The following is a 144179-nucleotide window of genomic DNA, read 5'->3' as shown; positions in this document are numbered from 1 at the left end:
GCAGCTGTCGGTAGCCAGGACTGGGAGATCTAGTACATCTGTGTTTACACTTTCTTTGTTTATACCTGTCTCTCTTTTCACATTCCATAAAAAAACCTTTCAAAATCCCCTAAGTAACAAAATGCTTGGTTTCATAATGCACCTTTCAATAAATAGGTTTTTTTGCAGCAGGTATTACCTGATTCCCATTCCTGGGGGAATTCTGGGTTTAAGGAGCAAGCCAGATGTTGCAAATTGCATGGCTGACGTGTAACTGCACGGCTCCACATAGCTTCTGTAGCATCCCCGTTGCACACATTCGTGGATGAACCGCACTGGTGACAGGTCTGATTTTGTTTCTGCGGGAGTCAGCTATACTGTCCTGCCTCAGGCCTGAACCTGCTGCAGCTGAATCGAGTATTTGCTGAGCTTGAGGCTGCAACCTGCTGCTGCTGCCTTCATCTTTTATTTGATAACTGCCTGATGCCACCTGTCTACCTCACATGATACAGCAATTGGGACCAGATCATCTTCACCACACAGAAAGCTGGAAATAAATGTCCCTCCCGGTGTGTTTATAACTCCACTGATACAATAAGAACATACTTTCTCAGGGACCTGAAGGAGCACAAAAACGTTCCCATCACAGCTCAAATGGAACACCTTTTAATTCAAATATGTCTGGAAAGGTAGAGAGATCGGGTTTGCAGCATATTAAGAGAGAGTCAAACAGCTAAGTTACACGCGCCTCACAGACAATCGAGCCATGGGATTTCTTTCCTGACAAAACTGTGTGACAATTTCATAATTCCTCATTATAACCTTATTTATCAAATGTTTTACTTATTGCATGGCAACAATGCAAAGAGGGATCTTCAGAAGAAACTAGGATCAAGACTAAAGACTTGCTGAACCCCAGCAAACCATCTGTACTGACCTCATCTCCATAAAACTGTGATGCACCAAAGGAAGGTTGCAACCCTGTTAAACTGGCCCGCTCAAAGAGTCTGAAGGAACAAGAGTGCAATTCATTTTTCTACTTGGTTCCTATAATCTGCATTCTACTATTTTCCACAAATACCACTTATTATAATCTAAATTATTGCAAAAACATGATTTTTTTTTGTTTTTACAAGAATAAGTCAGGATTCTTTTATATTAACAATGTCAAATGATGTTTTATTTAAACTTCTACATTATATTAAAATATTATCACAACTTACACACAAATACTGCATTGCTGTCTATATTCATATATGGTATTAAAAAGTAAAAATAGAAATAATAATGGAAATTAAAAAGATAAAATGAAAATTTCAGTGACTTGTATCAACTATAGATTCTATATAAATTTGGAATCTGGGATGGGGTTTAAATAAATAAGCGGAATAAAAGCAGTTTATAATTCAGGGAAACGGTTACTTCAGTCTTTTATCTTTGTTTGGCCAGTGAACAACAATATATATATTTATTGCCTATTAACATCTGCCAACAAAAAAACAAGATGATATCAAGAATTTTTATAAGGTATATAAAGATATTTATTGAAGTGTGTCATTTTGTATCTTTTGGAAGTTCATTTTCAGTTCCTGTCAGTTTATGAAAATTCAAACTATACATCACTGCTTAGTGATAATCTTGAATATTGGGAAACAAATATTACAAACCAGCACTAAAGGAAAAGATAAGTCTAATAGCAAACAATTCTAAAATTTGCTTTTAACTGATTTTTTTGTATAATTGCTATGTACTTTCCAATAGAATAAAAGGCAATATACAATATATAACCTTTTTAATATAGAAAGACAATCGTCTTACAAGATTTTCTAAGAGGTAACAGAGTGGTAACTAGCACATATATAGATACAAAGTAGATGCTTACAAGATAACATTCAAACTGAATGCAGGGAAACAAGCAGCACTTGAACGGTTAATCTCATGTATTTTTAAAGAAAAAATATTTACTGGTTTCGTCTTCTCCAGTTCTATCATCAATAATGCAACTCTGCTTTGTTTACATATTCCTTACAGGTCACCTGGGCTTTATTCTCCTTCCCATCTCCTCTCCACTCTACATTTCTAAGCTCATTTGTTTTGAAAAAAAACCCATAATATTAGGATCTTTTACAGCTGAGAACTATTAGGATGAAATGTAACAGATATTAAACATAGGGAAGTTGTTAAAAATGTGCTAACACAAGTGAAATCCAAAAAAACTAAGGTGTGTGAGAAGCATATAAAATTTCTTTACGCATGTCCTTCAAAAAAGTTTAATACATAGTCAGGTCACATTATTGCACATCAAATTCTCTAGGTCTCTAGCTGCCAGTAGCAATTATCTGTAAGAGAACATATTTTCCCTTATGACTAGCTATCGGGAATTTTTGACTATACCTAAGCATAGCCTTGAGCAAAACTCCTACGGGGCATATTTGGAATAGAGTATTTCATTTGGATGAAATATTAAGGTTTCCGTGCAATATGTCTATCTATATATTTATACATCTGTTTCAACATATTGATCTATTTATCTGTTTACTTTAATTACATGAAATAGTTGTGTTAAAATGTAAATAGTTCTGAATCTATATATTGCTGTGCAGAGTTTTAAGAAGTACAGGTTCCTGGTTCCCGAGGCTGCTGCCTATAACAATGCATCTCGTACCGATGGCTCCCGCCAGGGCTGCTGCGGGTGGACCCCAGGGCTTGGCTCTGGGCCTGCATCGCTGCACCCCTCACCCGGTACAAACACCCCTCGCTCGGTATCAGCTAATGGTAATGGGACATCCTAGTGCTTGTTACAGCATGACTGATGACCATACATGCAACCAGGGGGAAAAGAAACCCCAAAACACCAAAAAGGGTGGAGTCTTTAAGGAAAAGGAGCAAATTCCATCACTGCGGAGGGAATATAAAGTCCTGTAATTGATCATCTTTAAAACTGTATGAGGCGATCCAGCTTGCTAGAGGACTTTAAACAGTGCCTGCTGTGGTGGTTTACAAACCTCTGCATGCCACAGAGTCAAGTTTGCTACCACAGGTTTTCAAACAAGTTTCTAGTTTCACAGTGCTCTAGATGGAAGGGTATTTTTAAGTTTTCTGGAAACACGGTGCCTATAAAAAGGACAGGAAAAGAAAATTGTGTAGTTGGATGATAATGGTCCCAGAGCGTACAAGAACCACTGGACTCTGCTAATAAGAAACACAATGCAAATTTGTAGTAAACCTACTAATGAATGAGATGAATTTAATTTCTATCTTGTGAACACAGGTGCAACCACCTGCTTTCAAATGAGATTATGTTGGTTTCATTTTGATATGGACTAGGTCTCAACTGTACATTAACTGTAAGAACGATTACTTGGTCTCATACTACACCCTCTGAAGTCTACAATAATCTTTCCATTGATTTTAGAGGCAGTCAAATCAAATCCTTTACATTTATGCATTATGCATGTGTATTTATTGTATAACCACATTTAAATATATGACAATATAGCTGTAAAAATTAAGAGTTGATTATTCAAACAGAGAGAGAGTAAACTTTATCAGGAGGCTAGTGATTTTTTTTAAAACTTTCTAACAGCAATAGACAATCACTAATTTTCACCAACACAGTAGTTTGAATAAATGCAAGAGCAAGCATAGCAAAGACTTTGATAGCTTTTATATGCACTTCTATTACTGCAAAAGAAAACAGCATTACAGCTTTGACAAATGAAATATTCTGTGAGTCTTTATAGCCCTAGTAGAACAAGAATTGATACTTTCTAGCTTTCAAATGACCATGAAATGTATGAAAAAGCAAAAAAGCATAAATTCTCATCTCTCCTCTTAATAATACATTCACAGTCTTAAATGGTGCTTCTGCTTCCTGGATTTTTCCAAATCTATCCTATTTATCTGATTGGATTTCTGTCCCATCTTTCCACATATTACAGCTAATTAGTACCCCCTGATGAGAAACAGTCCACCGATGGAAAAGCAGTTGGATAAGATCTACATTAACAAATGTAGTTCATTTAATATCATTTGTACTGCTGCATTATTAATAATACATAATTACCCTGTGCAGGCTGCAAGGGGGAAGAATAAAATCATTCATTAATTTCTTGGCCTTTACAAAAGGAGTAGTATATTTGCCAGGGGAAAAAAAAAAAGTATTGGACTTACAGACTGCCATTCATCAGTTTTGCATGTCACACTAGAACATTAACTTTTTTGCGTGGAAAGTACTGCTATATTTAAATGAGATCCTTACACTAGCCCAAGATATGGTGTGCCATACCGCCGCTGGAACCCGAAGCTGTTATTCTGAAAGCACTGAACAAAGAAGCATGACAGCCGACTATCTGAAAGTTGAGATTTCCAGGCAGGTACTGAGGGATGTTTTCAATGTATACAAATTCCAGGCCAAAAAAACATACAGAATTTACCATGATCTACACTGGGCTATATCTGTTGTACAATTTATTACTTATCTAATAATCTATTTACTATTTTTTCATTTACATGTATAAGTTACTCGAGACTTAGCATACTGCAGGAAGCAAATACAGACGTGCCTTATTTTTGTCTTCCCTTTTTAGTCCAAATCAGCACAATAACATTTTATACCAGTTACAGAATGGTGTAAGAGCCTGTTAAATTGCAGGCTAAAAGTTCCTTTTAGGATTGTCGTGGTTGGACAGCACCTCTTTAAAAAAAAAGAGAGAGAGAGAGCACGCATGCTAAAACCCAGAACTATATTTCTATATTTTTTCTGGAAGCAAGAGTCTGGTTGTCTACTAATACTGAGTAACACACATGCCTGCATTTATTAGAGGAGGAAGGTTCACGTTTCTAAAGCACTTTCCCTCTGGCCAAGAGTGGGAGACATGAGGCAGGAACACACGAAGCATCTGACTCTTTTTTTCAAGAAGATTTTGGATCACAATCTGACTTGCTCTCAGAAATGCTTAGCTCAGCTGAGACAGTACCTCAGAAATTTTTTAGAGTATTCCTAGTACTTTCTACATACTTCCTACAATAGACTGGTTTAAAGACACAATTCAGCTATGTCAAAGTAATCTTCTGTATGATACCGTGTTCATATTTAGAAAAGGCTACAAGACTGAATGCACTGCCGGAGTTGCTAGATGGGAAGGGCAGTCTCCAGGTTTGGGCACAACCGGGACCCACCAGCTCACCTATGTTCACCTCAGGAACATAAATGAAAATACAAAAAATTATGAATGGATCAAAACACAGTGGTACGCTAGCACTGAAACAAAGCAAGTAAGAAGAAGAAAATATTACAAGGAAAAAGCGAATTAAAGTTTTCTCATATAAAGGTAACAGGTAAGAGGACCTTGAAATGAAGACGGAGGTATAAAAATGTGAGAAGAGAAAAAGGTTTTAAAAAAAAATCAAATAGAAGTTGTGTATGTGAAGGGCAAGAATATTAGCTATAAAACAAAACCACATAAAAAAATCAAGAAAGAGAACAGTAAAATGAATGCACGAGACAGAAAGTAGAGTATGACAGGTATCACTAAAATCAGAGATTTTCCAGGTACAAGACAGGCTGAATAACGGGTTGAGTTCAGAAGACAGAGCTGAGCTCCTCTTGAGGAGAGGGGGAAAAAGCTCATTCTGTATGAATTGAATTAACTTTACCTGCATGATGGAGTAAGTGGGAGAAGGGCCCAGCTCAATTAAAGATGATCAGCGGGAAAAAAACAGAGTGCAGTGAATAGCTGCTTGTCCCACTCAGTTAACCACAGAAAAGAACAGGAGTCATTGGGTCTGCACTACCGTAACGGAGGGGATAATTTGGATTCAAGTTGTTAAATGTTACAGATTATTTAGCGGAATGCTTAGAAACACGCTGCCAAGCAAAACGTTACAGTGAAGCTGCTTTTTAAAGGGATGACCTAACAGTGGACACAAGGTCACCTGAAACTGTTTCTATCATTTAGTACAAGCCTGAGGGAAAAAAACCACCTCTAATATTTTATTATAGCAGAAGGAAGTATGGGGGTCACGCTTTACACTGAGAAGTCAGGACACGGCTCTCCTCAGGTCCCCACTTGGAAATGAGACATGCAGAAGAGAAGACCGCATAGCAACAACACGGAGTCGGATCCATCTGGACCCAGCAAAAGTTACACAGCCAAAATTATGTTTAGAGACAAACTTAAAGTCAACAGCCTTCTGTCTGACAGTGCTGAGGAGGGAAAATTAACCCACCTTCTGGAGGTACTGCAGACCCGTGAGACACATGTGCCCTTTTCAAGTCTCCTCCATCACTCTCCTGGAAAAAACAAAACCAAAAAGCCCCCAAAGCCTCTCATTTACCTAACAGAGAGATATCCAACAACAAAACTGTGCCAGAAACTAGAAAATCCTTTTAAAGGACATAAAGATATATTTCCAAAAGATTAAATGCAGTGAAGCAGAGTAATAGAGACTAACTCAAAGTTTGGAGTATAAAATGCATTCCAGAAAGATCTGAAGTGTTTGAAATCAAATATTTTTTCGGTTGACTTCTCAAGCTACTTATTTTAATTCTACAAAGTGTGAGCGATCCTAAAGGTTCCAAGTGACTATTAAGTGGTTTAGAGAAAATAATCTTAACTAACATAGGACAGGCAGGACTTCTAGGATTGCTCAGATTACTGTGTGTTTTGTAATGGTCATTTATTTTTTTCCTAAGAATTAAAATATTAAGACGTGTTCCTCATCTGTTTTTCACACAAAGCTACACAGTGATGTGTGTGTCTTTAGCTCCACTTTAAATTAATGAAACCATATGGTCTTAAATCTCCAAATTAAGAATACTCTACATGCAAAGCCTATGAATTCTGAATTATTTGAATGCCATTATCTGACCAATATAACAAATGAAAAAGTTATATTTTATTAAATAATGTAGGAAACAGCTGTGCGTGTTTCAGCCTTAATTTTGAGAAGTCACAAAATGTCGTTATTTCCCAAGTATTTTCTTAAAACTTATTAAATTGAATATACACTATATATGTTCAATATAAATAATACATACTTAAATATATAAAACCAATATACTTCTATATAAATAATGCAATTCTAAAGGACCAGAACAGACTTCTAATCCATTTTAAGTCATACAGTACAACTGAATTCAAGGTTAACAGCAACTTTATCCTAAGTAGTGTTCGCTGCGAACAAGTCCTAGTTTCACTGTATTTACTACAGGATGCCACAGTGAAGACATATCACAATATAAAATAGATGGTAACAAACAGAAAAAGCTAGAAAACAAGACAACTAACATAAAATGAAGGAAAACCAACACACAACAATAGACATTAACTTGACAATCAGTTCGAATCCCCTCAACATAAATGTCCCATAACTAATCCATCAGGATTCACTGATTTAAGTAAAAGCTGTGAGAAGAGGGGCCAGACAGTACCATCACCAACGTAAGCTGCTCGCTCACAACAAGCAGAGCTTCCAGGCAGCAGAGGCTCTTTTCCTCACTGGGAGAAAAAAAAAAGGTCTCTAACATAGCCGGGTATTCCTCCCCACTTTCTTCCATGGGCTGGAGACCTTCATTCTGCTCAACCCAGTTGCTGTAAACGATGAACAGGAATTCTGGGACAGAGGAAACTCACAGGATCAGTTTAGAGAAGCTGAATGTATCTTATTTTTATCTACTTGATTAAATATTCCAGAAGAATATTCAAAGGATAAAACTTTGCAATTATTATCTATTTGCTAATGATCAGAGATGCTTTGGAATCAATTCAGAGCAAGAAAAAAAAAAGAGGTTACACCAATCCAGGAGTTTTCTCCACCTCTCTTAATCACGAAAAGATTGAAAGACAAAGCCAGAAGTCATTCAGCAGTTTGTCATTCTCTCACTGTTCTCCTCATCATAGTCTGTGCTGAATGGCTTGTGATTTTTTGGTGGTTTTTTTAAAGATTTCTACAATGTTTAGGTTCAGACAGGTTGTGTGAAACTGAGGAACACAGACCACATTGTAGCTTATGATTCAGAAGCTCCTGAAAAATTGGGTATGTCTATTTCTACAAACGATATACTAGCATCCAGAGCTTGACACAGGCAACTTTAATAAATAAATATTAAACATAAGCTCCATTACGTAAGTAACATCTCTTTTCCATACTACTTCTTCAGGTAAGGCTAAGCATTGTACTACATCCCACCTCACGGCTCAGCCTTTGCTTCTACGTCAAAAGACACACAGAGACCACAGTCATTGCTAGCACATCTATATTGATCAGATTTTTGGCAACCTATGCTGACCTCTCTGACTACAGCCCTGTGTGCCAATGAACTACTCTCTCCACTAAGTCAGAAGTATAATTTGTTCCCTTCACTGCAACTGTTGTTAGCAATATGCACCAGCAGTAACACCCTGGTGAAGACACTGCAGAGAGTAATGTAGCAATATGTCCTACATGGATGTGTATAGTATGGATTTGCTGACCCCACAGACCCGGTCTGTGAGCTATCATCTATAAGCCTCGGTAGCAAGTTTCTTCATTCTCCCTTCATTGAGATACTAATTCCTGGATTTGTTGACTGAAAATGCTTTACACCTGAGTTTTTGTTTTTCTAAAACCAGAAGGAAGAAAAGGAATGCAAGACCTAAAATTGCATTAATGAATTAAGTCCCCTAACACATACTCCAAAGCATTCACACCACGAAGTCGAAGCTTTTGTACATTTGGTCATGTTTTTTAATTTGTGCATTAGCCAACTGGCATAACAGTATTTTAATGCCCTTGAAGTGAAAACATATTTTTTACTCAAGATTTTTAAAGCTGTCACATATCTGAAACATAAATGAGACCTGGTCGATCCATTTTCCCTTCCTCCCCACCAAACGCAGGCGCAGTGCTTTGCGCTCCATCTGCCTCTAGCAGCTCTGTGCTCCTCCTCTCCTGGCTCATCAACACCTGTGAACAGCGAGCTTCCTACTAGCTACAGCTTCAGACCAGGGGCTTATAATTCTATCCTATTAAAATACAACATCATTTCAACAGGCAAACTATTACATGGAAATATTTAAAATGTAGGAAATTTTCTTTTATAGAAAAGGAGGCCAAAAATTCACTAAAGTTTGCATATAATGAAAATATTTCAACAAGTGAAGCATAACAATGCAATATTAAGTCTAATAGTTGTGACATTTCACAGATCTTGTTAGAAACTAGGGAGCAGGCTTTATTTGAACTTTGTTGCCCTTATATTAGATTTCTTTTTTAGAATTAATTTATTTCCTTGTAGTTCTCATTATGTTTTTATTGCATTCATGGAATAGTGGAGCATTTCTCTAACTAATTTAACACCTGTAAATTCCCATGGCTGCTAATGAAAAACTGTGTAGACTACTAGATAAATTTCTAATTCATATTTCAAAGGTTGTGAGTTCAAATCCTATTAAGGTTGTACTTATTAATGTTTCTATTAACTCTTTTCCATCTCTGAAGTTAGAGATTGAATTAATACTTTCAGTTTTTCTAAAGAAAGAAAACACATCTGCTCCAAAATGTCACACAAAGAGGGGACAAGGAAGGAGAAGGAAACAAACTTAGTAATAGGACAGTTCAGATGCAATGTCTGTGTTTTTCAAAGGGATAATGCCATTCTTGCAATTAAAGGCAAAAACCAATGAACTACACGTCTTGAATCCTTCAAGCAGAAATAAATTCTGGTGTATATGAAACAGTGAAAATCCATAGTTTTTTCCATATAGCGCAAGTGCATTGACTGAAGCTTTGGCTTCCATTCCTGTCTTTCCAATGCACTTTTCTTTATAACATTTATCATTTAACCTCCCACTGCCTCAGTTTATTCATCTGTTGTATTGGATTTGCATGGCAAGGTTTTGGTAGTGGGGGGGGCTACAGGGGTGGCTTCTGTGAGAAGCTGCTAGAAGCTTCCCCTGTGTCCGATAGAGCCAATGCCAGCCGGCTCCAAGACAGACTTGCCGCTGGCCAAGGCCGAGCCCATCAGCAACAGTGGTAGCGCCTCTGGGATAACAGATTTAAGAAAGGGAAAAGAAGTTACAGGGGAGTAGCAGTTGCAGCCAGAGAGAGAGGAGTGAGAAGATGTGAGAGGAACAACTCTGCAGACACCAGGGTCAGTGAAGAAGGAGGGGGAGGAGGTGCTCCAGGCGCCGGAGCAGAGATTCCCCTGCAGCCTGCGGTGAAGACCATGGTGAGGCAGGCTGTCCCCCTGCAGCCCATGGAGGTCCACGGTGGAGCAGATATCCACCTACAGCCCATAGAGGACCCCACGCTGGAGCAGGTGGATGCCCAAAGGAGGCTGTGGCCCCATGGGAAGCCCATGCTGGAGCAGGCTCCTGGCAGGACCTGTGGACCCATGGGAGAGAGGAGCCCACGCTGGAGCAGGTTTGCTGGCAGGGCTTGTGACCCCGCGGGGGACCCACGCTGGAGCAGTCTGTTCCTGAAGGACTGCATCCCACAGAAGGGACCCATGCTGGAGCAGTTCGTGAAGAACTGCAGCCCATGGGAAGGACTCACGTTGGAGAAGTTCGTGGAGGACTGTCTCCCGTGGGAGGGACCCCACGCTGGAGCAGGGGAAGAGCCTGAGGAGTCCTCCCCCTGAGGACGAAGGAGCGGCAGAGACAACGTGTGATGAACTGACCGCAACCCCCATTCCCCATCCCCCTGCACCGCTCGGGGGGGGAGGAGGTAGAGAATTCGGGAGTGAAGTCTTCTTTGGGGGGAAGGTGTTTTAAGATTTGGTTTTATTCTCATTACCTTACTCTGATTTGATTGGTAATAAATTGAACTAATTTCCCCAAGTTGAGTCTGTTTTGCCCGTGACAGTAATTGCTGAGTGCTCTCCCTGTCCTTATCTCGACCCACGAGCCTTTTGTTATATTTTCTCTCCCCTGTCCAGCTGAGGAGGGGGAGTGATAGAGCAGCTTTGGTGGGCACCTGGCATCCAGCCAGGGTCAACCCACCACATCTGTAAAATGGATGCAATACTTATTGACCTCCTAGTTTAATAATCCTTAATCCTTTGCACATCTATAGCTATTTCCATTAGAATTTTAAAGCTAATAAATTAAATGCAACTCCAATGGGATTTTGTCAGATTTAATTCATTAGTTATGAGATTCTTAATGGAACAGCTATAGATGTTCAAAGGATTAATTATAGCTAAAAAACAAGCACTTAGAAAACTATTTAGCTATATCAAAAAGAATATATCTTTGGAAATAACCCTGCCCAATGAGACCAGGAGCTAAGCAACCTCTAATATTGCCCTTGACTGACATAACTTTAAATGCAGCAGCATTCTGGAACAATGCTCTAATTTATGCTGATACAGTATCTACGTCTGCTATCAGAAATAATTATGCAAAAAGTTTGAGGATTTTTTTCTATATTGTTTTGCATATTAGATAACATCTGAGAAGCTGTATTTCGCGCAGTCATTAAAAAAAATAATTTCAGTGGTGTACAAATATGTAATACTTGATTAGCAAGCAGTACACTAGATTCCCTTCTCATTTCTTGAATGGTGATTACATTTTTCAAAAACATATAATTTTCTCAGAGTAACATCATGTTTTCCCCCTGTATTTGGAATTTACAAGTATTCACTGTACTCTTACATTGACCTCCAAGTCATAAGGCTAAAAAAGTGGGTTATCTTCATTCCTTTAGTTTATTTTGCTTCTCAATCACTTCTTAATGAGCTTATAGCATATATTTCCAATTAATGCACAAAAACACTATTGAAATTTAAAAGAATCCATTTAGACCCACAAATCTATACCTATAATTTACGCGAGTTCAAAAATCCCACCAAAACAATCCACAAACAACACTTACAGGAATTTTTGAGCCAATCTGAATAATAATTTTAATCTGTTTGAGAAAAAGTGAACATATAAGTGTCAGAAAAAACCTTTATTTATCTGGTAATTTAAAATGCAGCTTGTTCTCTCATTTGGCTGTCTCCAAATCAGTGTAAAACTGTTCAGACACATTAGGCTCCAATTCAGAGACAAAAATACCTATTTTCCCCACATATACTACGATAGCACGAGTCACCAAAAATCCCAAGGCATACAGTCTCTGGTGGAAAGGCTTGTGAGCAGTACACCATAACTGGCAGTACGCATACGTCCTGATTCACAGGAGCCACCATACAAGGTCAGAAACTTTTTGACCAACTTCTTGCATTAATTTGAGCCCTGCTTTACACTGTGCCTCACATTTGGGCCACATTTATACCCTTAGCCCAATGACAGCTGCAGACTGTGGCTTCCCTGCCAGAAGTTGCTTTCAAAAAGACTGACTGACAAGTTCCTCTTTGTTCGTTTTCTGGGAAAAAAAATAATATATATATATATCTGAGGGTCATGCTCTTGGTATTTTCAGAGCTCTAAAAACTCTAGAGACATAAGGGAGACAGAGCTGACTTCTTGCCGTTGATCACAAACTCCATCGCAAGGAGAAAGAAGATTGAGGCCTTGATGTAGACTGTCAGGATTTATACCAAGGGGGGCTGTCTTCAAAAGAAGGCTGTGGATAAATAAAAAGCCAGATACCAGGCTCTTCAGACAGAGCGTTAGAATCAAGGTGCATGGACTGAGGAGCCCCATCAATAGTATTTCTGCAACAACAACCTGCCAAGAAAACTGGGGAGGCTCTGAAAAATGAGTGAACAGGGAATGGGAGAAAGAGTTTGTTTATCCATATGGTAACAACATTCACACGGCTCCTAGTAACACGCAAGATGTAGTAATGTACTTGAGAGGAAATCATTTTAAAATATATTGTCTCCAAATTCTTATGATTCATACTAGCTTATAAAATCCTTAGGGCCAAATACCGCAGTCCCTCCACAGCCCTCATTCAAGGAAAATCTGCTCAAAATCAATAGGAGTTTGCTTATATAAGGAAAAAGTGAAAGCTAAGGATAAAATAGGGCTATGATTCACAGTACACATGAAAATTATTTCGGTTGTTCATACATGCAGACTATACATCATAATAAAAAGATGCTGTCCCACTGATGACCTAGTTTTCAAAATCTGTACGCATTTATTAATGGAACTGAACACAAACTTCAGAACACATGCAAAACCGAAGTGTATCACCTGGCTGACAGTTTACACATCTGAATGTCCTGGTCCATTCCGGTAAGTGTTCAGAAACAGTCAGCCGCCTACATTGCACGAGCTTTCTTGTTCACACAATTATGTACAAGTATTTTGAGAAAAGACTGTATGTGATTAGGATGGGAAACGTTCAAAAATAACAGTCCTATCCATTTTTTTATTTTACCTTCTAATAACGCAGTCTGGGATTTATTTTGGAAGATTTGAGTGCTTCAGAATAATTCATCCCTCACAAAAAAACATTACCATGACAAATATTTAGCTATTATGCAGGTCATGTTTAATTCATTTTACTAAGTAAGAATGTTATTAGTACAGACGCTTATGAAAATAAGTAGGATTGGTTTATTATTTGTAAATAATTTGTAGTGAAATTTTCCAAACAAACACGAAAAGGACAAAGACATTTCACAAAAGATGTAAATCAAACAACAAATTATTATTCATACTCTTTTCTTACTTTTTCTTTTTAAAAAAAGGAGACAGAAAACTCTGCTCAGCATCAAAGACATTGATGCAGCTTTTAGGGTTTCCTGCATTTAATCATCTTTGTGGAGAAAAGCGAGCCAGTGGTCCCCTGGATTTCAGCCAGTTCTACAACACTTCTCTCATTAAATTTTCCACTTCCTTAATTCATCTTAACTTATTCTTACTGTTACCAGGTTCTTGTTTTAGACTACAAAATGCAGATAATATAATACAATAAACCAAAACTGCACAAATTTTAGTAGAATCTGTACTACTGCTTTTCCTCTTCAGTTATTCCCTTTTATTTTGTATTCATTCTCTACTCCACCCCTTCATCACCATTTTCTGCTCGGACACACCATTGCAAACCTCTCCCTGCCCAACCACTTTCATACTTTTAATTCCCTCATGCTCTCAGTTTCTCCTACCAGCAGGTCTTTTTTCCAAACTGTTTCATGATACTTAAGGCTCTCCTTCCTCCTCTCTTCTACTATCTTGTCTCTTTTCCGCTTTCTGTTCCTAATAGTCTTTATGTCTCCATCACTCGCTTTCAACACTGCACGTTTAGGAATTTACCATCTTTTCCCTCCTTATCTTCCTTTCACAATACCTGTTCTCCCTCCTGCACCCTGATCCCTCCCCCGCTGCAAAATTTCCCTATGAAGTGAATTTTTCTCACCCTCTCTCTCCAAGATGTTTTCTGAAGACAAAGCAAGATTTCTCATCAGCTTCTTTACTGACACATTAGTGCATCTCTCCCTCTTACTATGCAACAGAACAGTCTGTGTGTGCATAATGGGGTGTATATTCTAGCAGATTGCAAGGATGGTGGGTGTTAAAATGCATAAATGTGTGTGTATGTGCATTCTGGTATGTGTGGGTGCGCATATAGATGCTAATTGCCAGCACACTCCTGGACTCTATGAATGACTGCAACATTCACCAGAACTTCATCATTATTAAATTCTACTTCCAAGTCATACTATAAAAATATTTTGCCTTAAGCAAATTAAAGCAGATACAGAAGCTTAGTATGAAACAGGAAATGCCTCCAGCTGATATCTTTGAATCTGTTAGAGAGCCTGAACCCAAACTAGAACATGAGGACAGTAGAAGTGACAGGATGATTATATTTTCAAATGTACAAAAAAAAAAATTTCAAAACTGCTGAGTCTCACAATATGATATTCAAAGGAACAAGGGAGCCTGTTACCGGACTGCAGAGGTTAGAGAAGTTGCTGTCTGTTGACACGGAGCACCTATGGGCGCAGGGGACAGGAATCCACGGGAATGATGCAGACTCTGGGTAAGAACAGAGGAGAAAGGAACAAGAATATCCAGCCAAAGCAAGGACAAGCATGCAAATGTTGAAATCTTCTCCTGAACCTGAGTGAATCTCTAAACTGAGGAGCCCCCATGGGTCTGATAATGGCACGCGTTGTCTTTAGATGAACAAAATGTTTTTTAAATATTTAACTCTTTCCTGGAACCAGAAACTGAGATATGAGCATGCACGTACAACTTAATTTGACAGTTCCTAATGCACACCCATGAAAAAAAGTTTGTTCCATGAAGCAAACTGTAATGAGACAGGAATCTCGCATGTCATTTTCTAGATTCCTGAAGCTCATATAGAAATTTCAAACAACACTCAAACCATCTCATTTTTACAAATGAAATATAAACTACTGATACATCTGTTTTTCAGAAGGCTATTTTTTTTCCATGTAATTTCTTCACAGTGAAGCACCATGACCAGACTATGCCTGCTGCTAACCTCTCGCCTCCACATTTTGCTGTTGCCTCTTTCTTATTCTTTTACCCCTGCTGTTTTTCAGTACAGACTGATAACTCAGAGGTCACGCTAATCTTCATGTATCAAGCCAACTGCATTTCATCTAAGTTACTAATAAGAGAGGCAACCTGAGTGCTACTGCACCTCTTGAAGTACCTGGATGGTTCTCTGCATATATGAGGTTGCGTTTCCCATTTATTAAAAAGCAAGAGCACACAGAAAATTTCTTTTTTCAAATATAATATAAGATGGGCTACTATATCACATATTAGCCCAGTAATACGTTGTTGACCACTAGCCATGACTGATGCTGAATTGTCATCCCTTTGCTCCCCAAGACCTTGGTAAAGTTAGTTCACTTCTCCAGGTATCTTGATTTGAAAAACAGTAAAACATTCACCTTTTGAGTACTCTGAGATTTAGAGGCCAAACGTCTATATTAGGCAAACAGATTAAAACAGCAAGAACAGTTTTACAGTTCAGATGATACACTCAAGTAAGCTGATTATAATCTGCACCCAAAATACAGGAAAAATCATTTCATCTCTCGTGCCTCATGTAGAAATATTTTTCTCTCTTTTCTGTTTCTCCGTCTCCCCTCTTCCTAGAGCAAAAAGAAGCAATGACGCTTACTGCTGACACTCTTCAAGAAAGGTAAGTGTGATAACCAGAATTAAATGTAAACACAGGACATTGGCAGAATAATACCACAGACAGGAATAATTTCACGAATCATCTCACATTCACCTACTCATCAGTTCTACAAACTGGAACTTCATGCTAAGATTTCTATATTGAAATAACAAGTCTTTGTTTCAAAAAGAAAAAAAAATACATATAAAGGTAAATGCAAACCTCTCTTTCACAAGATCTATATATATAACAGTGCTAATGTTTGGTGGCACTTTTTTTTCATTACTGCAGCTATGTGCTGACTACATTCAATTTAGTCCTGTCACCCTACTTCAGTTCCACAGACATATAATTGTTATTACATTTTCATCAATACCTAATTTACTTTGAAAATGTAACAGTCTCTGTCCACCTCTAGATAGGAAATTATTTTTGTTTCTTATCCACCATTGCTGCAATAATGAAATATCTCCAGAATTATTGTCAGATGTGTTTCTTTTTTGAAATGACATCATTACACAGTACCCCATGACAACCAGATGTGAAGAAAGAATAACTTTTCAGAAGTCACATTTCTCAATCAACACGACCTTACAATTTTAATAGTGCCATCAGTCAGATGGACGTAGAAGTGATTGTGTATTTCATAAGGTTCCAGAACTACTGTCAGCCAGAAGTTGTGTCTCACATGCATACAGGAAAAATACTGGAAATATAAATTATCCTTCCGTCTTCTGTAACGTATTTATACACTGACTCTATTGAGCAGCATATAATGAAGAGACTTGTGACTAACAGAACACTACCATGCTCAGTATGTGGAAAATCCACATAAATGAAGAGAGGCTGAGAGAGTTGGGGTTGTTCAGCCTGGAGAAGAGGAGGCTCCGGGGAGACCTTATAGCAGCCTTCCAGTACCTAAAGGGGGCCTACAAGAAAGCCGGAGAGGGACTTTTTACAAGGGCACGTAGTGATAGGACAAGGGCTAATGGCTTTAAACTGAAAGAGGGTAGATTTAGATTAGATATAAGGAACAAGTTCTTTACTGTGAGGGTGGTGAGGCACTGGAACAGCTTGCCCAGAGAGGTTGTGGATGTCCCGTCCCTGGAAGTGGTCAAGGCCAGGTTGGATGGGGCTTTGAGCAACCTGGTCTAGTGGAAGGTGTCCCTGCCCATGACAGGGGGGTTGGAACTAGATGATCTTTAAGGTCCCTTCCAACCCAAACCATCCTATGATTCTATGAAAATCAGGCAGAAAAGTGTATTTTTGTCATTTTCAGCAGTAAGGAGATATCTAACTTTTCACCTGCCAGTTTTGCCAATTTTGTCAGAGCTGAACAGTAGTTCAGGCCACTCAACTGTGCTTTCTTGTTTCTTCAAGCCATCAGCAATGCGCCACAGTTCAAGCAGATGCAAAGGGTGGACATAGTGCAATGAGTGCACACAGCAGGAACTGGAATTACTTGGTAACGTCACCGCCATGGCCACTAGAAGTTATGGTGGCTCAAGGCCAGCCAGCTGCTACATGTAAAAGATGGAAACATCACATCCACTACCCCCATGTATTGGGTGAAATGAATCTTGTCAATTTGATGTACTTATCCACTACGTGCATTTTGTAAGTTACTGCTACCAAGAGATGAGTGGTTATGAACACTCTACAAAATGCAAGACTTCATATAAACGGTGGTTAATGACTAGCTCAAGATGAGAGATATTATTTTGATGGAGGTCTTGGCCCTTTCCAGAAGCTTCTCTTGTATACTCCGTACCTTTGAAAGGGACTGCTAGCCTATGCACTGTAAACGGTAGGCAGAAAGTGTCGAGTTTTCTGGAGACAGCAATCCAAACCCTGCATTACATGACCAAATTTCTGTCCAGGACTCTGATCATACTGCATTACTCCATGACTGGTCTCTAGGATGACCAGCGTCTCTCCTCTTTGCACGCATTACTTATTTAGACCACACAGAACAAGTTGACAGGACTATATACTCTAACATACAATCATTTCAAAATGAGCATTAAAAAAACATTTTCTGGAATGGAACTAGTACAGCAGAAGAGCTTTGCCTATAAAATGCCACAAGTGGTGAAGATCCCTTGTAACTTCTGTGTTTGGCTCATCAGAGGTGTGATAGCTGAATAGTGAATATTCCTTTATTTCATACTTAGAAAGTATTGAAAAAAATTTATTTTCCCTTGAAATCCACGATTGGATTGTCTGCAGGAAAAAAGTGTGTCTAATGCAGTTCTTTGCAGTTGCCTGCAGAAAACTAAATGTTGACTTTTTTTTTTAATGGAAGCGAAGGAAGTTTTTTTCCTTCATTTTCCTTCACTTCCTTCATATTGCCATTAACCTTGCAGCTAATAAGTCTTCCATCTTCTTCTCTAATGACAGAAATGAAGTAAACACATCCCACTTCAGCACTGCCTTGAAACTCTCCCTTCTGATGTGACAATGTAGTCGTGAACAGGCTTTAAATGAACTGCAATTCTGCCACGCTTCCTCCTCCCACCTGTTGAATCCCATGACCTAGAAGTGAAAAAGCCACCTGCATCTGTACCTGCCAGCTCAAACTGCTCCACATGATTACTGCAGCTGTATTCAGGATGCAACAGTGGGACACAAAATGATAGAAAATAATACTGGGACAATAGCAATACTAAGTGAAACTCAAAAAAAGAGAACAATATAATTGGGGGCAAGCTAACTGCTACCTGGACAGCCAGAACTACCTTCCTCAATACACTCCACTGTAACTGACACACAACAGTTACAGTCCTGACCTGGTAGCATTTCATTTTATTAGAATATCACTGTTCTTAAATTAAGCCAGAAGGACCCCAGATCTATAATTTTTCTTCCACTCAAAAGCATACTGCTGTTTTGGAAAACATCCTGATCTCCAAGGAAGATTATGAGAAATCCCAATCCATTAATACTCTTCCTTAGGAGTTAATTTCATCTCTACGTAAGTCTATAAAAGGGTTCTTACACGGAGGGCAATAGAGTTGAACTAAAGCTGTGCAAAATGTTCAAAGAGCCACATGAAACTATATAAAACTCACCAGGTCTAAGACGTGCACTAATAATTTGAACCAGCAGGGCTTTGCTCTAAATTTTATTGAGCCAGAGTACCTTTCATTAAAATCAGAAATGTAATTTTGAGCAGTATCTGGAATTGTATGCATTTCTGGAGGCTAATTATTTCACTTCCCCACCCCACCCCCCCCGCCCCGCTCTCTCCCCCTTCCAGGTTGAATGCTGTGGCTGTTGCACAAAGCCACCAGTATAAGTTTCATGGTTAGACTTCTGGAAGCCTAATTGGCTCTGTGTGACCAGCATGACACCGGCTGCAGCTAAGCAGAGATCCTCTCTGTAGGTGACTTACATAATTCCTATTTCCAAAAAGTAAAAATTCTAAGAGAAACTCTTTTAAACACTAACATATTGTGTTCCTGTCTCCCGCTGTGACTGACCCAAAGAGAACAGCTGCCCATCACTGCTCGCAGCGAGCAGATCAGTCCTTCAGCTCAGCAGCAGAGGTCTCCGCTTCGGAGGGAGAGGTCTCAGGTTCACTCCCTCCGACAAAGCAACTACATTGTTACAAACCTCTACTAGTTTCCACACAAAGTTTCACTACCTATTTGTGTAACCAGGGAGAAGGAAGTGAATCAGTGTTAACTCTTTACCTGGCTCTCCTGAAAAACCTAGAATCGGGATTCAAGTTTGAAATGTAAAATATTCCTTAGATGACTGTGCCACTCTCATTCAGATTTCAAGCCTACAACAAATCCAATGGTGGAGAGCTAAGAAACGTTTGTTTCCGGCGACTCTTTTGTTAATAACTCCACCTAAAAGTGGTTAAGTATAACATATGCACTCCACTCTCCTGATTACACGTGCAGTAGGAGCAATTTAACAGCCAAAAACTGTTTACAAGTATGTGAGTTCCAGATTCACACATATTGATGAAAAAAAAATTGGATACACCGTTTATTTGGGGGAACTGGAGCTTCATCAATCTTCAACTGATATAAGTCTAGTTTTCATAGCACTTGCATGAATAGACATATAAAACAACAGCAGTAGCAGAAGCAACTCCTTATATATAAAAAATACAATAAAAATGGGAAGAGCTCCTTGGGAAGGAAAGAACTTTCACAGAAACACTAACCAGACCAGATAAGGTGTGAATGTCAGGGGGTGAGCTTGGCATCATTCTCATCACTGTAATTTTTATTTAAATAGTTTTAACTCAAATTGCGAGAGACTTGTTCTATTTAAGTGTAAGTTAAACTAAAAGTTTTGATAATAATTGAGCCTGTTAAACAAAATAGGATCAAGGACCTGGAAATGCTAGTATTGATTTTAGCAATTACAAAATAAGATATCATTGAATTTGATGAGGGCAATCAGAGCAAAAAGATGCAAGACATGAAGAAATGAGAGATTAAAATTTAGTAAGAACTGGATGACCTGAAGAACTCAAATAGCGAGAGAGATGAAAATGAATAATAAGATGTTATTAAGCTAAAAGCTTGAAAAATAATAATTAAAAATTACTAAAACCAACAGATGACCCATGGTAAAGTTAAGCAAGCATGCTGTGCTACAAAGCTGTGATGTCATGTATTTCCAGTATTCATGTATCAGTGTAAGGCTTGCTTTAAAAAAAAAAAAAAAAAAAATCTAAAAACATTAAGGAAATTTGTTGGCAGAATGCAAATAATGACCTTTATTGACCATGGCCTAGCAGTAGATATATAGCATTCTGTCTTGCCTCCTGAATATTTGGAAGTAGCTGACATCAGAATTTACTGTATTCATCTTAAGGGTAGAATATTCAGCATCTGTTTAAAAGCACAAAACTATACAAGTAAACTGTTCGTGATCAAAAAAACCCCACCCATACCACACTGTGAAAATGACCCTGAGATCCACCAATGAGGAATATATAATTACGGACAGTAATTAAATTCCCATCTTTGTTAGCATTTGGAAACTACTTTTTCCCCCCACAGACATCCAAAACACTGAACTATCTTAATTTTTGGTCCTTGTCAGGGTCTTTTTTTTTTTTTTTAATGAAGTCTCCCTTTAACCTGAGCAACTGCTCACAGCCTTCTTCTGAAACTGGGAATTTTGTTCCTTTGCATACCCTACATCCTCCTGAGACATCATAAAAAGTAATGTTGAGAACTGGGCACAAGCAGCATATGTGCTAATCATCATGTTTTCCTTTCCCTTCACCATTCCACAAGCAGATTTTCACTGTAAACCACAGAAAACCAGACTCCACTGTGTCTTCTTTCCTTCCACTCATATTTTCATTTCAAGCCTCAGCTCACAGAAACATTTTGCAGGGAAAAAAAAAAAAAAAAAAGAAAATCAACTTTTCCCAGTGCTTTTTTTTCCAGTTGATTGCTACTCCTTGGCACCAATTATAAGTAACTGCTTCACAGCTGAACCAAAGCAGCACAGTCAGCAAAATCACAGCCTCTCCATCCTCAAGCAATCAGAGAGACTCGATGCAAAGGAGCAAAGGTGAGACAGACACCAGCCTAATAGGCCAAGGAGGAATATGCCTCTCTCTCTCCCCAGTCCAGGCAGCCTGGTTGGTCAGAATGTAAATTTCTGGTAAACAATTTCACCACCCGTCTGATCAAGAACTGCAAACTCAGTATACAGTACAAAACCGCTGGGACAAGGGGGACTGCAGATCCTGCCACACCAAAGCCAATATCAAAAACAAAAGCATGTAATGAACACTCTGCCCAGCTGGAGTGAGGCTCCTCTGGTCACTGGTCAATAGTGACAGAGGTAACAGAAAACAAAGACCATATTCAATACATCTGCTTAATGACAGGAGACATCAAACAGCTGTCTGTACAAGCAACCTTCTGGGAATTTGCAGCCTGCCTCAGTATCACGCTTCACACCTTGATTCCTGGTTCTGGTCCTTGATCCTGCTTCCTACCTGCTCAGCCCTGACTCCTCTCACATTTTCTTAATCCTGTCCTCTGTCCTCTCTGCGTTACAGCTTGTCCCTGGCTGGCCTGCTTGACCAGCTCCAGCACTGCCTGCTGACCTCTGCCTCGCTGCTTGCAGTCCTTGGCAGCCTCTCTCAGACCTAAACAATTCCCTCAACCCTGAATCGATGTATATTTTAATTACTGTGGGTTCTTAATTATGACCCCAGAGCTGACTTGCTACTCTGTCATCAGCCTGGTCTACCTCACAAGCACAATCATCCTATCCAGGTGATGCAGGATTTGGTTCCTCAGGTCAGATTTTCTTTGAACTCCACTAGAAGTCAGCACCACAGCATAGGGGGTCTCTTCACATCCCTACTGCTTACAAGCTTTAGCAGAGAAGACAGCTTTATTAGGTTTGACTCAGTCTCCCGTATAGTGCTCAGTCCTGCATGGTCAGGTTTAACTAGCAAGTACTACAGAAGGTGAACAAAGAAACATGATAAAGATAGATATGCATAACACAGAAAGCAGCTCAGATCACTCTGATACCATACCCTGCTAACTGTTGGCAAGTACTATGGCTTTAGCAGTAATTTTGGATACGGTTAGGTAACTTTTTGCACAGATCACCACAGAAGTGCCTGTCCTTACCATGAAGTAATCTCCCTGGCTCATCTAGCAATAGTATTAGTGGATGCTGAAGTGGATTACATTAACCTATTTCTCTGTATTCATAATGAAGTGCTATACGGTCTCTCTTAAAGGAGAGTGAAAAATAATAACCAGCACACAAAGACAGTTACAGCACAAGCATGAAAGCTGCCTAGGGCAGTAGGCTGGTGCACGCAGCAAAGCCACAACCTCACGTGAGAAACCCTCTCCTGCTCCCACAGGAGCACAGGTCTTCAAAGCTGCCTCTGTGACAGCAGCAGGGTACAGGCTTGTCAGAAACATGTTACACCTCTCCGTGGAAGGGACAGTTATCAGCTAGCACCCCTCAGCCATCAGTCCTAATGCTGCCCCACAGAGCTGCTAGGCTAAAGGGGAGACGGAACTGACAGAGCAGGATAAAAAGATCATTGACAGATGTGGGGCGAATATCCACTAGTAGGGAAGGATACAGCACACCATACAACATCAAGAAAATTTGAAACTATTTGTGAAAAAGTGATAGTCAAGGCAGAGAATGTATTTTATGAACAAGAATGTGATCTGGGAAATCAATTCACTGTTGGCCAACTCAAACTACAGTACCGTCAGCTGGATGAGTTGCCTGTCCTTGAGTGACCAAGGATTGCAAGATCCTCTCTGGCATTAGGGCCAAGCTGCTCTGCAATCCTTCATCACTTAATTAATAATACCTGTTACTTTGTTGGTGCATACACAGGTCAGAAGTCCAATAGCTGGTACAAGCCCTCGTCTCATTCACTTTCTACTTATATATCGACCTTGCTGACTTTCCTTGTTCATCCTGCCAAATATAGTACTAGCTATGAACTAATACAAACTGTAGCACTCCCCCTCCCCCCCCCAAAAGAAACCCCTTCCTCATTTCCCTGTGTCGTGGTTTAGGCCTAGCCGCAACTAAGCACCACACAGCCACCCGCTCCCCCCCGGTGGGATGGGGAGGAGAATCAGAAGAAAAAAATAAGGTAAAAACTCATGGGTTGAGATAAGGACAGTTTAATAGGACAACACAAGGAGAGAAGAAATAATAACAACAATAATACTAATAAAAGAATATACAAAGTGAGTGATGCACAATGCAATTGCTCACCACTCGGAACCCAATGCCCAGCCCGTTCCCAAGCCACAATCCCTCCTCCCCCGGCCAGCTCCCCCAGTTACATAATGAGCATGACATCATATGGTATCAAATATCCCCTTGGCTAGTTCGGGTCAACTATTCTGGCTGTGCCCCCTTCCAGCTTCTTGTGAAAGTTAACTTTATCCCAGCCAAACCCAGGACACTGTTTTACACTCTAGCAGACATGAACACCACCTGCACTACTCCCCCAATTTGCATGTCCATAATTTTCTTACAATCCTCCCCCAAAGTTAAGAGAGAAACTTACATAAAGCCTATCAAAGACTTATGTCCACTGACTAGCTCCATGAAAAGCAGTCGAGGGATGATAATCCAGAAAGCCTGTTGCAAACATGTCATCATTCACCTTGGAACAGTGGGCAAAAGTGAGGTTGAAGCACTTGTCCTATGTCACGCAGGAAATCATGGTAGAGACTGACAGTACTCTGGGAATCAGCACTTCCTTGGGAGGGTAGTCATTTGTAGAGGACAATCCTGCATCCTCTCTAAAGTAGCTGTATCAAATTATTATCATGCTTTCTTGTTCTACAATTCACCATAAGAATTGCATTTAGAATTATTTTTAAACATTCATATCATTTGACAATGAAAATTCCCATTAATACAGAAGTCATAAGCAGTACTTAAAGTGATGCTCTCTTCCAGGGGGTCCCTCATTTCTCACAAACATGCAAAACTACACAACCACCAAACTAACAAACAGTATTTCATCATTTTTCTTTCACTTTCAATAATTCATAGGCCTAATATTTACTCTGTTACCTGTGTAGCATAAATATTAATGACATGCCACTACAAACTTTAGAGTACTTTCTGACTAGATCAACAACAAGGAACTCTTGCCCTTGGCCTAAACACAAAAGATTGTCACTGTGATTAATAGCGAAAGTGACAAAACCTTGCAACTCCAATCAAGAAACATATTATTCTAGAGAAATATTTCACTAGTTTCACAAAGGCTTGAGATGGGTTTTAAAAAATATGTCGGAAAACCCACCCTGAAATTATTGTATTGCATGGAAGTATTTGCAATCTTTTTATTGCATTGCAATGTTCCAAAAGATCTATGCCTCACATTTAACAGGTTTTCCACTTCACCTGTTTAACGTTACGATGCATTAGTAAAAATGAAGGTTACTTCCCACTTTCCCTGACTGATTAATTTCACCTTAGTTTTAGAGGAAAGAAAATGTAAATCTTATTTAAGGGGAGAGAATGGAAGGCACTGTGCTACCGAACTATCCACCTATACACAAATAAATTAACAGGGCTCTTTCCTCCAGTTCTCCCTGAAGTAAAAACAACACTCATCTATTATTTCATTGAGTTAGTCTACTCAAAACCTAGAAACTTCTGATGACACAAATCTGCTAACACATTCAAAAGGTTCTTGCATTTCCCTAATGCTACTAATAATAATGCTTTCTCCTAACTTTCTTTAATGCACAAAACTCTATTCAGTGCAGTTCAGCCACTTGATGAGCCAAGGTTGGCATTTGCACAGTGGTGACACAAAAACAGTTAATGAAATTAGGAATCTGCAACTCTGTCGTTCTTGAAAACATCCTAAGTATCTGGTGAGAGATTGTCACCATATACAGTCAAGGACAACCTGGACTCCTGGACTCTGAACTAACATTTATTCTAGTTAATACAGACAGCTTCCCCCCCCACAATATTCTCAATTTACTAAAGGAACAAAATGGGCAGTTATCTTTTTTTTTCCTCCCTCCGTGAAGCTGTAAATCTTTAAATGCATTTCTGACATTTTGACAATTATTGACAGTCCTCTATTAGCTGGGAGCTGCCTGAGATGAGCAGAATCCTATCAGCGCTCTCTTCCACAACCATCAGGAAGAACTCAAAAACCAAGTCAGATATTTAGTAGCAGATGAATGTAGTGTTTCGGCAACCTTTACCAGTCTTTGTTCTTCAATTTTGTTCAGCTCTTGTCTCCTGTGTTTGGCCTGCTGATCAAAGCCCAAAATGTGAGGGCTACAGTATGCCTAGTTTAGCATGCAAATCAGCCCAGATCAAAAGCAGCCCTCCTTTTTATGAGCACACACACACTCTCTCTTAGTCAACAACCATATAGAGCCCACTTCTGGTTTTGCCACTGGAAATATGAGATCTAAATTAGATTCAGAGGACAGGAGAGTGAAAATCAGTGGCGTGTCATTTCCACCCGTTCCAGCAGTTAGCCATGAGTTGCGGCATAAGCAATAATTTATATACTATGAAATGTCAAAGAACCACAGTCAATCAACGCGAGATTCCAGTGTTTGTTTGGTTTTTTTACTTTGGCTTTTATGCAAATACTACTCTGGGTATAAAACAATTTTCATGGATTGCTCAAGCATATGGAGGCAGGCATATCTAGACCCATCAGTCAGGTAGAGAAAGACTTGCGCTCCAAGCATGTACAGGGGAGCTCACTTTGAGTAGAGAGAAAGAGATAACCAGTGTCATCCTCTAATGTCATTTAGCACACAGATTTAAAACCTAGCAATTCAGACTCAAACATAAGGAACTACTCTACCATGAGGACAAGACCTCTCTCTTTACTTTCCTGTAATTTACAAACCTTCCCTACTAATGGTCCCTTCTGGTTCAGGGAACCCATTTGTAGCTGTCCCTTGATATGTCCCTCAGAGTCTGTACAGAGTTGTTTTCAAGATCAGTGTTTGATAGCTTTTCTAATAATGTCAGTTCATCTCTGATCCTTTTTTCCACAAGGACTTCTTTTTTTCTTTATGCAAACATTGCCTTTCTATTGCCAGAGTGACTGCTTTTCCTCTCTTTAAAAAAGATACTAGAATAGAATAGAATATTTCAGTTGGAAGGGACCTACAATGATCATCTAGTCCAACTGCCTGACCAATTCAGGGCTGACCAAAAGTCAAAGCATGTTATTAAGGGCGTTGTCCAAATGCCTCAAACACTGACAGGCTTGGGGCATCAACCACCTCTCTAGGAAGCCTGTTCCAGTGTTTGACCACCCTCTCAGTAATGAAATGCTGCCTAATGTCCAGTCTAAACCTACCCTGGCTCAGCTTTGAACCATTCCCATGCGTCCTATCACTGGATACCAGGAAGAAGAGATCAGCTGCCAGGGAGGAGAGATCAGCTTGGAACAAATGAGGAAAAGCCATGGAACAAATGAAGAAAAGTATTAGAAAGAGCAAGATGTACAGTAATCAACCATGGAGGAATTACATGACATTTAAGTGTTCGGGTCCCATTCCTGCCATCCCTCCCCGCCCAATGAAATGGAGGGAATAGAGCAGAACACTCCCCCAGTTCAACGTTTTCACAGGTCCTGAGTTAGAGTCAATACTTTTAGAGAACGATGCATGAAATAATTTCTACAGAAAAGCTGGAGACTCAGTGTTACCTTAATCTTGTCATAAAGCAGGAAAGATTGTTCAATATCTCCTACGAAAGACCCCCCCCAAAAAAGAGGCCTTAACCTAGTTTACCATTCAGTGAATTCCTGAATGGGTAAATAAAAGGATCAGATCATTAGGGGAGGAATGTGGACAGTTTCTATTGATCCTCCCAAGGCCATTTAATTATTTATAACTTCCTTGATTACATGTGAGAGGGGTCAAATCACTTTTGTAACACATAAGGGTTTTATGTCATTTTTCAGCTGGCAAGGTAAATGATTATGGCTTTTTCCCTCTAGCTCCAAACGGGCTATTGTTGTTAATGTCTGTTATGTTAATAGAGTATGCAATATTAAGGAATATAAGATATTTATAACAAGTTTAACAGAGCTATGACCCAAACAAATCAGATATAAAATTTTAATGAATTGGTCCCTGAGTCTATTAATTTAGTTATAGGGTAGAAAGCTAGCAAATATATTTTCTCTCTCAGGCACTACAACAGGAGAAAAACATTAGCCAGGGTCAAACGCTGTTGTACACTACTAAAAGAAAAGAGTATGTTAGAAGGTGACATACAGTTTATTTTCAGGAAGATTTCCTAGTAACATCACTAATTATAAACAAAAAGTTGAACTACTTTTTCCACAAGATGTTCCTGTATATCATACAATGTTGAAAATACACATATATAAAAACCAAGATTGTAAAAACCTAGCAAAGCTCTCTGTTGAATTGACCATCATTTGTAGTGGAGTAATGTTATATCCACAGTCACAATGTTTTCAGTTCCTTCTGGGAAACAAAGAATGCCTTTTTGCATATGTGCATACATATGCATATAAACACTCATTGGATTAGTGACCCCAAGGAATATTTCCTTGGGATACATTCTTCACAAATTCCTACAGGCTAGCTTTAAAAACCACTCAGAAAGCACACCATCTTTTTTCTAGAAAAATGCATTCAAATTGTGTAGAATTCTACAGCATTTTTATAAAGGTCTTCTGGAAAAAGCCTAAGGAAATTAATAGTGATTAAAAAAATACATTCTACAGATCATACTGTAAACTCTAATCTATTTTCTGTAGCCTTATTAGACTACCGATAGCATTCAGTACTGAGCATAAGATTTTTTCCAATAAACCAATGAATCAATCAATGAAGGGGGTTTTGTTTGGTTTTTTAAGAGTTCGCTTGCTAACTGATAACCAGGAACATGTAATAGTTGCACACAAATTCATTTGCCTAATGAATATCAATCCAACTACGTGACTTGCTGTTACACAAGTCTTCAATCCAGATGCTTCATTTTGTTCCTTTCTCTCCCTCCCCTTCACTTTTATACTCAAATTTCTCATTTCATCTTTACCTGACTCAATTACCCTTCAGGATAATCTGTCCATACTTTGCTATATATCCACTTAATTAATAGCACTGCCATTGCATTATGACTGTCAGAAATGTTACATTTCAAAGTGTTGGATGTTATTTAATTACACTGTATTAACCATTCATTCCCATCAAAATTATATTCCCATACGCCCCCATGCCTACAGAAATAAACATAGGAGATTTAATTCTCTCTTTTCCCTGGCTCTTGATCACAAACGTCAGTGCTGCATAACTGAAATTATACCTCCTTGAACCAAACTGATCCTGATCTCTCCCAGAAATACCAGCTCAGCTACTGCAAGTGATGCCACCACCACGTTACACACAGGTCTAAGTGACTCATCTGCAACAAACTAGCACCTCTGACACAGCAATGACTTCAAGAACAGCTCTAGGTGGCTGCCAGAGGACTGTGTGTCTGGCATCCACCGCTAAGGCCTCCTGCAGGCTCTACGCCAGTAAAAGCTTACACAGATAGAGCTGCGGCTCAGTCTGCCTCGCCCGGTTTTTTTTCCCCAGAAACTATGTGCATCACACAGGCGACACCAGCAGAGTGTCACATCCATACCAATATGGTTTTTGCCTGTTCTTCGGGATATTCTAGAAATACACTGCATTATATTTTATACCCTAACATATTTGTTGTCCTTTGTGATTCTTGGCAGTCTCCAGGATTTTTTGTTTGTTTGTTTCAATTGCCATATAAACCATTAAAAGCTCCCATAAACACAAATATTAATGTACTAATAATGCATACTCCTCTACGCTGCAGAATAACTGACTTTTACTACAGTTCTGCTTTGTACAGGGTGCAATAAAAACAGCATCTTGGCATTTTACATTCATATTCTCTCAATTACTTTAATACCATTAATTAAGTTCTAAGTTTACAAGTTAAATGTTGTTTACTTTTCTGCTTGCCAACATGCAAATACGATATCAAAACTGAGAGTTAAGCTAGGTCATCTTCTACTTCATGAACGAGTCAGCAGAAGTTGAATCTATCACTTAACTCTTTGCGTAGTGTTATCTGTCAAAATTCACAGAGCACTTCCCAGTTGGGGCATACTGTGCTAGAGATTTTCCTTTTTGGAGAAAACTAGAAAGGCAAGGAAAAATTCCTAACAGCTGCTTTTTTTACTTGGTCAAAAAGGTATTAAATATATACCACACTTCACAAGATTCAACACTCAGAAGCCTTGACTTGTGACTGCTTTCTGTGAAATAATTGCTTATTGATATCTCCGTGCTCTGTTTCCCATTTCTCTTCGAGTACTTCCCCAAGCACACGAAAAATCGATCCCCAGTGGAATCAAACCAGTTGAAATCTTCTCCTGAGAAGCGCTCAGAAACAATCTCTCACAGTCATACAACATGGAGAACCTTATGCATTGCAGGCAGGGAGGAGAATCTATTCTCATTTGTACCTTATAATGACATTTATGAAATTTTTTCCATCATAATATTTGGAAAAATATGAGAACAAGGTGGATTTCCAGGAGAACCATGAGTCAAGCTTGTTGTCTGGATCCACTGCTTCTAACCAATACCTTGGGGAAAGTTTAATTTGGGATGCCAGGATCCAGCCAGCTATGAAGAGATGAAAAGGGAAGACCAGAAACTAAGCAACACGGAAGGGCTCTGGTTGATATTTTAACAGCTGCTACATGACAAATAAGACCTCTTTGCAGAAGCTTATGGCAGCAGCAACAACAGGGAAGCATAACATGATCTAGTGAGAAGAATATCACCTTCTACCTAGCACACTCCCTTTTCTGTAGCATACAGGACTAGGGTTAGCCACTGCACTTACCATAGTTGGTCCCACACAAAGAGCGAGCGGGAAGTCAAAAGGCACCTTTAAAAGACTCATGAGGAATGAGGAGAATATGTTCCTTGTGACAAAGCCAGAGCACTTTGGCTCACATTGGGGCTAAATTGATAACATTCCACATCCCATGCTATGCGGAGGGAATTTTAAAGCATCTTCTAAGTTAATTTCTCACTAACAAGTACCTTGGAATTCAAAACACTGCCTATATTTCACAAACAGTTTACTGAAAACTCAAATATTTAATTGTTATCAGATTACACAGCTTACATTCTTCACCACTCTGAGGCAAGATATTTAGCAAGGAAACCAAAAAATTTTGTGAATGTCAAAACAACAAAAACAACAACTAGTTGCATTAAATATCTCATTAAAAAATTTTATAGCATGATAAAGTAGCAGAAAGGGAAAACATCTGGGTGACAATTTAATTTATCAACTGCCTTCTATCCATTAATCTCAGGGCCTTTGAAATCTACTATATAGTTCATCCCTGGACAGTAAGCATTATAACAGTCATTTCGCTGAGAGGTAAACCAGGATACAGAGATCTTTTTTATGTCTCAAGTATCAAAAAAAAAAATCATGCCAAGAAAAAAAAGCAGAACGAAAGCAGCAGTTTCTGTTCTCTTAGCTATCACACCGCTCCTTCTCTCAGCTTTATCTGAACAAAACAAAAGGTTATTTGAAATTGTCCTCAAGTTACAAAATGATACATGCACAGCTACTACCACCGTCCCCCTCTCTCTCTTCCCAGTCATACAAGTACTGGACCTGCCACCAATAAATAAATAAAGGCTGTATGATCTGTGCTGGTTTCAATGACCAGAAACTCTTCCCACTAGGAAGATGCTTCCAAATTACAATAATCAAATGCAACTTTTTTGGTTTGTTTTTTTTTTTTCTTTTTTTACAAGTGCTAGGAAGGAAAGCTAGTATACCTTCAGATCTGCAATCACCTGTGCATAATGGCACACACTAATACTTCTGTTATGTAAAAGAAACTACCCATGTGCATGAAGCTAAGTAACAGTATAAGCTCTACATAAATAAATAAATTTTCTTACTTTGTCATTATGGTAGTAAAGCACTGAAGAACTTTGGGACTGTTCCTAATATCTGAAGATTTAGTTCTCAGGGAACACAAATAACAATGGGCAAGGAGTTCCATTTATTTAAATAGATGCACACTAAGATTTCCAACTTCTGCTTGGTAAAATGCATCACATAGCTAATAATTAAATGAAATAGGTCTAATAAAATGTTTTCATATTAGGCATGAAAACTTAGAAAAGCACATATGTACTGTTACAACCATTTAGTAGACCAAATACTACTCACTGCTTCAGCAACTTGAAAGAAGAAAAAAATGCATATGTACTAATCAGAAGCTGGCAGCCACGGTGGCTGCCCAGGAATGCCATATCCTACAGCCGACGCTGCCTTTCCTCCACTATCCCTGCCACTCTGGAGGACTGGTTCCTCCAGCTTGGGAAGGAGGAGGAGAAGGCAAAAGAGGTCAATAGTGGCCACTGTGACACTAAGTTAATTTTCAGTGTAAACTATTCATTACTAAAGTACAGCTTTTCTCCACTTCTCTCCAGCGGAGCCCAGCTGCAGCAGTCAGGAACACTGTAGGGGTCTGAAGTGGTGCAGAAGTGCAGCGTATATTTTAAATTTCAGATTTTAGAAAATAACTTCCCTTTTTGTTCTCAGGCCTCAGACTGACAGGAGAATGAGGAGAACTCTGCAGACACAGTGTTGCAAATATCCCCCACACCATCCCAACCCAGGGATAGCCCTGAGCACTTGAGCTGCAAACTTTCCCTCTCCATGACTGCTGGGGTATGGAATACAGAGATAAAAATAAAATACTCTCCTCTCTTTATCTCCACTCAGTACTGCCATTCACATAATCACTACCCGCTACATTTACGTTTAATCCTAATTATGAGCAAACAAGCAATCATAATCTCAAAAAGCAACTTGAACATATTAATGCCTATTAGCTTAACAAAGTCTATTCTCTTTCCTCCAAAAAAATCAATTAGCAATAAACAAGCCCACAGACTATGAGTTTTATTAACAGCTATTTTTTCAGGCATTAACAGGACAAGAGTATAATACTACAGAATTTTTACTATAAGAGTAAAAAAAGTTATTTTGTGGAAAAATGGTAAAGAAATTCTATATTAAAGCAGCAGGGGAAAGGATTTGGAAGCTGTATGGCAGCTGTTTCAAATAACCATCATTTGCAACTATACTACAGATTTTTGATTTTACCTTGATAAAGTAACACCAATCTTTATGAACTGTATACTGTTGAATTTTGGATTAAAGCATTACAGTTAGGGCTGTTTCTATCAGATATACAGAAGACAGTAAAGCTCATTTTCAAATAAAATTATCCATGTATCAGAAAGCTACGTAGAGATTAAATAGTACTGGATAGAAATTCAAGCTAGAAGCAAGTCACAGAAACATTGCCTTGCTTGTGTACAGTCTAGTACAGTGCATGTATACAGTGTGGCTTTTTGTATTTAGAGATCATCGTTAAGTGTTTTATGAGCATCACAGCTCTGTTAAAAAGCAGATTTTTTTCTTGAAGAAAAGCAGACACGCATTTTCCTTCTGAGCCTGTTGCTTTGTTCATTTTTTAAACAGCCTTGCAGCCCATCATGAGGGTACTGTATAACTAAATACAAAGTGATAGTTCTCATTTCTCTTGTTTACAGTGATGATGCCATTTCTTAAAAAACAGTTGACTTGCATTTTATATCGCCCTTTCATTAGCTCATCTTGCTCCTCTATGTTATCCTAGCCATTCATCACCCCGAATTACACGCAAAAATGGGTCTGAAAGTCATCTGATTTGCCATCTTCTCATACTTGCACAGCTTCCACCACAAAGCATGGGAGGGCACTCTTTTAACCATTAAGGGGGTGTAAGGAGGGAAGATATAGGCTCAGTTCTGGTTCTATTCAAATCTTTCACTCTCCTTAGCCTGTAAGGGAAACATCAAATATTTTAAGGCATTTGCTTGTTTGCAAGTGGCTTGTGTATGTGTGAGAGAAAATTAACAAGAAGGAGCTGATCAAAAGTGATAGATGTTGTACTTCCATCTGAAACATATTTCTGTGGCTTGTCTTATCCATTAAAAGGGTGAGCTCCACACTCTGACCCTTGCCGGTCACTGGAGCCCTCCAAGCCTCTGACCAGGCTGGAGAGCCCAGCCTCAACTCTCAGGCAGCCGCAGCACAGTCGCAGCCACACTGTCATCTTCCTGTCAGAAATTCCCAAATCAAACAAGACAAACCCTTTTGAAGCCCCTATCCATCTTAATAAACATTACTGAATGAAAAGCTGCCTCGGACAATGCAGGGCTCAGCTCAAACCTTGTCTGATCGCAGCTCTCTGAAAGCAGGTCATAAAACGATCCAACTGCTCACGGACGCCTCACTCCTCCCTTGCAGATGAGGTATTTGACACCTGCTCTACTAACCCGCGTGACTTCACATTTCTCCAAAGCTGGTTTTGGTTTTGAGATGCCCAGCCTTTTCCTCCTGAAGTCTATCTTTACTACAGAAAATGGCTTTTTAATGTCCTTTGTGCCAGAGTTTATCTGTTATAAAGGTAAAATATTTCTGGCAGCACTGTGACTGACATTAAGAAAATACTCAGGATACCACACCACAGATTCCAGTCAGGCTAGCTTGCAAGAGACAGTAGTACGTGTTTGCAAAAACAGCAATGTCTAACAAAAATTAAAAATATCTTTTCCACCAGTGTTAATAAATGATGCGTATTTCTTTTGTCAGCAAGCTGTATTTTTTGCTTTTAAACTTTTATAGCATTCAAAAAGATATCTTAAAACATAACTCAAGTTAGAATAAATGATGGGCCAAGGAAAATAGTGACTATAGGCAATATGGCGACTTGAAGTTCACCACGGATGACGACTGCCTGAATACAATATTTTAAAATTCAAGTGTTCTGTAACTGTTGCAGATTTTTCACACTTCCAACAGCATACATTTTTAATGCTTGATTTAAAAATGTTTATAACCACTGAAAGCATTTAGCGGTTATGGAGGAATCAGAAAAATGTAATTGAAGGTTATGGGATAAATTAATTTGCATCAAAGTGACTACAGATTTCCATAGATTTTGCATTGTTGGTTTTTTTCCTCCAACAAAGCTATTCACTAATGTTATCACAAATTTGGAAAACAAAAACACACAAGTAGGAGAGAATAAAGGAAGGACCAGGGTATCTCTTATTGAGCTTGTACAGCCTCAACAGATGCACTTACCAGCCATACAGTGTTCTCAATGGTGCCTACATTTGCTGAATTAATATTTCTCTTCCAAGGACATACACTTTGAAATAAAAATGGATTAAATGTGTTGCTTGTGTTTCCAGAGAGAGATAACAGTTACATTAATCGTGACCATATTCAGGGAAAAACACCAAAAAAGTTATTTTTATTTGTTGCTCTTAAGGAAACTTGGAGTTAAGATCAAAGGGCACTTTGATTTGTTTGAAAGTTGTAAATGATCCATTTCCAGATTTTATAAAGTTAGTGTGCAATCTGTGAGTACTTGTGCCATAATCGAGAAGGAAGGCTCTTCAGCTTCACATGTCAATGCTGTAAACATGTAAATCTGGAAAATATTTTCCAAGCAGGCAGCCATGTGTAAAATTTACAGAACCTGTCATGAAAGAACTGCAGCTGCAGAAGTGCAAACTTCTCACTGCATCTTGAAGAATCCAGATGGGGGGATGTGAGAGAGATTTTTTTTTTTCCATCATGGAGGGTTCCAGCTGGATTGAGTTGTTGGTGCCATCAACTTTTAAAGCAACACTTCACCCAGTAATGAAACACTGATTATCCAATCACAAACAACAGAACAGAGGAATCTCTTTAAAAATAAAATAGAAAAAAGTCTTAAGTTAATTACACCAGTATGTGAAAGACTGTGGGCTAATTTATGACCATTTTGCAACATGTCCAGATGTCACTGTGCTCAGACCACCGAAGTTATATTACATGAAACCAAAAAAAAGGTAAGAAAAAATATCAATTCAGAATTAAACAGCAATCCAGACATGCTCTTGAAAAGCAAAGGTACAAAACTGAGATTTGAAATATATATATTTATATTGTGTATATGTGCATATATATATATACACAAACGCACTCAGTCTCAAAATCAGCCCCACCTTACAGTCCTCCTGTGGAATCTTAGGTGCAATAAAGCTTTGACCACCTCTTCACCCGAGTCCTTTCATCACTGCGGAGAAATGGGAGAGCAGAGTCATGTTCCTCTCTTACCAACCCTGCGGTCTCAGCCGTGTGGCACTGGATCTCTATTCACCTTCTGCCACCCCCAGCATGTTTGAAAGGACCAACACAGATCAGTCACTGTAAGCATACACAAAGGAGAATAATTCTGGGAAGGCTGAAGAGGAGTGATTAGCACACTGCACCCGTTTTCCCGCATACTACCTGGTCATCTATTCTTTTCTAGCTCATCTTTGAAGATGCCAGGAAATACAGACACTGATATGCAGCAAAAGTCTTTGTCAATGTTTATAGCATCATTATGCAATACTATCCACCACAGCTCAGTGCAGTAGGAAGAGTTAAACAGAGAACCCAGTGATCAGTTTTCAAAAAGAAAAAAGAAAAAAAAAAAAGTCCCAATTTGCAGTTGAGGTAAGCTATCACAGTCACACAGCTGTTTTACATAAGTGAGAATGTAGTTGAAAAAACACTGAGCAGTCTTAAATAAAAATCACTATTAAATCACATACCTAAAAAGATACAATTGTCAAATTTAAATCCATGACCTCCCTATAATGGTTCAGAAAAGTCTAGTCTTCTGGTTTAAAGTCGTCCCTTGACATGGAAGCCAATTCTGGGAGATCATCTATGCCAACCATCTTTTAAAATCTTCACACAACTATGCAGTATTTGCTTTCTATTTATAGTTATATTAAAAACCTCTTAGGATATATTTAAAAATGACATGTATAAACTACCAGATGGCACAGAAAACAATGACAATTTGATGAATATAGAAATCAGTTCAACTATTTCTAACACCACTAATATGTAATATTTGTGATATGTAATATTCTGGTATAATATACACTATTTCAAAATGAAATCTGCACTTAAATGCCAATATCCTCTCCTTCTGGCTTCTCACTTTATGACACTAACATAGGATCTCATTCACCAAGCCAATTGAAATTTTAATAAAAGAAAGCTGGAGTTTCTAATAAACTCCCGCAGCGAGCGGATAATACTAAACATCTTTAGCAGCATGGTGGTTTTTATTATTATTTTAGCTGTATATTAATATGCTAGTATTTGTAAACTCTCTAGTGTCACCAGATTTATTTCAAAAGGCTTCTCTGCATTCTTCTTTTGTGAAAAGTGTATGTGACAATGAAATAATAATTTCAGTAGGTTTTCACTATATAGATGTCTAAACCGAAAAAGAAGATACATCTTACCTTAAAGAGGAAACTTTCGATATTACTTATTTGCCATTTGGGAAGACAGTATATTGAATTTTCTTGTTAAGGGTAAAATTATAGCAGCAAGACTGGCAGCGTTCACCACGTGAAGATTTATTACAGATTTTGATACAGATAAACACACATGCATTTTCCTGCCTCAGTTCTGCATGCACAGCCAGGTGAAATGTGCATAGAATATGCTGCCCAAACACTGGCCAAAACCTACAACTGCTCACAGCCAGCAGCGTGCCGGGTAGTTAGAGAACGATTGCTTTAAGTATTTTTCAGACCTCATCAGCATCACTCGCAGCACTGCAAAGCACCGTCCACCCACAGAGCGCACTGGAAGGCATCAGAGCCCAGACCCGAGCTTTTGCTTTCCACCCTGGCAACAAAGAGCTTTTCCCTATGGGACCTAGGCTACTGGTCTGCTCAGTCTCCTCTCCTGTCCCCTAGTCTTCTAGGATTTTAATGCCGCTGGCACTAGTGGTTGCAAGAGACCTAATGAAGCCTTTGAAATGAATCCCAAAATGGCCCTTTGTCTTCAGCGGACATAGGATAAGACATCTAGGAATCAAGTTCTCCTCTTTTGAGCACAAAAATCTATCTACAGTGTTTAATTCAAGCAGGTTGCCTCCAGTATTTGTGTGGCAAATCAATTAGCAGCATGTTTAACAACATATACATAAAACCTTGTACTAATTTTCATAGACATTAAATTTAGCTTTCAGTTGCTGAAAACACACACAACTTTCTTATCTCGTTTCAGGATAATAGCTGTGCTTGTCAATGACAAAAAAAATTACTTATTTGATTCCTAAGCTGCCTGTACACTACCATTAATTCATTATCTCTTTCATCTTATTAGTTATGTTCTCAAACTGTACAGTGCACAAACATTAATTTGAACAGTCACCTGCCCTTAAAATGCCAAAGTTTGTATTAGGTTTTGGCAACTTTAAAAAAAAACTGCATTCATTGGCTTGCAAATGAAATGTATTCACAGAAAAAAATTCCTCCCATAAGCTGAAGCAGCTCATCATTAACATTCAAGGAATGTGAACACAGGCTTCATAGAAAACCATTAAAATATAAGGCAGCTTTCAGCCTATTTTAAGAATTTCAGAGAAATTTTGCATTCTCTTTCCCATGATGCCACGGTGATGTCAGGCTGCATTTCAAACAAAATGACAATGAAATCATTTCAATTCCATGCAATGTGCAAAAAAAAGTCAATTTTTCTCTTGGCAAACCGAAGTCTAAAGTAATTAAGCACTGCTGTGTGGGTGGCAGCTTCTTCCTCTGAAGTCAGCCTGAGATAATTACCACATTAAAGTCAAAACATCATGTGCTGCACTGATAGATAGATGGATGGAGAGATTGGGCATCTATTAAATGATCCATTTTGTTATGCTCCCTGGGAAATGTGCCATTGATGCCAATTAAAAATATATATTCCAAGTGAGTATTTCTAAGTGACAAAACTTCTATTCAGTAAATTGAATTTATTATTTACTGATCATGAAGTACTTAAAGACATAAAAAATCTGGATAGATAGGAACCTAGGAGGAGAATTATACACTCTACGAAGTTTACAAACCCCTCATTACCCAATTGCCACATACACATAATGTGCTCTACAACACCATTTTTAGCTAAGATACCGAGCTATTTCCCTCCCGTCATAAAATTCTTAACTAAGGTGGAAATATGATACAGCAGATAAAACAAACATCATCTAAGATTTCCGAATTCACAAATGTTCTATTGTAAAAAAAGGACTTTTTCAATTTTAATAATAAAACATCCCTCAGTACATATTCATAATTAAATGTCTTCAAGTCTACATTTTTGGTGTCAGAAAAGTAAATGGACCAAAACTAAGGCATACCAGCGATGATTAATCGGTGCTATTTGTTGAAATGTATCACAGCGAGGCTTAGCATGATAAAAATGCCCCAAAAATTCCGTATGTAACTATTATTAACATGTATTACCAACACTGTGTTTAGTGCGTACTACTGTCACTCCAACAGTAAAATGTTTCCGCTATTAGGATGTGAAGAAAATGCTTCCACTAAAATTTAAAGGGAGCACTCATTTTTATGCATCAGATTTGGATTTCATTTGCAGTGATCTCAGAGCGTGGCCACTTGCGTTAATACCAGTTTAGCCTGGCATCGGAATACGTTTATGTCGTGCTTTAACAACAAAGGGCTAAAGGCAAGGTTTTGCTATCAGAAGCATTACAAAAAAGAGCCGAATCTCCATTCTACCTACTCTGCAGGTTATGTTTGATCTCATTTAAATGCTTTGAATGAGATTTACTCTTCACTGTTGCTATGATAAAGGTCACAGAAGTAAAACTATGTCTCTTTGAAATTAAGGATAGGAATTTCTGAGGCTCAGAAGAAGGGCTTTTTCATACTGACCAAACATAAATTAAAAGAATGTCATATGAAAATACACATGTGCTGATATTAAAATGCTAATGAGTTTTCTTAGCAAGAAATCAAAACAATCAATATTTTATCTTTAATATTAGATTCAGAGCTTGCTCTGAAGCACCTTGCTCAAGGTACTCAGATTCCAGAGAGGCCAGCATTTGAGTAAGCCCAGTATTTATGTTACTGTCTACAGAAAACTCTGACAGACAGTCTTAAGACCTTTCTGTTTAACAGATTTAAGCTAAAATCCTAGGCTGAGTGAAGCTTTAAAATTATCCTGAGGAAAGTTTAAGAATCTGTAAGGGCTCAGTCTCACAGCAACTGCAATCCAAATACATGATTTGTAACAGCAGAATTTATTCAGAGTTTGCATTATATTTTCAATAGACAATTTTCAATACCAGCATAATCCAATTTTTAATGTATGGTATAAATTATATAACTTCCAGTATACTAACATGCATATACCTTTGCTACCTCTTATGAGGTATTTAGCACAATGGCACAGAGCTATGAGAGTGAAAAAATCTACATGTTCAAAAAAAAAAAAAAAAAAGGAAAAAATGGTCCTGTAAAAGAGTATAAGTGGGAAACAGGCAGAGTAAACAGAATGAGTGGGAGTCTACTTGCCATCCCCTTATTCAAGGTTGATGGAGTTATTGCAGATTTACTTTAGTCTAATGAAAATAAATTCTAACAAATTTTGACAACAAATTCAAATCCTTCCAAAATTAATATGTTAAATACTAGCACTAGTAAACAAAAGATTTATAAATAAAAAAAAAAAATGAAAAATTAACGATGAACTGACTTTAAAGATTCATACTTAAAAATAACCTATGTAAAAAGCTTGTTTCAAATGTCTCCCCATTTTTAACTTTTTTCAAGGTTCACTTTTCACTTTTGAGCATTTTTTCAAGCTTTCCTTTGTAACCCAGGAATTTTCCTTACAATTAATGAAATTTGAAATTCTCTAACACTAATATGAACTCAAGGGGTGACATTTTGAAAAAAAAAAAAAAAGATTGCATGAGGCAAGCAATCAGGCAACAGAAGTGCATTTTCTGTTGAAAAATCAGCTTTTAATCTAAAAGGTGATTATTGCCGATAGCTTCCCACACACACTTTCCCCCCACCCCAGTCATCTTTGACAGCCAATTTGCTTTTTGGTTCCCCAGTGTTGCTGCTCAGCTGCTGTTTAAGAAAACGTAGAATGTTTAAATTCTTTACACGTTATACGTTTTCTTCTTATTTAAATTGGATTTTTTGATGGTAGTTTATGATACTTTCATTAGTTTATGGTTACTTTATGGATTTTGTTTTAGGAATATCCAAATGTATAAATGTAAATAATCTTTGGTAATTAAAATCTAGAATTTGTGCAAAAATGCAAGTTTAATTAATCTCCATTCCTCTCACCTTCCTCTCAAATTTTATCCACAATCATAATGCTCAATTAAAAAAAAATAATAAATAAATTTAAAAAATCAAGAAGCAGTTCTCAAATAACCCCCAAGAACATTCCTTCTCCCACCGAATGTAACAAATAGCACTTAATTATAAATTTTAAGGTGAAATTAACATAAGGTGACATCTTGGCATAGCTATTCTTCAATCCAACATGAAGTCACCTTCCACAGGAAGCAACCATTTACACACGTGTAGGTGCCCTTCCAATTCCTAATAAATCTTTCTTCAATTTGTGTCATTGCACCTGCCTTACTTATCAACCCCTCCTGTAGACAGGTTTTCTGATTGAACACAGACAGATAAGGAACTTGTTAGGGGCCAGTCCACTGCCGGAATTTTTTCAAGGATTTTGAAAACGGAAGTTCACAGGTCTGACTTTCCCCTCACCAAAATTTGGCACAAGCAAAGCCATTTTTGATTTGTGCCATCATCAGGCACACTCTTACTCTTCCTTTTATTAGACCATCACACCCAGCCTCAGACTTATCAAAATTTCACTCTTATTCTCTGTAGACACAATGGTCTTGACCTCAGAGCTCTGGAAAACAATCCTGTAATGTACTATAAATGTAAGTGTGGACATTGTCCAGTTTTTTTCAAAAGAATACTACCTCATCTCTAAGAAAGCTTGAACCGGGATTTCACACCCCCTCTACCTGTCTCTCAACTGATCATGAAGCAACTGAGGCTACCGCAGCGACTGAGACGGTGGGAGACCTGCCTGTGAGTGCACAGAACACTCTGCATCTCAGGTGTGGAGAACGGACCAGACAAAAGCCAGGTTTGCAAAACCTTCCCGGTGCAGCATACAGTGAAGACAGAGAACTGCAGAGTTCCAAATCAGAGAACTGCTCGCTCTCTTAAGCAGGTTCCCTTTCTTTATTTCCTCAATAAAGACAGCTATCCATCAATTACTTGATGTGCTATATTCCTATACTGTTTTATAACAGATGTAATATATATTCACTATATGTCATCATCATAACTAATCTGAGGAACTTTACAGTGTCTGCAAAACTTTGTGCTCCTACAGCATTATGCCAGTGAAATTTCTTTTTTAAAATGCAGAAACATTTTCAATTTATAGAGAAGGACACCAAGGCTCAAAGAAATAGGATAATTTGTCAACTGTCACAAAAGAAAAGTCAGTACATGAAGTAGGTAGACAGCAGTGGTGTCCTAAATACCAACCTCCATCACCTCTTGCAAAGTTAGGTCATGATTCCTTCCCTCATTTATCCACCTGAAGCCCCTCAACAGTCACACCAGCAAAGTGGACATCACAGCAGATCCAAGGATCTCTGTTTTTTTCCAGTGTGTCGCAGAGCATATAGATGTGCAACTTCCTCAGCTGGCAGAGGCACAATTCTATTTTATTCTGCTTTACGAAGTCCACCGCCTTTCTGCAGAGGACAACTTTACAAAGCAAAGCGTTCTCCAAAAACCCAGGGATTAATTTAAATCATGAGAGCGGAAATTCAGGACAAGTAACAGGTTGCCAGGTACTCACTTGCCTCTAGCACATCGTATTAACCATTTCAGTGTTGAACAACAGATGAGAAAAGTGAGGCAACAGATGTTGCCCATCTGGGCTGAAGACTGAAGGAATTCTCCTGCAAACTGAAGCAGAAGACCAAGACAGTAACCCGCACAGCAAGAAAAACTGAGAACTTCAGAATGTACTGTTACAATAATCAACACTGTACGTTAGTAGTCCTATTTATAATAGCAACACTACAGGTGCTCATGAGAGTGTTACTTTGTTATGTTACTTGCAATTATGTTTCGCTGTAACCCATAAATCTGTCAAAACGAAGAACGCAATTAGGAATTTCCACATGAACAGGCAAGGTTTCTCCTTCCCACACAAATGGCGCAAGTAACACCTTAACCCATGCGCCTGGTGGGGATTAAGCACCGAAACCTCCTCCTGCCTAGTGCTGCCAAGTTTTGTGCCGCTCCATGTGTAACATTTTTATGCCAATTATTAAATGAACTGATTTGCAGTTACAAATAATCTGCATATTAACTAGGAACTTCAGTTTACAGACTAAGTAAAAAGAGACGTACAAAAAAAAAACAGAAGGAAGGAGCATATGCATGTTACAGAAAGTCTAAGGACAGGAGGTAGCTGGAAGGAAAATGTCTTGGGGGAAGCTGAGGTACAGCCAAAGGTCTCTCGCCATCATTGTTCCTCTCTTGAACGAAGTCCCTGTTTGTCCTTGGTGTCAGCAGCTGGTCCTTCTCCACTTGCAGCTTTCAGGGGAGCAGCAAAAGGAAGAGCAGAGAGAGGAGGCCATATGGCTTCCAGCACATCAAGCATCAGTGAGCTCCCGATGGCAAGCTGCAGTGATGGCAAAATGGCCAGCTCATGGTTTCTCTGCCATGCAGACAAAAATGCAATTTTCTGGCAGCCCAGTTGCAGGGAACAGAAAAGCGATTATTCTGCTATTAATAAAAAAAATACATATGAAAATGTGTGTAAACTCTTAAAACCTGGGAGCCTGGAAGGGTGAAAGGCAAGGTGCTTCAAAGCAGTAAGAGGCCAGGTACAGAGGAATAAACAGCAAAATGTTGTGCTGCATCCATTTTCCAGATATTTTTGAAAATTGCAGTTATCAAATAGAAATACACAGACAGGTAGAATGGATAGTTTCATCCAGCTTTAGAAAGCTCCAGATTACTTCAGACAGTCTAATTTTCCATTAAAAAATTGTTTTAATAGTTAAAAAGAACTGGACTTCATACATCTCTTTATTACAATTAGCAGTGTTCAAAATTCTCAATTAATAAAGCATTTTACTTTGATGACTATAATTTAGTTTGTCCCCTGTCATAAATAGGGTAAGAGCTCAGAAATGTTTAGAAGTACTGTATCTTTTATATAGTACAAGGCACAATGTTTGTATTCTTGAAGACAGAGTGACATCTAAAGGGATTTTGAAATACTCAAATCTTGCACACTGAATCCAAACTGACAAAGTCAAGGGCATGTCATATTTTTGAAAACTGATGAGTTTTCAGGTTTGCTGTGGTTGATTGTCCCAAGTAACCATGAAAAGAGGATCAAATTCCAATTTTAATGACATGCCTCAGGGTGCCCTGAGGACAACTGCCATTTTTATCTTAGATTCTGCAGGTCCTCAGTGAACAAAAGGGGGAAATCAGCTTTGAATGGATTCCTTGCACTGTTGTCAAAAGTAATCCAACTGCTCTAAATATCTATATCCTAAAATATTTTCTTACAGCAATTTTTATTAACCTGAAGCATTAACAGAACAGAATATCTAAATGACATTTTTAGCTACCAATTCTTCAAGCAGATTTCATGTTCCCTAACCAATAGGTATTATAACTGGAGTCTTTCATAACTGGAATCTCTCTCTCCGATACATGCACACACACACACAAAGAAAAATCAAAATACGGTATCTAATGGCTAGATTTGGGATCCAGCATGGTGTTTGCGTGCTTACAAATACTTCTACCATATGTTAGAAATATTCTTTAAATTATATCTTTCCAGATATACTCCTGAATATGAAAGCCAATTTAGGAAAAAAAAAAAAGTCAAAATCAAGTTTTTAATATCAAAGACAACAGTACAGCAGAAATGTACAGCATGCATGTGGTAATGATGAGTTAGGTACCTTTACAATGGACCTTTATTTCAGTCTCCTGTTAAGTATCTTCCTGAGCTCACTGACAGGGAAAAAAAATTCTACATTAAAAACATATTTTCCCCTCTTGGGCTGAAATCATAGTAAACTCTTGTGAATTTGTTTCTATGGACTTGGGGGGAGGGGGGCGCTATCTTTAACTGTCTATTCCTTAGAAGTAGAACGTCTTCCGATGCAGTTTTATTTATTTATGAAAAAAACTCATGAACAGTTGTCAGGATGCTATATCTCACTTACAGTCACAATGCCCCAATGAACTACTTAAATGTGGCTCAGCCACAAAGCGCTGGCAAGCCGAGTTAACTCTTTCCAGCTAAAGAGACAACGTATCTCAGTTTTGAAGACATGTATTTACTAGAGGAGAGAAAAACAGGCATTTCATCAGCAAAGTAATACTCATAGCAAACCTGTGGTAAGAAAAGAACATGGAAAACAGCTCTGAAAAGCTGTTCAAAAGAGTATTTACTGTGTATCAGTTGTAGGAAAGTGGTGTCTTTTGCCTTAAGATAATATTTACTCGTGCAATTGATTTTGGGTTTTGGTTTTTTGTTGGTTTTGGTTTTGTTTTGTTGGGTTTTTTTAAAAGAGACTCAGTCCTACTAAACCTTACTAAAACTACAGTATTTCCTTTTCAAGTCAGAGGTAGCTGGCACAGCTAATGTAAAACAAAAAGTGGGACCTGAGGCACTCAGACAATAAATGACATACCCTTTCAGCAAGTCTTAATCAAGGAGATTAAAGCAACATGTAACTCTAGATGCATGTTAATAAAACAAGTGGTGAAAAATAATAAATGAAACATACAGAAAGATATCTATCTCTGTGCTTCAATTAGTCTTTGTGAACATTATCTTTTTTCTTCCTCCTCCAGCACTTTCAAACATATTGTAACCGTCTTAATTTTTTGATGATTTTCAGAAGAAGAGTTCACATAAAGAGGAACGTTTGAGTTCTTATTTAAAATATTATTCTTTAATGCAGTACCTTTTTTTGGTAGGCTATTTGAAATGGCCTGTGATTAGCGCTGGTTTTGGGCCCCGTTCAGATCCTGACCAACTTCCCAGGGCGATCCGGGTTCTTACCCCATCTGCTACGATTCTGATAAGAATTCCCAGACAGACAGACAGGGCTGTAAAGTCTTGAAGAAAGGACAGAATTAGAATGGTCTTTATTAGACCACGGATGAGTGTCTATGGCTGCAAAGAAATTCATTTGCACTATATCTCCAATGCAGTTTGAACTTTTCCTTCGTTTGGCAAAGCACATCAAGTCTGATTTAACAATTCTCTTTGTGGCTTTGCTTTTCTCTCTACAGCTTCATATATTTACAAAAGGATAGATGCATGAAGACTTCTGATAAAGTATCAAAAAAAATAGCCATTACTATACATCCTTGTATACAATTGAGAACCATCACCTTATGAGGAAAACAGTATTAATAGAAAGTATGAGTTATAAAAACCTCTCTGCATATCAAAGTCATGCCAATGTCAGCTGCTAGCATTTTATAAGTCATGGTCATTTACTGCACCAAGGAAAAACACAAACCTCATTTTGCATTAAGAAAGCAAGCATTTAGCTCTCCAACTAACAATGTGAAAGTAAAAGCTGGTATCCACAAAGCTGAACGAGTCTCTGGCGTGAACTGCTTTCAAGTAGCACCTACTACACAATTCACATGCTGTCAATACTGACATTACGTTTTATTCCTGAAGCATTCCTAGTTAATAATATTCACAAACAAAACAAAAAAGTTACAGTTTGTTCAGCAGCAGCACCCTGGAGTTTTGATAGAGAACAGGACTGCACTGGGAGAGGACCTCTCCAGACCAAGGGTAAGGGATGGTCCCTGTTTTGAACACCTCGACGTGGAGTTAGCAGGAGAGACCAAGGAATGGAAAGCAGAGCAACATGGATTTGCCCAAGCTCAGTGACATGGAAGGGGGTTCCTGACTCCCCAGTAGGTCACGCAGCCTATTCTTGAGTTCACAAAAGGCAACACAGGACTTATTTGATGGAGAAAAAGAAATGTAGCCCTGCAGGCAATGCAAAATACAAACCTATACAGATTAAGAATACTCTTTCAAAACCAAAACTTAAATTTGGCAGATTTATTTTATATCTATACTGTTTTTTCTTTTGTTGTTCTTTCTCTTTTGAAATGTAAAGGAATTAAGTTGCTGTGGAGTACATCAAGCGAGGTTCTGAATTTGATTTTTAGGAGGATGTATGCAGAAAAATATCTACCACTAATTCACTGAAATTACCAAATTTTGAAATATAAAAAATAAGCCACAGGATTTTTTTTCCCCCAAAACATTCTTTAACCAGAGGCAGGGTTTGTTCATTTAAGGGAAAATGTATCTCTCTCTCTCTCTCAATGCTTTTCCAAAGGGTAAAGAGGCTAAGAAAATAATATATTCAGTTCACAGTAGAATGAGTCACACATGCAAAATCTCCAATATTCAGCTATCTTTGCTACAGCTTATGCACATATCAGTTTCAGCAGAAGAAAAAGAGCAAGCTCAAATAACAAGAAGATTGATTAGGCAACAAAGGAACTCAGAAAATGAGACAATAGCAAAAATTAATTAAGTAAATATATCTGAGTACATCTCTTGTGTGCATGGAAGCAGAAACAGACAAACTTCATTAGTTCATGAATGTCCAGTTGTCTCCTCTGAGCAGTCATCCTGCTGCCACGATGCCCCCCCTTCCCCAATTTTCTATATAAATATTCACATTATAAATTACCTAGAGCCAGGAGGAGCTTTGCAGTTTCTCTCAACTACACATCCCTGAGTCAGGATGTGCAGACATAGCAGGCAGCAAGGACTGGCATGCAAAACCATTGCACTTCAGAAATATTTGGAGAAATGGGACAGAAACAGACACTCTCTGCTCAATTTCCTTTCATTTTTGCCGTACCCCTGTTGTGTTCCTGGAGAATAAAGAGAGAAGCAGCAGCGACAGAGGGTACTCACACATTCAATCCATGTTCCAAGTATCTGCCATCATTAGTTCACTCAGCACGCTCCAACCCTGTCCCTCATGAGGGGCACCCCTTCATTCAGAGCCAGGAGCGGGACACAGAGAAGGCCAATGCTTGGCTCTTGTCAGAGCCACAGACCTTCTTCCTAAATATCCAAACCTTTCTCGTCTCTCTTGTCTTGGTGCATAATCAAATAAAACAGATCTATCAGGAAGGACTGTGAAAAACCCATAACAGAACACCCTACCACAAATGATAAATGAAGGTCATCTTAGAAAGTCTCCAAACCAGAGACATCCCAGTTAGACAAAGAAGAATGTCTCTAACACACGCAAAAAAGGTGCCAAGTTTCCCCCAACTTCTGTATGGAGCTCAGTTCAGTGAAGTATACACATCCCACATCAAACACAAACACCAATGAAAATTAAAATCAAGCTACAGCCCTCCAGTGACACTCCAACAAATCATTTAAAATTAATGGGTTCAATGGATATATTAGAAAAATCAAAATTTGCCAGTGCCCCTTCTTGGAATTATCTTAAATCTGAAGTACAAGACAGATGCTTCTAACTTCTCAATTAAATAAAAGAAGCAGTAAAACATGACCGGTAATTTACATAAGACATTTTTTCCAGTATTTCATGCTGCTCTCTTTATAGTAGGCTCAGTAACTCTGGTGTTTACAGATCAAGAGAAAAGTTAACCAAAACAAGCTCTTCAAAGATTCCTAATCCTAAAGCTTGTTTTAAGTTACATATGTATTTCAATTCACATGCTCAGTCTTTGAAAACTGAGATCGCAAAACATTATTCTGACATTTTATCCCAATCCAAGAAAATTACATGAACACAGCTATTTAGGAACACATCAGTATAGGAAACATACTGGAAAGGACCTCCTAGATTATTCAGAGATGGTTATACCACCATATGTTTTATACCGCCATATGGATATGTGCATATATGAACGATGGTACATGATGGTAAGAAACCTTTCATTTCCAATTTAATTGCAGGCCATTCATATCTATTTGTTGGTATTTGAACATTGCCCTTCAGCTTCCATAACTTTTTCCTTAGTGTTGTTTGTCATAAAATAGGCTCTCCACTGCCCTAAGCACTCCAGAAGACTTCTCTTGCCCACCCTACACTGAATTTATCATTCTTGAATAGGGCTGATCAGGAATGTACAACGGTTTTAATACTTAGCTGTCCTTACTGGAAATGCAACACCTGATTAATACTATGACCACATTTATTGTTTTCAGTGTTGGTATCCCACAGCCATCCCTGCAACTGATTCACATATCTATCTTTTTCTCTTTTTTTTTTTTTCCCCCTTTTTCTGTTATCTCTTATTTTGAAGCCTTTCAATATTAAAGCAAACAATCTGATTTCAACTGAAGAGCATTTTACATTAGAACACCAAACTCTAGGCCAGGGCTCCCTTTAGTCCGTGTAAGGAAAGCCAGGAGTGGAGGGGGAAGGAAGGGAATCAATGACCAAATGAAGGTGGCTTTTAACTGAAAAAAAAAAAAAAAAAAAAAAAAACCAAAAAAAAACCCCAACCATTGTATAAGAAACCTTGGTACTACCTTAAAGAGGTCAGTGAAGAAATCATTCTGAATATCAGAGGCTTTCCAATGCACAGGTTTCACTACATATAGTGAAGTGCCAGACTAGCTGGGTTGCTTTGTCAATGCTTTGCTTTCAGAAGCCAACTCAGATCTTTAGAATCACAGTATCCTTTAGCCCAAATTCATCATATTAACTACCTGGTAGTAAGTAGAGCCTTTCTATGTTAATAAAGGTTATTTCTGTTCACTGCCCACATCTACTTGTGTGCATTATGGCACTTTTTTTTGTCCCTTCTGAAAAACGTATCAATAGGAAAACTCCAAAGCTCTCCCCCCACCCTCCAATCTCTTTCACAGTACTAAGAATTGAGAAAATCGCTTTATGTAAAAAGTCTGGAGTATTCAGTCTTGTAGAGAAAAGCAGAACATAGATAAAAGTTCATCTGACATAAAAAAGAAGGATGGTCAAGACAAAGTGTGCTTTGTGAACAGCAAGCCTCAGTAGCCTTCTGAATGGAGAATGGTCCTTCCCGAGGTTAGGAGGCATCTTTTTTCACTGTGGGTGATCCAGGATTAATCTCAAGCAAAGTAGTAATGATTACAAATTACGGACCAATTTCTATCTTGCCTGCTGTGACAAAGATTACTGAAAAATTGGTTCACTCACCAATGATGAGCTCTCCAACATGGTACACACTAAAATTATACAGAACTATCATCCAGATTTTTGGCCCCTGATGGAATTCAAATGGCCCTGGAAACATGACCAGTAGTTTCTTCTGCACACAGATCAACAGTCACATTTCTGGGCCTGTGGTCATGAATTCACAAGCCTTGGGGAATTTTTTTGTAGTTTTACTTTTTCCTGAATTTGTGCCAGTATACTGTAGCAATGAAACTGGCTAGTGAATACACTCAAATTGTGGGGCTAGTCCTCAATGGATGCCTCCATTCGCTTTTTCACAATGTTCAGATGGGTCTGGGTGAAACAAAACAAAGAACGTTTCATTTCATGTTTAAATTCCCTTCGGCGTGTAACTTGTAACAATCAGGTCTACTCCTAGAACCCCAAAATGGAACCGTATTTATTTCTGCAGGAAGTATCACTGCACCAGAAGAGATGAATAGTATTGTGATACCCAAGGAGAGGACAGGCAACGAACAGTGGAGAGGATGCTCTTACAGGATATACGATAACTTTAACAAGACCACCACAAAACACACACCTCCTGGGGAACAGGTCTTACTAGGCTGAAATAAGGTGCTGTCTCCTCCAATGCTCAGATCACTATTCTAATTGGTTTATAAATCGTTATCCTTGGATGCTCTAAATGTGTTTTACAAGAACAGAAAATGCAGAAGGGCAATATTCTTCCACAGTGGCATTTCATTCAATACAGTACAGGAAACGTATGCTCTAGAATTGTTCTTTTCCAGCTCAGGGGCTTTTTGAGTCACAGAAAAATAAGAGCAAAATTCTCCCACAGAAAAGAATGAGAGGGGCCTCCCAGGCTAGCTGGAGAGGAGGAAAGGCAGATTGTACAAACCAGAACAACGATCGTAACAAGACTGATAACCCCAGAACCAGTTGAATTTGGAAACAAGACAAATGATAAAAAGCAGATCATGACACAAATATTCAGGTAGGAGGTTATTGTGTACTGAAATGGTGAGCTAGGGTTGGGCTGGGGGGAGAGGGCTGGGGGTTAACACATCTTTGCCAAAGAGCATCTTCCAATTGAGAATATTAAAGCATTTTAAGAAGGGTGGGATAAACTTTTATTCTCTCCAGTTTACGGATAAGGAAACTGAAGAATGGAAAGGCAGATTACTCACCGTCACACAATAACATGTAAAGAGAGAAGAAACAGACCCCAGGTCTCTTGATCACAAAATCTCCCCTTTTCATTTAATGAACTTGCCTCCCAGATGCAGAGAGATATTATAGTGTCTTAGGGCAAATCCAGATTTTCATAACTAAGCAGAATGTGAATCAAAATGGATAAGGAATTTCATCCTAAGTAAAACTCTTGCTTAAGATACAAAAATGCAAAGACGTGTTTTAAAACGTCAAACAGTTTTTAAAGAGACTTTTGTTCAACAAAGCAGGAGAAGAGTTTCCCTTCCTGCCTCACCCTCTAGAGACTCATAGAATATACATTCAAAATTTCCCCAGATGAGCTACTAAGTTGGGTGCTTGAAATTTTGTAAGTTTTACAATACGCAGGAAACTAGGAGCATTGGGAGGCTGGGGGGTGAGGAACAAAAAATGGGCACTTTGAACATTTCTGCAACTAGAAAGATCTTCAAGAATGGCACAACGTGCTGGGCAGGCGTGCCCCACCCTGGGAATCCACAGGAGAAATTTGGAAAGGTTGCGGGACAACAATTCCCAACCCATGTTTCATGGGTAATCCAGTACTTGCAAAAGCCTTCAGTACTGTTAATAGTCATGAGACATTAAGGCAATAGTGAGCACAAGGCAAAGCATGATGCTGTCCACAGTGCAGCACTTGTTCAGTACTGTCACCAGTGGACCTGCTAAGATTGGAAAAATGCTGCTCTAACTTCATTTAGCCCACTTAAAGACTTGAAAGAAACAGAAATACAGCTTTATTTAATGTTCTAAACCGCTCTCAGTGTATGAGGCAATTGGACAGCCATGCCAGTTTGTGTTCAATCTGCACGTTATGTTTATGTGAGCTTATATCTTTTTAATGCAGCACGGTTACACTTACAGCAGTTTGCAGCTTCCCCAGGAAACCATTGTAAATGGGACCTGTGCCCAATTGTTTTTATCCCAGTTAAGTAAATAAATGAAATATGCTAATTAGCACCCTATTAGCTCACAGCAGGGAGTAATCCAGGGCACTTTGACTGGAAATTATTCTGTCATCCAGGAAGCTGCTCTGTAACAGAGTGTAAACTGGCCCAATTTTCTCTTTTCACCAACTGTGGATGTCATCCAAATAACGGAGACACCACTGAGCACAATCTATAGGATACGGTGATGTTGCAATGAAACCTCCTTTCAGTCTCCCACGAGTCTGGCCTAGAGATATGCTGGCAAATCCCAGGACTACAGACGCTGTCTGCATTTAAATTTGGGGGTCATTTTGTCAAAATCACTTTCAAGCACATAGTTTATTTTCCTCCCTACAACTGGCATTTCAAATATTGCTCCAGAATACTTTCTGAACTTATCACAAATCCATATTAATGTTAACTCTTCTTTTTTTTTTTTTAATGCCAGAAATATTGAGGCTGGGACACACCAGAGGTACATCTGTACAGAACAGGAAAATGTGGGATAAAATAGCCATAAATTCCCAACTTCAATATTTTCAAACTGTGAACAAAACCAATTGTATTTTACATAAATTATGTAAAAATGTATAGTTTAAATATACATAATTATATATATTTTTCCTCTTTGCTAACAAAGCAGAGTTGCCAGCCTAGTTAGCGCATATCTGTACAGTCAGCCTGGCAACAAGATGCTGCTGGAAGTAATACAGGCACTGAGAGAAAAAGCTTAATAAAAAAGCAGCATGTTTTCCAATCCGGTCTTTCAGAAACACCCATTTTCAAAGAGCTTTGGGGCTTTTGGGGATTAGACGCTATGACACATCTGTCAGGTTGCCACTGAGCATGTCAAAATCTCCATCATGGTTTGAGTTATGCAATGAAGCTTAGTTATGTTATAGAGATACTGGTAGCACACTTTCTTTTGTTATCAAATTTATATGAAAAGTTACAGGGATTACCTGTGGATTTTCTGACTGCCATTTAAACCAGAGAAGGACCTCCATTTTTAATCTGCTGAATAGAAAGGCAGTTTGGAGTGAGTTCTCCATAAAACTTCTAGGTCTTCCTTCTGAAAAGGCCCACACTGAAACATTACTATATTGCATAGATTTAAGGCCTCAAAATACAAAATACAGATAATTTTTATATTAAAAGTGTAGCTATTGATGACAAGAAATTTTGTTTTTATTTAAGCAGTAGAATCTTTCAATTGACATAAGATCTAGGGGTTTTTTGTATGAAATTACAGTCTTAATTCATTAATAAAATTGTGCTGCTCATGTTCACTATAGATTCTGCCACAGTTATTTAATCTTGCTACCCATTTACGCCTTAATTGCAGTATTTACACTCATGAGTGCTAGCCATCAGAACCAGTATTTTAAATTTCAAAGGTTCCATTTTAAAGTTGGGAAATACAAATTAAGAAAAGGAAAACACCAAGACCTTGAGTAGCACACCACAATCCTCTAGTATTTCAAATCTACGCTAATTACTCTTTCAAAAGGGAATTTTTTAAACATAAAGGAAGAGAAGACCATACTATCAAGTGGCTAACATAACATGGATCTGCTGCCTCCAGCTTAGCAATGCCAGTTAGGTCACCCAAGGATCAGGTCTTGCTTGTGCTCTCAGGAAGGATAGTTTTATTCTGTATGCTTACAATCCCTGACACAATGCGACTCTGATTCTTGGGGATCCTCTCCTTTAATAACTAAGAATATTGTGTGTTGTGTATCCAGGACTGTTCAGAAACATGCCCAATGGGTTTGTTCACGATGAGTTTATTTTATTTTTATTTTTCCTTTACAACTGAGATGCTGGGGTCTTCACTGAAAACTAAATAGGAAACATCAGTGACTCGCAGCGTGATGTGAACGGACTCAAAGGACTGTTTATAGATCTGTAGAGAATATATAATGCGTATATCTCTCTATCTGCCTTTTGGGAATGACCCCTTTTATCGTTAGACTATATGCTTTCCCTCATGCAGAATAGGACCTTGTTTTTTTCAATACAGGACAAAAACTCACAGCCCCTGCAATGTAACACGTAAGGAAATGGTATTTAGACAAACGAAGCAGTTAAGAAAACTGCAGCCCTCTGACCCAGCATTGCTCCTGAACACAGCTGCAGAAGTACCCAGGGAGGCAGCCATGACAGAGAACCTGCCTGTGGAAAACCCGCCTGTGGAGTATCCTGTAAATACCATCCCTCCACATCTATCTCAGAGCAGATCCAAGCCCATCTGTTCCTTCACTACTGGCAAATGTTTACCGAGGGGAGACTAAAAAACTACGTGTGTCTCACCAGTAGTTGATATCATCAAGGCAGCATCAGAGAACACCAGAACATCCCCAGAGAAGCCAGGAGGACTGAAATGCTGCACTACTGGCAAGGAGACACCACGGTCAGCTTAGCACTTATCTGCTCCAGTAAATGTGGATCACGTAGTTGAGTATCTGTCTGCTACATACATCTATTTAACCTGTTGAAAAGTCATGTGGAGAGGAGAACAAGCTCTGAATGCTTTTACACATTTACAGTTGATGGGAAAAACACTTCCTTGAAATCCACATGTTCAATATATCCATCTCACTTTGAGTCTGGCCTTCTGAAAGGAAAATTCACAGCCTGGCATCGGGAATGAAAAAAACAGAGAGAAAAATCCCTATTGACACATTAAATTAGACATGTTTGCAGGGCCGCCAGAGATAGCAATTACTTTGCTGCAGCTTCTGTGGACAGATTACAGCAGAAAACACTGACTGCTACCAGGTAATTCTACCTGCTAATTACTTGGGAAGACTCAGGTACTAAACTGACCTGAATGTTTTCACGGGTCCTGGGACCCATTAAAGCAAAGAACTTTAAAAAGGCACACAGTGATGCTGACAGGAACTCTAGAGCTGTTGAAAATCCATCAAAAATATTCTTGCAGTATAATGATTAGAGTTTCAGTCAGCCCCAATCTGTGCAGGCATTCACATTTACCAGCAGTTACAACAAAAAGAAGTGCTTTAATGGGGTGGTGATTTTTTATATTTTTTTTTTTCTTTTTTCTTTTTTTTTTTTCTTTCCAAATGATGACTATAAAAAGCACCCACAGAGCTGGTCCTGGTGTCTGTCAAGCAGTGAGGTATCACTAGTTTCAGCTGAGGGGAGGTTAGATGGTCTTGAAATGCTTCTATTTCAAAACGGGGTGGTTGAATTCGCTAAATGAAACTGATAATCAAATGGGGGGGGGGGGGGGGAGGAGAAAAACTCAAACCAGGTGAAATGTGCACAGTTTCGTACCGCCCCGTGTCGCCACCAGCCCCAGCACTGCCCCGGGCCACCTGCCCTGCCGCTTCTCCGCACTGCAAGGCCAAGGCACTGGTGAATTCCAGGGGAAAACACCCAACACCTTAATCTAAAATTGCTTCTTCTCAATCAAAAGGCGCAATTTGGGGAGGGGGGCACTCATTGGCAGCAGCATTGCAAGGTGCATTGCTCTGGCAAGGAGCTGGCAGGTAACAGAAACCAACAGGACAGCAGGTCTGGCCTGCCCTGCCCTGCCTGTCCTCCCTTTCCTCCTCTGCCGAAACCGAGGGGCACAAGCTGAAAGCTGATGCTGAGACCCTGCTGCACATCTAGGCTTCATCCAAGACATGCAGTCCCTCAGCACAAAACAACCAAACAGGGAGCTAATGCAGGTGGCATTCTCTGCTGCAGAATGGCCCCAAACAGTTTATTTTGCTTTGCTACGCAGGATGGTCAATCCTGTGACAAGATGTCTTCTATGGCACAGCGAGCTCTGGTACAACTGTTCTGAGCCACCAGGACTTGTGGGTTGCCACACAGAAAGCATGAGCTGGAGCTCCAGCACTGCTCTCAAGGGCTTGCTTTGGGGGATAAAACAGATTGTCAGATCCAAACCATTAACTCTTCGAAGAGGTGACGCCTTGCGGGTTTTTTTGGTGCCATGCTGAGACAATACCTGCAAAGCTCAGAATCGGGGACCCAAGTTGCAAACGACTTTCTATTGTAGCAATAATATGCCTCTAACCCTGCTCCGGTCAGCAAATCCTCCTTTCTTTGGCAGCTATTTGCAAAAAGGACTCTTGACTGTGGGATGTCCAAAAAGAAACCCAGACCGAGACGCAAAGATCTTTCCATCACAAAGAAGGTTCTGCATGCAGTCACCGAGGCAGGAAAAAGAAGAGAAGGAATAAGGAAGCTTTCTGTAAATAAATCTGCATCTACCACCGCTTTCCACCCAGCACACTCCCCCCGTGGGGAACTGGAGTTGTGCAGTGTCAGACAATAAATCGGGCCGAGGTGTCATGGTCAGGAGCACATAACAAACATTGTAGACACGCTGCTAACTTCACATCTCTTTGCAGCATTTCTTTTAGTGTCTCCTACAGTACAAAGGAGAGTGGAAAAATTTGTCAGAGCTCCAATACACAGGCAAACCCCAGATAATCCAGGACCCACACAATCTGCATTTCACATCTAAAAATTCAAATCTTCTACCACTGAGACTACCTGCCATTTGTCATTCTGTAAGAATTTGGGTGTAATTAAATGCTGCCAGAGATGCAAGGAAAGCTGTGTTATTTCCTGTGAGGAGAAAAAGGTGACTTAGAGGGTTTTAATATTATAGTTATTGCTTTTCAGAAACTCTCCTCAGGAAACGTTGGAAAATCCCTTCTCTCCAAATAGAGAGCCTAAAATTACAGATGCATTAAATCAGTATGCGGGTAAAAAGTTTCTTCATATAGTATCGCTGTGTTTAAAACAGAGAAAACACAACCTCCTTTCATCTGCTGAGGATGAGAAATCTGTAACAAAAAGGGAATATATAAACAAAGCACACTGCTCCTTGGCACAGTCTTTGCTGTCAAAACTTCCTCCTGCTCAGGGTCCTTTTCCCCATCCTACCTCCATTTAAAATATCACTGTCCTAAATTGTTATTTCAGGGTTGCATTAAACACTTTAGGATTTACTTATTTAGTGAGCAGTGATGCCACCAACCCTTCAGCTTGACACCAAAAACATCTGATCAAGGCTCTGCAACAGAATTTAATCCACTAGGCAGCTGCCTAACGTGAGAAAATATTCTCTACACAATGCATCTCATCATACAGTTCTGAACAAAAATATTCTCTTTATCATACCCAACAAAGAGTCCACTAATCTTTTTTTGAGATCATGGCATACATAAAATTATTAAGAACAGTGCAGCAGGGACATTAAATAAACAAGGACCATGGACTAAATCAGTTGAAAATTACTAGATATATGCAGTTTAGGTCAATCTGGTTATCTTCTAAATGAGTGTAACTAAACAAAATGAGCAGGGAGTAAACACTTTCATAAACTTAAATACTTTGAGCTGCACTAATTTATCTATTCCATCAGACTAATCTAATTTATCTGAGTCAGTAAACAACAAAAAAAAAAAAATGTAAGCTGCTCACATTTTCCCACAAATAATATCCCGCCATGTTGTCTGTGACCACGACAACTCTCAGCCACATTCCACCAGACTTTCACAAATATTACCATTAGGAACTATTTTTTCTCCTCCAGGCTTCACTTCTCTTCTGTAAAACGAGCAGCTATTATTGACATGCTAGTTCTCCAGCTAGAAAGGGAACCAGGTGTCCAAATCAGGGCTCAGTGGAAGCTGATAATTATGTATGTCTACAGATTCTCTGGTTTAGCAGATCCGTGCTACCTCCCGAGCCAACACACAACTCTTGATAATGAGGCACAGAGGTAGCAGCTGCCCTCTGGCTCTGCACTTCTGCAGAGGTGCAAACCTCTTTATGGCAGCTTTGTTAAAGCTGGATTTTTAGAGTTTCTTGCCTACAACTATACCTTGCTTCAACAAGGTGCTTAGATCTGTAAGCTATTTTAAACAGGACAACAGTCCCACCGAAAACAAAGGTCCAATGGCCTTGAAGTTAAATACGCACTTGAGAGCCTTGCTCGGTGGTTGCTTCTTTTCGTACTTCTCCAGATGGTCGCCAGAGCAGCTTACTGCAGAGGTGCAGTATGCTGCACATGCAGTAAGGTGGTGTCACACTACACAGGTACGCTGAGAAAACCCTCAGAAGGATCATCTTGATGCATCTGTGAATGCAGGACGGGCAAACAGGTTTCCCTAAGAGTTACGCCAAGTTCCAGCAGTGATTTTCCCTATGACTGTGGGAAAATAATTTTGTTTCTAGGCTCTGTTGCCGATATATAAAAGGGACTAATACTTGTATAACAACATTTCACCGTGTTAATTGTGGAATGGAATATTGTGGAATGGAATATTGCAAACACTAATGTTCATAAAGCACAAGCAGGAGACTGATAAGACTTACTATTCCTACTCCAAGACAGCCCCCAGTGGCTCATTAGCAGTTGACTTTACAGTTGTACATGCAATTTTCCACATGGGCCACCTCCTAGGGAAAACAGATGGTGAGAAAGAGCATTCCTTCCCCTTACCACCATCCCCCCAAAGAAGTAACTTCTCCATTTTGACAGGTATTTTCCCACCATTAACGTTCAACTTCACAAAAAGAAAAAAGTATTGGTGTGTCTTGGACAAATAGCTGTACACAGTAGAAACTAACATATTCAAAAGAAAAGGGATATTTCTGTATTTGGAAAATTACATATGTATTCTTGCTTCCCCCCCCTTCCAGGAAGCCTACTAATGTTAGGGACATATTTGGTCAGTGCTTCCACTGGACTATAACACATTACTATACAGTAGATGACAGATGAAATTATCTTTTATATATATAGTTGGCTTATATATTTTCTAGACTTTCCCAATTTTGTTCTCACAGACATACGAGAATGCAAGAGAATTAAAATGTATAGCTAGTTCCAACAGTACAATTCCATCTCTTACACAGCTCAAATAAAACTGTGTCATATACGGATATTCTACTCAGTCCATGGAGAACTTTCTCTGTTCCCCATCGTGGCAGTGGTCCTAATGCCAAGGAGGGCAAATAAAGCCTCATGGTCCTCCTCTCATAATGCAGTATTTGTCTACGAGGTAAAAGCACATACGAACCAGTGGGTCCTATTTTCTCCTGACATAGGCATGTTGATTTAGATAAAGCCACAGAGACAAAGCTTCCTTCTTCAACATTGACACAAAATGTTCCAAAAAAGACATTAAAAGGAGGGACCATCTATTTCCGAAAGGTAGAGATGTTTTCCCCAGGTCATCCATGTTTCCGATCTATTTCTCTGCTTGTGTTGTAACCGATTTAAAGGTATTTTTAAAAGACAAAGATTTGGGTATTTTATTTGCAAAACCTATTGCATAGCTTTCAATAATTAACTGCTGATACCCTTGAATGGAAAAGGATGCAAGAGGACCATCACAGGTCTGACACTCCAGAAACTCTGCCTCCAGCAGCCCAGCACATATGCAGAAGCACACACACTAATGAACTGGCTAGCTCTTCAATAACAGCTGATTTATATAAACTACAATGGTTTCTACTGAGTTAAATGTATTTATAACACATTGCAACATATAAATTTGCAGCAGGAGGGGACCCCATGCTTCGCATGTCTTTTGATCAGGCACTGTGTTTACTGTCACTCGTTTTGAAATTAGATGCCAAAGTAGAAGGGACTTCAATCACAGTAACCCTATCTCATGGTGGTTTCAGAAAGCGCCCTCCAGCAAAATGCGTAATTAGCAGCATTTTCTGAAGATTTGGGGCACCCAACTTGAGACAATCTGCGTCTGATTTCCAGAAATGCTGAACATTAATAGCTCGCATTGGATCAGCAACAGCACAAGGTAGCTCAGCCTGAAAAGGCAGAGATGCTTCAGAAGACTAGGCATTACAAGACACATAATGAATGGGTGGCCGCTTCAGTCTGCACGCACACCTAGCAGCATCAGAAAACGTTACATGTTGCCCGACTCCAGCAGCATAAAATTAAGCTTCTTGTTAAGAGACAAGCAAAATGAAAAGGAAATCCCTGTTTTGTATTTGAATTGTTGTTTTGAAGATTGTGGCAATCTGTTGGTATGTATCTGTTGCAGATTTAAGCATGAGCAGCACCCCATGCACAGACTCGTTTATCTTGGTATGTATTCTCTACATTTTAAGTTGTTCTCAATTTCTATTTCTTTCCCTAAGATTCCTTACGTATAGAATTGTGATTTTGCAATCATAAGGTGCATCCAGGCACTACCTGAAAGTATTCCTTACAGCAAGAATGAAACTCAAGAAATTCAGATAAGTTTAAAAATGCCTGAATAACGCTAGAATTAAAAGGATACAGGAAGAGAATCCCCTATGCCTCCAGTACTTTGAAGTAAAAGAAACAGATATTCTTTCTTTCCTTTTTTGTCAGGAAAAGAGCAAACAAGGTGTTAAGATGGCTAAAATGGATCACAGATCACAAATGGTCACATTTCCTCTACTCAGAGTGCCGCAGGATAGATAGAATATTTATAACACCAAAATTTCTACATTTAGACAAGTCAGGGAAGAAAGTACTTGGCCTAGAGAGTGTGGCAACTTTTTGCTGGTGAGGGGGTAATTTTTGTTTTTTGAAAATCTAGTGAATGGTATTTTTGCTTTATAGATTCTTTTACAGCTGCTGGTTATGCAGCTGACATGACTATCATTGATAGGAAGACATTGCACTGATTTTTATTAACAAGGGCAGCAAGTATCCAAAGGCTGACCCAAACAAAAATGATGTCATGGTTGCAAAGATTTGAATTCACATTTGAATTTAAATGCTTGCAATTACTCAACTGCATTTTTTCTTTTTGGCTACGGGGTGACGTAGGCACAATGTTAAAATAGACCCACTGGGGGGGAAGCAGACACCAAACCCTCTAACGGTGGTCTCCAACTGAGAACTATTTGAACTATTCCAGACATGTGCTCATGGGAAAATGAAATGAGCCTCTGAATTTAGACAACTGTTACTAAAGCTACAGTTTATCTAGCAGAGTTACTGCTTTAAAGACAAACATTTCCAATTCATGCAAGGAAATGGACACTGAAGTACCAGAAGGGATAGTTCTCAATTCCCATGAGCATAAACTAGTCCAGTTGAAAATTTTGCATAGGGAAAATTTTAGCTTATTGTGACTTACAAGTTTCATTGCTACAGCAAGTGACTGGCAGTGTGTTTACACCCTCCACAAATAATCAATATCCTGTGTGCCCATCGCAATATGCTGTTACCAGGTAAACCCATTTACTCTCCATGGAAGTGGTAAAGGAAGGATAAGCAGCACTGCACTCTCCAATAAATAAAAAAAAAGAAGCTGCCAGCACCCACAGTTGTTAATCTCTTCCACTCAAGAATTATGAAGAGGAAAGTAATATAGACTGTAAATTGTGCAGCCAGCCCAGGAAGCTCAGTTCAGTGGCACTCCACGTCACTCATGTGGCTGTGGCGTGACTTGTTAATAGTCTTTATGGGATTCTTGGGGAGGAGGGTCAGGATGAGGGGGACGACTTCTCCAGGCAATTCACAGCCCAGAGGCATCTGGCAGCTTCTCTTTCCCCATATTACATAGACACTTTATGAACATGCCTACCCAGTCATAAGGGTTTTTCTCATGGGTTGCCAAGTGTTTGTTAAAGGTTGATCCTTGCTTAGAGAGGAAGAGTATAGAGAAGGCACCCATTCCACACGGTTCCCTTGGCACAGCCATAGATTCAGTCACATAGATGCTGAAGTAAAACAGTCAGTGTCACGTACAGAAGATAAGGATCTCCAGCCAGGAATCTCCAACAGACAAAAACAAACATGTGATCACTACAGAAATCTAAAGCAATCTGAGAGGTACCCTACAAGTGTCTCTACTTGCTAGCAGCAAAATCTCCATATGGCTGCATCTGTCTTTGGATTAATTCATCAATTAGTTCAAATGGATCTCAACTTGACTTCTTCCTGCCTTGCAAAATTTTTCCCTGTACTGTTACCCTGCTAAAATGAGTGGTATCATGTTGTTCCACAATTTCAAAGGAGCGAAGTCTGTCCTAGGACAGGATCTTCAGGTTCAGAGTCGGCAGAAATGGAGACCGTCAAATTCTGCTGCAGCAGTGCTGTTCTGGGGTAGCGCCGGCCCTTGCCTTGAGAACAGATCCACAGCTGTATCTCAGCTCCGCTACAGAGGAAGCCCAAACCAAGGGATGAATGTGATACTTACTGTTCAATCTCATACAGATTAAAGAAGCAGGTCAATTCTATTGGGAGGGAGCAAAATATTCTCTGTGTTACTACTACAATTAGTAAAATGAGAGCTTGGATTTCACATTAACAACTATGATCTGAAACAAAAAACAAAGGATATACAGTATCACCCTCCATACTGCACATCTAGGAATTGTGAAGAGAAGGGAAAATCCAGTCTGCATTGCTGGGGAAAGTTATAAAAAATTCAGAAGTATTTAATAATTTACACAGTTGGACCACTGACCTTAAAAGTTGCGTTAAAAAATTAAGAACCTCAAAGAAAAGTTATTCAAAAATACAGACTGTACTTAAAGTAGATTATTAGTTCCCCAAAATTATTAAATATGACTGAATTTAATAACAAATTATGTATGAACACAATTACACATGTAAGTAAATGTGATCAGAACTGAGAACTTCAGGGCACAGTCATGCAGCATCAAGCTGAGGCAGTGAGTGAGCGTGACACCTACAGGAAAAGCCTAGCTGAGGCACTAACAACTCTCATCTGTGCTCAGCTGCTGTCTGGCATAATACCGAGGACATTTGCAGCCTGGCAAAATATTTATTGTGAAATTCATCTGAATTTAGATTTCATTATAAATGAGACAACAACCCCTTTCTCCATCATACCTCATGTATGAAAAATTATCTCAATGTCGGATTCTTCCCCTCTATCTTATTACTCCTAATCTATTCACCACACAGGCCAAAGTAAAACAGCACTTGAACAGTGATTTAAGAAACATGGGTATGATCTGAAATCTGGTATAAACAAGGATGTGTTTGTTAACTGTCACTAACATGGCATTCAGTGGAATAAGTGTTAACATGCTACCTGAACAAAACTCAAGACGCAATTAAAAGTGAAGAAGATATTCTTCACATCTCATTAAAACTGTTATACAGATTTATTGGTACAGAATATCAGTATTTTGGTCAGTTGGCCACTGAGAAATCCCTAGATATACACTCTGTAAAGCACTTCATAATTTGCTGCAAAGAAATAAGCTCTGGACTATTATTTTACTGTATACACTGCAAAGATAACAAGCCCTTCACTTGAGAGGAATACCTTTTTGGGTTTCAGTAAAAAAAAAAAAAAAGAAAGCGGTGTTAACCTGCATGCATGAGAAGTGCATCTTTGATTGTCAAGTGCTGAAATATCTTGCTCAATTTGCCTTGACTCAGGAAGTGCTCTCTGATCTCAAAATTGTTGATGCTAAAAAAAGAGCATTGTCTTAAAAGACCAAAGCAGAGAGTACTATAAAAATAATGAGATGGGAAGACTCTTAAGCCTTTTACATAATAGAACCTCTCACTACACTGAGGAAGATTCCCTCAAGGCCCAGTGTAGCTCTTTTATTTTGGCTTAAACAGACAAACACCGTAGCATCAATTAAAGAGGCCACTTATTTACTAAGCGTTCAAAGTCTACAGCAGTTAAGAGGATTAATTGTCTTCATGCATATAAAATTTAAACATAAGAGATTAAAGACAAACCAACCTGGTCACACACAACTAACTTCAATTAACCTATCTCCACTCCCTAAGCATTTTTGTTAATAAGCACAGACCACTGGTCCCAATTCAGGATCCCTGATCCTGCAACAAGTTTTCTCCATGTGAACTGTAAGAGAGGGAGCACTGTCAGAATAGAGCTTCAGAAGGAAAAAAAAAAATGACAACTCTTGGAATAAACTGTAAAGCAGCAGCTGCAATAGTATGCCAGCTGAACCACAGTGGAAAACATATGTGGAGACATCCATAGCCACCTTCAGAAACTACTAGCATTTCAGTATCCAAACACTGGAAGCAACTTTACCGTAATCTGAAATTTGAAAACAACTCTGCTAATAATAGGACAGGAAACCATCCAATGTTACAAGCTATGGCTGCTCCATTCATTTCAACAGTTACTGTGCTGAAGCGATTTACATCTATCACATTAAACATCCCAAAATGGGGACTAGAGCCACTTTATCCTTATGTAATTAAATTAATGCTGGTCTCAAGCTTTAGCTCTGCCTGGTTAGGAACCCGTGTTCTTTCTGACCTTCACTGCACAGGGGACCACCAGCAAAGAGCTGCAGCAGTAGTCAGGCTTGAATAGCACACACTTGTCAATACCGGTTTCCAGTATTAAAATCAAGTCCAGTTTTTCTTAGTGAGGGCTTTTTCACAACAAAATACTATCTTTAAATCTTCCTGTGCTGTACTACTTGCAATCATTGCTATGGACGAGTGCTGGGAGAGGGAGGGAGGGAGGAAAGGTTGTTAAAGACTGTCAGTGTTGTAACCATGGGGTTTATTTACCCAGACTGTACAGGATGTGGCCATAACAAATACAAGAAATTTCATTTAAGCATAAGAACAATCCTTTTTTCCTGTAAGGCCAATTGAACACTGGAACACATTGCCCAGAAAGACTGCAGTGTCTCCATCCCTGGAGATGTTCAAAACCCAGCTGGACACAGCTTCAAACAACCTGCTCTAGCTGACCCTGCTCTGAGCAGGAGGGTTGCACTAGGTGATCTCCAGAGGTCCCTGTCTACCCCAACTTTTCTGTGATTCTGTGATAACAGTTAAAGTAGTGGCACCCACTGCTTCTAGTCTCTGTGAACACGCCTCAGTCACCAAGCAGAACAACAGTACCCCCTCTCCACAAAGCCACAAATCTCTGCAACTCATCTGCAGTATGGAAGTTTCCATACTACCCAGCTTCTGATACTTCTGATCCCTTCCGATTTCAAGCCACAACACATCTTCAAACAGCACCCCCAAAGTACCATAATGCAAGTCCCACATTCAACACAAGATGTGAAAGGGTTTTTAAATTTATTTTTTTTTTTTAACACAGAAGTAGATACCACTGACAGCTGTCACACTGTGTGCCTTCCCAGTGAACAGCAGGCTAATTACATGACATATAGGTAAAAAGAAGAGTCACACAGCAAAACTAAACCTCGTATCTCTAGTTTTCCTGATTAATAGTTCACTAGAAGTGGTCTTGAGATAATACTAGTTTTAACCAATAGCTTCATTTGCAAAAGTGTCTATTCAGACAGATATTTTTCCTACTCTTACTCCTGCTAGCCTTGTGCAGGTAATCACCCCGGCCAACTGCACAGGATTGTGAATTTTACTCCTCCTTCTGACCTGCCAGCAGAATTATTGACTAATTTCACCAATTTCCAATCCATTACACCTGCGCAAGCTCATGGGCTCTTCATAGATGCAAGCAATATTGGAATTTGGCCTGATGAATCTTTACTGCTGGTGACAGCACACAAAGAACATCCCACAGAAATTGTGCAGAATTGCCAGTTCAGAAGGGTACGCCTGGCTGTCGCACCTCCTCTCCTCTGGAGCCAGGCTTTTCCTGCTGCACACCCTTCCTACCAACAGAGCACTTAACTCTAGGTACCTGGAGAAATCCACAGCTCTAGATTAGGAATACTTTTTTTTTTTTTTAATCAAGTTAGATTAAAATATCTCTTTTAAAAAACTATTTATTAGAGCTGGACCATATCTCTTCCTCTTCTAGATAGCTGCTCCAATGTCTGCTCTCAAGTGTCCCTTTTTGGCTGTAGGAACAATTAGTTCATTTGTAAAAAAACCAAAGAGTTTCAAAGTAAGAAATTGTATGTATACTCTCCCACAACATTTTATAGCCAGCCAGCTGACTGCATGATTTCCGGGCATCTAAATTTTGGATGTAGAAAGATAACAGTGAATCTAATTGGGGACAGATGGGCCATGGCACATTTCAACAGTTTCTCAGTGATTGTAACCTTTCTGCTAATAAATAAATGCAGTAAACCTGTGACGGTTCTTTAAAATAAAAGTGGTTATATATCCAGTGGAATATAGACCTAAGGCAGAGGAGCAGCCTATGTACCTCTTGCCTGTAATTTCCCTAAATGTTCAGATAGGAACAGTGTGTTTCTTGCCCTGTTTTCAAGGGAACAGGATGATACATCGTCTGAAGGCACTGCCTGCACATCCTCATGTCCTTCAGCTTTTATCTATTCTAGAAATCTTTGGTTTATGTTTTCTTCTTGAAGACCCCTTCAGTATCCAAAGCAATGAAACACAAGGCTTAGCTTTGTTGTAAAGCATTGCATGTGGTAACATCTGGAAGTGCTGTAACAGGATTCTAGAATCAGGGAACTGGTTTATTGTTTGGGGTTTTTTTAAATGTAGAGCTTCAACAACGTAGCGAACTGTTCACAAAAATATAAACAGTACTCAACTACAACTCCTCCCTCTCCTTTTCTGATTTGCAAGATGAACACATTTGATGTAAATATCACTAACAGAGTGAAAAAAATCAGGACCCAGGACCTAAAAAAAAAATTTTAAAAATCAAGTCTTGATTTTTTCACAATTCAAACTCAATCACAGAGGTAAGGTCTTAAGTGTTACATAAACTACGTCAAAATGTACATCAAAATTAAGAGAAGAATATAAGAAATTGTCATGTGATAATTACACAGGCAAAAATACAATTACTCATGTAATAACATCTTTCCCAAGCAACTATGTATTTAGACAGAAACAATCTGACAGTAGATGTTGAACAGTGAAGGTCTTTCACAGTCATGTTTCATGAAATGCAGGCCAGTTGTGAAAGCTGGGCATTCATCAAGCAAAACCAGCTGGTTTTGAATAAAGATCCAAATAGAAACAGTAGATTAAACCAAAACTAAGTTATGTGGAAATTTGCCAGTTTAGTGCACCTCTGCAGCTGCCTTAGCGAAGCCGTTTCACACTTGGCTGAAATGCCTGCATGGTCCCTACCAGCACAATGCGGTATCTGAACACCTTCTAATCTTCACCGTGCAACACTGATGTGATGAAGGCTGTTGATACTCTCTGTTTTACAAGTGGAGAGGAGAGGTGCAGAGGAATGAAGGGCTTGATCCACAAGAGCAGCTTGCGTAGCTAATGCTGGGCTGTGCAACTCCCACCCACCAGGCACTGGGCACTCAGTGCAACACCAGCGCCGGTGGGAAGCTCCCAGCAGCTAGAGGTGAGACGCAGGGGAAAGAGGCGAGGCTCAGGTGCTCAAGTGACTTATCCAGTCCACAGACAGTTACCTGTTAACCACCTGCTAAAAACAGAGCGCTAAGCTCCACTTCTTCATCTGCAAAAGCCCACCACTGCTTTATATAAAAAACCTACTCCTAACACCAAAAAAAAAAAAAAAAAAAAAAAAAAAAAATCCAAATACCTCACAACCTTGAATGACCATTCAAACCATCAAGGTGAAGCACAAATCAAAACTCCACCAAAATATTGGTAGGTATGAGGTGTTTATTTCCTGTTGAAACTCCTCTGCTTGATATAAGTAATATTCATAATGAGAAAAGACACTTTATCTACAGCTCAGTATCTAGGATATTATCCTAAGATACTAGAGATTCAAATTTAAATTCGTACTCCAAAGGAAAAAAAAACAAAACCAGATTTTTTCTGACTCTGGGCAAGCATTCTGATCAGAACATCTCAGCACGCCATAGCTTCTCTGCTCTTGGTTTCAGCTGCTTCGTGCATGAGAGCGTTCAGCTGCTGTCAGCTCAGAAAGTGCCTCTGCGATTCAGCTTCGCCGATCATCTTGCAGAGCTCTGGCTTCAAGTGAAGGCTTCAAACAAAACGTTGGCTACGAGGTATTCATAACGGGTGGAGGTAGCAAAGGCTGGATGATTTCAAAAACATCATTGCCACTTAAAAGGCAAATCAAATGCCTAAGGGCTTACATGGCTGTTCAAGTGCATTTGAGAATCTGAGCCCAAGTTATCATTCAAAAGTCACAAAGAAAGTCTGAGCCTCCAAAAATCAAAGCACTTTAATCACAGCCTCTTCCCTTCCTTTAGCATATTGTATGCATGAGCAGAGGGTGTATCTGTAATTTTAGAAAGACAGCAGAATTGAGCAGACCCCTCACCTTGTTATGTACTGCAGGGCTGAAGCCTACAGTGTTCCCTTAACTGGTTAACTTAACTGGTACAGTGTTCCCAACAATGGAAAAGAAAAAGTATTAGGCTTGACGTCACATCAACTCAGTTAAATTGACCAAAATAGCTGCCGAAGAACATACAATAGAGGTTTTGTAACAGTCCTCCATGCAGGCACTCTACTCCCCAGTAACAGCTATTTTGTTTCAGAGGGATTAGGACAGTACCAAAAGGACAGGCGTACAGAATAAACCACTAATTCTGGAATGAAATGGTTCCATTAAAAGATAAACCCTTGCTTCTGAAAACCCTTATTATTGAACAGACAGTAAAATTAACACCAAACCAACCAACAGAGGTTTCCCTTGCTTCAGCCAGCCTGAAAGGAAGAGAACAACTTTTTCTTCTTCTTCCATTCTCCCTTCTTTTATAGCCTTGAACAGTCACATCAAGCAAGATGCTGTCAGATTTGCCTGGACTGCAATATTTACACTGTATCACTGATTTCCATTCCCAAACAGTGTCTGTGAATGCTGGGACGAGGGTTTGAAATCCACGATCCAATCTCATCAGTATAGGAGGAATACACACGCTATAGGATACTGTAGTATTAAGCCCAAATGTTAAAATGTTAATTTTACGCATCAAGCTGCCCTCAATATACACACAGTAATAAAATAAATTTAAAAAACCAAAAAGATAGAGAGGTGGTAATTTGAAAATCATCAATTCTCCACAAGAAAAACAGAGGAAGTACAGAGGAAGCCTGACCCAAGGGATGTACAATGAATGGAGGCCATCCTTCGACAGCACTGGGATCTACATGAAGAAAAGCTCTTGTCCATAATGCAACACGTGCCACTTAATTAACAAAGACCTTTTTTTTAACCTTGTATTTCACATTTGCTAGACTGGCAGAACCACTTTAACCTAGAAGTCTTTGTGTATAATCTTCATTTCTTGTCTGTCCTCTTTTGTTTTTATCTTACGTTTTATGTGTATACAGCTGGTATATAAAGAACCTTAGCCTGAACAGAACTAAAAACCATTGAGAAATCCTCACTGAAAAAGAAATCACTGCATTATAGGATTAGTCTGTTGAAAAATGCTTTTTTTTAAAGCTGCAAAAAATGTAGAAACTGACCATGTGTAAAGTCAAGGTTAGCTGCTGCATTCATGAAAGACAGACCGGTTTGTGTCATCAAAGAGATGATTAGTTTCTCAGTCCCAGAGTGTCATTTCACAAATCTTTGATAACCTCATCAGGTGAGATATCTCAAGTCAGTTCACATTTCAAAGAAAAAGCCCTAAATAATTGCCTTACTAAAAGTAATAAGGATTATAAAAACTAGAAAGCTATTATTTTATCAAAACAAATGTTAACAACATTTTTGAAAGAAATTCTACGTGTTCTTACGTATTTTAAAGCACCATTTTTCATCTACACATTTAACACCACATTATACTTTTGCAAATGTCAAAAATCCCAAATAAATCAGCTTTTCTTTCTAAACCTTTACTTCCTTTAAGTTTGGATACAAGTTCGGATCCAAGTCTCACGTAACAGTACATGACACAATTTTTTAAATTATGTAGAACACAAATTTATGGCAAACAACACAGTAGTCACATGTATTGCGATGTTGATTAGCCAGACCTCAGTTATTCAAAATTCCTTCTAGCTGAAATAAGGTTGTATGCTGCTGTATCTAACTATCAGGGGAACTTATTTAACGTGATTAACTGAAACCCTGATCCTCTGAATTCATGGTCCCTCTGACATTTGGATTATTAAAGTTATAACTGGCCTGACAAAGAAAAGGCTAAAATGAGCTAAGAGGCAAAGACTATTCTAATGACTTTGTTATTTTAAAGAGAACGCCAGGTGCTTACCCAGGCAAGTAGAGGACAGACTTTGAATGGCCTATGGTGTACTCAGACACAATGCTTGAAGGCACAGAAAGGCCTGAGACGAAAGAGTACAAGAGTTACAGTAATATGATTATACGGTTGCACAGCTAAGGAATGTGAAAATCTTGATGGTTCAGTTGCAAGTCTGCTGGTCATTTTGTGTGTGTAATTATTATTGATTTACTTCTTGATAGAATCTCAGAGCACGGAAAAAAGATTTGAATGAGAAGATCCAGACGTAAATGCAGATTTTAAATGGTGTTTTCACTGGGCATTAGTTATTTTAATGGTATTTTTAATCCTGTTTTCTAAGATACAATTTTTTTTCTCTTGACTTCAAGTTATCACATACTGTCCTTTAGCAAAATAAAGCGATCGAGTGTGGAATGGGCACTGAAGGCAAAGACTCAATAAAAGAGCAGCATGCTTTTCAATCTGGCCTTTTAAAACATCCACTATCAGAGGGCTTTGGAGGTTTAAGGGATTAGATACCACGACACATCTGTCAGATTATTATGTAAGAAAACTCTCCTGCTGTTTTCCGTGGGTAGAATGTCTTCTATGGAATATTTAAAAATAGTTTTAAAAACAAAAACACAAAAAACAGACAATATTTTGGTTGCTTCAAAGTGTGTTTTCATGGGAAAAAAATTATAACTTATTTTTCCTGGCCTAAAAACAGGTTATATTTAGCGCTCTGACTGCAGGCTTGTATCTGAATATGGATTAGCAGAATACACATGCTTTTATTGTTCACAACAGAGATTATGCAAAAACATCAGGATTTGTAGGTTGGCCTAACTTGCTATAATTTACAGAGCCAGGAATCACCGACAGCATGCAAAGAATAGCAATGAAATATAAAACGATAATTCATGTTAAATTTCAGTTATATGCTTAAAAGCATTTTAAATGACTGCTGATCTTAGGAAGCTTTTCTGTATAAAACAAAAGCCAAAATAATTTCATGAAAAATACCTAATATCATCCTACCACTTACATGCTTTTTTTTGGTAACACAGTTACATCTTGTTAGTGGTGTGGCAGCAGCGTCCACATCCTGCTGCTGAGTGCACTGCAGAGCAACGACCAATCTCCAAATTCACATCACACATGGCTGGAAAGCTGCAGCTTCATTAAAATTATTATGAGAAGCAGAAGTCTGAAGCCATCATCCACCACCAGTTGGATACTACAGATTTAAACAATTATTGTAAGTTCTGTATTGGTCAATTCTGATCTTCAAGTTCTGCAATTCTCATGCCCCTGCTGTGCTCTTTTAGACCATCTCACCCTTACAGCAGGGGACCAGATGATGCAGTGCTGTTTAGGTGGCAAGAGCTACAGTACTGTGTTACACAAACAAATCACAGAAGCAAACACAGCAAGAGTTGAGTTGGAAGTTTCTCCCGTTCCAGTAATTTCCCTCTCTTAGCAGCTGAAATCTACCTTTGCCAGAAATTCCATTACCAACTGCAAAAAGCATTTTAGGCTCTGCTCTGCATAGACAGATGAGCAGAAAATAGTTGTCAATAGATGGAAACTAGAAAGAGGCAGACTAAAAATCAGCAAAGATCTGGAACACCACTATAGATTTGGATCACTAATAAATATGGCCAAAATATGGGGGAACAGATGGCAGATTTTTTTTTAAATAAACATATGTGTGTGTGTGTATACATAAAGTTTCTCCCAAACCTGACCTTCACAGCAGCACATATGACCATGAGAAGTATTCCCTGCTCAAGGATCAACCGTAACTGGTTTTTTATGCTGGCATTATCACAATTTGGAGCAACAGGGCTCCGGTCTCAAGCACTAGCCCATTACTCTCAAATGGTGCAGGCTAAAGCAAGAAACTTCTGTGCAGCTGCAGTGTATATTAGGGCACTTCCTGAGCACATGAAGCTCTCGGCATAGACACATTCATTTGCTTACCACTTAAGAAACATCATCCCGCCTACACACAAGTGGCCCTCTTTTTTTAAAGTTTTCCCTACTTTCAGTGAGTGGGAACCTAAAGGTAGCATGTTCTCAGCCACACAAACTCATTTCACCAAAACTTTCCAGAACTTTTGGTGTAGGACTGGTAGTTCCACTGTTTCACTGTTTGCATTCCTACAAATCAGAGCATCACGAGCAGAAGGTTTCCACTGATAAAAGACCAGAGCAGCAACAGTCATGAAAATTACACACCTTGCTCTAAATAAGAATGGTTCCGTAACAACATTGCAGATTACACTGACCAATATACAACTTGTTAGTAAAGGATAAGCACCTTTTGTTCACAGGAACTGTACAAACTTTGTCTGGAAACACGGAGTCGTATTTTGTCTCCGTTTTTATCACTGGCATTCACACTGAAGTCAGTTTAATTCACATTGATAAGTTTACACAATTTAAAAGTTAAAATACCATTCCTGATTGACTGTGTACATACACAGACAACTACTATAGGGAGTCAAAAGAACAGTCAGTTCAACAATTCAACATCTTTCACAAAAAATAATTTCTAGGAAATATCCTTTTTTTTTGTCTAGAACTATGTTCGAAAATGTAGATTCAGAAATCCATGAGGGGGTCTCGTTTAGATGCCTCTTGTGCAAATGCTCCTCCCTCCGCTGGGTTCCCTAGCCTGGCAGTATAACCCATGCTGAATCTCATTAATTCAGAAAGAGGGAATATTCTTGTTGCGCATTGGGAGTCAGCATCAGGAAAGTGAGTTCAGTCTATGAAACGAAGTGATCCATAAGGTCCTACAGCAGCCTTTCTGAATTCAGCTTTTTAAAATATGCTAAACACCTCTCATTTGGACAGAATCAGTGTATCCCCACTCTGCATAAAACTAGCCAAGATTATTTTGCAAGAGCCCATACTTTTGAAACAGGAGTTTCAGAAGTGCTCTATTTCAATTTCAGACATGAAGCATCCAGAGTCCTAAGTCTTGAATGCTTCGGCAGCCTCAATTATTAGTCTATGCTTCTTTCAAATGCTTATTTAGTCTGAAAATATTTGGAAAAAGGATGATGTCTTGGCTAGTAGTCAGAAAAACATATTTTTATTGAACAATCTATTCTTCCAGAATTCTGGATTTAAATATTTTGAGCAAAATTCATGTGTGTACATGCATGTAGATCTGTAAATATATACACATTTTGTCTTATTTACATGCAGTCCCTCCATTCAGACTTTGGGCAGCTTATGCAGACATCTCTTCTAGTGGGAGTGAAAACCAGGTTCAATCCAACGCTTATGCGCAGCTGGCAAAGAGATGTGAGAGTGGCTCTTCAGGGGCAGAGTCTGCCTGGCACACACAGGGTCACACTCTGTGCACGGAGGTCTCAGATGAAGAGCTACTTATTCCAGCAGACACACCACAACAAACAAACACAAGCTCAAAGCCTCTGGCACAGCCAAATCTTGCTGTATCTTTGCTTAGCTCTCCAGAGCCCAACATGCTCTCACTCCCACACCGAGCGTCTATCAGAGCAACCCTTTTGTTCTTTGCAGGGAGCTTTCACAGAATACTGAACTCTGAAATTAACTATTTTTTATTTTTAAATAGAAGTAAATAGGGGCACATACATTCAAAAATCCAGGCTACAGAAGAACATAATTTTCTTTCCAGTGACCCACACACCTAGCACCTCCTGGCTCCAGCAAGCCTTTCATGTAAGGTTTCTAGCTATTAAAAACATACTATCATTTGCGTTGCCTCTGGCCACGTTTAGATTCAAACTCACTCCTATTTTACATACATCTCATGGTTCATTTCTGTTGCTACGCATCATCCACATTCCTAATAAACATGATGGGATGCTGGTTTTGCTACAGCAATTCTTCAGCATCTCCTTTTTTTCCTGCTCGCTCACCCCCTCCATCCTTCCACGGGCCTGAAGATGTCATTCAGCTGACATTTTGTTGGACCCCCTTAAGCGAATCCTAGTAAAGCCATTTGGACTACAGGATCTTTTCAAGAGTCTTTGCAGAGTTCGGAACTCGCCTGAGGGCATCCGTGCTGTTGAGCCACACGCGGCCACTGGCACAAGCTGTGCATCAGACCCCCAGCACCATCACCGCCCGAGGACCCCAGTTCACAGTATGTCCTCCCAAACACAGGTCTACTGTGTGCAGTCAGTGCTACTGTACTGAAGAAATGTCTCTTATTGGGACATTAGAAGCACCTGGAAAGTTTACAGCACTTAGTTTCTACTGGCTTAGCACAAAAATAGCTGCAACAAACTTGGATCTGTTTTATTTCAACCTCTGGACTACACAGGAAATAAAACAAGGAGAAAAGAAACAAACCATTCATACAAGAGGGAGGAGAAAACTGCCCTTCTCAGCCTGGCACGGGACAGACTTTGTTGCTCATCTACCGCTTTCCCTTGCTGGCTGCAGTAAGAGCTACCCTTGTTTCAGCCTACATAGATCCTAGGATCTAGCGCTGCTCTAAATAAGTTCACAAGACTATGCCCCCAACACCTTTATGCCAGGTAAGGACCACAAGGTATAGTAATATATAGACAATGTAAACAACCAACTTGCTAATAACCAATCCCAAATCCAAGTTACGAGAAATGAGACAGGTAGGTTTTGGACACTGCAGATAAGTACTTGTCTGAAAACAACCTTGTGCATTACAAATCCCTTGTTCTTTTATTTTGAGGATCGCTTATCTCGAGTTTTGCTCTAAAAAAAATTCACAGTCACTAACTTCAGATGGACATAATATTTTAGGAAAGAGACTTCAAGGAACTTCTACATGCTTACCTAAATAAGTATCTTGACATAGCCGAGTGCATTTATTAGCTTTGGGGCTAAAAGGATTATTCAGCAGAATGAAACTAAATGTAAAATAAAACAGTCTCTACACACTCAGGATGGTGACAATCATTAATACTAAAAAAATGCACATTTCTAGGCCTACAAGATTTTTTTCAAGTCAATCAAAAATATAGCTGATATCATGCCAAAGCATTTAAGAAAACTAAAAATGTTAAGTATGTTTTAATGACTTTAGCCAAAGAAAATTCATGAATGCAAAGTCTGCTGTTGAAAAAAAGTTTCTAACAGGAAAAAAAGCAGCAACATTTTAGCAAATGTATAAACATGTATCCTAAATGCAATCATAATGAATGAGGAAACATATTGTACATAAACATCTAAAAGACAAAAATATGATCCATAAAACATACACCATCAATAGCCATAAACCTAACTAATAATTGCACCACATCTATCACATTCAGAGGCAGGTAAAATATAGACTCTAAAACAGAGGACAATATGTTCCTGCTTACAGTATAAAATGGCCACTTGCCTTAAGCACGTACAGTGTGCCTATGTTGCTCTCTTTTGGTGAATGTGCAGTACTGACACAAATTTCTCTTCACAACAATTCCAGCCTTTAAAGAATATTTATTCAACTCTAATTCCAAAATTGATCTTGCAAATAACCCTCAGCTTCTGATTTTAAATACTTTTAAAAAGCTGATTATTTTTTCATCGTTATTTCAGCTAAGAAATGGCTAATGATGCAAGAAGTTAGCTGCTTTTGTCCTAACTCCATCAGGCTTAAGTCTTATATGCCACAGGCTACTTCACCGAAGTGATCAATACCACGTCTACGTGCACAAAAATATTAATCGAAAATTATGTATGTTGAAAGGGAAGAATAATTTTGGAAAAAATATTATGATAAGTTGTTTTGGTTCTTTCATACGGCAATGGCAGCCGTACTTTACTACTCCTGAGGTTAAGGCAGGAAAAGCAAAGACCAGCAAACAGTAAAGCATTCACTGAAAATTTCAATGTAAATAGTTATTTGTGCATAGCAGCAGAATAAACAGGATATGACAATTAAAACAAACTGATCCATTCACTTCATGCTCTAGCTCACTGAGAGAACCCCATCACTGTTCATACAGAAGAGACCTAACACGACATCCTAACACAGCCCTTCCCACTTTGTATACCCTCCTGCGTCTCGCCCTCAGTGGGCCTTCCTGCCCTCACAAACCACCTGGTTTAAATTCTTCCTTACCTGACACCTTCTGACCAGTGATATCTCTATATCCTTGTTTTCCTCAGCTGTTGTCCTATTTTGTCTCCTCTGTGTTAGACTGCATGTGCATCTGTTGTGCTATAAAAGTGTTTAATAATAATCCCTGTCCTTTCCACCTGGGCTGCACAGAACTGCAGTAATAATGTTTATAACCAACTCCATGTGGTAGTTATACAGGGCCAAGTAACCTTCAGGCTATTTCTCATTCGGGGCAAATAATCTAAATTAAAGAGATTAATCCTTAGGGTACACATGGGCTTACAGGTACTAAAAGAGGGCAAATACTGTTCTCCATTTATTTTTGTGAATAAGTCTAATCAACAAAGGACAATCTTCTTAAAATAAGCGCCTAAAATAAAGCATTCAAACCTACATGCGTAAAAATAGATGAGAATTATTCCTCATTAACATAGGAGAACACTTAACAGTTCTCTTGGATTTCAGTGGCACAAAATGAAATGCTCAGCACCTTTAAATCCATTCTCTTTTACTGAGATGTATTAATATGTTTTTGGCATATAATTTTAGCCACCACAGTTTGAAAGCTTTGTCCTCCTTCTTCTGTGAACAATAAATACAGAAACACATAGATTTTGCGTAAGCATAAAAAAAGTAGCTACTGAAGAACTTACTGATATTTAGAAAAATCTTATTTTTTAATATCTTTCTTAAAAGCTGTTTATCGTGCACGATCCAGATGTACCCACCTAATCTGTAAATCAAAGGAAATCACACCAGGGAGCAAGACAGTTAAATCAGATGAGAGTTTCTGAACATCTTTAAAACTTCCCTAAAAATCTGTGAGGGGACTTGTGTAGCTAAATTGCTGCATCCATACACAGAACAGAGTAATAGCAGGAGAATTGTTGTGACCATGCCATTTGATTAGTATTCCCACTACAGCTGCTGTCCCAGGAGTAACTAGAAGTTATACTTAATGCAGCTATCCTGATGAGTGAAATTTTAAACTAATTGTTACATATAAATGGTGAAGAGAGATTAATGGAGCCATACTTCAATCAAACGATTCTGCCAAAGTCATGAATGGTAAGAACGTAAACTGAGTAATTTATAAACAGCACCACACCTCTGGAGCAGAAATGTAGCTGTTTTAACTAACTGCCCTAATGTGTATCTTTGCAACATACAACAAAATCAAAACAATAGTGTATTTCAGGGGAAAGGACATCAGATAAGCTGTAATAATGGAAACTGATATTAAGAGCACCAGAATGAAAATCTGATTATATGAAAAACTGAGGTTATAACATTATAGAAGGCAAAAGATGATCACTAGTAACACAGAGAAATTATCACAGTGCAAAAAACAATTTTAAAATAAGACCTAACTATTGCTGAAAGTATTATCTGCATTAAATAAAAATAACAAAATCAATTACTGAGAATTCAAGTTTGAATCAGATATCAAACAAGCACATCTAACATGAAACTTAAAACTGGCCCCAAATCAATAGATGTGAAGAGTTACAGGAGGACCCTGAGAAACGGTCTGCTGCAGCTCTTCTCGGCCCCCTCCTGCGAGCTGTTTCAGAACTCTGTCCTGGGGCATCAGTCTGTCCATGAGGATGCAGCCGCAGGACCACATCTTGGACAGCAAAATGTAGAGGAAACATTCTACTCAACCCTAGTATCAGACCGCTACTACTTCAGAGTACCTCAGGGCAAAAACCAAGGAGGAGATACCTGGGCTCAGCACAAGGACAAACGTTGTGGATCACAGCTGAAGTGTCTGGTATCTGCACTCACTGCTCATATGCTTTCACTGGGTACTCTTGCAATTTGCTATACAGCCGTAATTCTTTGTTTCTCACTTGAATACTGCCTGCCAGCACCTCAATGGGGGTTGTGCAATCACTGAGTCAGGCAGAAGGCAGTGCTGTTCTAAAGGAAAAGTATATGAATTCCCACAAACTAACTGCAGAACAAACATTTTTAGCTTTCTGCTACCCTCAGATACAGACTTGTCACTTGTGAGACCAACTACAACACAAGCAAGCACGTTTTAAAACTGCACTGCAACGTGTAAGAGCTCAATCTTTCAAACACTTCACACAAGTTTAGGTCTAATGCTTGCTAACATGGGAAGAGTCACTGTGACATCTATGCATCCTGCCCCAAGTTTATAGACTCACTTGTTCCACAGAATACCACCCACTGCTGCATCTCTCTGGAAACCAGCCCCGACAAACTGCAAGGCAATTTTCTATTAACACTATTAATCGTCTCTTGATCCCCTGGAAGGACCACCCCCTACAGCTCAGCATCCCACCCTTCTTCCATTTCTGCCACCCTGCAAGCCAGCTCTAGAGAGCAGAAGAGAAGCTGCTGCAGCCTGGAGACCAAGGGGAAGGGAAAATTAAGGCTCCGTTCACTCTTTCAGGTTGGAGCTCTCTGCAGCTGGCAGGATGCAGCCTGTTACATCCATGTTACACCCTTCACAGTTCAGACTGGTTAATACAGTTGCTGATCTGAACTACACCTTAACTGAAACAATTTCAGTTACAGTTGAGCCCAAACGTGAACAGAAGGCAGAAATTTGCTGGTTACAGTCCCTCGACACAGCTGATGTATCTGAGAGCAACTTTCTACCACTGAGGTTTCATTAAGGGTCACACAGATTATTTAGCATTTTAATTTACAGCTTACAGAATAAATGCAAGGTTAAATACCAAATCCCAATAACCCAGAGTAAGTGGGGAAAAAATATCCTGAAATACTGAGGTTTAAAAATTCAATTAAAAATATAAATAAATAAATAGCCAATCACTGTTTTTGCAATTATTTTAACTTTGATCTTTAAAATCTGCAAGTTGACTTATATCCTATTGCTATGGAAATCAAATCATTTTTACAGTTGATAAACACTCAAGTTTACTAGTTAATTAAATCCTTTTTGGATTTTTTTTTCCCCTTTCAATTTTAAGGGAGAAAAAGTTTAAGCTTTTAATAGCAAAATGGAGCAGCATTATATATTTCTTTTACTTGATGTTCTTAATCGCAATTACTGGTTTAAACTAGAGAACTCCTTTGGGGGGAGCTTGAAAAGAGTGTGGGTTTTTCTTCCTTAACTAGAGCTGTAATTAGAAAATACTTGGCTTTTCTATACCTCTAATAATCTGCCTTTTTCTTTTCCAAACAACTGCAAGTCTGCCGTATCACTAAGATTACATGAATTAGGTTTGCAAGTTGATCCCCAAATTCTCTGTGACATACTTAGTTCACACAAGTTACACGTTAGTGACATTTCAGACTCCTGAATAACACTAATATTTTATGTTGCATTATAAAAAGATACTAAAAATGTAATTTTCCTGTAATATCACACAACTCAAAATATGTAGGAAAAGCAAACTGCTTTTAAAAATGAGTAAACTTAAGGATGCCACCTTTGATTTGTATTTTTATGTGTGACAATTATAGGCTTGATCCTGAAAGTATTTTTTACTAAGTGCCGTTCACCGTGCTTCGAAAAAAAGCCCTCATGTTAGCAACTACTCAGCCTGAGAAATATTACAACCCAGTGAAGCCTGAATGAATTCGATTCAAAGCATACGGTTTTCCAGAAACCATCATGACAGATTTCCTTGCAACCTGCCAGCCTAATACTGATAGCTTAAACCCATTCACTCCTGCTGCCCAAGCCCATCTCCTCAGCAGCTTGACCGCCCACAGCTCTCACTGCCTCCCAGAGCTCCCACAAAGGGACAGCGGGGCAGCTGCAGAGCAGGGCTGGGATTGCCTTTGGGCAGAGACCACCAATCCTGAAGGGCTTGGTGCATGCCTAGTTGTCTCATAGTTCCTGTAGATGAATGCTTCTCAAACTACTGTCTGACAATATCTGATTGCACAAATGCTGCTGGCCCTTATATTCCACCTGCTGAAATAACATAAGATTTTTTTTCAAGAAAATATTGTGGAAAACTACTGTTATCTTAAGAATTGTTCCTCAAGTAAGCAGGGGTAGGGTCATTTGCATCATTTGATTAAAAAGAAAAAGTGTCCACAGGAATTAAAGCTTCCAGAAGAAATTTTTTGCAGTAACCAATAATTACCAGTACAAAAAGGCTAGGGTAATTATTGCTAGACTGCTCTCTCACTTGACCTTGGCAACAAGAAAAAGTTAAGTTGGGAAAAATCTCCCTCTCTTCCCCAGTGATTTTGCAAAAAACAGTAATAATATTTAAGAAAAATCATCATCAGTAGTGCTGAAGTAATTCCTTTATTGCCATGGCACCACAAAACCTTAGTCCTTTATGCTGAAGGGCTTGAGGTTGCAAACAGATTATTTCGCTGGTGTTTTGAACAAGCATATCTTGCAGGCTGAGACAGCCCTCCCTTCTCAGAAAGGAGAATTATTTTTTATACGTTTGCCCATGCAGACTTACAGAACAAAAATACAAACGAAGCCCAGCATTAGAGGGATGGGAGGAAGGGGACTTCCTGCAGATGACAAACACCCCCTGATGCAGGCCCTGCTATCAGCATCTTTGCTATTGGAAACGCTGGTTACCGCGTGCAGAGTAACTGGTGACATTACTGACATCTGCTGAGGACCAGAGGTCAGAAAGAACGCTGCACAGGCAGTATGACAGCACGCAATCTGCAGTACATTGGCTTTTTGTCTTATGGCTCAGTTGCTTTCAGATTTCCATGTACAGTTCCCAGAACTAGAAATAATCTCAACACTCAGTAGTCTAAGACCAACACAACCAACCTGTGAAACCATTTCCCCCCACAGAATAGCAAAACTTGCTATTAAATTTTATAGGGGTACTGACACAAGAAGGGAGCATTGCAAGACTCCAATTACTAGACTATATTGAAGAGTGATGGTTCACCAGTAGATGTGCAATGAAAGCAAAGTTTCTTCTGAAAGATACAATATTTTCTTTAAAAAGAATAAAACACAATAGCACAACACAGGAAAGTACAATTTATTGTTGATTAAATAATTACAGTACAGTGTTATACTTCCTGCTGAGGCTCTGCAAGCTCAGCTGCAACTCAGGTGAGATACAAATTCCTAAATAACAAAAATGCTGACATGACAATATGCATATTAGTGTTACTAGATGTTGTTATCATTGATACAAAAAAAGATATACAATTGTCCTCCTAGAATTGTAGAACAGGTTATACAGCAGCCAACTAAAACAGAAGTGTATACCAATTTTGTTGACTGGACTGTAATAGCCAGTAAAGCTATCCCCACTGTGTTGTTGCAGGCTGTACAGGAGAAAAAAAAATTACTGTGAAATAGATCCCATCATTCCAAAAGCCCAACTGAGAGCCAAGCTTCTTCCCAATGTGGTTGTTTCTCAAGTAAGAGTAGCCATCCAATTACTTTAGCTTTCTAATCCTAAGTAGGTTTTCTATTATCAGTAATACATGTATTTGTGTACTTGAAAGAAGATATAACAGGCAGAGATGGTACAAAGTATATTAATTGGATAGTGTTTGGGCAACTCAAACATGTTCTCTATAAAAAGAGTTGTATTCAAACACAGATAAGAACATATACTGGGATAGTTTGAACACTGATTCACATTAGATGATAATTTATATTGCTATTAAAGCTTTTTCCTTAAACCCAGATTTGTTAACATTTGGAAGTTATAAGACATACAAGGCTTACTGCTTCCTCCACCTGATCAGGCTGGAGGTGGGCGGAAGGAAGGGAAGAAAAACTGCAAACTATCACAGTTCAGAAAGAACCGTCTGCATTAGTGGCGCCTTCCTCTACCAGAGCGAACAGCCACACTGCTCTGACAGCTGTAACGATGCGTGCGAGCAAGGTAACAACAGCTTGTAAGCTGGCAAGTATAGAACTACTGCACTGTACATTCCTTTTCCAAAAAAATTCTCTTGCTACCCATGTTCCCATTATTCACCAATTGTGACCAGTACTGTCATACTCAGTGGCACACCTGTGGAGCAAAGCATTTAGCTTCTCAGGATGTCAAAAGGCATGTCACAGCTGAAGGAATTTAAGGAACCACCTCTGGTTCACGTCCCACATTTCAAAACAAAACCAGAGGATGTGGTGACAGGAGAGGAACACACACTCTGAAACCACTGCAGACAAAAATAAAGGTATGCACAAACTCTACATTTGGCATGCGACATAGTGAAGTGTACTGCGCCCTCAGTATAACCCAACCACATTGCTGTAGGCAATCACGCTGATTAATCTGGCAAATCATCCCACAAATTAAGTAAATTAAAGATTGGAAAGATGCTGTCAGGTCCAGCTTACCAATGCTGGTAGAAATTATGTTAAGTGCCAGAGGAACTTATTTTTCACTATGCCAGTAAGCTTTCTCAATTGCTTCTGGTTGCATGATGTATTAAACACCAAAGCAACGTGACTAAACTTAAACTGCCCTATTGCATATTTGTCTAGTACTATGTCATTTTGATGCAGCTACTTTATTCATTCTCTGAATCTGAATAAAGAAATCAGATGGCTTGAATCCCACACAATTGTGAAATAAAGTTCACTCCCATGAACAGCACAAACCCTGCGCAGGAAGGGAAGAGGCTGTATGCCCAATGACCTCACTCAGCAGAACGTCTGCAATCACCTAATAGGGCTGAACAGGAAAGGGTAGCTGGGCTGGAAGAAAGTCCAACTCTTCCAAGCCTGACACATCTCTGAGATTGCTGACTATTTACCAACATGGTCAGTTACTAAAAATATGTCTACAATGCCCCCTAATTCATTAGGTACCAGAGGAAGTACAGACCTCTGCACAGGACAATTTACCCTACTTCTCATCAGCAAAGTTTAGCTGTTTGACTAATTTACTGCCTTTGTAAGGGATATTGCGTATCGGTTATTTTGCCAAACACACACTTGTCCTAACGAAACCTGCAGCTGTATGTGGCCCACAAGTCTCTGGCAGAGCAAGCTACATCAGAGCTGCAAGGAAGCAACTTCAGCGAGAGCTGAGACCATTCGGCACTCAGCAGAGAGGTGCTCACATGCAAGGGCTGCTTGGGGCGCAGGTGCACACTCCTGGAAACAGAGTTCTCATCTCTGTCTATTCTTGTGCGAGATGCACCATTGCTGAATATTGCTGAGTCCACCTGTGTGTCACTCAGAGCTGTATTTCTGTTTGCAAAGTAAATTAATCCCATCCCTCTTGTGCAATTACAACCAGAGTGCTTCTGATACCCAAGTCAGATCAAGAAATGTGTGCTACATCACAGAAGTTTGCAATACAGTTATTGTATGACTTTTTTTTATCTTGAAATGGAAAGCTTCTATTTAGAAAATAAAGTCCTCTATGTCCTTCTGAGAAGCTTCTAAGACAGACAGTGGATTGTGGGGAATGGTGGCAGGAACAACTGAGTGGGTCAGGTGACACTATGCCACGCAGTTAAAAACCATACATAGCATTAAATGAAACAGTCTTTTGTTCTGCTGCAACAGAGCAAATCGTGTCCACAAAGATGGGCACAAGTAAAATCTTTAATGTGAAACCTACTCCAGGATAATGCATTTTCTCACCAGATGTCTTGACTTCTTATACCCTTTTTGGGCTCCGCTCTACTTCATGACTGCCACCCTCAGCCTTCAAAGCCAGTGCTTTGCAGTGAGTGAACTGCCCATAATGCCAAATCTACGCAGCAGCACGCTGCGTGATGATGCTCAGCAAAACTGTGTGACAGTAGCTGTGAGCAGCAGTTTGGTGAAGGCACAGCAAGAAAGGCAGGTATGGGTCACTTCCCTACACTCTTCTACCCTTCGCAATGCTGCTGATAACTCCTGACGGGCAGGCTCCGAGGGTGACTGACCGCTGTGCAGCCTCCTGAGCCAGCATGGCATACTGAATAGATTCTGGGCATCCGTGTCAGCCAGCATTTCAGCTGGGTACAGGCTCCACTTGGCTCTATGGCACTAAGAGCGGGCAGAGCTGTTCAGAGGGCACTTAGGGGCCATACACAGCAGTTTTACCTGTATTATTTTAAAGTAGTAACGTCTGTGGTGAAAGGAGGGTAGTTCTAAGTTCAGTATTAAGAGACCTCCTCACTAAGTAAATACTGCCTTTTGTTTTAAAAGAAGAAATGAGGATATATTAAAAAAACAAGAATGTATCTGTCTTGCTCCCCCACAAGCAGAATCTTCTGTTCCATATATGTAAGTGGTAAAATTACCCCTGATTTCCTTAAGAGTCCTAAAGTGTTACAGGTATTTACACACCAACAAAGACTCTTCTACATTAACAAGCGCTTTCAACAACATAGGGAACTGCACAGAGGTGGCTGGTAGAGAACAAAAAACACAGATGCAGAATAACAACTAATGCATGGGAATTTTACCACATACAGAAAAAATTACAAATGTTTTTAGCAAATGCTGGAGTGAAAGATTTTCCAATAAGTATGCCATTTAACAGCAAATTGTTTTCTCCTGAAAACGGGAATAAATGCAACAGCTTCAACTTAACACTGCACGCAAAGCTAACTTGCAAATATTCACATTTGCTAACATCTAAATTAGATGTTATAACTGTCAATGCAATTCAGTCTTTTCACTTGAATATACAGGGAAAGTCAAAAACTGTAAATTTATGGTTTCACATTTAAAAGTGAATTTGTTTTAGAACTCCTAGCCCAGCTAAGGAACCATTCAGATGTAATTTTAAAAGCTGATGAATTTGTTTACTGTCCTGTATAGACAATCAACAATTAGAGACTAATTTTCCCGTAACAAGAACGAGATATTCCTTTCTAGACAGGACATTAACCCAAGGCCAAGGTCTACCAAATGGGTATCCTTATGAGGTAGTTTAAGTAACATTTGCTTTAACATTGCTTCAGCAAAGCAATGCGTTCAAAAATGTATTTTCCTTGCTCTTTGGACCACAAATAAAGCGTGAAGTCTTTGCAAGGTTTCACAACTGGCATTTCTGAGCCCATCCCTACAGCCGCTCATCCTGCCCCTGCACTAGTGCAGTACGAGAACCAGGGCACGGAGCCGTGAACCAGCATCCACATTGCGAGAGTCACACCAGAGCAGGCTCCTTCTAAACACTTACTCAACACACAAGCTTGCCATAACTGCACCGTTATCAACGTGAGTTTATTTCAAGACAGCTGACACGGGGGACAGGCATCTTTTATGGCGATTATGGTTACCCACAGCCCTGCATCTTGTGCTTTCGTGCTACCCAAGGAGCTGCCGTAAGCAGTTGCCACCACACCAGCAAAGCACGGTGACCGAACCACCCCGGAGCCTTGCCGCTCCTCCTCAGCTGCCCCTTACCTGCTGCTGCCTCCTCACGGGCCTCCCTCAGAGACGCCTCCCCGCAGCTACGGAGGGCCGCCGGCGGCCCGGGGGGCGGGGGGGAGCGCCCGAGCTCGGCACCGGGCTGCCGGCTCTCCCGGAGCTGTGGAGCCCCGCTCCCGCCACCCGGCGGCAGGAAGACCAGGCGACGCCAGGCTGGCGGGACGTCACTACCTGCGCTTACAGCCTGCTCCAAACAAAATAATAACGACGTAACAGAAAACAAAAATCTCCAGTAAAGGGCAATATTTTTGACTAAACGTCAGTGGGTTTCGGGACATTCAGTTATTAATAAAACTTAGCGAGGGAACCTGATCACTCCCCAGCTTCCCTCACAGGCGCCGCGAGGAAGCGCCCCGCGCACCTCACACCTCCGCGGCAGGCAGCACCGCCCTTCCCGCCGGGGGCGGGGCTGCCGGCGGGGGCGGGGCCGGGGCCGGGCGGGACGCACCGCCGCAGGTGCGCTCGTGCTGCCGCCCCGTTGCGCCAGGGACTTGCCGGGAGGCGCCCGCAGGCTTTTGGTAGCCTGAAAATACACAGCTCCTGCGTTAAAGCTAGGGAGCAACTTATTTCTGTATTAGAGGGATTTTTTTTTAGTTACTACGATTATCATACCCTGTTACAAAACGCATTACCTTATTTTATTCCTGTCTTAAATGGGTAAAGAACAACTTATGGTAAAAAAATTTATCATCTGTGTTCTTTTCCTTCTGATTACAACTCTCATAGAGCTTGGAAATAACATTTGAGATCCTGCTGTACCATGAAGGGCATTTAGGAGGTTGGTCTCACCCCCACGTTTGATTAATTTGTTGCCTCCCAAGTAGAGGTTTGATAGTGGGGCTGAGACAAGGGGTCAGAAGATCTGCTGGTCATCAGGCTGAAGGTTCAGCCACAGTGGTGCTTGCAAGAGCCCAAGGCCAGAACTAATTACTATTTAAAGGCTCATTTACTAGGACCACTTATCTGATCACGACGGAAATGCTGCTGTGTTGCAGAAGGGAAAGAGTAAATGCTTCCACCTACGGCACTATCTGGAGTTGGACTGTAGGTGCCCCCCATAATTCACCCATAGCCCATACGCACTGGTTCTGAAGAGCTGGCAGGAAAGTGTAGCATTACATTTATTGAAAGTATTGATTCACACATTATTAGGAACACAGTACCACTTTAGGAAAGTTATCAGAAATATGAATATATTAAGTAACGTCAGAGGTAAACCAACCATCTGGTCCACTTTTGTACATGCTAAATGTATTTTTTTTTCTAGATCTGTCCATACCACAAAGGTATGGTTAGTAGCCCTCTTTCTGCTGGCAGAGTATTCTACACAAATTGACCTGTCCCAGCACTGGCTTCTGAGAATAGAGATCATAATGTAGTTTAAAAGAAGAAAAAAAGGAAAAAAAAAAAAAAAGGCATGTGAACCTACTATCCTAAGGCTCTGTTTGAGTCTGGCAAGCTAAGCTGGAAGCTGGTTTTATCCTTATAGTCAAAAGCAGAATACAATGGAAAACTCCCCCAAGAAGAGAGAATTTACAGCTTTTATTAGGTCTTACAGATAACCATAGTATGCTTTATCAGTAGTCACTGTATGGACCAAAAGAGATATACAATCAATGTGAACACACTATATTACTCAACTAGTATTACCACAAAAGTGAAAAAGACTTTACCAGACCAGAAGAGTGCTTATATCTGGCTAATCTCAAGAGGTTTTTTTAATTGGTTACAAATATTATCATATGTCCTGCAGTTCTAGCGCTGAGGCACTACAGCACAGGCATCAAAAACCTCACCCAGATTCCCAGTTTTATATATGCTATGACTAAAATTTAAAAAAATCATTTCCAGACAACTTCAGTCTCAAATCTCCTAAGTCTCTTAAATTTGTCTTAAATCTCTGGATATCAAAAACCTCTAACATACTTGCTCCTGAGGATAACTATCCCCCAAATTATTTTTTTAAGTGTACCTGAAATATATTCATAATTTACAAACACATTTCAGGGTTACATGATTGGTAAGTAAACAAGTCTTTGGTAAATAATAACTACTCTGTTCTTTAGTTAAAAAACTTAATTCATTTTTAAATCTAGATTAACTGATTTTTTTAATAATTATTTCTATAATGAATAAGGCTCATATGGCACAATGCCGGGTGGGATGAATGGCTGTATGTAGCAAAACCTGAATGATGTTTTCAGGTTACAAATCCTGTTGACACTAGGTTCCTGCTCTGGCTCGTTTTCTTTTTGTGCCCTTCAGCCAGGCCCAGGAAGCTGAATCTGAATGAGAGCTTTCTAATGAATTAGATTTCCAACATTTAAAGGTGTCAGCAATCTAGAAAATACTGTCCACTGCAAGGATACATTCTACAGTAGGTACTGGATTGTATGTTAAAAACTATAACAAACCAATTAGTTTAAGGTTGAAATAATACATTATAGCTGCAGTATTTCCTAAAAATGTCTGCTTTATCACTTGTGCAGTAAAACAGAAAAACTATGCACTATGCATGCTTGTGCGAGTTGGAGATGACTGCTTGCTCCCAAAGGAAACCTAAAGGCACAGGACATCATAGGTAATGTGAATGAAAATCTGGTAACAAACATTGGCTTCCATGTTATTACAAGAATCCAATTAGAAACTGAATGCCTAAACTGATGTTTTTACTGTTTGTGTACTAGATGCCTTCACTTTGGCTAAAAGATACTATACCATGTTCTTTAAGAAAAATAGCAGCATTAGATAGATCTTGTAATTTCAGAGGAGAAATAAAAAGATGTCTGCTTTAGGTTTGGCTTACAGAGTTTTAGGGATTATTTTAAACATGTCCAAGAAATGATCAGATTTTTTTCGATGACTGTTACAGTTTTACTGTTCTACTAGTTTTTTAATCATCTGCCTTGTTAAAGGATCAATTACATTTGAGACAATAAATAGTATACTTTACAATAAATAATATTCAAGTCAAAGTATTGTACTTACAAAATAATGTAACACTGTAATAGGATCTTCAAGATCAATTCCATTTTATATATTCTGCAGCAAAAATAACATTTCTAGTAGGAAGGAATTACTTATAAACCTAGCAAGATCTACACATTCACATGTGTGTGTAAACAACTTAACAAGGTTTATTATGTTTCCAGAAAAGCTATGCTTTTACAGTAGGTTTTCAGCTATATGTTATCATAATATGGTAGTAAATATATAACAGTGCTTATGTTTAGCTCCATCACAAATTTTAATTTGAAAAAAAATGGAGTGCCATTATTTACAAAGAACAGCAACTTTCCTTTTGCTTCACAAGTGACTGTATCTGTGCGTGAACAAAATGTTAGGGCGAGGCATTCCAGATGAACTGCAGCTAAGGTTGGACGAGGATGATTTCATGATGAACAGTGAAGGTCCAGGCAATAAATACCTAGAAAGGATATGAAAAATATAGCAGAGTTTACAGGCAAAGTGACATTCAAGAGCAAAAGAATTAGTTGTTCATGCGCCGTACCTTATAATCATTGTATGCAAGAAATGATGTACAATAAATACTATTTATAAAACATACAGGGCATTAGGCACTAGCTAACTCAGGAAACAGAGCTAAACTCAGAGAAACTCTTAGCAAAATTTCAAGATGTTGTATGAGGATCAAACATCTTTCCAGTCCTTTATGTTTAAAGCAAGCGGATAAATGAAACAATGGCATCCTGTGTAACACTACTACCAAAAATTAACACTTCACCCATTGTTCTCTGTTATTATAGTACTATTTATTTAATTTAAGCTGAGTAAAAACTGCAATTGATGTTAACCAGTTTATAATAAGTTGTAAAAAAAGTTGATTAGGGAAAAAGCAGATTTTCAGCTTTGGTTTCCAGCTCTAATTCTCTAAAAATAGACATGCTATCATCACTACCCTAGTAAAGCAAGAAACAATGATGCTACAACCTAGTAAGTCACATAGTGACTATTTACCTTTTAAATTCAGGCAACTATATAACCTGGATTTTATGTAATACTACAAAAAATAATTTATCATATGCCTAATATTCATTCTTAAATCTTTTCATGTTATCATTTCCTAATAGTTAATTGTAGAAGTCATTAGATGAGCACAGTAAGCGTGCAAAAATAACCCACACTAAATCAGAATTTCATAATGAATTATGTCAATGTTAGGATGGATTAACACAACACTTTGTACAAATTATTGCTTAAAAATTGTTGCCTCATTCTAGTGAATCATATTCTTTAACGGTGAATAAGTTAAAAGACTGATCCTACTAATCACATGGGTAGAAACAGTGTCACACTGTCAATGGGAGACAATCTATATAAGAAAGTGTACACATGTGGTTTGTTTAAGCTTTAAGAAATGCTGTTGTTATAAAAATATTATCACCAATACATTTTTTTAAACAATTTACAAAAAAATAAAGTCTGATTTGGAATGGGTTGGTGGTGAGCTTGACAGTTCACTACGTCACCAGACTGAGTCCTACCTTTGCTTGACGATACAGTAAAAAACTCTAAAGCTTCCCAGAGAATATGCCATGTAATAGATAAGATTATTTAACAAGCTGTCAGGATCTAGCAGTAGATGGTATTTTTTTTAAATTTTGTAACACAAGTGAATTTATCAAAATATGAAAAGTCTGACTTTTTACACAGTTTGATTTTAGCTATTTTAAAGAGATTTTGGTATAGTTTTTGAGCTCCCCTATTGTTTTCTTTACACTTTTAATTTTGTAAGGAAAAAAATGACATTAATACACATTTACATTAATACTCCTATTCATTCTCTTTATCATATATAGTGGATTTACAGTTAGAAGATGGGATTGAGAACAAATTTGAAAAGTGAAAAAAGAACTCTGGCAGTTTTCATTATCTTTTTCTCTCTCCCTGTACAAATAAATTTTCCCAGCTAAAGAGGTATCTATTTGAAATCTTTGAAAGCTTTAGTTTCACAAACATTTGTTTCATAAACACAAACAAAACAAAAAATTGATTTGTGCTCAGAAAAAGCAAAGTTCTTCAAATCAGATTTTATAAAGTCTTGAAAAAATTGACTTCTTGTACGTTTATTAAATTATACTCTGATCTCTTCTTGCACTTCACACAATTTTACAGAGAGTCAAGAAAAATATTAGTAGTAGTGCAGATTCTTATATCATTTAAAAACAGAAACCTAGATGAAAAGTGAAATAGTATTGTGGTTCTCCCATTTCTAGAAAAATAGTTCATTACCTTACAATTGTGGGGCATGATGGGCAAGAGCATTTATTTCCATACATATCTTTCATTTCACAAATTCAGAATATCATGGTTAACTAGCATATTGCTGTATCCACAGTATAGATGTAACATTTGTGGAGATTAATATAAAAACTGTAACTTTAATCAATCAGAGTTGTCATGACACTCCATTGCTGAAGACATACTGATATTTAGGATATAGAGGGCTTAGATTCCTCTAGTCTGTGAAATTTATGAATAAACTACCATTCAGTGTCCAAAGAAACACAGAAACTGGAGACAAGAAAGTTCTATTGGACCATCCCTTTCACTGCTTTCCAAATGCTGGCCTGTTAGCTGCAGTACATTAGTGTAATCCGATCAGTTTGAATAGTTTGTGGTTGGTCATGATGAAAAATTTTCTGCAGTATTAACAGTAAAAGCAATAAAAACTTCAAGGTTGAAGATTTTCTAGTCGTAGCTAATCCAAATGACTTTACCATACTCCTGCTATAGCTCAGTAGATGTTAATATTGAATATGATTTGTTTTGTGGCTAACATACTTCTACTTCTGCTGTGACCAAACAAACTCAGTTTCTGGTTGGTTTTAAATTATGTTAGAGTGCCTTAAGATCCATATGACAATAACAAATGGGTTCAGTGTATCAAATAACTAGTCTGAGATACAGCAAGTAAGCAATTAAGTCATAAAATAAATTTAACAGATAATATATCAAAGGTTTGCTTTTCACGTAATATTTAACTCATAAAGCCCTTCTATGAAATAATGTCTGTAAGATGTTTTATATAAACAAAGCATTTGTAAGTTTATATACATAATAATTCAAATTGCCATCATGGATAGAATTTGGAACCTAAGTAATTTGAAACTTACATTTAATTCTCCACCTACAACTGTTAAATTGCAGATCATTGACTCCCACAGTTGGAGCATTTTCAGTAATCCCTATACTGACAATATTATAATCCCTATTGTATCCGGTTGGAGAACTAAACCAGCCAATGCAGAATCGGGTAAGTGCCAAATAATCTTTTTACTATATGATGCTGTTTTGCAAGGTTTGAAAATATATTTATGCTCTGTAAGATGAAATAATAAAACTTTCAATCTGTAGGTTTTGGAAATCAACTTTGCAAAACTGTGCAATACAGTAAATCAGATGGCACTTACCTGACCCTTGGCTGGAGCTGTGCCCCTATAGCATCCCACTGCGAATGTGCAGCCAGAAGTATCATACATGTTAGGGTACCTCTAGGAATGCAAATCTGGAATCAGTGACTTTGAGGGATCTGAGAAGGGGAAGAAAGGAAATTTTCAGTTCACTTTATGGAAAGCCTTTGCTGCAGCTACTTGGGCAGTAGGCAATCAAGACCTTAGTAAGTGTAGTTTCACACAAAATGTGTATATCATGTCTTCTTTTAGTATCACTTCATGAGTGGGCTAGAGAGAATAGAATGATGGAAACTCCGGATCAAGGGAAAGGTTGGGGGGTTTGCCTTTTTTTTTTTTAAATACACAGTGAACTAGGCTTAAAGAGAAGTGTAGTGGTAGCAACATAGGCTGAAACCTGTTCCAATATTATCCTTTATACTTACAACTTAGGAAGAGAATATTAAAATATATACCTTGTATCATCCCAGTGGGGGCTAATCCCAGTTGGGGATCCTCTTGAATCTGATGAATATTTGTAAACCACCAGCAGGCAGTGTTTACAAAGCTGTACTATTCGTTGGCAACACTGGAGTTGCTCAGGAGTCACCACCTCTGTGCTTTTACTGAATATGGTTTCCCAAGAGCTCCTGTTATGGAAAAAGACACGACTTCATGTTTTCTGTCACAAATTGCAATCTGAGAGCTTTACTGCTTTATATCAGATGTAACAATAGAGGAACAAGAGAAAAAGCATGACTTTGCCTGTTTACAGGAAAGGTCTATAGTATTTAACACAAATGCTGGCAGATGCTGAGTCCAAAACACAAATTAAGAAGTTAATCTTCATAGATGAAATGTCCACAGCCATTTTTCACTTGGTTTGTTCCCTAAAGCATTTATAGGGCCATTACTTAGGTTTAGCACATAAAGATTTACTGTCACATAATTGTATATGTGTCTTACCACACAACAAAAAACACTTATTATTTTTAACAGGCTACCACCTGAATGTGAATGTGATGTGATATTAAAGGAATTAATAAAAGTAATAAATTATTTCTAAATGACTACACAGCATAGTAATACTGTTCTTCTAATTTAAGTACATGATACTAAGAAACAAATATGAAATTAATTTACAGGAGATTAGTATGTGCTCTACTTCCTTATCCAAATAATCATATGAGGAGAGTTTCTCAGTTTAGTCATTCAAATACTACTTATTATTGCATCTGGTCATATGGGGTTGGTCTTCTACAATTAAGTGCAACTTGCAAAGTGTATCTATAGAAGCATTCCTTTTTGAAATGCAGACCATCATGCTTTTGTTTTCTTAAAAAGCCATTTCTCTTTCCAAAAAAACCCAAACCCTGCCATACCAACATAAACCGGGTATGTTTTACCACAGAAGATGACAATAGTCCTTTGCATACACCTCAACACTCCTGTTTGTGCAAAGTTCTGACCAGATTACAGATCATTTTACACCTGTGAAGATTTTTTTTTTTGGTCAAAACATTATCCAGTAGCACAGATGGTTTGTAAGCTTGAGGGGGTTTTTTTGTTTATGAAAGAAGCACTTCACAGAGTGAGGAAAATTTGCTGCACCTGGCTTCAACATAGCATCCAGGATGATTTAGCCTGGTCCACTGAGATCAGCAGTAGATTTCACAACTCTGGTGTAAGTAGTTTGTCCTTAAAACAACATCAAAGAACCAGGCTTACTTCTGCCTAGTGAGATTTTTAAAATTACGCTGTATTAGGATGGAATTATGAACATTAATGACTAAAAGATAAGCTGTATGTATAGCTAACTGATTTTTCAGCATGGCTCCTCAGTTTAGATTATATGTTCCAGCTGAAACTGTTCAGTCCTACAGAATTTCCACTGTACACATAATTTTCAAGTGACGCAAGCATTTCTCTTTAATTATTATCCATATAATAAATTGTTTAAGAAATATTGTTTATAAGGCATCAAAACTGTTTCATTTCATAAACAGAATAATTCTACTACTTGAAGAGCTACTATTTTCTTTAATATCTTTTTCGCAATATTGTTTCCTGTCTGGGAACTTTCCACATATATTTTTACATGGAAATTAATCTATTGTCTTCATTCTTTCCTCATGAAGTCATGTAATAGTTGGTAGAAAGCATCAAGATTAAGTTCTCAGTATTACATTCGTTCAACAGATTCACAGTGCTACACATAATTATATTCTAATTCAATCCATAAATCTCCAAAATCCTGTGGAAGAAACTCTCCTGATAAATTCCTTAAGTCCTGGGCTTTGAGGTCTGTGATCGCTTTCCTACAGTTAGGAGGGATTTTATCAGTGAAGAATAATATGTGGCCTGCTGTAACTATGGCCGATTATGAACATAGTGGTATACAGTTACCCTAATAACAACGATTGAGATTTGGAAATATATATATGAACTTTAATGAGCTTTCATATAAATGTGCCTGTGCAACCTCCTCCATGTGCTACACAGATTCAGTTCATACTCCATTATACTGCAGTCAACAGGGATCAGAGTACTGTTACCTAAGGAAGCTTAATTTGTTATGCTGTAACTTTAGTTTCCATACATTAGTAAGAAATCATGGAGTCCTCACCAGATCCAGAAAAGAGTATTATGCTTGATTGTGCAATATTTTCAATTATGTGTTATTCTTTTTATAATCATCTGAAGTCAACTGGTTCTACCAGTTTTCTCTTATTAATTTTAATTGTTTATTATACAGTAAAACAAATGCAGCTTTATGAAACATCACGGTTATTTCACTGAGGTTTTCTTTGTTTCTTTGTTCATTCTTTTTGCTAAAATAGCATATGCCTAGCAGAGATCTAAGCAGCAAAAGGAAACCTTAAGGCTATTAGCTCTGCTCTTCTCCCAAGACATATATCTTACAAATAGTGAAAGTACTATACTCCTTAATATATTTTCATAGACTGATGTTGTTTCTGAATTAGCACATTAATACCCCTTCCTGACATGTCTCCCCAAATTCTACGCATGCCCTATGTTTATTCCAATCTGTTCTTTAAAATGGCACAATGAACTCTAAGGAAGAGTGATGAGAAGTTGGCCCCTCTGCTACAGAGGTGCTGGCATGAGTTCTCTGTTGTGGATTACATGGCAAGAAGGATGCTTGTGACTGAATAAACAACATACTGGGAAGGTACAAACAGCCTTTCTGTTTTCTTCTGTGAATTCTGTATTAAGTATATTACATGCAGAGTGATCTCTACACATATGGATATTTGTATATTACTTTTACAGTATTTTTAGAATCTTTTACATAGCAACTCCTCTTACAAGGAATTGGATCTTTGTCAAAGAATTTAGCTCCACTTTGGAGTCAGCTGAGTCTTGCTCTGCATGAATGAAATTACTGCTAGGTGAGAAATCCTGCTCTTCATTGAACTCTTCCGCTGGCTCAAAGGCTCTTCTCCCAAGCCAAGTGAGCAGCAGAGTTGTTCAAAGGTTTTGAACAAAAACCATTCTTTGTAGAGAAAAAAAATCTAAAATGAAAATTTTCATGCATATTAGAAGATTTGCACACTAAAAGTAAAATTCAAAATAATAACAGCATTATTAAAAGGGAAGGTAATTATATTTTATGACAACAAAGATTGAGCTTGGACTTAAGACTTCACACACGTCTGCTGGCATGAAGAAGGGACCCTGCAGCTGCTGAGAATTATACAAAAAAATGTTTCAGATTGGAAACACAGAAATCTTTTCTCACCCTACTTTAACTTTTGGAGCGTGCTGCATTCCCAGTATCTGCCTCTAGCAAATCTTAAGGTTGACATTATCTGCATGTTCCCATGGCCCATCTCAGTGAAAAAAATGTGAAGACTCCTAACAGCTTGCACAACAATAACAAGCCTTCAGCAATGAGAAGATAATGGTAAAAAAAGCCCAAAAAACTGCTGACCTTTTGGATACTCTCAGATCCCTCTTCTTCCGATCCATTTTGTTGGGAAACAACTAACAAATGCATTACATGCATTTTCTACGTATGACAAACGACTATATGTGAAGAACATATTGACCTGATTCCTTTGTACATACAATATCCATCAGCATACTATTGTGTTTGTTGTAGTTCATTTTCAATAGATCTCTTAGAACACCTTATGCAAGCTAATCAAAACCCCTCCCATTCTTTATAGATTGTATATACTTACAGAGAAAACGTCTTTTTGTATGCAATATATTTCATATTTAAACATTTGTATTCTTATTTTATGAAGACATTTGGAAGGTGGGGGGGATTATTTTATACCTATGACCTATACCCTACTCCTCCAAACCTATCCTTACATGAATGCCTTTGATTTCAGGAATGTAGATTTTGACGTGTAGAATACTGAACTTTCAATATATAGCCTGATCTTTTTTTCCCCATAGAAAACTCGTATTTGCTACCCAAAAAACCCCATCTGTTTACCTCAGTGTGGACATTTCCTGTTCTGCATATATTTAAATTCTGACCAGTGTGGGAAACAGTGAATGTAATCAAGCACAGAAATGCAAACTCATTATTTGTAAATCACAGAACTGACATTGCATTTGGCACGAGATGTCAGCTGCGCTTGTGACTGAATTTCCTCCCTTGTAAGTCTTGAGCTTAAATAGATATGACAATGATTTCTGTTGATGGTAAGTCCACATTTGACACTTACAGTGGTCTGGCCTCAAAACTGTGCACCATCCAATGAAAGAGTTGACCTAAAGCTCAGATATTTTGAAAATTAGATTTTTTCCTTAGATTATTATATTTGTAAATACATGACTAAATGTCTGATTCCATTACTGAAATGGTTGGCCTAGATTATTAGATTTCTAATTATACTATATCTTTAGATGGTTTTAAAACAAGTTCAATGTACTACAGCATTCTCTTGAATGAAAAATGAGCAACAAAGTATGCCAGCATTGATTGTAATTGTGAAGTTATGAAGAAGACTAAGATAAGAAAAATAGGCTTACCCTGAATTACAGAAACAGTTCCATAGACCTTGACCATGGCTCCAAAGTAAGCGATTAAATACACGGTTAAAGAGACGGTACAGATGTAAATTTTCAATGTCTGGAGCCTTCCAGAGACGCTGCAGAACTGCACGAACACTTGTCTTGACTATGTCCAAAACCTAGGAAAGTATTCCAAGCAAACCAAAGCAAAGGCATATTGCAAAACCTAAAACCAACTGTTCACTGATTCACTGCACACATACTCACAGAAACACACACGCACAGATGACTGCATAGCTATAAATTCCCACAGATGTCTATGTTTCATTTCTGTGCATTCATCAGCAAACTTTTATGATACACTTTTTCTGTCAATAACATTTTGCAAAGCCAAATCAAAATATTTTAGTTTTATTACAGAAAAGTTCATTTCTATTTTTTTCAGTCTGTTCAATACTAGCTCATTTAAATGACAAAAAGAGTTTAAAAAGAAACAAAATGGACACAATTACAGACTAGAAGCAACATAATTAACAACCCCAATATTATATATTTGAAGATTATCTCTTCTTCTTTTCCCACTCCCTTTTAAAATACCATCCTGAAAAGCTACAAACTGCTTTTGGTTTAATGTCTGTTTAAGCTCAGTGTTACCCTAGATCAAACCATTTTAGTTTACCTTTCATGCAGGAAACAGTGAAATCAATAAGTAAGAAAATCATCAGCAAGATATTTAAAATAGCAATGTTTATAGAAATGTAATGGATTTATACAGACTACGCTTAACTGCAAGTGTGTAAAGATGTGGGTGAAGAAAATGCTAAGCTGCATTCAGTATAGCACTGAGAGTTTTATCCAGTAAGTCTTAACTACTCAGTGCACACACTCACCTATTGGCAGTCACGCATCCAACTGATCACAGTCCTCTTGGATACACCTTTGCACATCCCACTGAACTGGGATATGGAAGGTGGGATTCATCTTGCCTGCTTTTAAACATCTGTATGTTCTCTTAAGTCAGGCCTCTACGTTCCTCTATAATCACTGGAGAGAAAACGGCTCCAGAGTGTCTTGGCTTCTGTCTATTTAGATACTATCAATAAGACTGGGAATAGTTTTGTAACCAAAGTAGTATTTAGGCCCCACACTGGCACTCTGAACAGTGTAAAATCTGTCCTAAAAGAAGCCTATGGCACATGTAACCTATTAACAAAAAAGTCAGTTAAATCAACATGTTTTCCTGTAAAGGAGACACCCTTACTGCCGCTGTCGCGAAACAGCATCTTCCAAAAAACCAGTCAGACTCAAGTAGGTGGTGAACCAATGGAGGTATTCGTTTATTTTGTATAAGATGGTGCAAATTAGAAGGTACAATACTTTCCCAGGAAACTTTCAGATATGTATGACAAAGTAATTCACACAGTGAAACATCTGACTCCCAAAAGGTGAAGGAGATGTAGAACAGTAAAGTATGGAAGCATGGTGTAGAACTGCAGTTTTTTGGTTCTGCATAACAAACTGTTGTTTATAAATAGTCTGATTAGACGTGATGAAGGAAACAAAGCATAAATAAACAAAATGCTTGCAATAGCACAATGAAGCTGCATTGTAAAGAGTAATGCCTGATGGGCAGAAAATCTATAGATACCTAATAATGACAACCTCAATGAAATATATCATTTACATGTTATTTAAGCTCTTTTTTGAAGAGCTAGGATTAGTGTGCATGCATAGGTCTTGCACTGATTCCATGCACATAATAACCCAATGCAAATACGATGCTGTCCTGTCTGTTGGGAATATTTATCAATGCAGGTGTCTAACACTAAAAACCACACCTGTGGTCTCTTCCTCCCAAAGAGTGAGGTAGAAAGAGTAGTAAATTATAACCTAAGAATGGTGATCTCGTTTAGTGACTGCAGGAGCTAAACACAGGTTTTGGAGTGCCCGACGCTTGTGGAATGGCTCCAGATTTTCAGACACTCCCTTAGCAGCATTAGCCTACTGTCTTAATGCTTCTCAAGCAGCCTTTTCCTTGTGTCTCACCTGATTAAGGATTTCCTACACAAATGGCCAGTAGTTGTGATTGTATACACCCATTTGAACCAACTAAGTCCCTAAATTACATAAGGATCAACCATACATTTCTTTGCAATGTTACACTGACTAATAGTAATTTCTCTCCCTGTGTATAATAGAACAATTCCACCCCATATAGATTCTCTCACTAGTCCAAAAGACATGAACTAAGAACTATGATGCCAATGTAGAGGCACCTGGAGTTTCTTTTACTTTAGCACCTGGAGTTGAAGAAAACTAAGGACTGAACCTTGCACCTTAAAGCAAGCCGCAGACTGCTAGGTACTCTGGAAAAAAAAACTTTCTTGCCGTTTTTACTGTGTTGATATTGCCAATATGCCAGAGGGGAAAACATCCCAGTTAATTGTTCTTAATTTGCAAACATGGCCTCAATCATCCATTTACGAAAAGAGACAAGGCATTGTACAAGAGTTGGAACTTCATGAAACCTACATCCTCATTTTTCTAAGTTAATTTCCCTAGTTTGCCTTCATCTTTCTGTTTACTTTAATTTACATCATTTACTTTAACATAACCAATTATCTAGGTGTAACAGAACAAGATGTTGTGAAAGAGCGTATTCAAAACCCTCTGGTAACCATCAAAACACTTTTAAAGAAATTATGTAAAGTGATGTAACACGACGCAGTCACAACTCCTCCCATACAAAAGTCTCTTTTTCCTTAAAGTCTTGGGAGACTAAATTTCATTTTAGCATGTATTGATTTCATCGGTTTACTCTCAACTTGCTTCTAAATACCTCCTGTACCTCTGCCGTAATGCTGGAATATTACACACTAAAAATATGAGCAGAAGTTTAATTTTTCTACATCATGTTGAATAATTGTTAAGCAAATATAGCTGTCAGGGATGAACGTTGTGAAATCTAGTACATTGCCCAGGTATTTTCTTCTTGTGTGTTAGAATTTCCCAGTAAGTATAGTGAAGGGGACTGAGTTTCTGTTTTGTATTTCACAAAGTTGCAGAAGGTACCTTTGAGACAGATTTCTTACTTGCATAAATATTCACCTTGAGCTCGCTTCTCCTTTACCCACCTCATTGGAATATAAAACATACTTCTTTCAAATCAACAAAAGCTTACACATTTGGCAGTCCTCAGCTGCAATGTCACTGTCAAAGTTAATCCGTTTTTATAAACTACCCTTCTAAGAATAACTATCTGATTGCTTGAAGGGATTGAGGTTAAAAGCAGTTTAAAAAAAAAAAGGGCAAATCATTTCCAGTGCAAGCAAAGACGAAGAGCCCACTAGTGCTTCAGGAATTGTAAGTCTCCTAAGTTATAAAAGATGTCCTCACTAGAAGAGCAAAGAAATGCACATTTCTGATTGTGCAGTTTTTGCTAATAACAACCTGGCATATCAACCTGTATCATCCTGACTTTGTACATGTGCCCTTGGTTTTACATGACTGTCAGTCAAATAAAGGACAGAACCACCCTTTATTGTAGGCTTTCTGAAATAACGCTTAAAGGAGAAAATTCTGACTAGATTGAATAGAAAGTTAAAAAAAACCCAAACAGACTGACACAGGTAAATTAAGCCAGATGGCCAAAAGGAGCTTAGGAAGGGCAGTTGAAGAATGTATAGTAAACAGCCTCAGTCCCTCAAATAGCAGATTTATCACTCTCCCTGTGGCAATTCCATCCCATGGTTTTGGGAGATGACCTATGGGGAAGGGTTGAAAAAGACACCTTAACCAGTCTTGCGTGAAAGCCCTGTATCTCAGTTGCAATGATGGGCCCAGTCTGGTGACTTCTTTCCACACCTGTGGCATCATAGATGAAAGAAAGCAATTCTGGCAACACATCCCCCACCAGTTACAACTGTCCCAAAGATTCCTGCTGAGGAAATGAGATGTCCATTGCAGCAGCAGTGTGAATTTTGGGCCCTGTTATCTATGTGTGTATGTATCTATCTATCCCTCCCTCCCTCCTAGCAGCTCTTCCTCCATATCACCATTTCTACAAGCCCCCACTGAGACTCTCTCTGGTTTTGGGCAAAAGGCTACAACTGCCATATGCACACAACAGAAAAGACCTATGTGCATGTATATTGAGATTACAGCACTCTTTCCTGTAATTAAAAAGAAATAAGAGATCATTTTAAGCAAAGGACTATTCAGCAGAACAGCTGTAGATATCAAACAAAAAATGACACAATTTCAGCCAATGAAGTTGGTTGCTCTACTGGTTCCTGTCAATGGCACAAGAAATAATTCTGCTAAATTATAGATCTGTGCTGCCATTTGACATGGTTTGAGAAGAATGTTGATTAAATTACAGCCTCCTACATTTCCAAGTTCTTCTTCAGTTTGTCATGTCTAATTTAGTTTTAGAAAGCTGTGTGGACACTTACTCCATTTAATATCCGAACTTCACTTGAATAGTCAAATATATTTCTATGATATGACTTCACATTAAATGGACATATTTTCTGTGTCCACTATGAAAATACAAGCATTTAATGCAATATTCAATAAAATACAATTTGAAAGACTGAGGATCATACTGCTGATTTTATAAAAGCAATTTGAGATGAGGATCTGAAATCATTCTGTTCTTCTACAACAATCTACCAACCTTTTCCAATTATAATATTTATCATGTATGCAGCATTTTGATTAAGTTACTTTCTTTTATGGTCTATAAAAATAGATTGTGAAACTGAGACACACAGAGATTAAATGCCTGGACCTGATATGCTAATCCACATAATATCTCAGTCTCTGAGGCAGAGAAAGACCTAAAATACTGCTTTAGGGGCACCAAAGTATTAATAATAGATATAATTTCTGCTACATTAAGGAAAATAAATATTACACTAGGAAAATGATTTTGACTGACATATGACATACAGATATGACTGATATACTACTGTATGTCAGGTTTAAACAGATTAAAAACTCTTTAGATGCTATGCACAGCTGTAGCTCCTAGATAGCAGATGAGCGAAGACAGAATAATAAACAAATATAATTAGTCCTTTGCAAGACTAAACCAGTTAGTTGAACATTATAACAATGTCAATAATCTTTGCTTGGCAGGTCTATTTTTTATTCAATATGATCTGTTGTAATACTGTGGGTCAAAGACTCAAATAACCAAGTGCAATATCACTAACTAATGGAGTTTTAATATGCCTGGTCTGAAACTGCTGACTGGTTTATCCCTTATCAATCAAATCTGGTGAATCAATACACGTCTGAGAATGTTTGCTAAAAATTAGGTATGTAAGGCACTAATCATTTATTTGTTTGCTTTTCTTTCAGCAGACTAATTTTTTAAGAAATTGTTTTTGAAATTATATTCCAGAATAATTATGCTTGTCTAAATATGGAGCAACATAATTTCCTGCAATGGAATTAATTCATATATATGTTAGTATTAATAGCCAGTATTTTAGCATCTCAGGTCACTCCCAGCTACTGCTAAACACCAGTAGAAACACTGCTATGCATCTACTTCAGATGATCTTCAGAAAATGAAATATATGTCACTTACTTTTCGTTGCTTTACAGAATCCAGTTTTACCAACCAATAGGATGCCACTTTTGTTTTATGATACTTCCAATTATCCATAATCTGTAGTCATTGCAAAACACAAGATAAAAGAAATACACATAAAAACAACTGAAATCTGGCATTTCATTCATGAACATTCCTAATGCTAAAAAGTGTGAGCATCTAGAAGACCTCTGTGAAAAGAACTTTTCTCTAAAACAAATAGAAAAATATTTGTGAATTTATGTGGGGGAACGTTTGCAAAGACATGTGCAATCTTTCAGTTTAATCCTACCCTCTTTTCCACCTGATTCTGACAGTTGTCCACTACAAAGCAGGTAGAAACTTGTCCTGACTGACTCAGCTTGGAATCCTTGAACACAGCAATAAGTTCAATAATGCGTAACTGTAGCTGTATTTAAATAGTGAGCTTTTTTTCTGCATAAAGGACATTAGACGTACCTTGAAAATATCCTTTCTATAAATGACCATATATGAACTGCAATACTCTCCTTTTATGATGTCTAAGTGCTACCGAAATAGCTCGAGCTGTGAACATACATTTTTATTTCCATTTTGTTATTTTATCTTTCTGTTCTATTCCAGACCTATGACAAGTTCTGCCTCACTAACAACTAATATACCACTACTTGTTTCCTTCCATGACGAAATATTATTTCCCATCAGAAACTGGTTAAGGCCAGACAAATTTATAAAAGAATTCTGCAATAAAAAAGTGCATTTATAACCATGCTACCGTTGTATGAGAAAGCACCACTAGATGGAGTGCATACACACACACACACACTCCCATACGTACTTAAATGCACACACAATCTCACATGTCTGAAAGAGAAAATTTAATGAAGCATTTTATTTCTGCTTCTAAGATGAGAAACTCAATATGCTAGTTATGAATGCTATCTTCCAGAATCACCCAAATCAACCATCATTACAGGAGAATTTCTTTCCACTATGATGTAGTTGCACAGATTACTAGAGACATAATCAACACTTTGAAAGCTCACCGAGCAAAGGACGTTTCCAGCCGGATAATGAATTAGATGAATTTTAACACACCATGGACTGCTTACTACATCAGAATACAGGTGTTACTTTAAGTTACTAGATCCCTCCATATTTCTACCAGACTGAGAAAAGAACTTCTATCTTCATTTTTTTTCTTTTCCAAGCTAATGTTAGTTTCTTTGCACTAGATATTTAAAAGGGATTTAGATCGCATGTATTTTCTCCTTATATATCTTAATATTAGGTGTTGCTTTTTAATTGCCCTTCAGATTGGGCATTGTTTCACATGTCTTTGATACCAAATTAGGCTCAGGACAATGTTGGATGTAAGAAAGGGTAAGCTGGCATACTAGAAGAGCCAAAAATAGTATGACTGGCATTCTTTATGACTAGCAAACTTCCAGTTTGCCTTGCAGCATACCATTCTGAGTTCTCTAGTATGCCTATTCGAGAGCAAGTTAAACATGTCAGGATCTGTACTAACAATATCAGATGAAATACGAATTGTAGCATTCTTCTCAGCTTACTTAAAAGTTTGAACTTTCTCCACAATGAAAAACTGAATTTTCCTAACCTTCCTGATTGCTTCTCATATATTTTATAAAGACATAGGAATGTTTTCAGTGCTGCTCTTTCAAGGTCAGAAAGCATGCAAAGCTCCAAGCTTTCTCTTTTGAATTATCCTGAGTTTTGGAAGTTTTAAGGCCACAGGAGCTCACGAATCATAAATTGAGCTTTCTACTTTCCTTCATTTTAGCGGTCTAAACAGTAAGTGTCTAGCCTGTTATTCTTCTTTCTTATTTATAGATACTTACATCTTCTATAATTAATTCTGATTCTTCATCTGTTTTTCCTGGGAACTTCATTCTCATGTCATTGATCACAAGAAGAGTCTCTTTTGTCAAAGCAACTTCTTGCTCTTTTGTTTTCTGTTGCACCAAAGACTCACTCTAGAAACCAATATGAAGCAGAGGAAAAATTTCAAGCGTGTCATTAGATCACATAACAAAGACGTTTCCTTGACAAAAATAAATTCTAAATAGGGTGACATAAAATATATTATTAAAGTGTATAGACATATTATCTAATACATAACTAATATACACACATGCCTCATGTACACTAAGGCATCACCATTACTTATAGTTGTCAAGAAATTTAAGAAAAACACTTCAAAGGTAAGTTTGTTTGAAACAGAATCAACAAATATATATTCGATATTTATGATGCCCACCATTTAAAATATAAATTTGAAATTTAGATAACAGACTTTGAATTTAAATTCAACACAATGAAAAAAAATTATTAGTCATAAAAAACTTCTTTTCAGTTCTTCACCGCAACAATTTAACAGAAACTGCCAATTATATATCAATGTGCCATGATTTCAGGAAACATCAAAAAGTAATGACACTTTGCTCCTACTCTGGTCAGTGGGGGTTCTGACAGTGTCTTCGATTGTCCATGATTTTGTTTAAAATACCAGTGCTTTTTATACCAACACCAACTTGAACACCTACATTGTCTGCGTAAGACCATCTCTGGAGGGTTTGGGGGTTTTCTTTAAATCTTAGACACTACTTAGAAGTATTTCTGATCCTCTTTCTTTACTTTTGCATACTTTTGCATTTGAAAGATTAAGTGGGCTTAATTTTATGGTTTTTTCAAGAGTGAAATTCAAAATTTTTAGGCATTTCTAAATCTTTGTATTTTGTAAGAACTACAATACTTACGATATTTTTGCTTAAGTGATAAATATTTTCAAGCATAACAAAATATTTTGCTATATGATACATAATAATGTGGCTGAAACAATAAGATAGCAAATATTTCCAAATCCACTTTTGTTTATAACTGCTATAATAATGTGTCTGTAATTCCCAGCTGTAAATGGCTTATTATAAACTTAGTTTCCACACCTTTAGAACATTTGGATCTCAGCAGCCTCCAAAAATGGCAATATACTGCTCTTTTCTTGCCGAAAGGATAGATAAACTAATACTTTATCACACACAAATGATTTCTTCTTAGTAAGTCACAGTTTATCAATTTTAATTTTATTCTAGCAGTAATATATAGTATATTATTCTTAGTTGCAAAAATAATTATGAACAGAGTTCCATTCACAATACAGTGCTAAATTATGAGTAGTTCTTATCCATCCTGTAAGTAATTTTATTCACATAATTTTAAGAAGCATGACCTAAGCTCTATCACCCAACATAATTGTTCTGCATATCAAGATCATTTCTGTGGTGGAGCTTTCTCAATGAAAAAGAGAGTATGGTTTCTTACTAATGTTAATTTAAGTGAGTAGCCCATTTCTAATGTCAGATGGTAAGAGACTGTTTTTAATCTTTCAGTAATTTGTATTTGGTATAAAGTTAATGTGAATAGAAAAATCTATATTAGCCCTGTCTCATTAAGCTCTCAGAGTACATCTTGATGATAAAAGGGTACTTTTTAAACTTGAGATAGCTAATGTGATAAAAAATACCTTTAACACGTTGTGGTGGAGACACAATCTTAATGTCTTTCCAATTCTATTAGCTGTCTTTAAAGATGGAAAACCATGTTAAGGAGTATTTCACAAGATGTCAGCACACAATTTTAAAAGGATCCTTTTTCATCATTTAGACAAAGCCTCACAGGCAAAACAGACAATGAGCATTCTACCAGATAAAAATTATGATTAGAGATACTAAATACTATGAAGCAAGTTAATTAGCATTACAAAAGGATTTCTCATGATCAAAGCTAACCACAAGAGAGAAAGACTGCAAATACGGGTTAAAAGTGCCAATTTGTTTTGCCCCATCTCCAGATGAATTATTTGGGTGATGAAATATATAGGTCAGGCACCAAAGCATGAATGGAAACGCACTGGCACCAGCACACAATACAATACTGCACGAGGCTGGGGACTGATCCCAGCAAACGCTGCCTAGGGATAAGTGCATATGTCGTCCATCATGCAAACACAAAAGAAGAAATGCCTGGGCTGTGAAGGAGATACCAGAGAGGATGACAGTCTGGTCACAAAAGGAAAAAAAGTATGGTTCAGAAGTACATTGTTAAATTACAATTAACCACACAAATTCTAAACAGCTTAAAGTGTTTAATCTGATCTATTTATTCTATTAATTATTTAGTTAGACTACCTGAGTCTAAATGCTTGTCTGTCTCAGGGACAGGCTTCAAAATGAAAGAAGTTTTATCTTCACTTTAAAAAAGAAGATGGCTTCTGAGACAGTTATTGCAGTGGCAAATCCTAAAGATGATGAGAACTATCTATAAATTTTAAAGCGTTTACTTTGGAAGTAGAGCTCTACTGCAGTGGTACAGTGTATGCGAAATAGGTACAGTAGATTGAAAATTAATTACACCTTCTTCTACAAGGGACACCCATACAAAGTCTTACTGATGTTTTATTCTGGTACAATGTATTTATCCTTGGCGTATACACTGGTTTTGAAACATTGATGTATTTTTGTTACTGTAAAGATTTTGAAGGTAGGTACATCCTTATTTCAGAACCAGCAGTCCCCAAACAAATCACAGAAACTTTTTAAGAGAAGTAAAAACTCTTTCTGTCTTCAAAAAACTATTTAGGAGAGAAGGTTTCCCAGTCACAAAAACTCTTAAGATTTCCATTCTCACAAAATGTAACATCTGTATTGCTGCACCAGAAACACTGAAACATCACAGCTAGCACTCACTGTAAGCGACATGCAGGTCTAGAGATCCTATATTCCTGAGTTTCTGTCAAAATAGCATTGACTATAGTACCTCAGGTTTTCTGACATTGTAAAAACTAGTAATTTATTTATTGAGTTTTAGAGAAATGGAACACATTTTGAATGCAACTGCTGTGTTAACTCACCCCCAAAGAGTTCATAGTTCCCAAGCTGGGTGTCTGAGAGACTCTGGCCGAAGATGGGCTACGATTTAAAGAATGAGACCTATTCACTGAGGACGCACGCTGGATTTGCAGAGATGCTTTGGCTGAAAAGGGACGTTGCTCAGCCGCCTGTGACTGCATAGTCAATATTGATATTGAACGAGGGCAGCTTACAGAACGCCTTATTGGACCTGTGGATGATGTGGGGGATGAATATGATGGAGATTTTATATTTTTAATCGAAGGTTTCCAGTTCATTCTACCTGCAGACAAATTAAATGAATGATGTAATTACTTATTAGTCTCTTAACACCCATTTTTCAGTCTTCGTAACTAACAACATATATGACCAACATGTGTGCATGTATGTTGTACTATAATGTATCTTGACTAACTATATATGTAGCAGTCAGTCATGTCAGATCCCCTAATAATACATACTTCACTTACTCTATAAGAACATTTATTTCTTCCTTATAGTCAGCTTTAATCAGGTAGACTCCAGTCCTCTGTAACATGCATCAGATTTATGACAGAGTGCATATGCCCTATTGGTCAAAAAGCACGTGGCTACTACTGCGTGTGGCTTCCTGACTGTAAGAATATGGAAGCAGGAGAGAAAATTTGGTTGATGGATCCCATATTTACAGATCCGGTCTCCCTCATCTGCTCCTGCATAGCTGTACAGTTTTTTAATTCAGTCTTCTGCTAAATAAAGGATGCTGCTATGAAAAATAAAATTTTAGAAGCAGCGTTATATGTGTGCAATTACATGATGAAATTCTTTGAGACAATACGCCGCTAAAACAAAAAATAACATGCTTTATCTACCATGTTCAACAGAAGAAAACAACCACAAAAAAAAGCTGTGTAGGGATCTCCTCTGGAATATATTACCTTCTATATGTCTCCAGATACATTTCTTTATCCTTTCTATATTCCAGCAAATTCAAGCTTAATAAGACTACCTTTTACAGGGAAAAAATAACAATCATCTGCTCAAAAAAAATCTAAGAGCAAAGAGGAACATTCACACCATTTCCAAGTGTAGCCCAGATGTATTTTTCTCTTTAGCATTCTTGGCAAAAGAATATTCATTTTTTCCTTTTTTTAAAATTCATTTTCATTAATTTAGAAAAGATTTTAAAGAAGACAAAACAAGCAAACCAGTGTTTAACCCTGAGTTACAAATGTTGATACATTCTAAAATACTGAAGCATTTTATATAATTCATCATGAATGCCAGACTTACTTAAAAAAGTGATCATTTAACTTACCTGATCGTTCCAAAGATTTGTATTTATTTTCTTCAAGATCATATGAAACTTTTTTCTCTTTTTTTTCATTGTGATCTTCCTTTTCAGTTTCTTCTCCCGATTCTGACATACTGCTACCGCTATCACAGCTACTATCACTATTGTAGTTCTTAAGTTTTCTTAAGGGCTGTGCACTTTCTGGCATTGAACACAAGGGCTAAAGAAAAAAAAAAAAAAAAAGAAAAAACATCCAAGAAATTGAATTCCTTCATAATCCCAAAAGAACACTTTACTATCACACCAGGTCCCTGATTCAAGCAGGTGCATTTGTACATATTTAAACCCTCCCAACTTAGATTGGAATTTTGTCCTTAATTTTAGAATAAATGCTTAAATATTTCATTAAATTCACTACGCAGCAATCCTAATCCTTCTCACATGAAGAGCAGCATAATATAGTACGGGGAAAAAAAATTATTTTATTTCAAGTATGACTTACACTACCAGACATACTGAATTATAGTTTGAAATCATAAATCAAGTGATACAGAATACCATTTACAATCAGTTTCAACCCCTCACTGATATTTGCAATAACTGAAGCTATAGTTTAACAATGATCAACGTGAAGTAAAGAAATAAATCAGGGAACTTTGGCTGATATACTTCTGAAAGAGAAAGTGATTAATCCACATCCTGCAGAAAGCAGAAACTGGAAGAATATAGCAAGCTATGCTAGGTGTATTTGCTGTCCCATATGCACATGGGATTCAGTGTTATCAGGTAATTAATCTTGTGCTATTACCAAGGATACTGCAAGACAAAAATCAAAAAGTAGGAGACAGAGAAACTGATGCAAGAACAGAAACTACAAATGAAAATTTTTCTTCTTCCATCTACCATCAGGCAGACAAGAAAAATGCAATATCCTCCATTATATCTATTATCCTAAGAAGGCTCATGTGGTCACTTTTTTCCCCTATACATTTTCTTTCCAGTAACTCTCAGCTATAAGAAGCTATGGTGATGGCCTCATCTTCCTAGTCATCTAATGGACTGCAATTAAAACTCAGATTTAAAAAAATTAATATCATAATTTCTGAACATATTTTGGGTCAGAGTGAAATAGAAGAACTCTCAGGATGAATTTAAATTGCCCTATTATCTTAGCATAATGTAATGCACCAAGATTTATTGTGAAGGGCAATAGGAAAAAGCCCCAAAGATACTGTTCCTGCAAGACGGATACACTTTGTAACTAAACATATGCTACCTGAACTTCTATTCCAGCCAAGGAAGGAAAGAGATTTCTGCCACTAACTTAAAAGCAACAGTATGTTTATGCAAGCCCAAGCTGTTAGACCAGATAAGGAAGAGCTGAAGAAGAATATTCCATTGAGGAGAGCCCTGGCAATTGTTCAATTACACAAAGAATATTTTGATATCTATCTACCTGCCAAAAGGACAAATTAAGGTGCCTCAACACTTAGTGCTTTCTCAAAAATAGCTGTCCTAATCATGAAATGCTGTGTATCATGGAGATCTATCAATCAGATATTCCTGATGAGTTATACAAGGTATAAGAAACATTTTCAATCAAAAATCACAGGGGCTTTAAGGTAGATCTCACTCCCACTTATCATATGCATGTTCCTCACACATTCTACACTAAACAATAAGAACATCCTGACCAAGACTTCACATCAATTAACGAAGAAGAATAAAAAGAAAGGTCAAAGACATTACAGAAAGTAACAATGATAAATAATAGCTAGATCTGGGTTTAAACTGACCTCTTAAAATAAGAGATATTTGATTGCTTAGCAATTCTAATCACCTTGATTTTTCCCCTTATGCTAACCTGATTTTTCTTTGATTAAACTCATCTGATTTTATATCAGAAGAATAAAAATAAAAGTAATTGCTCATTTCCTCTAAAATACCTGTTATTTTATTTCCTTAGTTCTTTTTCCTGCACAAACAGGTGCAATGTAACGACCATGAGTAAGCCTTACAGTGTGTAAGTATAAGGTGCCCTCTAGAGGCTACAAATAAACCAGGCATTTCCAGAATGTATTTCTCAATCTAAGTAGGATTCCGGAATATTTTAATTGCAGGCAAAAATGCCTTCATTGTGGGAAATTCTTGACTTATTTTCTGCTCTGAGCTCCTAATCGTGTTCAAATAAAAATAAGGCTGAAATTCCTGGCAAATATGGAATAGTTGCTACATGCAAAGCTTATACACACCCCCCCCTCTAAGCCTCAGATGATATATATTTGTAGGTATAAATGTATATGTGTATATATGTTTCTATGTACGGAGGAGGATGAGGAGAAAAACACCTCTCTCTCCTAACTCTTCCAGCTGTTCTGTATAGAGTTTTCTGAGTGCTGACTGTTCCTTTTTCTGAGGAAGAGAGTGCACCCAAGGCAGAGCATCTGACCTCCCAACAGTAGCTTCTGTTAGCAGGCCAGCCACTGACTTTTAATGGAGGACAGGACTTTACAACCTTCTGAAAGAACCTTTCATGTTGGGTAACATGATGTGAAAAGTACTGTTCCCTCAGGTTTGTTTTGTCTATTAGATCTTGCACGTTACTTCTTTGATATGCTAATGGATCTTTATTTGTAGGATTTTATGATTACAAGAAGATGAGTTTTACAGCTGGATTATTCTCTTACCTGATAGACTGACAGGCAATAGTAAGTTCTACTGCCTACCTCACTCACCAGATTTCTATACAGATATATATTTAGATACTACATATCTCATAGCACACCCTTTACAAAGAGGTGGCCAATCAAATGCATATTATTAGCCATATGCACCTTACCCCTTACAGGAAAGAGGTGGTGCTTTTTTGGTACAAGACAGAAGGACCATCCACAAAGGGCATCTGTATTTCAAAGGGAGTGCATAGGATATTATGCAACCAGAGAAGTCTCCAGTCACATGGCTTCACTGTAGGCATGGCTTAAATGATTGACAAGTATATCAGGACCCTAAAAAAGATGCAGGAATAGAGATCCTGTACAGCATGAAGTGTGCACACTGCAAGGAAAAGAAATAATCTCCTTGGATAAGCTAGTTTCATTGCCTCTTCTTTTGATTTCATCAATTTTATGGCAAAAAAGAAGTGGGAATTTTGGTCATAAGCAATTTTTTCTTTCTCCTATAAGTGCAAACAATATTGTACTGGTAGAGCAGCTTGTAAGCTACAGCATCCATTTGCCTGCTATAAAAGAAAACCATGTCATATAGTCTCACTCATAAATTGATCAAACTTCATCTTAAAACTAATTAAGAGAAGTTTCTCAATTTGGGCTCAGTACCCTATTAAGTGTTTATGGCCTCCAGCTTGGGAATGGCTTGTGTGCAACCAGTGTAGAGATAGTATAGGTCAAGTCTGTGTGCATACAGTCAACCAGATAGATGCTCTCTGAGGCCTGCTGGGAACAGACAGGCTTCTGGAAAAAGGAAAAATGTGACTGAGATGTTAAACTTAATTTAAGTAAGTGACCCTATGTTAAAGAACTGAAAACAAAACCTCAGGGAAAAGAATCCCTGAAGGATGTGGATTGAGTGTGTTGCTAGAGTGGACTGGATTTTTTTTTTCTTTTTTTTTAAATGAATCCACCACTGTTAAAGCACTAGCTCACAAAATCCCCAGATTTGTAATGAGGTTCCCGCAAATCTATCTTAATACCAGATTGGGTATGCAGATCCTCTTTCCAGTATGTACGCCTGTAATAAGATGTAGCTCTTTGGATTCTCGCACATATCTAAAGTACCCCTGCGAGCTCAGGACAATTGTCAGCATTCATTTTGTACAGAAATTCCCAGATTTGTACACCATGTCATCAGAAATGTAAAATGCTGTAAAAAAATTTACATGCATCCGTAAACAAATCCATCAGAGCTCAGGAACATAAATGTAGGTTCTTCTAAACAGACTTGACCTAAAATGTTTGCAGGATATAAGAAACATACTTATTTTAGCCAAGCCCAAACTATTTATCTTTACTGGCTTACAGAGATATGCAGTGTATTTAAGGCAAAGACTTGCATGAACTGTGCATGCAACCAGAAAGCATTAAGCTAAAAATAATATACATTCACTTTAAAAGCAGATTTTGGGTACGAAACAGGCTCCAAGATATACTGTACAACCCTTTTAGCAAGTAAGCAAGCTACAGATACATCATAATTATAATTATCCGTTGAGGTTCCATAGTGCCTTTTATCCCATGATCTCAAAATTCCTTAGTGGCACTAATCAATTAAAGCTGAAAGCATTCTTTTGAGATAGGCTATGGATATAAAAATCATTTCACACACTGAAATCAAGCAATCTCTTGTACAACAGTTGTTGCCATGCATGACAATTCCTCAACATAGCTTAGAGAGGAAAAGAAGGATCTCATATCCAGTTAAAATTTTAATGGGATTTAGTTGGACAAATGGTAGTTATGCTTTTCTTCATACTTCAAAAAAAAAAGGCTAATGGCAGTCTGAGGAGGAAAACTTCCACCAGGATCAGCTGACTAAATTCCCCACTTACTTACTTAAAACTCTCAGACTACCTCTCTACAGAGTGACATGAAAAATTGGTATCTAAAAGTCAAATACCTTAGGTCCTCGCTGCCTGGTGCATTTTCCCATTAGCTTTTCATCATCTATTTCACACTGCTCCAGAAGATCCAAAATGTCCTCCTCCTAGAAATGGGAATTTCACTACAATTAATTTAAAGCAGGACATACCCTATCCTTCCAAAATTCAAGCACCAAGTGATAGGAATTTGAAATTACTTTGATTACTAATTCCTGAAATAAGACTATGAATCCCTCCACAGGAGGATATAAAAGTATTTCTTCTGATGCATGCCTCTCTGCTTGCAATCAACATGAAATTGAAAGTTAAAATCAAGTCTTAACATTTATTAAAGATAAAAGTCTGAAGAAAGGGTTGAACAAAGATTCCTGTAAAACTGCTGGATGATGCCAACTACAAAGATGGGAAATTATTTCTCAGTTTTCAAATTAAATCATGTTAGTTGGTTATTTTAAATATAGCCATTTTCCTACTGTCTCTGACTACATAAGTAGGCAATCAGGCAGAGTTTTTGGATGCCTTAAATAGTGAAGCTGGCTTTGTGATATCTCTCGTTCCAGTCCATACAGGTGGATGAATAGGCTGGGGACATTACTGGAGGAAGAAGGAGGCAATTACCAGCTCAAAAGCAGTTTCTGCCAATATCTGGTTTGGCCAGGGCTAAGGCAGAGGATCAGGGAAATGGTAAAGTAGCTTAAAGCCATCTAGCCTGTCTCCACCCTGGGTCCACTGCAGTTCATCCAGATTCAAGGATCTGGCCCACAAGCTGCACAAAGAATAATAATAAAATGATGGAAACATTATCAAATGCTATTTATTAGCCGTCACACACGATTATCATGAAACTAATCCACAAGGTCATGAATTCCAAGATAACTCACTCCTAAAGCCAATACTTCTTATGCTTCAGTACCTTCATTCTTTTTAAAGGGTTATTCATTTCCCGCTGAAGTGAAGCTGCTCTCCCAGCAAGAAACGTCTGGAAAGCAATGGCTAACAAACTCTCATACTTTTCAAGTAATGTCTTATCATCAGGAGGGTAAATTCGCCTAAAATAGGGAAAAATAAATTGAGTTTAAGATAGAAGCTGAGCTGCTTATCACACTAGGAACAAAAGTAATGCAGCTAATTCACAGTCTCTTCTACAATGCATATTCATCCCATCTATAATAATTATATAATACCATATCATAAAACATATACTTTGAACATTGCTCTCTAAATCTAATTTTAACTCGGTGAACACATTCATGTTTAAACCAGCAATTAGCCAGTTAAAAGAAATACAATGCAGGTCATTCCAGAGACATACCAAAACTCAGTTTTGCAGTGCTCTGAAATTTCAGTGGGTGGGAATGATGCATGCAGGTGTGAATGATTCATGAAATATTAACAAAATGTTGCATGTAAAATTCAAAGCCACAAAATAATTTGTATTAGTAATAAAAGGACACAAAACAGTGAAAATCTGAACAATTGCTTTGAGTTAATGGGCATGATGTAAATTTAAGATTGAATGTGTACTGCACTTGAATGCTAAATTGTCCAAAATAATGAACAGGAAGAAATAGATACTATGAGAAAAAAAATTTTTCTGGTACAAGGATGTACAGGGTGACTCTGATTTTCCATTAGAGCAGCTATGCCATTATTCTCTAAAATCACAGGTAAGGAGATTATGACAATATGAGAAGCAGGACTTGGTGATTTATTCATGCTCATCAAGCAACAATGGGCTTTGAAGAAAACCACTCCAATCCATTTATCACGAATGCCTGAAACACAGCCAGAAATTATGAAGGTGGAAGACTAATTTCTAATGTATTGTAAGGAGTAATCCATAAATGAATTCTGCCTGCACTGTGCAAAGCACAGGTACCATTTATATATTGACTGGCATTATGTGACTTTTATGTTTTTGTGGATCTTTTGTGAACTTTTTAGAAGGTTCTTTCTCCTTCTTCCTTTTCAGTCTTTTCCTCCTTGAAAAAAGTACCTTTCATGATGATTTTGTTGCAATGAAAAAAGGATAGTTATGATCCCATTAGACTCAGGGCAGTTCTAGAGCAAACTGAAGATGGTTCCAGTTTGCATAAAACACCTTTAGGAGCTCTAACCCAGTTGCAGTCAATACTTTTTAATGCTGAAAAGGTGCCATAGAACAATACTTTAAAGAAAGGATATTCATTTTAATATATATAGAAAAAACACTGCAGCTAAAGGCCATTTCAAAGTCATATACATCCTTTTCAGTTCCTCATGAATTCACAAAAGCTTGAAAGCATGGCTCCTGCTTTGACCACCCCAGGACTCCGACTGGAATCAGTGGGCTAGTTGTGCTTGCAGACAGACACTTGACTAAGCCAATTGCTGAACTGACATCCATAGATTAAATCAAAGCCTACTGAGGTTGATAGAGGTTTCTCTGGATTTTTATTCAGAAAGCAATATTAATCCATGCAGCAATGCTAGCACCCAAAATTTCCACGATTCTATGGCAATGCCTGACAGAAGCTAGTCTGGCTCTGCGGGAGAACATCAAAAGGAGAAAATACTGCATAATGCTCAGATAAAATTTCTCTGCATCTCTAGCCAAGATTCCTTTACTTCTCAGGCTCTGCTGATTCTTCAGCCTTTTTGCAAACACATGGTAATAAGAAAACACAAAGCTGTTCTGCCCTTTTACATGTGCACATTCCTCATGAAATGACACTTCACTTTTTCCTGAGGAAAAAAAATTTGTATTTTTACTGATTTACATTAACCAAAAAGCTAAATAAAGAGAACATTTGGCTCATTTTCAGTCAAGAACTGAATAAGCAACCTAAAATGTGATCAGTTAAAAAGTTAGCCTTTAAAGTTATCGAAAAAGCGAAATGTATTAAAAGCATAATGATGTTTCTCTTTCTTAAAGTCTAAGTAGCATGAAAATAACTGCTTCATTGTGCATTTTTTTTGATGTACTAGTTCAGCTCCACATATGTCAAGAAAGGATGTAATTAAAACTGGGAATGTTACGAAGACTTTTTGTAAGCAAAATGTTAATTCATCAAAAATGAAAATTTCACAGAAACATCTATCTGTTTAAATGAGAACTTTACTGGGAATTATAGAACATCTGCTCAAAACGCAGAGATGAAGAACAGCAGTAAAGGCATTCTGACTAATTCAGAATAAAAGATGTGAAGTCAGACCTCCCACATCCCGGATGAACGTTACAAAGAGTGGGCAAATACTCCCATCATCTCTTCCTAGCCATATTCTGCTCCCTTTCACCAAATATTCATAGGCCTTGCTTTCACTTCTCATTGAAGCAAATACCAAGAAATAATAATAATAAAATCGTCATAAAACAAAATTCTTGTTTTCTGGCCAATGCCTATGATAACCAACAAGTTAAAGCTTCCTTTTGAATGTATTTTACCAAGGAATCTGAAGATACTTATGTTTAAGCCTACTAAGATCCAAAATCAAAGTGCAGAAATATGAATATAGTATTTCACATGCCATTCTGTCAAAAATGATGGAAGCACCAATAAAGTTTCTGAACTTTTGGCAAGCCTCATAGATAACATTCAGATTTGATTTTTTTATAGAGGAATACTCACATTTGATTTTTTTGTAAGGGAATACTCACACTCCTATATTGCCCCGCCCCGAGATAAGAATCATTATATGTGATTATAGAACAGGTCCATAATGACAGTCATGGTTCTTGGTACACTGAATGTGAACAATCATGTCTTTCAAGCAAATGTCTTGCACAAACACTAGAGTGACTGATGTCATATAAATTCCTACGTGCATGCAAAAATTTGGAATCAAAAAAAGAACTATATGAAAAAACACTTTACTGCCTGGTGTACCTGTATATATTTTCTATAAATACCTACATTTTTGGTGGAAAATTATCATCTACCACAAATATTTGTTTCCATTATTCCTAAAGAATGCATTGAATACTTCCTACTAATACAGTCAAAAATAGTTACCTGTAGTTCCCCATGTGTCTATTTTCATGCTCCTCTTTGGAAATCTGTTTACGTACTTGTGCAAGTCTTTCCTTCTACAAATCAAGAAAATAAGACAATTACAACAAAGAGAGCATAAGCCATGGGCAAGAAACAGCACATTTTTTTCCTTCCTACCAGTTCTTCTTTTCTCCTTTCCAGTGTGTGGCGCTGCTTCTCCCAGTCTGAGGAACCTGGCAACAGTTTTTTCATTGAACCTTGACCATACAGTCTTTTTTGAGCCTCAGCCTTCTGTTGAGCTAAATTTCTCCTTTTATCACTTGTCCTGAAACACAGATGATATTAAGATATGTCAATCCAGTGCAGCTGAGATGAAATGCACTTTCATCTCAAGTATAACATCTGTATTTTTCAGTCATGTGCAGTTTATGATATAAAATTAGTATTGAAACACTCATTAAGATTTTTTTAAAAAATATTAACTTTTATGGCTACAGTATTTTCACACTTTAAGGTGTACTGTAATGACTCTGTACTATAATTTAATGTACAAACATGGTTGTATCTATTTTCCTGAAGTGTAGATTTTTTCCAACATATCCCAACTACAAAGTTTTCCTGCAGAGGGGTATGGCTTTTGACTGTATGCGAAACTATTGCCAAAGCAAATTTCTTGTGTGGCCACAGGCCCATGACTGCTCTCATATCCTCACTTTGAGACCTGTTTGAAAAATCATTAAAAAAAAAAAAAGTATGAAAATTACTATTACCACTCATTTTTTCCAAGCACATGAGCAAGAAGAAAAACTAAATTTGAGTTAATTTCAATAGCAAAACTGACAGCAAGGGAAACATTTACATTTTGAAAATATGAAGGTGGAAATAAAGGTCTTCATTTTCTGCTAGTCCAGTTCAAAGTTAAAAAAAAAAAAATTTAAAAAAAAATGAAAGCAACAGAAAGACAGCCAGACTGAAGAAAAGAGGACAAGTTTACCGTATGTTGAGAAGCTTTAATGCATTTAGCAGAACGCCTTTTTTTACATCATAGTCTATTTTTTGATCAGTTCCAAAGCTTGGGGCACGATTAATCTGAAAAAATGAGATACAGAAGACTCAGGAATATTCAGGTTCACTGGGAACACATCTATTGTAACAGGCTTTGGAGAAATTATTCTTTCAAATATAGGAGAGATTAAGAGAATACATGTTGAGAAGCTCACTTCCATTTGTATTTTCTAAAAAATAGAGCATCCAGTATCTGTGATACAGATACTGGAAGCCAGGAGATGTACCTTTCAGCCACCAAGTTATCCAGACACTTGCAATGAACACCATTCAAGTACTGGCACTGTGAATCCAGTCTAATCTATTCTTGGTTGCTACAATCAGAAAATTTACCACGGAAAGTGCTGTTAAAAACGTTATAACGGACTATGTGCCATGCTACGGTAGTCCAGCACAGGAAGAGTTAAACTCTTTCCTAGTTCCCAGTCTGAAAGCAACTTTGAATACTTCTCTAAAAAGTAACAATTATGTAAGGACAGGAAGAGGCTCTAATTCAAGGTCTTCTCAAGTATATTTAAATAACTATTCAAATACACTTTACAGCAACACCTAGAGATCTAAGTTATTAAATCAGTACATAGTGTGAAAACATAAAATAATTAACAGTCTCAGTAACAAAAAGCTTCTAAGCTAAGTACAAGATAAGAGATTTAAAATGTTACCATAAATATAGAGGAACAAGGGAAATGCAGCTGGGAATCAGAGAGACTAAATCACACACTTAACAGCCAGGAGTGTCAACCAACCACCATATAACCTCTGCCAAGCTTTGGAGCCCCTGCAGAAAAACTTCAGTTTTTGGAAAGCTTTGAGGAGGGATAATGAAGCAGCTGTGTCAACATTTCTAGGAACACCTTCCAGACTGATATAAAAATTTATACATAAGCAACGGGTGCTAATGAGAGGCAGGAATCTCACTTTGATAGTGAATGAGCAGTGCTGGTTACAGAAGGGACAGATACTAAAGGGCTTCAGAAGTGAAAACTAATACCTTGTGCCCCATGCAAATAAGACGTGGGATACAGTTAATACGTTCAAAGCAGAGGGCAAAAGCGGTTCATTAAAATTGTGTTTTAACACTTTAGATACATTAGAGCATCTTAGAGCCTCTACAGTCATGGGACAGAACTATTCTGGCTGGGGAGCCACCAACTGTTCTGTTGCTGAGTCCCAGCTGCCCCATCACTTATGCTTTTAGCCGGATGGTACCTTTTGGCTTTGAGAATCAGCTTGTTTGCTGGTTTTGCAGACAGGCTGGCAAAGTGAGCAATGAGATTTGATGTTGAAAGAACAATCACAAAAATTCAGCAGAAATAGTGAAAAAGTGTATATATATTCTTTTTTGGAAGACTTTCATCCAAATATTTAATTGGCCAACCTCCTTAGACTGACCTGTTTGTCTCCTATCACATCACAAAGGCTAATTTTTTTTTCTATACTGTGATAGTACAAACATTTATTGACATCCATTCTTTTAAAAATGTGAATGTTCCACTTTCAGCTAAGCAAACTTGTAAACATTCAGAGAAACGAACACAAGGATTAAAACCCAGTTCTCCAACATTTCATTAGAGAATACTGGCAGTTGACAAGACCACAGACACATCGCATCTCATTTTCAACATGAAGTTTAAACAAAACACTTGAACTACAGCTGTATTGATCAAATACAGCTGATAACTGAAATAAGTTGGAAATATTCTGATTTTGAGATATCACATTGTCTAATCCATGACGGATTTATGTATGTTTAAAAACATATGTGTGAAGATCCAAGATGGAGTCTTATGCTTCAGTCCAACAAATACCTGAGCATGCAAAAAGCTCACTGGACTGAAAACAGAGACATAAAATCAAGCCCCAACTCCTTATTCAGGAGAAATGTTAAGTATTGAACAAAACTATATTCTGTACTATGTATTGAATTTTTTTACTCCATATGAACATGTAGCAACTAACAATATTCTACATTGAAATGTTTTTGCATGCATTAAAAACAGGTGAACAGACAGAAATATACTTATTAAAACTTCCAAAAAATTAACTTCTAATTTTTTGTGTACACTGAATCCTTAAATCCAGTGAGACTACAGTTAGATACAAGGACTTATTTGGAACATGTAAAATGCTATGTTGGTCCAATACTGAATTCCTAGAGATGCACAGACACACACTTACACAGCATTGAAGCATCCAACTTGAGAGCATACAGAAGTGCACACTGTTGTATTTATATTTGGTTTAGGTACTTCCTAGATTTACAACAATTTGAGGTATAATATTGGGCATAAATTCTGCATTAATAAAAATGTTATAAATATGTGTTACTTATATGAGCATCAGTGAGAATTAACACTATGAAAAGTGTAAAATAATTTAAATAACAGTTTCTCTCCTACAGTGTGAATTTTGCCAAAAATCTACATCTGGCACTTCTGAACGAACAAAACCATACTGACTGTGTTTATTAAGCAGAAAATTAAAGTGAAGTTAGGAAAGATATAAGAAGGCATTTGAAATGTTATTATGAAGCAAAATGCTATTATGAGACATTACACAATCACTCCACACTAAGGTTTCTGTCACTTTAATGCAGTCATTTAAGAGGCTGGAAAGCTATGGCATTCATAGTCAAAACTGGAGCGCTGCTGCATCACCTGCATCCTCAATTTTTTGACATACCATTCATGACTAATGTTTGAAATCCCAATCCTACTGTGACCTCAATCCTGAAGAGTAACCAGAGGGGCAGTAAAAACAGTGATCCAGTTCTGGATAGCTATTGCAAACTTGGCTTGGTGCAATATGTTTCAGGTAGCAGTAGATGCAGGTCCAGTACAAATAAAATCCGAGCAACCAGGTACATCAGAAAGTTAATACACAGAAAGCAGGTGTGAATTTAAAGTTCATTAGCTATTCCATACTAATTGTCTATGTGTATACTTGAACTGCCTCTTGATTTAGTATGACTATGTGCAAGGACGCTTCACTAACAAACTTTTCTCTTTAACCCTCTTCATCTGTTCCATGCATCTCCCTTCTCACAACAGAAACTTCAAGAGGCAGTCTTGACAGCTGACCTTAAATGTCAGCTAAAAAGTTTACTTATCACTAAGCGTAGATGGAGTTATGGGAGGTATAAAAATGGGGAATATCTTCATCCAGCATTGCTACCCAAAACTTCATAACCTGAACCCACTGCATAAGTCTCTGATGTGCAAAACCACCCATACTCTTGAGGTAAATCTGCAAGAAATCACAATTAAGTCACAAAACAAAGGGTTTAATCCACAAATGACATTTTTAGAGCAGAAAAACTCTCTTCAATGCCAAAAAAACCCCACGCAGCAGACAATCTAATCTTCAGAGCATACAGATAATATGCTCCCTGCAGAGAGCACAACTACTGGCTACCGCATTTTACAGTCTCACCACAAAATACCATTTCAATGCTCCACTCAGTTGTTCTCAGAGGTAACTAATGCCTTTTTCCTTAACAGTGTCTTCATATTATAGACTATCTGGGACCTCATTCAAAGGAATAAAATAACTACATGCTTGATATAGCTGAATATCTTCCATGATCAGCACTAAACTAGCAGCTAACTGGTTGAATCAACTCATGACGGATTTTATAACGCTAATTCTGGAGTTATGGCAGTGTCGTGCATTAGGTTTCTTTGGATAAACTATCTTCAAAACTTCCATATTTTCTAACCTGTTGTATACAACAATGCACAGAAAAGAAAATCTGCTTGATAAACAAATACAGTATTCCTCTACATAGACTTCTGGACATAATGTTTCTCACATCTATTATTTTTACAGTATCACAGTTTTATCTCCCAAATATCTGCTTTACTGGTGATGATACTTTAGCTTCTTCACTTTCTATGACTTTTCAATAGCCATAGAACTGAATTGTCCACATAAGTTTTTAATTCCTCCAACTGAAATCTTCAACTTTGGTTTCATAATTAAAATTTCACTGAATATAGCACATACAATTAATCAAACTGCTTGTAAGCACAGCAGTTGCGTAGCTCAGTGTATTTCATAATTACATACCTGTCAGTAGAGGACCTCATATCTGTACTGCTTAAATTAAGAAGCATAAGTTGAAGTACCTCCTGTGAAGGCTCCCATCCACAGTTACATTTGCAAAGGATTCTGATTTTACAAAAATTAAACTCTGTAAACGTGTAAGATATACACCATTTTCTTCTTCACCAAGACATGGGATAAATTTCAGCCTGGCATTTCATCTCTTTACTAGAACAGTCAAAGAGCATATTCTCACCTCCCACTGCTGCAGCCTATTAGTACGGAGTAGGAGAAAAAATTTTCCACTATCTGTCACACATACCTATTGAAAAGACCTTTCAAATATAAAGAGAGATTACATGAATGACTTTATAAACCTTAAATCAATTGAATAAAATATTACATCCTTTCAATAACAGGGATTTAATCTCTGTTGAATCTGTAGGACAACATGAATGTTTTGGAAAGAATCTCATTCTTTATTAAAGTGATTGAGATTGCTAACAATCGAATTCAAAAAGCAAAAGAAATTTGTGAGCCATAAAAATCCTATTACACAGAATGCTGTTAGTGGCTATCATTGAGCAGATCTTTGATTAGAGACAATCATGAAGTTCATTCTAATCACTCATTTCTAAACTTCACAAATTGTGAGAGTGCTAACCGCCTTTTTCTTAGCTTAAGCAGAAGGCTGGTTTTCCATGGCAGTTTAAAGTAAAACAAATCCAAGCTGTCATACTCTGCCTACTTCTTTGTCTTGGCACTGGCATTCACAGAGAGTGAGGAAGCTGATCCCAATGATCCACATGAAGACTAACCTCACCAAAAATTATTTTTCATTGGTCCTTGGTCATCTCAAGAAGGAATCCTACAAGTACCACTGTCATCACAGGGAAGGGGGCAGGAAGCATGCCTTCAACAAAGGAGAGGAGGAGGGCAGAGATCTCGCAGCCGGTACATTGATCAGTTTAAGCACCACAGAACTGCCTCATACAGGTGCAGTTTCCCATTTTACCTAGTCCAGTGCAACTGCAGGCTGCCACAAAGCTCTGGTGCTGCCCCTCGCTTAGTCCTGCCTTCATGTCACTTCCCCCTTCCCCGGACCAGACCAAGCGTTGTGCAGTCCCTGCGTGAGGAAGTTCTGCAGGCTGCTTGAGTGTAAAAGTATAGTTTGCTTGGAATGATAAATTAGATGTTCATCCAAACACCAACCAGAAACATCTCATCCAATAGACATGACCACCAGATAGAGGCAAGTTGCTAGACCAGCTCTTTGGGCAACTGCCCACAGTAACACCGTATCATATGTTAAATCAAACTACACTCTTTTTAACTCCTCATTCACTGGAAAAGTGTGAAGAGTAGGAGTTATACTGAAGGCAAATATTGAGCCAGTTAAAGCCATGTGTGCTTCGTGGATTCACTGCTACTGTTTGAGAGCAAAGAGAACCCATGGACAAGTGTCAGAGAGAGGAAAAAGCCAGCAGACAGCAGGAAAAAGAGACCCAAAAATGGCTCTCCAAGGCAACAGAGGGAGAGGCTGCCTGGGCACAAGAATCACTGAAAGGAAGTCGTCTTTGTTATAAATAAAGAAAATGAAAAAGAAGGAAAGGATTGAACCAAAGAGTTAGATGAGTAGTCTCATCAGTTGCTCTTCCTAATGGTAACTGGAAAGGTTCTAAATATTGCTAATCTCTCAAGGGCAAGTAAGGTTTTACAGCTTTTCTTTTATATATATGTATATATATATAAACTCATCACATAATTGAAATGCTGACCTTGCTGAAGACCATGGGAGGGCAACATTAATGGCGCTCTGTGCTCACCTAACTGATCATTAATGCCTATGCGCTGCTCCTGTGTTAACACTGCCTCTCTGACTGTTGTAAAAGTGCTTTGTGAAACAGATACAGTTTTTACTGAAGAATACAAGTAAAACAGGTGCTCTCTGTTGCAAACCTAAAAGAAAATAAATTGTTCCTTTTCAAACTTACAATAAGCTGCAAAAGAGGTCTTAAGGAAATGTTAATTAAATCAATATTAATTTTTGAAATTCATTCAATTCATATTTGAAAAATCCAATGCTCTTACAGAGATGCATTTTCAGGTTTCATTATGTTTTTACAGACTCTTGGGAGTAGAAGAATGGGAATTTCCCACACTTAAAATTTATATTTACAAAACTCAGAATTCCTTTCTTAAAGTTATTAACATTATGTCCAGAAATGAGTAGTTAACAATTCTACTTTACACAGTAATGTAACTATTGTAATATTACATTTCATACTATTCTTATTTGGACTTCGTATAACTTAAGGGAGACACTGAAGTGAGAAGTGAGCCCTTCTTTTCAACAGAGTAACAGTGCAGGCTGTTTACCCTGACATCAGAGATTGCTGTTTCAGTAAGAAACAACATGAATTCTCAGCTTCTCTATGTATTTTAAATAAGCTGAAATTTGATTTACAATATTTTTATGTATTTTGAAACATGCCAGAAAATGGAATAGTTTGAGTTTCTGTTCTGGTCATAGCAGAGAAAACATCATTGTCTGCTCAGTAGATATTTATATAATAAATACACATACTCTTTAAATGGCAGTCCAAGAGCTGCTGCTTCATCATGTAAGGTGGTGAACACTTCCTTCAAACAGAATGCTTTTAAATCCTCTTAACTTTTGTGACTGTTAAGAGCAATCTGAATATCGCAGGGGATTGTCTATACCTGACAAAATAACTCAAAATGTTCTCCATCAACTGTTTGAATATAATTCATGTGCTCTGTGGAAAGCTGACCCAATATGCAGCTGGCAGAACATTTTTTTTTTTTATGGTTCAACAATGGCCAGCCTCATAGTAAAACCTAAACGGGTTTATACCTGTGTGGAAACCACGAAGGCATAACAAATTTGGGTGCCCACAACGCCAGTTCAGTTAATTTTCAGATAAGAATCTCACCTTAAGTTCTCTGTATAAAGAAAAGTTTAAGTTTTTTCCCCTTGACAAGTAACTTGCAGCACATTTGCTTTGCATAGTCATCTATGTGCATTTACCAGAGCATCAGCAAGGGACATATTTCCCTATTTCAAAACAGTAACAGAAATCCCAAAAGATCATGTAGAAAGTTTTTCTAGGTATTTGTTTCTCTTATTCTTTTTCTTCGTTCACACAACCTTTTCACATCATGCCCCTATGCACTATTCCTGAATTTTCCCAGCCATTTCACTGTGCACCTCTGAGGAGTACCTGACTCTGTCTTCTCTCAAAGCCCACTTCAGGTCTGCAGTTAGGTCACAGAATCATAGAATATCATCAAGTCCAACACCTTGCTCCTCACAGGACTACCTAAAACTAAACCATATGACTAACAGCATCATCCAGATGCTCCTTGAACTCTGACAGGCTTGGTGCCATGACCACTTCCCTGGGGAGCCTGTTCCAGTGACTGACCACCCTCTCAGTGAAGAACCTTTTCCTAATGTCCAATCTGAACTTTCCTGATGCAGCTTCATTCCATTTCCTTGTGTCCTATCGCTGGTCACCAGAGAGAGGAGATCAGCACCTCCCCCTCCGCTGCCCCCCTTGAGGAAGTTGCAGACTGCGATGAGGCCACCCCTCAGCCTTCTCTTCTCCAAGCTGAACAAGCCAAGTGACCTCAGCCACTCCTCATAAGTCTTGCCCTCAAGGCCTTCCACCATCTTGGTCATCCTGCTCTGGACACACTCTCATAGTTTCATGTCCTTCTCATATTGAGGCACCCAAAACTGCACACAGTACTCGAGGTGGGGGCGAACCAGTGCCGTGTAGAGTGAGACAATCACCTCCCTCGACTGGCTAGCTATGCTGTGCTTGATGCACCCCAGGACACGGTTGGCCCTTTTTGCCGTGAGGGCACACTGTTGACTCATACTCAACTTGCCATCAACCCAAACCCCCAGATCTCTTTCCATGGGGCTGCTTTCCAGCCTCTCGTCTCCCAATCTGTATGTATAACCAGCATCACCACGTGCCAGGTGGAGAATCCAGCACTTGCTCTTGTTAAATTTCATACAGTTGGTGATTGCCCACAAAGCCCTCCCCTTCCAGGCAAAGCAAACCCAGTTCCCCCAGCTCCTCCTCATACAGCACGTGCTCCAGCCCTCTAAGTACCTTAGCACCTTTCTACTGAACTCATTCCAGTTTGTCAATGTCTCTCCCTTACTCTGGGGCATAGAACTGGACAGAATATTCCAGATGTGGCTTCACAGGTGCCAAATAGATCATTGCCATCAACCTGCAGGTCCAGTTAGCCAACATCACTGTAAGCACATGTTGACTCATGCTCAACACTTTGAGAGAGTCAAGGTGTGACTGAATCTGGTTTATTTTGCTGAAGGTTGGTCATTTTCCACAAGCCACATTGCTGAGTGAGATGCAGAACTTGATCTCAAGCAAAAAAGATTACATTTATGCAGCAGCTTTATGAAAAATGGTATCATCACAGGAACAATTCAAGTGCCAATGAAATGCAATGAGATACATTTGAAACGTATTTCCACATGGCTCTAGTCTAAGTAGTACAAGAAATGCAAATACCATTACGCTATATATTCAGCTACTTGATATCTGCATATAATTTTACTCATGTAAGGGGCTAAATACTGACTGGAACGAAGTGTCTTGTTTGTCAAATGTGATCATGGGTGAGAATCTTAAGAAGTCTTGGGCAAAAACATTATGTTAAGAAAATTGCTTTTCCCTTAAAATATCCCTTAAAAGAAAGTACTGTCCCTTATTTTTCATGTGGCTATCCCTTGTTTCCAGACAAGAAATATGGTTGCAGACTGATCTGTAAGACAGTAGTGTAGTAATCTTTATAACGTACTAGTGATACCGTCACAATAGGTATTCATAATAGCTGGTTACCAAAGCATTGTATATGCATCTGTCAGCTGAGAGACGATTATTTAGAGTACAATGACCTGAGAACCTGGACATACACGTGACTAGGTTGTGTTAATATAACATTAGTAATTTTATCAGGAAGGCACATCTTGAAGATTGTTGACAAAAACAGGATTGTATAAGGGGCCCCAAAAGTACCAGAAAATGATGATAGCGAAGGCCTTGAAAATCCAGAGACTCTGAGATATACATCGATCACAGTGGCCAAGTAGTGTTCACTACAGGAATGCAACCTTGTGAACTAGATAACACTGAGTCTAGGGATAACAAAGAGAACACAGAGCAGAATCCAGGAAATGTAAAACAAACCACTTACGGTAAAACTTGGAGACAATGCAAAATTGCTGGCCAGTGAATGAACAGTCAGTAAGTGGCAGGTGGCAGCAAATGAATAAAAATAACCCTAAGTGAAGCTAAGAGCAAAGAGGAAGAAACCTTCACCATCAACAATGTGTTCTTCCTGGTGAAGAACACAAGACACTGACAACTTGCTATAACCACCTACCCATCTTTTTGGGGAGAAGTAGACCTCTCCTGCCCCTTGTTGGCCTCTGGATCTCCAGGGGCAGGGTGAGTGTAACACCAGAGAAAGGAGTCAATGCCAGAAAGCTTGTGTATGTGAGCTTTAACTACTGTATTAATAGGAATTAGCAATAATTGGACACTTTGGCCTAAGATGTCCAAAGTCATTTTAACTGGACTGATAACAAAGTTTTGAATAGACTTTGCTAGTTCAGTTACACTAAATAATAAATTTGTGGATCTGTATATACGGTGAGTTTCTCACCCACATAAATCACAGGGGAAGTTGGGTACCCTGCACTGGAGGCAGCTATTAAAATGTGACCTTTTTCTCCAATGATCACAACTTCATGATCCCATCTGGATATAATGAGGCTGAAGAAGGCTGGAGTCCATCCAAGAACTTCAACTGTATGATTTTCCTATTTACATAAAATAACCTAGCTTGGAAATTTTGGTCAAAAAGAGTAAAACTGGATTTTCTGGGAACTGAAGGGAGATCTAGGTAGTTGTTGCTACTCAGAAAGAATGGAGGCTGCTGGGACTGCACAGATGCTTGCCAGAAATATTTGGTGCCACAAGATGGCAATCACACATTTCCCACAGCCCTCACTTTGATAGAAGGTTCCGGAAGTTCAGTAGCATCAAGGAGCAGGAGAGCTACATCGCATCAAGGCAATATAAACAAAAGTCATCTCAGGAAAGCAGAATCATTATAATGTTGCACAATTTATTTCTTACAATAGTTTATTAAGCTATCTTTATAACAGAAAAGCTACATGAGGTATGGAAACATGAAACTAGATTTACCATCCTAATCCTATTTTGGCAATTTTCCCATAACACTGGGAGCATTCTGGGCCTTGTGATTAGTACTTGTTACCACTGTTAGAAAGAATTATTCACTCCCCTAAGGGGATTTTGGCAAGAGGGAAATGGTGGAAAGAGATAAGCATGGAAAGCTGGGGAAGAAGCCAGAACTGTTTTAGGAAAAAAAAAATTATATATAGCTATACATATACACACACACAGTATATATATTATGTATAGTGTATACATATACACTGCATATTTGATCTTTACTACGCTACATATAGTATACATACAGTGTGCATGCATATACATACTGTGTGTTTGTTCTGAGAGTGCTGCAAAAAACACGAACAAGCACAGTAAAAATTAGTGGATGAGTATAGAAACTGAATTACTAAGTTTCAAAGTTTGAAATTTCTGTTAGTTTAGTTCAATGTCTGGCAAAATAAGTTGAAGGATACCTGTATCACCAAAAGCAGAAAAGGAAATAATCAGACTTCTGTATTTAAAAAAATAATAACCAGGTACACAACTCCAAGTCCTGAAGTATTCTCCAGCAACCCAAAATACAAGAGCAGTATTAATACTTTATGAGATCCCTCCCTCATAAAAAAGGAATCTGGGATAGTACGATTCTCCTCTGAGACCCATTATCATAAATGGTGAATCAACCCCCCTAAAATCTCCATACTGCATGTAAACACCCAAGGAGATAGAGGGGTGTCTTTCAGAATGAATTCACTACACAGGTTGACTCACCATCTCTCATAGAAGAGGTCTGTCACCATTTGCTACAAGGCTGCATGAAATGCATACACAGACCAACTTCAGTCTATACTTAAACAACTACATACACTTATAGGCAAGCTACAGGCAACCTATATATGATAATCTGGAAGTGTAGAGCTAAATCAAAGGGATAGTAGGCTTTGCTCGACAAAAACAGAAGATGTCAATGTAGTACAGACTAAGTTTTTGTCATGTACTACTTTTGGCTAGCACATCAAAGCCACCAAATATGCCTATGTCTGCATGGCAACACCGAAGGGATTTTATTTTTCTGATTAAAGTTACACTGAACCCCTGAGAGAAATAAGCACAACAAAACAACTGTTAACAGTATTAATGGCCTGAGAACAAGGTTATAATTCAGTAAATTAATTGTGTACATTTTGCTCATCAGTAGCCAAATCATATTCATGATTTATTGTCAATAGATACAATAAATACATTTTGCTTTTTTCCTCCAGCTGTACAGCTTCCCAACCAGTTAACATAATGATATAAGAGAACCTGGAAAAAGACAAGTGAACTTCATCTATACGTTATTAATAGTGTAATTAAAGACACACAATAGACAAACCTCAAACATTCCTGGTTAAAAACGTGTGTGAGCACCACTTAAGCTTAACTGTACCACTAACATATCAGAGGAGAAACGTTTCTTCCAGTCCATTCACGCCAATTATTTGACAGCATTTCATGTATACCGAATTAGTTTCCTCTGTTCATGTGGGTGCTTTTAAAAGCCACAGGAGAGGAAAAGAAGACATATCCCCAAAAAAAGAAAATTAAGACCATACCTTCACAAAAGTTGCCAGAGCCATTTCACAGAGCCATACTCATGAAGGAAATCTATGTAGCACTCAATTGCTATAAACAAGGTCCTTCAGCTACAATCACAACTGGATTAACATCACATTTCTCATTAAAACTTTCAAAAACATCTGAAATGCACCGTTTCTCCAGGAAAACAATTACCTTTACGTGAGTCTCCAAAAATCACTGCAAGGCAGTGTTTCCATATGGATGCTGCAGAAAAAGCACTATCTATGTACTCAACAACAGTACTTCCTGCAATGCACAGATTTTCTTTCGAAGTTTTCTTACATAGATATGGATTCAGCTGGGGCTTAGTTAACTTTACTCTTAAAAATTTACTTTACATTTGTTTAAAGAGGTTTACCTCTAGGAGCCATGGTTTTAGTTTTCTGTCCAGCAGAATATCAAATCCCAGGACTTCAAAGCAGACACTGTCACTTCCTGGTGCTTGCCCTGGCCTGCACATGCGATAAGCATGAAGAACATGTGGCTCTGCAACTATGAGAGTCTTCACTACTAACTCCTGTAGGGATTTTTTTCAGAAAAATTCATCAGGAGAGAAGGCACCAGTATATATTGAACTAATGTGTTTCATACTTTAATCTTTTAAATTTCACTAAAGTATCTACTAAAAAAAGATTTAAAGTACCAAATAAATGGTCTAGAATAAATAAACTATTCCTACGGAGTAGCACATATTTTTTTATATAGCTCTAGAGTATATTGTTATACTTTCCATAGTACATACATACTTTTAGATATATAATAACTTAAATACTAAAGGCATATTGGGAACAAAGTATAGTATAGCCAATCTTCACCCATTTCATTTTGCAATATAATTTTCAACAAATATTCTCAGAATCATACATCCAGATGGTGCCTAAGCTCTAACAATCTTAGGCCTATTCCTCACCTAAAGACACCTGTAACGTAACCACTGACTTCAATGGCGCAGGTTCAAGTCCACAGATATATGCAATGCTGACTACAATTTTGTAAATATTCACACATAAAATTCACTTTATACTCTAGAAAAGTCTCCAAGAATTTCAATGGGATGGTTCCTTCGTATCATATTACTTACGTGAATGACTGTTTGAAAGGGCTTTTGTCCCTCAGAAAAAGTTTAATATTAAATTTATAATCAGACTCTGAATTTAGTCTTTTAAAAACATAATCAATCATTTCTAGTATGTCCTTTGTGGCATGCATTGCTGAGAATTTGGATTACTAAAGTTTCAAAAATCATTCTGGATTCCAGTAAAGCAGATGGCAGAAGCAACTAATTTTCTAAGAATACAGCAAATAAAGAAAAGTGTATTAGTTTTATCTTACTGAAATATCACTCCAGAATTTGGAGACATCAAGATTATTTGTTTCTAGAAACTCAGTAAACCATTTTATGGAGCGTTTGCTTCCTTTGTCTTCTGTTTCATCCCGTTCAAAGTGTTCATTATGTTTATTGACAGAGTAGTTAGTCAGATGCATATACAATTGACTCTAAAAAAAAGGGAGAAAAGATATTAAAAAAAACTTAAATACAACTCTAGAATGGTAAATTCAAAATAATTAAAAGGAAAAAAATATGTTAAATCAATAATGACATAGTCAAACAGTTCATATTTGCAAATATACTATGTGCAGATTTAGTGTTTCTGATTCTTGGAGATTTCATCTACTGAATGTTCTAGCCTTCTTATCCCAAAACCTGTGTTCGTATTTAAGCCAGTTGCAGTCAACTGATCTACCACTCAACATCTGGTTAGGCAACATAATATATCTGCCATTTTTACAGGTCTGTATGTAAACAACTAGCTAAGTGGAGTGAGCAAAAGTGAAGAGCAATTATCATAACTTACAGAATTATTACATTCCACAAGAAGCAAACAATAAAGATGGTATTTTGAAGTGCTACTTTAAAAGTGCTAAAACACACTCTGGCGTCTGTTTCATAGACAATCCCACATTTCAGTTTTCGCTGTAGTTTATTTATGAGAAATGTTCTCATGATAGTGATACTTTAAAATACCTTTTACATATAAACTCATCTGCCATGTTGATATCTGCCAAAATTGCTCATTTTTGACTGGCTGGTAGCCATACATCAGAGGGAGGTAAATTTCAAGATATACATTACATAAATGAGTGAGTGCTATAGTTCCTTTATGGACCAAAATGTCACCAGCAATAGATTCATGTTATCAGTTGCATTTTAAAAAAAAAAAAAAAAAATTACCTTTCCAAGGCCAATTTATAAATCATGATTTATATGTTTACATTATCTCCCAGTACAGATATTAATTCAGCTTTCCACTTACACTACCATGATGACTGTCCTCATCACAGTGACAGTTCTCTGTCATTTTTGATTCCTTACTTGAGTGTAGTTGATATTCTAAGCTGACCATAAGCCTTCTGTTCCAATTCCTTTTTGATAAAGACAGCCAACAGATAACACAAGCCTTCTGCTGTCAATTATCTCACTGCACTTACTTATGTTTAAAAAAACTTAATGAAATTAACAAAACCAATCAATTTAATTGCAGGCTAATTAACAATATATTGTATTAGCACTACAAGTAATGAATTTCTCCCATGCCTTCCAATTACTGCTTTGAGAATCATTCTGAAACCTATTGTTTTTGAGTCATTATAACTGTCATGTTTCCATGAAATTCAAATTATTTCAGACAAAAGCAATTATTTTTTCAGAGTACAAAAAAATGAAAGTGTTTCGTTAAACATCTGAACTGATCTTTAGTTTGAAGTTATCTGGAACAATGTCACTGTGGAACAATGTCATCCAAAGAACAATGATGTCTTTAGTGATAAGCCAGGTTATTTCATACAACAGACAAACTACAACATGAACAGTTGTGAGAACACATTAACAACTGCCTGTTCTGTTTATCCACTAAGAGCATATTTCAATGCTGCTAATGCTGAGACTAGTAACAATAAAAAAATATTAAAAGCAAACTATTCCAAATATAATATTGGAACTCTTCCAAATATACCATTTGTACTGGGCTCCAAATTATACCTGCATTCTTCAAAGGTGCGCTAAGAGACAGTCACAGTTTTAAGTGAGAAGTAGGGAAAAAGGCTCTCCATGTGTTGTCTATTGCATAATTACACTGAAGCAGCTCTAAAAGTATATGGTATGGAAAAGGAAAGATACAGTAGCAACGGAGTGCAGAGTGAGGTATAAGAAACTCAAATCTACTGATGCCTCTCAATGCTTCAAATCTACTTCTTTCTTAACAGACATCTGCATTTTGGTCTGTGCCAGAAGGGAGGGGTTACACCTCTCAACAGGGGAACATGCTATACAGTGAACAGGAGGACTAAAGTGTCCAAAAACTTCAGCATTTCTTGGTTCTCTGCAATTTAATAGGCAGCCCTGCTGCATCATCCTAAAGTTGTCAAGTACATACTCCTTTCCCTGCTGAAGCAGTCACTGACAAACAGCACCAGCAGCAGATTCCCTCACGTTCAGGGACTGCAGTGACCACTCTCATGCACTGGTCTTTTGTATCACTGTTCCTCTGTTTTCTGCATAGGTTCCCAACACGATGGCTGAAACATTGCAGGATCCTCAGCAGAAGCTCTAAACTTCAGGGATGTTAAACAATGATTAGCAGGAGATAAACCTTATCCCCCACCCCAAACTGAGTCTCAGATAAATATAAAAGCAATGTAACTGTCCTTGAAGTGACTTCTTTACTTCATTTTTTCTGGGTTGAATGTCAATAATTGTCATTTTTTGCTTTCTTTTAGGAAATATTTAAACTCTTTAGCATACATACATGCAAAGTCACATAACATTTTTACACATAAGCAATAATATGGCTATACTTGTGATTGTGATAGAAAAGCATGAGTTAAATAGCTTTCATTTTAATTTTTTCTCTTCAGTGACAATGCAGAAGTTCAGCCAGATGAATAACAAATTAAATCTCATGTCACAACTTATTTTATTTTACCTCCTCGAAACACTACACAGATAAAAGCCTACATGCATAAGCAATAAATTGGAATGTACTCCAACTTACCAAATTTGAGTCACTGGGGGGATGATACTTTTCCGTGCCCATTCTCACCAGTCCATCGTGATATAAAAATACTTTTAATGGATCACAGGAGGTTACAAGAATATACACACGTAAATCAAACTTGTAGCCTTCCATAAGAAATGGTTTGTCAAGATATTCCTGAACAATCAAGTGATCCTGAGCTTGTAACTTTTCTCCATTTCTTATTAAAGAGATCCTAGCAAAAACAAAAGTTATATTAAAAACATGGAACTTCTTTGACATTACTCTTCGAAATAGATTTTCATGGTCACTCAGCCAGGTAGTCAGGCTAAAGTCTACCTGGAGAAAGAGACTTAAATATCTGATTTGTAGGGTAGAGAAAAAGTTCCATTTGCTTACATGGCTTTTGGTTTCCTGTCCTTTATGGTGCTTCACTGGATAAAAGAAGGCAATGAGCCATTTCAAAATAACTTTCTGCTTCCTTTGATTCAACAATTTGTAATAATGGGTTCCCCCTACACTTAGAAATTGTTTGGCAGAACGACCAGTCTCCAGATTCTGTGATTATTCCCCATGCAGTTCTAAAAATAGGTTTCCAGTCTTTATCACAACTTCTGCCCGAGGTACAGGTTGCAAAGAACTTCCAGTGTTAACCTGACTTAGTGATGATGTTTGCAAAGCAGGACACTGATCGGTATGACTAAGGATGGCATAGATTAAGCTCAGTATTTCTGTATTCCAGTTTCCCCACATTACAATGAAAAATGGTTTATATACAAACTATAAACTGGCAGTCCCTAACTACACAGACTTTTAAATAACTGTAATAGCTAATATTTCTCAGTGTATAATTATTAACCCTGAATTCTCATAGCTTTGTTGCCTTAATCTTACCCTCTATTATTTATGATACATTTCAACATTCTGGTGCTGAATATTCCTAAGACACTGAAGTAGTTTCCAGGCATTTCTCTGAATTATGCTGCTACCTTCCCCTTCAGCTTACTTTTACAGTAATTCTGATATATTTTTAATAACTAAGAGCTTTACTATACTGTATAATCCAAATTGATATTAAAAGCAATAAAAGCTAGAATTGAAATACCTCAAAACAAGAACAGAGTTAAGAATGAAATTGCGATATTTATCTCTGGTTTTTACTGTGCAGCCCTCTCACAGGCAAAACTGTTTCAACTCAACTGCAGGTCGCAGTCTCTTCAGGGGCGTCCCTCCTCCGGCATGGGTGTCACGTCCTTCCAAGAGTGCACCTCCAGCCACATCCCCAACAGCGTCTCCTCTGTTTCTCCTACACCTTGTGGCTGCCGCTCTCAAATACGTTTGTGGTTCTCTGACTGGCTGCTGTTTTGGCGTGCAGTGGGGTGGCTGGTCTGGTCTCAGAGCTGTGGAAGGTCCTGACCTTCTCCCACCCATGACACCCCTGCAGCCCCCAGCCACTGAAACCCTGCCATTTATGCCCAATACAATCTCACCCTGTAAGTCTAAGTGCAACAGATTAATAAATATATTTTTTAGATAAATTCACAATAAAAATAATCCTGATCTTAAGAATTATTTGAGCTTCATCAGAAAATGCATTCTCTAATTATGCCACATTCAGAACAACATTAAAATACCTCTTTGATTTAGCCTTATATTTTAGCTGCGTCTGCTTGTTAAGCCTTCGTCCAATACATGAACTTTCATACATCATACAACTTGAAATACAATCTTCTTACTAATACACAGATTCTGTTAATGTTGTAAATAGCATTGGATTTCACCTTTAATGGGTAAGAAGACTGAAGTTAACACACAACTTACCCGTGTCCCATTGCACCGTTAGCTGGTTTAACTATGAAAGTTTTCTGTCTACGTTTCTTCTTCAGTTCTTTTACATAGTTCTGAAACTGTGTGTATTCTGCAGGGAAGATCCATGTTCGAGGAATAAAACTATACTCCTGAGGCTGAGTCTTGATCATTCTGCAAAAAAGTGTAATTGAGTTAAAATCTTTTAACCACTTTGATGTTTCAAACCTCATGATTAAAAAGCTTTTACAATAATTTAACAAGGAAACTTTTTTAGCAAAATGCTGTAATATGAAAGCAAACTTCTGCAGTTGTTTAAGAATAGTTAGAGCTCTATAAAATATTCATATGCATACTTTAAGAACAACAAAAGCAGACTATCTTGTGCATTTTTGCATATTATCGTACCGTTATATTACTGGTGTCATTTTCTGGCATCCACCTCACTCCTGTTACAGTTTTTACTCAGTTACTCAGACGATTTAATGCTGTTCCTATTCTTAGAAATATTAAACTTACAATAGACCATGTGATTATAGATCTTTCCCTACCTAACAGACTCCTGGATTCCTGTATCCCTCTTTTTTGTTTTTTCTTGGGAGCGGTTGGGAGATTTGGCAAGTGTTTTAATTTTCATATTGGTATGTGTTTGGGAATGTACGAGGATCAACACACACAAAAAACGAGGACCTGGGATATTTGGAGTTTCTTCATGGGTGCAAAAAATATTAATAAAAAGGACTGAATTTAAAATTAAAATGGAAGCAATTTAAGAAGAGTTTTTTGTCTCTTTCTAGTCTTTTGAAGGAATTTCAAAAGTAAGGAATTGTAGTAAATATACTTCGATACAGGCCAAGCAACTGCCCATGCACCTCCAATATAGGGCAAAACACACAAGCTTGGATTTGTGTTTGGTACCAGCATATTGTGATTAAGATTCCCTGAGCACCTTATTTAGTCAAAAGAAAGCAAAGAAATACAAAGCAAGACAAGGGGGGGAAAAATAGAAGAACTAAACCAAAAATAAGGTTAAGACATTGTAGGGAACAATCTCTGAAACTGAATCTGGTTAAAGGATGCAGCAAGGTCCTCATCTCCCTGCTTTAATAGCCGTGGCAGCTGAGGTAGTGAGCATATCTCATTTTATAGCTCTGTTGTCTGTGCAGAAAAGACAAACAGAAGAGGAAAAATGGTAGAGAATTCAGTTAGTGGAAGTTTCCACCACCCAAAGCTGTGTATCTGACAGATAGGAAGCATATACCCACACCAGACTGGCAGTATGGGCTAGACACATATTGGTTAGCTTTAAACAAAGTAGCTTTAATACTGGTTAACAGCCAAGTTATAGGAGCAATGTGGACTTGGTGCTACTATGCAGACTGGTATACCATAGTTCCCAGCAGAATAAATTTAGTTTTTTCTGAGTTAAATACTGCTGCAGCTAGCTTGTGTCAGGTACTCAGAATACCTGAAACCTCATACATAACTTCATATGAAATTAGTTTGGGTAACCCAGAATTACTCTGTAACATAGGGTGGACACATCTAAAATACAAATATCCACAGACCAACAGAAAGTGACTGGATGTTTAAGAAGAAATTAACTGACATAGGAAGTTCCTCAACTTTGATTTTTTAAAAAATGGCACTATGATGAATTTTAACACCTTTTTAATTAATTACAGATTTAGGTATACTTTTCCTTTTGTAATGAAAACTAATAGCATCAGGATAACTTAAATGTAAAGAGACTTACAGTATCATTTCAATTTTTCATTTCTACTGTGAGCCTACATAATACTCCTGATGCAGCATAAGACACTTTTTCTTTAAGTGGCTCAAATACTAATGGAAAAAACAGAGCCGCCAACCACATCTGTAAGGCTAGGACTGTAGCCAAGCCCTACTGGTATAATAGATACACTGTCACCAAATTGTTTAGCCAACTACCCAACAAACACTCTGCAGAAACCACAATAGCTATAGTAGTCTTGAAGTACTGCATGAGGTTCAGTGCTTCTGCAGCTTCATTGTAACTATTATTTTCACAAATCTGGCTTGATGAAAGCCACCAAATATTCAGAAAAAAAAATTAAAAAACATAAATAGATATTATAATTCATGATTCATACATATTTTTAAACTACTCTCCATCTGCTGTATATTTACAAACGTTATTACCTTGCTCACTGAATAGCTTATCTAGGCAGAAATTATCCTATTTTTAGGCAAAAAGCTATTTCTGTGTTAGTTTCCATCCCTCTCCAAGTTATTTATCATATGCATCCTGAGGTGTTACGTGATAGAGACTTGCCATTTAACTTACTCAGGAGTTTCAATACACATACTCCCTACTCAATGAATATAGCTTCATGGTATTCTAGATATATTCATATTATTTTATGACTGCAAGTACATCAGTTCTATATGCCTTTTTCTATCTTATGCATAACTGGGTAGACTGCAAACACTTAATAATATGAAGCGGAATACTTAACCGTTGTTTACAAGCTCTGGTGCTCACTAGAAGTTTCAACAAAAGAATTCAGCTCTATTCTTTCCTTGCTTGGCCCTATTCAGAACTGGTTTAGGAACATCATCAAGTAGCTTGCGGAATCAAGACCTATTCCATTACAATAGCCCTATTTTCCAGCACATCTGCTATCTGCTACTGTGGGTAACCACTTTTTCACTGTGCTGCTCTATCCTTTAGCCTTTGCAGTCCTTACCAGGAGGTCTGAGAATTAAACAGCAAATTATTGTTCTTCTGAGTGCTATTTTAGCTCACGGATGTGGTCAGACCATGCTCTTGTTTCTCAGAGTGCTTTCTGTGCAAAAGAATCAAAGGTGTTGAACAAAATATAGGTTACTAAAGACATGACTTGTCAGTCTAATAACGCAGATTCCACTGTCTAGGTTTCAAGATCCTCTCACTTTTCAAGTACAAAAGGAGGTTAGTGGGTAGATATGGATGAGAACGATTCGTGGTCCATGATCAGTTCGCAAACCTTTTAGACGTAAACAACAAAGGTGCTGCAAAAAAGACCATCTCATACATGGCTCTGTTCCCCTTCCCATTCATCCTGTACACCTTCTCCCCCACTTATTGTATTCATTCTGTAACCACACTTATCCTTCACATGAGGAGATCTCATCTAAGAGACCATTTACAGAAATTAAGATCTTGTTGGCCCTACAATGGCACCTCTATTTTTTTTTCTTTTCTGTGTTCGATTATTCCCCTTGAAAACAATGCTCATGCCTCCTTTTGTTCTCATTTACATTCCTGCTTCTATCTGTTCCATTACTGTGTGTCCCTACACCTTCTGTGCTAGGTTGTCTTCTTTCATATTACACACACTATATATTACACTGCTCCCTTCCACCCTTCTGCATGTGAAAACCACATTGTCCTGTGATCCAGAGTGCCTGGATATTGGCTGTAAGAGGAATTCCTGAAGTGCAATTCCTTCTGAATAGCATTTGCCTCTCAGAGTCCGATAGATTTGTTTTCTGCTCCATTCCCAACAGTTTGCATAAAAGGGAAGAGTGAGATCAGTATAACAACAAAGGTAGAAGTAAAAGAAAAAGAAGAGTCTACTCTCCACCAATTCTCAGCAGTTGTTTCATGAACTCTCAATGGTACAAAACCCACAGCTATTCTGTACGAGTCAGTAACAGGAATAGAAAAGACTGCATGCAGCAGAAAAGCAAGAGAATAGAATTAGTGTTTCTGCACAATCCTGTTCAAATAAATTTTTAGACAGAACAGCAGCTGTATGAAACAAAATCCTCCACTCTACAGACAAGAGCCTGCCCAACCATGTATCCCAACTGACTTGTGATTTCACATACATGTCTGTTTCACAAGCAGTCTCAAGGCATTTTATTTTTATTTTTATAAATTATGAATACTAAGTATTGAATTGTGAGGCTAGTACTGCGAAAAACAGACTGATTAAAACCCTGCTATATCTACTGATATTAAATGAAGTCACAACATAGATATGTTTGACCCAGAGTTATCGTATCAGAGAAATTATTCCCATCTTATCTATAATATGTGCAATCTCCGCATTGAGTACCTTCAAACTGTGTTTCAAACTCAGAATTCAGTAGGTTGAGAGAGGTATAATCAGACTGTATTTGAAAACAATGTGTGCATGATAACAAGAGCCTTTTGTCCATTTTGCACTTTTTTTTTTTAAATCACAGAACTGTAGCAATACACAGGGATACCACTGCCTACCAAGCTGACCAATGTTGTTCCACTGTCTTCAAGACCTCTCTAAATAGCTGTTTGCCTCCATGTGCTATCTCTATGGTTTTACGTAGAGTTTAAATCTGGAAGGGGCAGTGAAAAGTGCTTGTGTAGCATGTATTGACACAAGGGAGTTCTGGCCCACACGTACGACTAGTAGACACGATAGCAATGCACGTAATACTTGCATCATAATAGTTACATACATTCTACATGCTATGTGTTGTAGTTACAAAACAGAAAAGGAAATAGAGAAAGAGAGAGAGAGAGGAGATATCACATTAATTACATTAATATATGAAAACAAATTCTGTTCTGGTAACAGGAAATGCAGTGTAGGTAACGTTGGGGGCCAAAAGATTAACTCTATTAATAATTGCTCTTTAAACTAGTTTAGATTAGAAGAATCAAAATATCCACACACATTTATCCCTAAACTTTTCCTTATTACCAGGCTGTTGAATCATTATTTAGTATTGTTTTCTTACAGGTCTTACTCACAGATTCTCAGCTAGGATAATTCCTCAGAACCCAGTTATTCCACTAGAGTGAGGAGAATTTATAATTAGACACATGAGCCTCTCTGACTTATTTCTTATATAAACAGTAAGATGCTTCACATTTTTAAATTTGATATACACAAAAATGTAGTCATTTATTATTTTAAACAAATAATATCCATCCACATACTAATTATTTTTTCTATTCTACCGTTACAGGATATATGCCTGGGTGTATTATGTATTAAGTGTATTACAAAATAATTTAAGGCTCTCCTACATTCTGCAATGCATAGACAGAGACCTGAACCCACATCACTTTCCACTGAAGACATTTGGAGAGATACAGTAGCTCACTTCAATGCAACAGATCCAGGATCAAAGCCAAAGTTATTAAGGAACTTTGGAAATTATTCTTGGTCCTCTCATAGCCTCTTAGTAAAAATAAACAAACCTTACAAGCAATAATTCAGTATTGTACTGCATTAATACTATGGCTGAAAAACTTCTTAATATTAAAAGAAAGATTACTTAGTCATGTTTCTTGCCAGAAAATCCTTTCTGCAGATCTCTCCCATTCCTGGAAAATGGTTGATTCTCTGAGGAAGGAGAAAAAAAGAAAGTTAGTTGGTACTTTTTAGTTTTTCTGGCATACCTAATACAATCATTTAAAACATTCAACTGCATGCTCAGGCAAACATAATTACGGTTACATATAAACTATTTAAGATAATATCTTACATTATATTACGTATTCTTAGCAATACTAAAGATGCTGGAAGTTGTATTCTTCTCCACCAACATGACTATGCCCATTGATTTCATTTCAGACATGAAAGGAGACTATCATACTCTTATTCACAAAGCTATCTAGGAACAAAGAATGCTATCACAAAGTAATGATAAAAAAAGGAATTATTTATTCACAGAAACTGCGGAGAGAGCTCTACTTGTTAACTTACTGCTTAAAAGCTTATGAGCAACTTATAAATGATGTTTTGCATCTTCTTTCAAACTCTGATCATTCACAACACCCAACTGGCAGACAAAAGCATGAAAGAACAGCCCCAAATATTTAAACACCAGATTCCAAGTGGTAGGAACAAATAACTCTGGAAAAGAGAATAGGATTTTAAAATACGTAGTGGTATAGCCTTATTGCAGTCTGGTTGGTGGTGTTTTGTGGGGTTTTTTTCCTCTCCATACAAAGGTAACTGACTAAAAGTGACACATTACTGAATGTTTCAGAGTGAAGCAGTTTACTGAAACATGTCAGAAATCCTAACTACCACTCTACCTGATAGTTCCGAAGTTCAGCAATCTTTTCTTGTTGCACAGCAGAATCACTCCATATAAGATTAGCTGTTTCATCTTCATCACGTGTTTTCACAAATCCCATTTCTCGTATTACTACACGTACTACAGAGAAATCACATACTTAGGGAATATTTTGAATCTCTAAAATAGATTCATTTTCAAAATTTAAAAAATCAATTAAGACTTTAAACACTTCCAATATTCAACCCTTTGTCTGAGAACAATGTTAGCATGCAAGCTATTATTTATCTCGCAATATTTCCATCAGTCTATTGCAAACCTGTCATTACAACATTACAGCACCTTGTATTGAGGCTGGAATCAGAGCACAACCACTGATGGGAACTGTAAAGAGCTTCAGGGCATTCCACAATCATCTAGTAAAAGTCCACTTGCAAGGCTTTTAGATTTAATCTTGGCTATCACATATGTTAACTTTAAAACAGTGATGACTATAAGTGTCACTGCAGACAGGGAACAAGAATGCCTCCTTAGTCAAGGTACAGTAGTTACAAAAGCAAATGGATACATTATTTTAACATAAAAAAAGAGAAAAGACTGATTATGTGCCAGGCATAACTCAGGTTCCAGGAGAAAAGATTTTTCTGAAGTAGTCCCAAGCATCAAAACATAAAACATTAGTAGACTTTATTGAGAAACCTCTGTATAATAATTATTTAATATTAAATTTACACTGTTCATCTTTCAAGGCTTTAAGTAAACTTCCAAACACATACATTATTCATAATTAGAGGGGTTTTCCACAGCCTCCTTGATTACTTAAGTTTTTGCATTTCAAGGACCTTCCCTGAGTAACAAATAGGGAGTAATAGATGCACAGTGTTCAAAGCTATCAACTCAATGTTACAAAAAAAGAACAAAGGTTTCTTACAAAAGAAAATCCTTTGGAAACGTCTTACTGTCAGCTTCATGCAAAGTCCATTAATTCACCCCATTAGTTAGTAATTCATTCACGTCAATGGCTATTAGGATGAAAATAAAATATGTAGCTTCCTACCAATTTCATATTTTGTGCCAGCAACATTTGCAGTGATGACTCCATTCTTCTTCTTTCTGACTTTTCTTTTAATTGTGCTTTGATAGGGTAGTTCTGAACTCAAAGTCAGAGGAGCAGTTCCACGGTTATCTTTGAAAAATAATGTTGTAACTATCAGCATCTTTATATCTCAAATAACGTATGCTAAATACACACATTTACTTTGTTGCAACTTAGAGCTACAAGCATACTGAATAACTAATAGGCTACATTAAAAATCCAAGACTAGCATACCTCCCTCATTAGGCAAGGATGGCATTATAACCTAGGATAGTGCCGAAGCAGAGCCCAAATCCCGTTCCAAGTTCTCAGAAAATGATGGAGCTGTCAAAGCCAAATTATTTAAAGTTCCAGTCATACCATTTTAGTCTCTGGTTGTAGCAAATACTAGTTCTGGAATGGATAGATATCTGTGTTAAAAAAATATAAGAGAGACTTTGTTATAGAGAAATCCTAAAAAAATATAAACAGCAGAAAACTAAATATGGAAATGCTTTTAATAACAAGTCAAAAGTAATGCTTATTTTAAAAGATTGATCAAGTTATTGTAAATACAAAACTTTGTTCATTACAATTCAATTGTTTTGTTTCTGGGAAAAATCATTCTGCAGTATTAATTTTCAAAATGATATTTTATCATTTTCTTATTTTCATTTGTGTATGGGAGATTTTGGGCATGAAAATAGGTAACACTGAATTCAGTCAATACTGCAAATTTTTTTCTCCACAAAGCTCACTGAATTTATAGCAATTTTAAACCATATTTTAATTAAAAATTTAATATCAGACACACTGCATTATGCATTTTCAGGTACCAAATGGGAAATAACTGAAATCACTTTAATAATCTTTTTCCACTTTTTCATTTTTCAACATTTTTTAAAGCAATTGTCCAAAATCACTTGGGAACACATGGCTGCAGCTTCATGATCACCTCATGACACAATGGACACAATTTCAAAGACACTTTGGGTTGGCAAGTATCTAA

The 144179-nt window shown here is 37.9% G+C and overlaps 1 protein-coding gene across 1 annotated transcript; it reads right to left on the bottom strand.

The window, feature by feature from the left end:
* Window positions 1-88462: 88462 nt before the first annotated feature.
* On the bottom strand, window positions 88463-143484 carry TTLL7 (tubulin tyrosine ligase like 7). Its single transcript, XM_050901010.1, has 20 exons — window positions 143426-143484; window positions 143153-143281; window positions 142115-142236; window positions 141349-141416; window positions 136072-136230; window positions 134269-134485; window positions 131549-131713; window positions 130575-130733; window positions 118216-118310; window positions 117399-117546; window positions 117243-117316; window positions 114164-114299; window positions 113268-113354; window positions 108657-108852; window positions 107362-107570; window positions 104294-104428; window positions 102450-102530; window positions 96869-97029; window positions 92332-92505; window positions 88463-88869 (listed from the first exon to the last, which is right to left on the bottom strand). Exons 1-20 carry the CDS (start codon window positions 143448-143450, stop codon window positions 88749-88751), a joined length of 2661 nt encoding a protein of 886 aa, XP_050756967.1. The 5' UTR covers window positions 143451-143484; the 3' UTR covers window positions 88463-88748.
* Between the last annotated feature and the right edge of the window lie 695 nt (window positions 143485-144179).

The sequence above is a fragment of the Gymnogyps californianus genome, chromosome 8, assembly GCF_018139145.2.
Source record: "Gymnogyps californianus isolate 813 chromosome 8, ASM1813914v2, whole genome shotgun sequence".
Classification (NCBI taxonomy): Eukaryota; Metazoa; Chordata; class Aves; order Accipitriformes; family Cathartidae; genus Gymnogyps; species Gymnogyps californianus.
This window is presented reverse-complemented; position numbering and strand designations above follow the sequence as displayed.

Excerpts from the sequence above, each read along its gene's own strand:
- TTLL7 (XM_050901010.1), bottom strand. The coding sequence starts at position 143,450 with ATGCCATCCTTGCCTAATGAGGGAG. Across the intron at positions 130,734-131,548 it reads AATTCTGGAGTGATATTTCA|GAGTTAGTAGTGAAGACTCT; the intron begins GTAAGATAAAAC and ends AAATCCCTACAG. Across the intron at positions 108,853-113,267 it reads CCAGGCAGCGAGGACCTAAG|CCCTTGTGTTCAATGCCAGA; the intron begins GTATTTGACTTT and ends TTTTTTCTTTAG.